This window comes from Pangasianodon hypophthalmus, chromosome 22 (assembly GCF_027358585.1).
Source record: "Pangasianodon hypophthalmus isolate fPanHyp1 chromosome 22, fPanHyp1.pri, whole genome shotgun sequence".
Classification (NCBI taxonomy): domain Eukaryota; kingdom Metazoa; phylum Chordata; class Actinopteri; order Siluriformes; family Pangasiidae; genus Pangasianodon; species Pangasianodon hypophthalmus.
In genome coordinates this window covers 1740834-1858333 of record NC_069731.1, presented here as the reverse complement: position 1 = coordinate 1858333, position 117500 = coordinate 1740834, and the positions used below count along the sequence as shown (strand labels likewise).

General features: G+C 38.5%; 7 protein-coding genes across 8 annotated transcripts in view; all 7 read left to right on the top strand.

Annotated features, from left to right (window-relative positions):
* The window catches only part of LOC113533022 (FXYD domain-containing ion transport regulator 3), an 18054-nt gene extending 2874 nt beyond the window's left edge, over positions 1–15180 (top strand). The window contains exons 2-8 of the mRNA XM_026924811.3: positions 8528–8577; positions 9274–9309; positions 9430–9450; positions 10375–10449; positions 11476–11512; positions 11605–11654; positions 14515–15180. Of these exons, the coding sequence (XP_026780612.1) occupies positions 8544–8577; positions 9274–9309; positions 9430–9450; positions 10375–10449; positions 11476–11512; positions 11605–11654; positions 14515–14534 (273 nt within the window). The 5' untranslated portion in view covers positions 8528–8543 and the 3' untranslated portion in view covers positions 14535–15180. The remainder of the gene's footprint in view (positions 1–8527; positions 8578–9273; positions 9310–9429; positions 9451–10374; positions 10450–11475; positions 11513–11604; positions 11655–14514) is intronic.
* On the top strand, positions 4280–7785 carry LOC128317191 (LIM domain-containing protein A-like). The gene is made up of 3 exons (XM_053227830.1): positions 4280–4307; positions 4405–7642; positions 7767–7785. Exons 1-2 carry the CDS (start codon positions 4280–4282, stop codon positions 5457–5459), a joined length of 1083 nt encoding a protein of 360 aa, XP_053083805.1. The 3' UTR covers positions 5460–7642; positions 7767–7785.
* Positions 15181–26574: 11394 nt separating the features above from the next.
* On the top strand, positions 26575–33704 carry LOC113532527 (interferon-induced transmembrane protein 1). The gene is made up of 2 exons (XM_026923925.3): positions 26575–26976; positions 33151–33704. Exons 1-2 carry the CDS (start codon positions 26674–26676, stop codon positions 33319–33321), a joined length of 474 nt encoding a protein of 157 aa, XP_026779726.1. The 5' UTR covers positions 26575–26673; the 3' UTR covers positions 33322–33704.
* A 4978-nt stretch (positions 33705–38682) lies between these two features.
* Positions 38683–57330, top strand: LOC113532853 (potassium-transporting ATPase alpha chain 1). Its single transcript, XM_026924524.3, has 23 exons — positions 38683–38868; positions 38999–39121; positions 39216–39275; positions 40234–40437; positions 41715–41828; positions 42205–42339; positions 43469–43586; positions 44322–44590; positions 46040–46238; positions 46709–46818; positions 47863–47997; positions 48804–48996; positions 49658–49833; positions 50336–50472; positions 51409–51559; positions 52782–52950; positions 53910–54064; positions 54145–54268; positions 54352–54497; positions 55616–55749; positions 56685–56786; positions 56905–56996; positions 57092–57330. Exons 1-23 carry the CDS (start codon positions 38857–38859, stop codon positions 57118–57120), a joined length of 3087 nt encoding a protein of 1028 aa, XP_026780325.1. The 5' UTR covers positions 38683–38856; the 3' UTR covers positions 57121–57330.
* A 1306-nt stretch (positions 57331–58636) lies between these two features.
* On the top strand, positions 58637–71791 carry gapdhs (glyceraldehyde-3-phosphate dehydrogenase, spermatogenic). The gene is made up of 11 exons (XM_026924973.3): positions 58637–58720; positions 67614–67679; positions 67793–67889; positions 67981–68087; positions 69003–69093; positions 69200–69318; positions 69800–69881; positions 70146–70297; positions 70387–70549; positions 70655–70752; positions 71343–71791. Exons 2-11 carry the CDS (start codon positions 67651–67653, stop codon positions 71410–71412), a joined length of 1008 nt encoding a protein of 335 aa, XP_026780774.1. The 5' UTR covers positions 58637–58720; positions 67614–67650; the 3' UTR covers positions 71413–71791.
* A 2961-nt stretch (positions 71792–74752) lies between these two features.
* On the top strand, positions 74753–92172 carry LOC113533106 (NACHT, LRR and PYD domains-containing protein 12-like). Of its 2 annotated transcripts, XM_053228169.1 has the most exons (20): positions 74753–74825; positions 76642–76728; positions 77614–77720; positions 78596–78872; positions 79374–79480; positions 80461–80737; positions 81239–81345; positions 82314–82590; positions 83092–83198; positions 84174–84450; positions 84629–84842; positions 84936–86724; positions 87090–87350; positions 87590–87766; positions 87904–88164; positions 88608–88781; positions 88930–89100; positions 89501–89674; positions 90461–90507; positions 90757–92172. In XM_053228169.1, exons 2-20 carry the CDS (start codon positions 76648–76650, stop codon positions 91287–91289), a joined length of 5418 nt encoding a protein of 1805 aa, XP_053084144.1. In that variant the 5' UTR covers positions 74753–74825; positions 76642–76647; the 3' UTR covers positions 91290–92172. The 2 variants fall into 2 exon arrangements, with proteins under 2 accessions (XP_053084144.1, XP_053084145.1); XM_053228170.1 differs by lacking the exons at positions 77614–77720; positions 78596–78872.
* Positions 92173–94524: 2352 nt separating this feature from the next.
* The window catches only part of zgc:158766 (uncharacterized protein LOC100009641 homolog), a 67397-nt gene continuing 44421 nt past the window's right edge, over positions 94525–117500 (top strand). Inside the window, exon 1 of the mRNA XM_053227877.1 lies at positions 94525–94944. Within this exon, the coding sequence (XP_053083852.1) occupies positions 94735–94944 (210 nt within the window). The 5' untranslated portion in view covers positions 94525–94734. The remainder of the gene's footprint in view (positions 94945–117500) is intronic.

The following is a 117500-nucleotide window of genomic DNA, read 5'->3' as shown; positions in this document are numbered from 1 at the left end:
AAACAGATTTTTAAAAATATGTTGTTGATTAAAATGTAAAACCTGCAATCGTTGATGTGGTGAAGGTTTTTGTTAGGAGACATTTATTTAATATTTATGGAAGGAGTCTCCAGTGTCGGTGTTTTGTAACAGTCACGGTGCTTCGTAAAGTTTCCCAGCACAGGAAAGTCTTCAGGACGGAGGAGTTTACGCTTTCCAGTTTCTCAGTAAAATGAAAAGCTGCGTTTTTTGGAGAAAGAGAGAAGGAAAAAGAAAGGCTGGTGAGGGAACGATTGTTTATCATTGCTATAACGTACGTAAGAACAGGAACTAACTTGTCTCGCAGACATTCAACAACATTAAATTTAACTGTAAACCTTTAAAACGTTATAAAACGTTGGCAAATCGTTGCGGTATAAGAGTTTATGTGCTATTGGTCGGCTTCGTGTCGTTCCACGATCCCTGGCGTGGATTATTTTCACGTAACCGCGTGTTATCTGTCGTATGTTATTCCTTACGTAATATATCGCGATATCAGTAGTATATAATCACATTTTCCAGTCCTTAATCCAGGACACTAACTTAGATAAAGTTCAATAAAAACTAAAACAATGAAAAAAAGGATAATATTAAACTTTCAGTCAGTTAATTGTTATGGTGCGAAAGAAAAAATTCACATTTTCAAAGACGACGACATTTTTTAGCCTTTAATAGTAGAAATTTTACTCATTTGTACCTGGAATGTTTGAAGAGTTTTATTCCGAAACAAATCACGTCCGTTTTTGGCAATTTTACTAACAAATGTGTCATGTCATGTGTAGTTCATTAAGTGGCTGAGGATTCTGGGAAATGGAGTTCGTTGCAGAAGTAGTCAGTGAAGGTGAGGAATTCTGAGAATTCGTAGAGTTCTTGATGGGAGCGCGCAGATCTGTGATTTAATACAAATTACAGAAAGTAAAATCCTTATCTCGATTTCATCGATCATCGAAATTGTTGGACTGACAGCGTTTTATCTTTGTTTCCATGGAGCCAGCTGTAGCAAAGCAAAGTGTTACGCTTTATGTCATATTTTAAGCTGTGGTACTTTTATGGACTTTTTTTTTTCCATTGATATAATGTTAGCTAATTAATGTTACATCCATTCATTGAGGGAGGGAAATAGAGGGAAATAATTTTGCTTTTTAGTGAAAATTGTAAAAACACTCTTTGTTTTTGTTTTGGTTTTTGGTGGCATTTGACACTGTCCTATCATTGTGAGGACCTGTAGTCCTTTCCTGTTTTTTGGTCCTCATAAAAGGCTTAAATATGTAAACATAAAAAAAAGATGTATACACCCACACACACGCACACACACACACACACACATGTGCTGGAAGGTGTGTTTCTCTTAGAGAGTGTGGCAAATGACTGATGTTTACTTTGCACAGTCAAATCCTTTTCATCTCTGAAATCGTTCTCAAAGCGGAGCACAGGAACCCATGACCTTCCGCAGTAACCACCGCCCTACACACACACACACACACACACACACACACACACACAAACATAGCATATGACTGCACCAATTATTTCAGTTTAAATGCCTAACTGGGACTTGGAGGTCTTCAGAGACCATGGGGGACTGAATGGAAATCCCACTGTGGTTAAACGTCTCGTTAAAAAAGCGCTAATCGTGGCTGAGCTGTTTTTTTTTTTGTTGTTGTTGTTGTTTTAATCGTGTCTCACATCTACGTGTGTAAATATAAATACTGTTTGGGCAGCAGTGGTGTCTTTGTGTGTTGACGTGTCTTTCTATATTTCCGTTTTACACGCTGCTCGATCTGACGCTCCATCCATCCACACCTATGTGGATTTTTTTTTCAGGTTTTTTCCTCTGCTAATTTTAGGGATAAACAGTATTGTGTTTGACAATACACTGACACTGATGCAAATCCTGACTCGAGTCAACCTGTGACACGTGAGCTAGTCGACAAGCAGATAGCTAGCTGGCTGGCTAAAGTAGCTAATGTTACTGATATGTGTATTATATATTCAGGAATATTCGTAGAGCCTGGTATGTTGTAGATGTGTGGAGATGTAGCGATGTTCCTCGGCTGTGTGTCGTGGCTGAAGGTTGTTTTAGATGTAGACGGTTTAATGTTTATTCTCGGGGTGTGTAGATGTGTTTAAGAGCGTGAGATGATAAGTAAAGCACACAGTGAGACAGAGATACTGAGGCGACTGTGTGCAGATTAGCTGCTGCTTTTCACAGCACAGCAACACAAAAGGAAAGAGCGCAGAAGAAGAAACACAAGTCCAACAAGTCAGAGGAGTCAGATACAAACGCCTGATTGTTCTGAGTGTACTGTCCCGAGTCATGCACTGGCAACACAACACAACCAGACAACACTACAGTACACTATGCTACACTACTCAGTACACAACACAAGACAGCACAATACTACAGTACACTACACTACACAAGACAGCACAATACTACAGTACAGTACACTACGCTACACAACTCAAGACAGCACAACACTACACTACACAAGACAGCACAATACTACACTACACTACACTGCGCTACACTACTCAAGACAGCACAACACTACACTACACTACACTACGCTACACTACTCAAGACAAAACAACACTACAGTACACAACACTACACTACGCTACACTACTCAAGACAAAACAACACTACAGTACACAACACTACACTACGCTACACAACTCAAGACAGCACAACACTACAGTACACAACACTACACGACACTGCACTACACTACACAAGACAACGCAACACTACAGTACACAACACTACACTACGCTACACTACTCAAGACAAAACAACACTACAGTACACAACACTACACTACGCTACACAACTCAAGACAGCACAACACTACAGTACACAACACGACACGACACTTCACTACACTACACAAGACAACGCAACACTACAGTACACAACACTACACTACGCTACACTACTCAAGACAAAACAACACTACAGTACACAACACTACACTACGCTACACAACTCAAGACAGCACAACACTACAGTACACTACACTTCACAAGACAAAACAACACTACAGTACACAACACTACACTACACTACTCAAGACAAAACAACACTACAGTACACAACACTACACTACGCTACACTACTCAAGACAAAACAACACTACAGTACACGACACGACACTACACTACTCAAGACAAAACAACACTACAGTACACGACACGACACTTCACTACACTACACAAGACAGCACAACACTACAGTACACAACACTACACTACGCTACACTTCACAAGACAAAACAACACTACAGTACACTACACTTCACAAGACAAAACAACACTACAGTACACAACACTACACTACACTACTCAAGACAAAACAACACTACAGTACACAACACTACACTACGCTACACTACTCAAGACAAAACAACACTACAGTACACGACACGACACTACACTACTCAAGACAAAACAACACTACAGTACACAACACGACACGACACTTCACTACACTACACAAGACAGCACAACACTACAGTACACAACACTACACTACGCTACACTACACAAGACAAAACAACACTACAGTACACAACACTACAATACGCTACACTACTCAAGACAAAACAACACTACAGTACACAACACTACACTACGCTACACTTCACAAGACAAAACAACACTACAGTACACAACACGACACGACACTACACTACTCAAGACAAAACAACACTACAGTACACAACACTACACTGCGCTACACTACTCAAGACAAAACAACACTACAGTACACAACACTACACTACGCTACACTACACTACTCAAGACAAAACAACACTACAGTACACAACACTACACTACACTACACAAGACAGCACAACACTACAGTACACAACACTTCACTACACTACACAAGACAGCACAACACTACAGTACACAACACTTCACTACACTACACAAGACAGCACAACACTACAGTACACAACACTACACTACGCTACACTACACAAGACAAAACAACACTACAGTACACAACATGACACTACACTACACAACACTACACTACACACAACAACACACTACAGTACACAACACTACACTACACAAGACAAAACAACACTACACTACACTACTCAAGACAACACAACACGACACTACACAACACGACACTACACTACACAACACTACACACTACAGTACACAGCACTACACAAGACAAAACAACACTACAGTACACAACACTACACAACACAACTCTACACAACACTACACTACATAACACATGACGATACCTCACTACACTACACAAGGCAAGACAACACTACAAGACAAGACTACATTACACACCAAAAGTCAACACTGCACAAGACAACACAACACTACGGCACACTGGCACACAACACTGAGCGTTGAGACAACACAAGGCAAAACTGCAGTATACAGCACAACACAACACTGCACTCCACAAGACAACATTACACAACACAAGACACAGCACCTCACTACACAACACAACTCTCCGCTACACTGCACAAGACAACACTACACAACACAACACTACACTACACTCCACAACACAAGACAACACAACACTACGCTACACTACACTACACAACACAAGACAAGACAACACTACACAACACAACACTACACTACACTCCACAACACAAGACAACGCAACACTACGCTACACTACACTACACAACACAAGACAACACAACACAACACTGCACTACACAAGACTACACTACACTACACAACACAACTCTCCGCTACACTGCACAAGACAACACAACACAACACTACACTACACTACACAACACAAGACAACACAACCCTACGCTACACTACACAACACAAGACTACACTACACAGCACAAGACAACACAACACTACACTACACTACACAACACAAGACAACACTACACAACACAACACTACACTACACAAGACTACACTACACAGCACAAGACAACACTACACTACACAAGACTACACTACACAACACAACTCTCCGCTACACACACAAGACAGCAATACACTACACTACACAAGAAAACACTACACTACACAACACAACACAACTCTCCGCTACACTGCACAAGACAACACAACACAACACTACACTACACTACACTCCACAACACAAGACAACACAACACTACACAACACTACACAACACAAGACAACACTACACAACACAACACTACACTACACAAGACTACACTACACAGCACAAGACAACACAACACTACACTACACAAGACTACACTACACTACACAACTCTCCGCTACACACACAAGACAGCAATACACTACACTACACAAGAAAACACTACACTACACAACACAACACTACACTCCACAACACAAGACAACACAACACTACGCTACACAACACTACACTACACAAGACTACACTACACTACACAACACAACTCTCCGCTACACTGCACAATTGAATCACAGTTGAATCTAATCTAATCTAACAAGACAACATTACACTACGCTACACAACATTACACTACACAAGACTACACTAAACTACACAACAAAAAATAGTTAAATAAATCTTCGCCATATCATCAGTTATACGTTGTGTTTATTAGAACTGGTTTATATGGAGCGTCCATCGTACACGTCCCTGTGAATGAGCTGTTACTATAGAAACCATAACGTACTAGAAGGAGAGTCTTAATATTAATATAAACCTGGGATTTGGAGCTGCTGACCAATCAGAATGCAGAACACTTCATTGTGATCTTTTAACGTTATAAAGTGCTGTACTGTAAATATTATTATTATTATTATTATTATTATTATTTATTAGTACTGTTTAGTATGAATCAGGTTAATTAGACTTTTTAAGGAGTGGGGAAGAAGTAGAGAGATTTCGTGCACTTCGGTTTGCCCTTTTTTGGGGAACGTCCAGCGATTTTTCCGAGGTGATGAGGGAAAAATGTAGAGCGCTCCCAGAGCTGTGTTTAATATGCATACTGCACATTTCACTCCGACCTCGTTACACATTTTTGAAATGTTTACTTCCAGATTATAAAAAGATTTGCTGCGTCCCACCAGCGATGTTTGCGATTTTGTTCAGGAAAATGGGGCGAATGTGTAACCCTTTCCACTTCCAGCTGATGATTTATAGCAGTGAATAATAAGCTGGGAGGTGAAGTTAAAGGGTTAAAGAATGTCCAGGCTAAACGGATTTCTCATTAAATCGAACAATAGCACGGATCCATTAACGAAATGATTTCTTATCCGTAATCGCAAGAATGCACGGAGGCAGCTGGATCCTTGACGACGCCGTTGCCCTGGGAGAGAGGAAAGCCTGCGAGCTTTGCGTAATCATGACCTTAGAGGAAATGAAAGAGGCCTGGATCGTCCAGAGCTCTGCGCTCGGCGCGTTTTTCATTTCCAGAGGAACAAAAGAGCATCAGCTCGAGGTGTCGGGTTTCTATTGTGACGGGACACACCTTAGCTCACCTCACAGGCTGCAAAACAAAAGCCCGTTTGCCTTGGTTTGCATCTACAGAACAAATACAATTAGACTTGTTGTTGTGATTCGACGAACGTCAGATAAAATTGATGTCTTCGTTACTCTGTACTGAGCTCTGATCCTCTTCAATTCAACACCACCCACAGAAAAAAAGTTACTGTCTGCCCTTTTCTGAGACGAGCTCAGGACAGACCTGCTGGGATCAAAGCAGTGAAAGATTTCAGCTCAGGATGTCCTCAGAGATCCCATTATATTCTTCCCTTTCACACACGGAGGCAGAAATACACCCAGTGTGTGACGGGGAATCGGATCAGACGCTCCATTCTTACGTATCATGGAAAATTACACGCACACAGTTCGGGTTACATCATATTTTCACAACGTCCTGTGACTTTCCTTAGATACTTATATATCGTATAAATACCTATGTGACTGTAGCAAAGGGTGTAATAATAATAATAAATAAAATAATAACAAGAGTAATAATGGAAGAGAAGATTTAAAAAAAAATCAAAGAAAAAAAGAAAGAAGAGTAAAAATATGTTAAAAGAAATTATTACTTTAATCTCAGCAGTAACATTCAAAAAGCCTGAGCTCCTTTTTTTGCTTGATTTTAATTTAATTTCTTCTATTTTATTTTCTCTTTTTTTCTTCTCTTTTTCCTCTCCCTGTCTTCAGAGTGGCCTTAGATCTTCTGGATGCTGATTTTTATTGATGTAGATCAGTGTTTAGGTGAAATGAGTTAACCTTAAAATTGTTTGTTTGTTTTGTTTGTTTTGTTTTAAAGATACAGTGCTTCTGTATAAAACTGATTTGGGGGCGGGGCTACGTACAAGCTCAGTTAGTGATGTCACTAAATAAACGGACCAGTCATATCCGAGATCGCATCCTAGACACAGAACCTGCGTGCTAAGCTAGCGCTAACCCAGCTCATGTTTTGGTTGTTATGGTAACGTATTAAGCGATTTTTAACAGGATATACTCACTGAGAAAAACGGATGATGATGCAAATGAGGACTCGGATACAGAATTCCCACAGCAGTGCTGAATGCTGGATTGTGATTGGTCGGAAGGTGTTGATTAATTTTCTATAACAGCAGCTCTGAAGGAGTCTCCAGTGTCAGTGCTTTGTAACAGTCAGAGGTAAAGCTATAACTTTAAGCTTTCTGACATCTTCAGGACAGAGGAGTTTACGCTTTTTTGCGGTTTCTCGGTAACATGATAAGACGACATTCTGCATTTTTTTTTTTTGTCTTATTAATTTCAGGAGAGAGAAAAGAGAGAAGCTGGTGAGGGAACGACTGTTTATAGCTGCTGTAACGTAAGTGATGACAGGAAGTTGTTTTGTAGATGTTCCACAAGAGTATGATGTGTTATTCTTTAATAAATATTAAATTGTAATCGTGTTAGAGGAATAAAACACCTCAGGACATGCTGTTAGAGGAAAACAATCATTATTTTACCATAACAGCAAGACGCCTAACTAGTCGGCTAGCTACGTTAGCTAATGTTAGTGATGCTAAATGATAGTTTAAAATGAAAAATTTTTTTGTTAGCATTGTGCTGCAGATTGCTTGTTGTTTGTGTCACCGAGTGACTGGATTTATTTATTTATTTTTTAGATTTTGGTCAAAGTACCTGCATGTGTTCTGATCTCTGACCTGGCAAACGTTCACTCAGGTTTTTAGTTGCTATTTTTAAACCCGGTGTCAGTCAGTTCTGTTTCCTGGTAGCGGTTGATGTGTTGCTCCGCGTACAATCACATCAGCTCGTTGATCAGAGGTTATTGAATTATAACCTCTCGTGCTCGTGAGCGCAGACACACTCGGCTCGCTGTATATATTTAGAGCGCGAGTGGCTTTAGAGATCCATCAGCACTGAGGTTATGTGATAAACAGAATCAGCGGCTGTATTTGGACAGCAGTTAATATTAACGCATGTTTAATCTGTGATCAGAGAACACCGCTGTGGCCTACAGGGGGATTTATTGTGCAATTTCAAAAAACTGTTTTCTCCCTTGTGTTTCAGGTCAAGCCACGTCGCCATGGCACAGATTCTGTCACTCATCTTAATCACATGTGAGTCATTATCACTTTAATACACACTGTGTGTGTGTGTGTGCGTGTGCGCATGTGTGGTGCATGTGTACGTGTGTGTGGTGTGTGTGTGTGTGTGTGTGTGTGTGAGTCATAGAGTATCAATGCTCCATCTAGTGTCCTCAACATTGAGGCCAAAAATATTGGCTATTGATTGTAGAATTATTATTCACAATTAATAATAATAATAAGAAGAAGAAGAAGAAGAATATGGTAATGTGACAAAAATTTTCGTATCTCATCACATTTTGCCATCGTAAGACTGGAGCTGTATTATATGAGCTTTAAATGTCTTTATATTCTTTATAGATTATATATTTTTAGCAACTATTTGTTAATAATTACATTTTTTTTTATAAAAGGCGGGAAAATGTAACGATGTACACAAACATACTTTTCATCCATTTTAGAAAATTTATGACAGTGAATAATAATGCCATATTTTTGGGGAAAAAAAAACACAAAAAATGTAGTAGTAAGTAAGTAAATAAATAAATAAATAAATAACACCTACAAGAAAAAGAATCACTGCAAAGAAATACTTGCAAAAAAAACAAAAAAGGGGGCGATTGAGGATTCTTACTGCATTATTGTGCTAATTGCGTCTGCTGGCTTTTTTTTTTTTTTTAATTAAAATAAAATTGATTTCTAGATATTAACGATTTTCTATATTTCTAGTTTTCACCCTCATCTTGGCAGAGGATCAGCAGCCAAGTAGGACATTTCTCTTATTGCTGATTTCACTTTATTTAGATTTAGTTTATGTTTAGTTTGTTTAGATTGCTAATCAGAAGTCATATTAACACGACTCTGTTCTCTGTTCGTTCATGTCAGAGGATGATCCGTTCACTTTCGGTAAGTAAAGATCTCACTGGATTATTTCTTTTCTGACATCAGAACACACACTTACTGCGAGCCAGTCTGAACACTGAGTGTCTTACTCAGAGGCCACGCCCACATCCATCTTATTATTGTATATGCAGGAATGAACAGAGTGAATACTTCGTTATGACAGATGAGGGGTTTCTGTATGTCCTACTTGGACGTATTTTAATCTCTGCTCAAGAAATACAGCTCAAGATCAATTTGTAATAATCTGTTTACTGTAGCACTAAAATCCTCGCTAAGCTTAGCTAACAAAATTTAGACATGACTGGAGGAATTAGCTGGTTATATATAGTCAGGTTGAATTCGGATTAAAAATGTTCCCATTGTTTCTAACGCTGACGACGCCCCAAAATATTTCCTTATATCCCCTGAAAAGACCTTAATGTTTCTTAACGTAACGTGTGTTAGCCTTACACTCTTACTCTAGCTACTAGCTAGCTAGCCGCTACCTTTTTTCCATCAACTAGCGCAAGCAAGAGATTGGACTAAAAGAAGAACTAGAAGAAGGTTGATTAAATCCAATTAATTAGCATTCGTTTATGCTTTGAGTCTCTCCTGATTTTTTTTGTTTGTTTGTTTGTTTGTTTTTTTGTTTTTAGTTTTGGGTTTCTTCGGGGTTTTTTTTTTCTTTGAGTTTTGGGTCTTTTCTGTTTTTTTTTTTTCTTTGAGTTTTGGGTCTCGTCTATTTATTTATTTATTTATTTTTTTTCAGTTTCGGGTCTCTTCTGTTTTTCCTTTTTACATTTCTCCGCCCCAGATAGATATGAACGCTTCACGATCGCAGCTTTTTCATGATCTCCTGACTTTAGTTATATTCGTTACCTAATTTACGGTAATTACGCTCTGTGACTTTTTGCCCAGTGACCAGTCTCCTTGTCTGTCTGTGTGTAGATTATCACCGGCTGCGTGTTGGAGGGCTGATCATGGCCGCGGTGTTGTGTCTGATCGGCATTACTATCCTCCTCAGTGAGTTTATCACACACACACACACGCACACACACACAAACACACACACTGCTGTTACCATCACAGAGATGATTAGCTTATTTTCCCATAACGGCACTTTTATGCTGCAGCAATTTACAAATATTTACGACAACATCCAAGAAAAAAGTTAGTTCCTGTTCTTACGTTACAGCAGCTATAAACACTCGTTCCCTCACTGAGAAACGGAAAGCGTAAACGTCCCCGTGTCGGAAAACTTCAAGTTATTAGGGGTGTAAACATCAGCTTTCCACACGATACGATACGATTCTGATTGATAAGACTGAAAGATTCCATATCTGACGATATCACTGAATCGGATACGATACGATAAGGAAGGATTTAGTATCCTCCGATCGACATGTGACTTACTTTGTTCAGAATCCGGGGTACCATTAATTTGCGAATGATGATGATGATGATGATGATGATGAAGAGAAGGACTGTTTAAAAGTATCCGAGTTACGGCTAAAATCAGTTTCCTCGCCTGTTATTTACCCATCATTTTAAAAATAGGAATTATTCTTTACACACCTGTTCTCTGTCCTTTTTCCGATAATAATCAGTTTTTTATTGTTTCCTCGATTCATTTCACTCGTTGCCAAATCGTCCGATCGTTCCGAGCTGTTACTATAGTAACCGTAGCGCTGTTTATTAGAACGAGCGCACTAATATTAATATAAACCCGTGATGTGAAGATGTGCAGCTGCACTACTGTCAGAGCCGCTGTTATAGAAAATTAATCAACACCTTCCGACCAATCGCAATCCAGAACGCAAACGTTGAGTGTTGAGCAAACTGACACGACGATACGGAGAACCGAATGTAGCTGAACGCAGTGAAAACTCTCACTCTGTTTTTTTTTTAAAAACACTGTTGGATGTTGTAACTTTTGTAGAAAATGCTGCATTTCTTATTTTTAATTATTTGTAGCATAGAAAATGTTTGTAAATTTATAAAGTTTAACTCGAGGACACCTGAAACGAGCCTGACGCTGCTCTCTTACAGGTGGACACTGCAGATGCAAATTTAACCAGGACAAGAGGTATGATGTTAAAAATGATGTTAAAAATACAAACTATTTTAGAAATATTAGAAATGTTAATGGAGCACTAATCACTTTATGTACTAATCCAGGAGGAGGACAGGAAGTAACGCAGCGACCCAACAGATGCTCAATGACACAGGTACAGTGTTTAAAAGCTATAACTAACTTAAAAATAACTATAACAAATATGTCTTGATAATGAAATAAAAACATAATTTCTACTCATATTTCATCTTTTATTTATTTTACTGCCTTATTCTTAACATTTCTGGACTTTATCGGTGTGTAAAAGTGTTGAAATGTAGACTATTTGCAACCAATTTAGACAGCTAGCACATTCCAGTGACCTTAGCTAACGCTTGACACAATGTAATTGTTAGCATAATGTTAGCTAGTTTGCAGTCAAACTTAGCTACAGATTTTAATTAAACATTAGAATAGTTAGCCTAATGCTAGCTACCCTGAGTGAGCACGTTAGCCTAATTTTAACTAGCCTGCTAGTACTCTGGCTAATGCTTTACACAATATAACAGCTAGCCTAAGTTAGCTAGCCTGTTAACAAACTTGGCTAGTGGTGTACACAGTGTGAGAGCCTAATGTTAGTTAGCGTTCTAGTGTTGGATTTAAATACATGATATAGCACATTAGCTAGCTTGTTAACAACCTTGGCTAGCTAATACACTGAAATAGCTGCTACTGGAGAGTTAGCAGGCAACATTAGTGCAGTGCTGCGTTTCGGTAGCTGGCTAGCTTAGCTAATGTTGCTAAATAATATATTAATGTTTATTTATTAAATAATTTGGTTTTCAGTAAAATGTATTTTTCTCTATAGTCTGTGCTTATTATTTGTTTTATTAAAAAAACTGCTTTACTTCTAAATGCTTTTCACTTTTATAATCATTTGTTGATTGTTTTTTAATCAGTGTTTTTATACGATGTTTATAAAATTATTTATTTTGTAATTTTTTTTTTTCAAATAGCATTTGGAAGTTTAAAATGCTTTTAAATTGTTACATTTAAATTCATACTTAAATTCATGTCAAATATATTTTGAATAATAGATGTAATGTTTGTTTATTAAATACATATTTAATTTATTAAATTTAAAATATTTAACATTTATATTAAATTATTAAATAATTAAAATAATAATATAATAATAAATAATTTCAGTTTTCAGTAAAAGTATTTTTCTTCAGTCTGTAAAAAAAGATACACCTTGAGATAGATATATTGTATATTTTATTCGTTTTCCTCATTAAACTGGTTTTCTTTTTTTAAAATGTTTTATTTAAATGGTTTATTTTAAATTTTTTCTTTGTTTTTACCAAACCTAAATACGGGGATGAATGTTATAAGTATTGTGATATGATATTTCCGGCGTATCGGACTTCCCTGTGTGTGAACACTCGTATAAATGACACAGTAATGTTTTATATTTTGCTGTAGATTACTGTGTAGATTGCTGGAAAAGGTTGTGGTGTAGCAGCGATGTCACCGTGGTGTGTGTGTGTGTGTGTGTGTGTGTGTGTGTGTGTGTGTGTGAGTAACCTGCAGTAACCGGATGCAGTGTGACATGAGCGAGTCGATCGTAGCGGTTGGAGGTGTCTCCTGTGTACGAGTTCCATCTGCTGCGTGTTGTTTTGCCAGTTGCTCCTGGGATGCGTTCGTAAACACAAAGCCAGCTCGGCCGTATGGTGCTTCTCTCCACGGAGCCTCGGCACAGTTTCCATGATGAATGGCTTTCTGTGTGTGTGTGTGTGTGTTTGTGTGTGTGTGTTTGTGTGTGTACCTGAGAGAGGAAACAGAGGTGATGATACACACTGGAAATGTGGTGTGTGTGTGTGTGTGTGTGTGTGAGAGAGAGAGACTGAGGATCCATTTTAAAGACAAATTAAAATAAAAAAACATCACATGCCCAAAGTATCGACCAACTGTGGGTCACGTTAAAACCCCTGGTGATAAAAACCACACAGAGAGAGTGTCAGGGCTTCGATCCTCCATTTCCTCCCATAGCTATGAGCTTGTCTAGAGCTCCGCCTCCTGTGTTGTGATTGGCCGAGAGACTGCGATAAACCACGCCCCTTATATGGTGCTACAGCCGAACATGCACAACAGGAACAGTTTGAATTATCGTACAGTGGAGTGGAAAAGTTTATACACCCTGTAGATGTTCCTTCATTATCACAGAATGGTTGAATAGTGGATGTATATATCCGCTTTAACAGGAACACCTGATCATTCATGCAGTTATTCAATCAGCCAATCATGTGGCAGCAGTGCAGTGTAGAAAATCATGCAGAGCTTGATCACCTAGAGCTTCAGTTCATGTTCTCATCAAACATCAGAATGTGGTCATAGGTCACAAGCTCACCGAAACAGCTGGACAGCTGAAGAGTCAATAAACATCGCCTGGTCTTTTTCCAGTCATTATCTATCCAGTTTCAGTGCGCACTGTAGCCTCAGATGCTTGTTCTTGGCTGAAATAAGGGAACTCGATGTGGTCTTCTGTTGTTGTTGTAGCGTATCTGCCTCAAGGTTTGACGTGCTGTGCGTTCTGAGATACTTTTCTGCTCACCACGGTTGTAAAGAGTGTTTATTTGAGTTCTGGTCAACTCGAACTGTCCATTCTCCTCAGACCTCCTTCATGAGCAACAGCGTAGAACTGCAGCTTACTGGATGTTTTGTTTTGGGGTTTTTTCGCACCATACTGTGTGTGTGTGTGTGAAAATCCCAGGAGATAAGCAGTTTGTGAAAAACTCAAACCAGCCCATCTGGCACCAACAACCACGCCGCCATGGTCTCGAGGACTACTTATGGCAAATAATTTAGGTTGAAGACGTGCACTAGAAGACTTGAACCTGTCTCTTAAATTCTTAAAAGTTTAAACAAAAATCATAATACAGGGAGTTAATTAACTTTTGCCTGGAAATGCAATTGTTCTAATAATTGTAATAAAGCTAATAATGTTGTCTGTTTTGCTTGTTTTGTGTCGCTAGCACGGGCCAGTGAATGTTAAACGCTCCTGTTGGACTACTCAGTGTCAATCTGACTGACGGAGAAGAGTGAAGATCCTGCAGTACCTTTATTCCACTAAAAATGTCCCGGTTTAAAACAGTGAACAAAACAATGGGCCCTTTATTATATTAATGTTATTATTATTATTATTATTATTATTATTATTATTATTATTATATTCCACCTGTTTGCTGCTTACATGGCTGCTCGTCTGGAAAAATCGTCCCTGTACTTTTGTCAGATGTTCATTTCAACTAACTGAACCAATAACCAAAAAAAAAAAACTCTTGTTTGTGTGGAAATCGCCAGAATGTGAGTTTTTGTGTTTTTAACGTGTTTACTAAAATGTCCTCTTTTTTTTTTTTAAGATCCTGTTGATCAGTTTTAGTCACATGACAGCTTATAACCAAAAAGTACAAGCAATCTGTCCACACGTTGTTTCCTGTCAGTGCTGATAATGTAATCTACAGTGTTATGTTACGCTTCATAGTTGAGTGTTTGACAAATAAAACATTTAATTCTGATTTAATAACTACCTGTTTTTATAGATCCTCAGCTTCTAGCAGGTTGTTCATCATGGTCGTGTCACTGTTTCTTATTTTTTAAAAAGAAATTTGTCCACATTGCTGACTAAAACACTAAAACGATCCAAGTGTGAAGTGTGTTTCTTGAATTTTATTTATTAACTATATTTTAAACACACACTGAACTTCAGCTACACACTCTGTCTATTTCTTTATATTATATTATTATTTAAATATTTAAATATGTAATATATTCAAAATAATATATTCAGTTTCTTATGAATGTAATTGTATGAGCACTAACCCTGTCCCTAACCTCTAAACCTTCATACAAATTTGCAAATCGTGTTTTGCTTTTTAAATGTTTGAGTGCGTTTAAGTCTGGATGCTTTTTAAAGTACCAAGTACTCAAGCATTGTTTTGAGACATTTCAGCTTAAATTTTAATTCATAATAAATAATATAAATAAATACATTTTAATTAATTTTAAAAAAAATGTATGCAACACCGTAAACTTTTACTTTAATATCACTTTCCTGCACTTTTCTCACTCTGTATTAATATCACTACAGATCATTATTCATCATTAATGGTATTTATATTTGATATTTCTCATTCTGACATTTTCCTCATTAAATATTAAATATATTACATCTTACTTATTAACGTTTGTCTACAGCGCCACCTGCTGCTCTGATTAAACACTACAAGTATTTATTTTCTCTACAGGTTTCCTTCCTGCTCACTTTCTTATCACTTTCATTTGGCTTTTCATTAAAAATACATACAGCACTCAGGCTGAGATGAACTTAACTCAGATCTTGGTTGGGAATTCTTAGGAATCATTGACTGTAATATTTCTGTCTCCTCTGTAGCCTCTCTCTTTCTTTACACACTGAACACATGACACATTTTAAATTGGCTTTAAAGTGTGTAAGATGGCGGTGAGATTTTTTTTTAAAAAAAACAAAATTTTTAGAGAATTTTTGACAGTTTAATTAATATGGAATTGATATTTTGGATCAACTTTATTTTACCACAGAACTGATTGGTCAGAAGTTGTTGATTAATTTTCTATAATAGCAGCTGTGACAATAGTGCAGCTGCACATCACAAGTTTATATTAATATTAATGTTAATGCACTCATTCTGATACCTTATCATTTGTATAGTAGCAGCTCATGCACAGGAACTTGTACTGCGGATGTTCAACATAAACTGATTAAAAAAAATCATTGATATGGTGAAGTTTTCTGTAAGGAGAAATGTGTTTATGTAACATTTATGGAAGGAGTCTCCAGTGTCAGTGCTTTGTAACAGTCAGAGGTAAAGACATACACCTGCTCCATCACACCACCCTGCTGGTGAATATTTTCCTAATGTGTTTTATTCCTCACATAATTTATTCATTAAAAATCTCCACATCTTTGTCTACAAAAACAGTAGTGGTATTTTGGCACATTTTATTTGACTGTAATTTTAAAACATGAAACTTGCAATGTTTATATCTGCTGATGATTATGATGATTATTAGCAGTAGCAGATTTCCAACTGTAGGTGGCGTCATTGTCAAAAATGTCATGGAGTTTCAGTCATCTGTTCATTTTCCCTTTAGAGATTTATCCTGATTACTCCTCACACTCAGCTACAGCTCCACCGTTTTGTCCTCCAGACATTTTTCCCTCTATACTTCCTTTATTAGTGCTAATTCTCCTTTAATTAAAAGACTTTAATCCATTGTTGGTGCCTTTATTGCTGTACTTTAAGTACTTGGACCTGTGCATTCCCAAATTTCCAACACACAAAACTAATATAAACTTGTGCTTTATTTAAATTCAATATTATATTATAGTACTTCCTGTATTTAAAAAACAGTTGGATGAGTCTTGATATCGGCTGATACTCGAAGTTTTAGTGTCAGTATCGGTTTTAGAAAAGAAAAAATGGTATCTTGCTATAGCTACAAATAACCAAGTGACTAAATAATGTTAAGATATTATTAGTAAAATAAATAAAAAATAAAGACTTCTATGATTTTAAAAGTTAGCATCACTTTCTGAATGTTAGATGTAAAAAAATGTCCCCTAAATACTGCACGACTAATTCAAATTAAAAAACATGTTGACTAGTAGCAGTTTCCGTGGTTAAAGTAAAAACTGTTTGAGGACGTCGCTGTTTTTAGGTTGTTTTATTTCTGCAGCAAAGAATGTCTGAAACCGCACTTCACAGGCTGCACATTGTATATTTCTGTCTTCAGAAATGTAAAAAAGTTCTTAAAATGTTCCCGTGTGGATGAGCTGAAATCTGTGATTCTGAAACTGAGAACGCGCAGCATGGAAGCTCCTTACAGCTTAATGATGGATGGAGGATGCGACGTCTACAGCAGGGTCTGGGAGGTTTTTCCACCATGTTCAACTCCTCAGTAGCGATAAAACATGTGCTCTGAAAGCACTCCTTGAAAAACAACACAGATTTGCACAGATTTAATGTAAAATTTATTTATAGCTTTAAAGGACAACAAAACATAACTGTGTGAGGAATTAAATCGGGAGTGGAATTAAAAATTGTCTTACACACACTTCTACACTCTTCTTCTGAACTGTATGGGGCTATTAGCGAGCTGCAGAATTCACACCCTGACGGACTGTTTATTGTTGCCGGAGATTTCAACCATGCAAATCTCAAGTCACTGCTCCCTAAATTCCACCAACATGTGGACTTTGCAACGAGAGGGAAGCACGCACTGGACCTTGTTTACACAAACATCCCCGGCGCCTACCGTGCGGAGCCCCGCCCCCACCTCGGCTACTCAGACCACATCTCTCTTATGCTAATCCCAGCACACAGACCGCTAGTCAGACGCTCCAAACCGGTTCTGAAGCAGGTGGAAACCTGGCCAGGAGCCATCTCTGCTCTTCAGGACTGTTTTGAACACACTGACTGGCACATGTTCAGGGAAGCGGCAACTGACGGCGACTTGGAGGAATACACGACATCAGTGACCAGCTATATGAGCAAGTGCATTGATGACGTCACTGTCTCCAAGATCATCACCACACGCTCCAACCAGAAGCTGTGGATGACTGCAGAGGTGCGTGCGCTACTGAGGACCCGAGACTCCGCCTTCAGCACAGGCGACAAGGTGGCCCACGCAGCGCATGTGGCAGGGCATCCAGGCTATCATCACCTACAGGACAACATCACCTGCCTGTGACAGTGATGCCTCCGTCCGAGATGTGCTGAACAACTTCTACACTCGGTTTGAGGTGCAGAATGGCGTGACGGCGAGGAAGACCACCCCTCCTCTCATTGACCAGGTGCTGTGTCTAACCACGGCCGATGTGAGGAAGACTCTACACAGAGTCGACCCGCGGAAGGCTGCTGGACCAGACAACATTCCTGGCAGGGTGCTCAGAGGATGTGCAGACCAGCTGGCGGATGTTTTCACGGACATCTTTAACGCCTCCCTGAGCAGTGCTGTCGTTCTGACGTGCTTCAAGGCCACCACCATCGTCCCTGTGCCAAAGAAGTCTTCAGTGCCCTGCCTCAATGACTACCGTCCCGTTGCACTTACACCCATCATCATGAAGTGCTTCAAGAGGCTCGTCATGAGGCACATCAAGACCCTGCTGCCTCCCTCACTGGACCCTCTGCAATTCGCTTGGCGTCCCAACTGCTCAACAGATGACGCCATCACCACCACTCTCCATCTGGCCCTCACCCACCTGGACAATAAAGACACATATGTTCGAATGCCGTTCATAGACTTCAGTTCAGCATTCAACACAATCATTCCTCAGCACCTGATTGGTAAGCTGAACCTGCTGGACCTGAACACCTCCCTCTGCAACTGGATCCTGGACTTCCTGACTGGGAGACCTCAGTCAGTCCGGATCGGGAACAGCATCTCCAACACCACCACACTGAGCACTGGGGCCCCACAGGGCTGTGTGCTCAGTCCATTGCTGTTCACTCTGCTGACTCACGACTGTGTAGCAACGCACAGCTCGAATCACATCATCAAGTTCGCCGATGACACAACCGTGGTGGGTCTCATCAGCAAGAACGATGAGTCAGCATACAGAGAGGAGGTGCAGCGGCTAAAGGACTGGTGCAGAGCCAACAACCTGTCTCTGAACGTGGACAAAACTAAATAGATGGTTGTTGACTTCAGAAGAGCACAGAATGACCACTCTCCGCTGAACATCAGCGGCTCCTCCGTGGAGATCGTCAAGAGCACCAAGTTTCTTGGTGTTCACCTGGCAGAGAACCTCACCTGGTCGCTCAACACCAGCTCCATAACAAAGAAAGCCCAGCAGTATCTGTACTTTCTGAGAAGACTGAGGAAAGCGCATCTCCCACCCTCCATCCTCACCATGTTCCACAGAGGGACTATCGAGAGCATCCTGAGCAGCTGCATCACTGCCTGGTTTGGGAATTGCACCGTCTCGGACCCTGCAGCAGATAGTGAGGACAGCTGAGAAGATCATCGGGGTCTCTCTTCCCTCCATCACGGACACTTACACCTCACGCTGCATCCGCAAAGCCACCAGCATTGTGGACGACCCCACACACCCCTCACACACACCCCTCTCACACACTCTTCACCCTCCTGCCGTCTGGTAAACAGTACTGAAGCATTCGGGCCTCACGACCAGACTGTGCAATAGTTTCTTCCCCCATGCCAGCAGACTCCTCAATACTCAGAAACTGGACTGAAAGAACACACACACACACAACTGTGCATCCTCCATCCTTTTGGAATTGCTCACTCAGAAATACTCAGAAATACTCAGAAATACTCAGAAACTGGACTGAAAGAACACACACACACACACACACACACACACAAAACTGTGCCTCTTCCATTCTCTTTGGAATTTTTTGCACATTACTATCCCAGTAGTCACTGTACTGTCTTGTGCTGTCTGCACGTGTGCACTTGTGCACTTTATGTAAATTTATGTCCCTTGTAGTTCTTGTTGTTCTGTGTTTGTCTTATGTAGCACCTTAGTCCTGGAGAAACGTTGTTTCGTTTCACTGTGTACTAACTGGCTGTATATGGTTGAAATGACAATAATCTCCACTTGACTTGACACAGGATATTACAAGAAAAAAGACTATATTTTAATAGATATTTTTAAAGCACACAGCGCATGTACAGTGACATACCATTAATTATATCACACTGTGAATTCTTTAAGCTGTTTAACACCTCATTAACATTTGACATTTTATTTTATTTCAAAATGTCAGAGGGTAAAGTATAAAGTACAAATATTTGCTGTCTCACTTTTTCTGGCTGATTTCTACAACACCACCTGCTCTTATATTAAGCATATAAAAATCATGTGCGTAATTTAGGTCATGTGCTTTGCAGGTGATTTTGACTGTGACATACCTTATGAGGAAACACATTTCCTGTCTGTGCCTTTCAGTTGATGTTTAGTATGTTTTTTGTTCTACAGACTAAAAGTATTTTGCAACTTGATTAGTCTAGAATAAAATCTCAAACTCTGCTATCACACACAGACAGAGCTTTAAGGTTGAGTTTGAGCTCCCAAGGACTTCATAATTTTCAAAAAACATAATTCAAAAAAACATAATTTACCTGTTACTTTTTACTTCTTTTCTTACATAAAATGAATAAACATTTTTTAACATGAGGATCAAAAGATAATTCACCTTTCCAGGAGGAAGGAATTTAAAGGTCAATCCACAATTAGACACAAAGTAATAAGTATAATATATTCTCATTAGTTTCAGCATAGTTCAATTGTTGCTACTTTTCTGTGTTTATTTTTAAACACCTTTGTCTACTTTACTGTGTGTTTCAGTTACCACACACACACACACACACACACACACACACAGTTTGTTAACTTTTTAGCTCTTGTGGTTTTACACCTTGAGCAGCAGTTTTCTTTAGTTTCACAGCGGTTGAAAAACTTTCCTATGCTACTGCTACATCCAGTTATACCTTTACTGCTGTATGCCAACATCTTTATCACTAAGATATACTGTATATATCAACATGAAGTTTATTAAACCTTTTTTTTCTTTTGGACAACCTCACTCATTGCTGATTGATACTCTTTAAACTTTGGTGCTGCAAATTTGTTCAGTTTAAAAGAGTAAGTGGGTACACCTCCTCAGCCGCACTCAGGGCGTGTAACACCTTCCCTCACATTCGTCACATGTTCAGAACTAGGCCTGGGTTTAGCACATATTTCACGCACAGGATCTTGTTATTCAGAAGCGCACTGTTGGCCTATGATTTGATGCAGAATTATAGAATAGTCAGAACACTGCATCTTAATTGTCTTTATTCTCCTGTTAAGGGACTGTTCAGGAAGTGGCTTTTCCTTCATCGTTTAGAATCACACAGAGCATCATGGCATTAATCATGGTGAGGTTTACGACACTGAGCTAAATTCCTCTCCGTTCAGCAAATATCATCTTTATGCTTTCACTATAAAGTATTTATTGTCACATTTCATGCTTTCTTTCACTTGCATTAGTCCCAAAAACCTATGGTTTGGTATAAAGCAACAGAATCATTAGAATCCTTTTCCTTTGTCCGAGTATCTTCACTGTACCGTAGCGTAGTTACCTCGCAACAAAACCACTGTTTCTTTTCTGACAGTGATATCGACGCTGAAACCTGAAATATCAGCCAAAACTGCTCCACCATTTTATATTGTTTTCTTTAAGAACTACTAAGCTTTGAAAACTGTGACACTTACATTGTAAATACACTATACGAACAAAAGTTTGTGCACCCCTAACCATCACACTCCTATGTACCTGTTGAACGTTTCATTCCAGATTTATTCCCTCTGTGTTTGCTGTTATAATGAGCTCCACTCTTCTGGGAAGGTTTTTCCACTAGATGTTGGAGCTTGGCTGTGGGGATTTGTGTTCATTCAGCTCCGAGAGCATTAGTGAGGTCAGGCGCTGATGTGGGACGAGGAGACCTGGCGTGCAGTCGGTGTTCTGCTTCATCCCAAAGCTACAAAGTGGGAAAAAACTCACAGACGCCTCCATGTTTGTCTTTTTTTAGTGTCCTGCTCGCCAGCTAACTGTGATGAGTGATTTATGTTTACTCCTGTATAATCAGTGTTAGATTTCACAAGAGAACCTGTCTGTATGTTGATTGATCTGAAACTAATACATGTATATACAATATAACTCATTAAAGGGAAGAAGTGCTGCTGTGTTTACTGTTCATGCTGTGAGCGGCCATTTTGATTTGACGTCACTTGCTGAACTCCTGAGTCCATCCTGAGTTCCCGAGTAGAAGCATTTTTTTTTTGTTCGTTTGTTTTTCCTGGTCGGCGGCTGGGAATTATGAGTTACGGCCTCCAGTCAAATGCAGTAATAATCCTCCTACAGTGATTCCCAAACCAGCAACACTACAAGTTACAGAGTTTTCTCTCCTGTAAATATCCAGCATGTGTATCTTGCCATTTATTAGTAATTATAGCACAACATTGGTCTCTTCGTACAATTACACACTGTCCTTGTCCACATAGCCGTACTGATCCTTTCATCTGTTTAATAAAACATTACTGTTAAAATCAGAGATCATCCCATGCACCAAACTATATACCCTTAACCCTCTGTACCCTTATACCCTCGGCTTGCTGCAACATTAAAAACAACAACCAACTTCCACAGTCCATTCTTCATCACGAGAGGTGGACCTGATACTAACCAATCGAAATGCAATCACTGGTCATGTGAGCCACTGCCAGTCAATTTGATTCTTAGTTCAGAAGATGTGCATGTGTGCTGCAGCACCATATTTTCTTTAGTAAAACAGTCTCTACAACTCTAACCACTGCTGCAGTCATTTTTCCATCAAGACACAAGTTTGATCCATGTTTACTGGTAAGTAAAGATGTATTCTGAATAACTTTCCAAAGTTTATACATGTGTGTTAGAAGATTATGGAAATGTGCATGTTGCCCATAACAGAATGTCACTAGGCTGTAACAACAGTATTAGATAGTTACAGAGCCGAAGTACTGCATTTATAAGCAGCACAGTTAGAATGAACTGAATGTTTTTGCATTATAGACATTTTTTTGTTGGTAATTTATATATATTTTTAATATATTATGTTAGAATTATTGTGCATTATTTCTTTATATGTTAGATGAATGCCTCTTTGTGAGGATGAGATGGCTTCTTTAGGAAGATGATGAAGAAGATGAGATGGTAGCGTCCTGACATGGAGAAGATGAGAGTGAGGATGAGGATGAAGATGAAGATGAGGATGAAGATGATGATTAGAGAAGGACAATTAAACAATGCATTTGTAAAACATTTCACTTTATGTATTGCATCTCGTTCCTCGTGCTCGTTGAAGTTGCTAGTTTTCTATTTTAAGTAGAAAAAGCACTACAAACATTTTTTATCGAATGGTATCATAATGCTTAGAGAGTTATACATACGATATACAGTTATCATTTCATTGTCTTTATGTCTTTAGTCATTAATTTGATAAACATTATCCAAAATATCATCATGAAAATATAATTCCACAATCACAACTATTATTTATACTATTACTTTGGTATTAAAGCATTAATGTAAATGTACTTAAAGTTGTGTTAAGTATCAAAACTAAATGGTTTATTATAATTTTTTTTTTTCCATGAGATTAAAAATGAATCCAAAAGTCCAAGAATCACAAAGAATAATCAGAGCATAATGTAAATGCTGCTAAGTTTCCTAAATTTAAACTCTTCACCGCATGTGTACATGTAGGTTTTCAGTGACGCACACACAGCTTGTTACCTTTGTTGCTCAGTTCTTCAAAACAACTGTGTGGTTTATCTCTTTAGCATCAGTTTCAAACCTTCCTACTCTGTCTTTTTTTTTTTTTTCCAGCTGTTGTCTGTCTTGTGCTTCAGTTTTATCAAGAATCTGAATTTCTCCAATCAGTGTCCTGATAAAAGAGCTTAAGAAACACGGCTCCATGAGATGTACTAGTTAGAGATGCCACCAATCTGATACCCAGAATTAGGGCTGCACGATATATCAAAACGATCAAAATATCGCAAATGTAAATGCAAATGTTAATACTTCAAAAAGTTACGAAATGTCAGAGTTTTAGGGCGACGCAGATAGCAGAGAATGCTTTCTTTTCCTCAAAAGAGCATGAGGAAATGTCATTTTCACTTTTTTAATATGCAAATATATATAAATATAATTTAAATGGATTTTACACACTTATAGCATTATCTTACCGCATATCATAACGCATTATTTAACAAGTTATCGCATATCGCATTTTTCTATATTTTTCAATATCGTGCAGCCCTACTCAGGATCAGTATCGGGCCAATACCAGCAAAAAATGGTGCACGGGATATCGGAGAAAACGTATCAGATATCGGTATCAGGAAAGAAAAAGTGATATCGTGCCGTCTCTAGTCCCAGTAGTTCTTAGTGTTTAAATATAAAAAATATTAAAAAATATAAATGGATTTATCCTTTATACTGGACACTGGAGTGGTTGATGGAGTCTCTCCCAATTTCTTCCTTTTAGGACATCTGTTTTTCACATAATTCATTTCAATATGATTTTAATATATTTAATATGTTTAACACAGACAGTTCTATATGTAAGGAATAAAACACTCCACGTCACGCTGCGCTAGTAAAATACTGAGTGACAGCGTGGTGTGATGAAGCGGAGGTACTCTCACCACCCCGACGTTGATTAGTTTCCTATAACAGCATGTCCTTTTTTTCAAGGATTTAAAGGAATGTTACATTAGATTGAAGATTAAACTGAAACAGATGGTTAACAACTAACAAGTAAAGATTACGTCAAACAATCATTACGCAACACTAACATAAGAAATAACATAAATAACATAAGAAAAAAAAGACAAAGACAAAAATATCTTCCTTTTTCCCAAAAGCAAATTCAAGATTTATAATATTTGGGGATGTAGAGTGAGAGCGTTACACTGTAAACTACTTTTCCATAAATTTTACGAGTGTTTTTGATTTTTTTGTTAATAATAAGCATTAAGGACTTTTCCAGTAACTCCGTGTCTAGTAAAATCAGTTCAGTTTTGGTATACATTTTGCACATTTTTGTTTGTTATAACAGCACGTCCTGAAGTGTTACATTCCTCATACATGGCAGCGATTACAATTTATGTAGTTGATAAAACTCATACTTTTTCACATCATACTTTTTATCCGTTTATAGTTACGGTTAATGCTGTGGAATGTCCGTGAAACAAGTTAGTTCCTGTTCTCACTTATGTTATAGCAGCTATAAACTGTCTTTATCTGGCTGTTCATTTTGAAATACAGTGTGTTATATACTGCACATCATGTCTCTCCTCTGGACTTTGAACTCAGGGGCTTTCCATAAGCTACAAGTTTCTGGTCAGCTTAAATGGTTGCAACCAAACAATTAAGACAATCCCACTGAATGTTGTAAAATAGTTCCTAAAGAATAGCATCCACAATAATCTATCAAATATGTCGAGTAAATGTACTTTGAAGAAATATTTTCGAATGTAAAATGGTTTACACAGCGTGTGTAATGCATCGTGCTCCCCCCTTCCCCAGCGTGGAGTGGTATGATCCGTTCTCATGGAAACGGTTGAGGGTACAACCGCGCGAGCTGCGTGTGTGTGCATGTTCACGCGCGCTGTTGTTGTGTTGTGAGATGCATCAGTGCTGTTTTTAACTGCATTACATTTGACTGTTTTATTACTATACTGTCAATTTATAAATCATAATCAGTTTCCGCTTAACTGTAACCCGAGCACGGGTGCGGAAATGACATCAGGAGCTGTACCTGATATTCCAGAAAGGCAAAACTCCACCTGGCACGTGAGAGTGGAAAAAAAACAATAGGAATAGTTTTTAATATTTAATAATCAGGTTCATATTACTTACTATATGAACATGCAATGTAAAGTGCTAAAGCATTAAAGGTTATGTAGCAATTAGATGGATGCATTTATAGAAATAAAAATACACAGTAAAAGAAATTATAGACATATTCGCACACCTGACTGGTCAAAAAAAAAAGTTTTCCTTGTAACTGGTGTGGTGCTATCAGGAGTACATCTTTGTATCTGTAGTGTGTATCTTCTGCATACTGATATGAATGTTGCAAACCTTTAAAAATGATTTAATGGTACATAACTGGACCTTAAGGACCAGCCTTGTAATTTTACTTAGCTTTTTAATCATTTAAAAGTACACTTCATGCAGAAAATATACACTACCTTACCAGTGACAGGGAAAAGTACAGATTAGTGTATTTTTTCCTCAGACTATGATGGCTATAGTCTTACACACTATCACTGATGTTTGGCCAGAGAAAGTGAATCAATATATTTCCTTCTCTGAATGATATTTTTCATGCATCTGCTCTTGTGCTGCTGTCTGTACTCCTCATTGCCTCTTGCAGCCTGGTGCGAGACAGTGGCAGTATGTAAACGCCCACACATGGGTGTGGTCACATGATGATAAGCAGCAAACAAGATCAAGAAGAACGGTAGTAGAGTGGTGAGAGGACAGTCAGACACCCGAATACGAACGTGCGACTCATCAGAGCAAGCAGAATTAAAAATGGATCCCAGCTACAGAAATGAAAAGGCTGATCATCCTCCAGCGTACCAGGCAGATATGGGGTATCCTCCAGCCCAAGGGGTCGCCCCTCAGGGTGGTTACCCTCCTGCCCAGGGGTACGGCGGTGCACCTTATGGAGCCCAGGCGTACCCAGGTCAGGCTGCCGTCACCGTCCAGCCCACCGTGTACGTGACCCCGGTGACTCACATGAGCCCCGTCCCTGATTACCTGGGTTACTCCATCTTCACCATGCTGTGCTGCTGCTTACCTCTGGGCATCGCCGCTCTCATCTACTCCATCAACGTAAGTAGGAACAACGCACATAGACTTCTTCTAAACCTCAACACTGAGACGTCTGTTTTATCTCCCTGTCTGGCTGTTTATCTATCAGCATAAATATCACTCTTATCTCTGAATAAAGACATTTTTGACATTAACACTTTTATAATACTATTTCATAATAATATCGTGAACTATTTCTATTTCTAGACATTTAAGACATTTTAAATGCTATAAAAGCTATTTTAAAATATTTCAAATGTAGACACATTTACAGTTTTATGTACTATTTATAATTAAGATATGATAAAAACTAATATAATACAATACTAGCCTGTTTCTAGACATTCTAGCAATTTCAAGATGTAAGATGTAGCTTACATCTCACTCATTTACAACACGAGAGCTTATGTGACGTAATTCATGGAACTACACAAAAGAATATTTGTTTTTCTCCTTCACGTTAGAGAGCCTTTTGCTGCGTTTGGCTCTGCATCATTCGACTGAGTCACAGAAACCATTTAGGAATTGAAAGTATTGAGTTTAAAAACCATGAAGAGCTGTAATTCTTGTTCAGACAGATTGACGGGGTTGTGCTTTTCATTTCATCAAGTAGTTAGACATTATTATTATTATTATTATTACTATTATTATTATCATTATTATTATTATTATTATTAAATGCGCTGCATATTTACTTAATGATTAGAGAACATCTCTGAAACCAATCACACTAAATATCTTATTGCTATAACTTAAATGACCTTTTTTTTCCTGTCTTTATTTTTTAATCGTAAGGGGGCACAAACTTTTGCAATCAACTGTATTCACTTGATTTGACGTCATATGAAATAAAAGGTGCAGTGTTGATGCGATGCAGTAAATAAAATAATTGTAACCGTTGGGAAATAATCGACTTCAGGGTGGTAACCGGAACGCCACTTCATCACACAACATTTTAATCTAGTCCATGTTCCAGAGCGAGAATTTCAGTCATCAATTTCATCACATGATGTCAAGGTTGATGTCCCGTGTTGCATCAGGAATGTTGCAGCATTGGTGTACTGATTCCCGTGCTGGGATTTTTTGCCTTGCAATATCGTGAAAGTGTTCTGCTTTTCAGACATCTTCCTCATTTCTTGTTCTCACTGACTTTCTCACCTCTAACTGTTAAAAATGACATCTGAGAAAAGATTCTTTTTCATTTGAAATGTGACATGGCAGTGTCATGGCAGTTAACTCGCTGCAAGGCAAGTTTTTCTTCTCAGGCTTCTTCCTTTTTCCCCTCACTCATCTTATCTGTAGCTTTTCTGTTTGTCTGTGCCTCCGATAAGACGCTTCCAAATTTAATACTTTCCTGTTTCATGAGACTCGAAACCACGCTACAGTAGAGTTCCTCCTATATAACAGCTACAAATATAGACATGGTCGTGGCGTTTACAGTGTCTGTGTTTATATACAGGAGATGAGGGCCAGCTCTGGATATAAATCATACAAATACAGGTGAAGAGCTTCGAATGAGAAACACACGTGATCTCAATGTGTGATTTTAACCGTGGAATGGTGGTTGGTGCAAGACAAGCTGTTCTTTTTTTACGCTGGTGATTTCCTGCTGATATTACACATAACAGTCTCTAGAGATAAGACAGAATGGTGTGAAAAACAAAATACATCTAGTTTTGTGTGGCAGAAACGCCTTGTTGGTGAGAGAGGTCAGAGGAGAATGGCTAGACTGGTTCGAGCTGCCAGGAAGGGTACTGAAACTCAAAATAACCACTCTTTACAACCGTGGTGAGCAGAAAAGCATCCCAGAATGCATCTTCAGCTGCATCTACAGTTTGATTGTTACAAAGCACTGACACTGAAGACTCCTTCCATAAACATTTAATATGTTTTTTAATGCATTCGTGTGGAGCGTCTGCCGTACACGTCCCTGTGAATGAGCTGTAACTATCGAAACCATAACGTTATTTATACGAAAGAGCGCATTAATATTGATACAAACCTGTGATTTGCAGCTGCACTACTGCCAGAGCTGCTGTTATAGAAAATGAATCAACACCTTCTGACCAATCAGAATGCAGGATACAGAAGCCCTGTGGTGTATATTTAGTAATTGTTCAGTTTTTTTTTATAACATGGATAAAATTGTTGATGAGGAAATACTCTGCAATATAATGCAATATATTGTTGAAGAGGAAATCTTTTCAGTAATATAATGAAGTGTTCTGACTGCCTGTAGTAGTGTGTGTGTGTGTGTGTGTGTGTGAGTGAGTGAGTAAGTGATTTGCACATTACCGGCTTCCATGGTGATTCATTTAAAAAGATGATTGCGTTTAATCCACCATGTGAACGGCCCGTTGGGAATCTTCTGGTTTTTCTTGATTACCTGCCTTGGCTTTGCAATGATGATGTTTCACCTACATACACATTTCACCTGTGATCATAAATCTTTGCCTGAAATTGTATATGTGCAGACACTGGGCCTCACTTATCAACGTTTTATTGAAAATGAAAATGTTTGCGTAAGCCAAACTGAACTCAAATTTTTCTGCTGAATTTATAATATTTTCAGAAATCCTGTTTCTTTTTTCATACTTTTTTTGTGTGGGTATGTCGGTCACCTGTAAAGTGCAAAGTGTGATCCCGCCACAGCTCGTTTGCGTTTAGTGATGCCTAAAGGAAGTTATTCTGACTCACTACTATGCCAATAAAATATGCGTGAAAGTAAAATCAATTAATCGTGTCAGAAAATGAAAAATGCCCTACAGATATTGTTGAAAAAAATAACATCTGAAAATAAATGAATGATTAAATTTTCATGTGAAAATCAAACCACACGCATTACTTAAAAAAAATTATTATTAAAATAATTAATAATTATTATTAAAAAAAATACAGCTGTTGAAATATAACTTGCCTAAAAACCACGTGTCACTTAAATTTCACACCATTCAACGTGATTATTACGTTACTGTTACTGCAGGATGATAATTGCTCTACAGAACATTTTCACTTCAAGCCCCAACCTGTATGATGACAGGGATTCTCTGAGTGAGGAGGCCTGAATATGGGGATTAAATTATAACAGATAAGACTCTGAGTCACATCCTCTTCGGGTTTAAATTATCATGGTGAAATGGACGCTGGCTGTTTAGGGTTGTGGCTTCCATCAGCTCATGTCTTTAAGCAAAGCCATTAGTGCAAATGTGACACCGCTGAGTTTTTTGTACGATGAAGTCAGAGATAGAGAGATGATGTCCGTGTGCAGACACTCATTATTTTACTTTGTAGTTAGTGTAATATCCAAATGCATGCCTGATGAAAAAGTACAAAGTTATAATCTCCACATGGAAATAACAGATAAAAGGTAGTGTAATAGATGAATAGTAGATAATACGGTTAACACAATAGTATTGTATTTCTGCTTCTGTTGGCAAAAGAAAGGGAACCTGCCACCTGTCAGCTGGCATTTAGGCAAGAGTAATCCCTGACCACGTCAGTGCTGGATGCATGAGTGAATGTTGGAAATGTGAGTTTGTTCATGGCTTAGTGATGGAGCAGCAAACCTCCAACTGCAAAACACAAAAGTGCTTCCATAAAACCGTCTCTGCAGAGCTCCCAAGTGGCACAGATCTTCTGATATACACCTTTTAACACGATCACAAGATCGAAGCCTGACACGTCTGTGGTCAGGGGGAGGGGGAGAGAGAGAGAATGAGTTACTGGAACCACTGGGTTGTAAACACGCCTTGTTTCTTTTCTTCTCTGGCTGATGAGCTCACTTCCAGCTAATCATGGGCATGTATCTGTTAACATTTTGTCTTTCCTTGCATATTTGTCTCTTTTAGCGTGCTATAAACAGTTATTGGGAATGTTTACTGGAATTTCTTGCCCCTGGAACAAAATGAACTAAGTAAAAACATCTTGAATGTAGGCTAATTTGTGTAACATTTCTGATCATGAAGTGATTATAAAATAATGTTAAGAAGATTCAGCCATCCAGACTTTTCAGCACGCCTCATAAAAATAAAAATATGTGAGGTTAAATTTAGCACAAAGACTTTTTTTTCTTTTAACATTTTGTTTGTATTAATGTTTAACCTTTATCTGAAGCATCTTTACCGAGGGTGGCGATCCCAATCGATAGCTTTAAGACTACACAGGAAGCCCGCTTTCCTGTAAAGTTTCATTAAAATACAGCAATGAAATTTTTATGGACCTTTTATGGAGTGCTTCAGGGGTGGATTTATCAAAAAAAGTTTATTGAACAACACGCTGTTCGCTTGTTCCAGCCAAACATTCGGCTTCTCGATGTGAAGAGTGGGAGATCTCTCGGAGAGGCGGAACCTCATAACCAAATTCCAATCACTGAAATTCCAATTCACAGACTGTAAATAAATTGTAAATATAAAGTTATGTTTGATTATTTGTATTCATTTTGGAATTTTCTTGTTTATTTATGTGTCTAACTAGCTAGAGCTGCTTTCTAGCACGACATGGCAGACACTACCAATTTTGGAAGAGTCTTTTAACGCTCTTATTTGCGGTATGAGGAGAGACTGAGAATTAAACAGGAAGCCAGTTCCTGGCTACACTTCCTGTCAGTCAGTCTGTGTTTCGGCATGACAACATGCAATGCTTCTTCACTGACGGAGCAAAGATTATAATGATATTGTGTCTGAAATATCAGCTACTCGATTAATAATTTCTTGTTTATGGCACTGTTGTATAAAAGCAATTTCACACTCGTCAGTACAACAAATGCTGATATTCAGTATAACAGCACTCGCTCATGCGATGTTGCTTAAATAACACACACCTGTGCTTCCCCTATTTTAAAACCCACCAACAGCCATCTTGGCGCTTACTTCCTAAAAAGCACTATAGAGAATGTTAGTTTCAGGACTTGAACTGTAAGAACCTGGCAGTTGATTTGTGGGAACGTTGATCATGTCGCTAGGCAAAAACAGCCATTAGTCATTAGTCAGGAAGCAGCTTGACCACAACTCAGTATATACTCAGTATACAAATGTTCAGCTTTTTTGCAACCACAGCTTCTGCTTCCACTGTAAAATATCTATTTTTCCCACACACACCTCATGCAAAGTTGCAGTAAGAGTTTGATGATTCATCTCACACTGAGCCAGAGGTTTATTAGTTGCACAGATTTAATAAACTGGCAGTTAATGAAATTACAACTCCTTATACTGCATCATGGAAATCGATGGAAATATACAGTATTTTCAGAAATAAGACTGAAAATATAAATCAGCATGAAATACTATTGATAATAATAATAATGGTGATGATGATGTCATAATGTTTCACACAAATTTATATGGAAAAGCTTTAATTTCAAAAGTGTCAAATGTTTTCCTTCAGTCAAGCCCCATGTTAACAGCTGTGTAGATTTCAGTTCCTTTTGCTAGGAAATGTTGTATACACACCACTCATATACCACAGCAATTTCCCAAGAATTACAATTTTTTATTTATTAAGGAAGTCATACTTTTTCTCCGTTTATAGTTCAATTTAATGTGAAATTTTAGTTCCTGTTCCCACATTGTCTCAGCGAGATTATTTTTGTCATAAGACAATAAAAAAAAATGCAGCTTGTCATGTTACTGAGAAACTGCAAAATCTGTGAACTCCTCTGTCCTGAAGATGTGTGAAAACTTAAAGTTACAGCTTTACCTCTGACTGTTACAAAGCACTGACACTGGAGACTCCTTCCATAGATGTTAAATAAACTTCTCTTCGTCTTAAAAACGTTTAAAAAACCCACTATATCATATATCAATGATTTTTTTAAATCTGTCAAATCAGAATGCAGAATTCAACAGCGCTAAATCCCAATTAAATCCCCACTAACTCGCCATATGTTCCTTAAAGGAAAATCAATTTTTTTTTTGTTTTTTTTGTTTCGTAACATTAATATCAAATGCAGAATTATACCCAGTTTCGACTCTGTCATATGTTTATAGAGCCTGACACACACACACACATACACACACAATTGTCTTACATTTAAATATGTGAGCAAGTGAAAATATCTTGAAAGAGAATATAAGATTAAAATAAAACAATATATGATTATTTTTTCTATTGTTGCTTCTTTCAAGCAATGAAAATGATCTAGTAAGAGATTTAGTAGATCCTGTCAGACACGTGATGTCTCTCTCTTCGCTTTTACAGACTCGGGACGCCAACTTGACCGGCAACAGAGACCTGGCGCTGAGAAACTCTCACACGGCACGGCTCCTGAACCACATCGCTCTGGGGCTCGGGATCACCGCCTTCGTCATCTCCATCATCTTCGTCATCGTCTCGGCTACGGCTGTGTGGAAAGTATCCAATTATAACTGAAACATGAGAGAGATTTCCCAAGACACAATTACTCATAACAAGATTATTTTTTTTATATTGCATATTGATTCATTTTGTATGTACAGCATCAGGCAAAAGTTTGTTTGCTTTTATGTCAAATAATAGTGAGCTAATGTCTAAATATGACGTGACAGCAGAGATTTATATAAATACATAAAGAGCTCAGTGCACGTTCATGGGTTATGCGTTTGTAGCATATACATGCATCTGTTCCTATTCCTGTATTTCAATGTATAATAACACCATTCTATAATTATTAAATAATTAATAATTATACAGCAGCACTTGTTTGTTATCCACTGCTTTCCAATTTTAGTCATTATTACATAAACTTACCTAATAAACTGGCTACTTGGTGTGTATTCTTTATTTTAGTCTTTATTTTATATTTCACATTCATGTTCATAGAAAGAAGTAAATTGACCTCATTGAAAATCATTAAAAGAATTAAAAAAAAAACACCCACGACTCTTTCAACTAATGTTGTGAAAATGAGGGTATGAATTGTAACCCCGCCCCCAAACCCTTTCATATCTATTCACTATGAACTGAGTGGTGTAAATTGTTCGACATATTTAAATAGTTAGATAATATTCATGAAGTAAATCTGTACTCGTGGAGTTAAAGGGCTGTGAAAGGCCTGCTAGAACTTTTTTAAAACTGCAAAAAAAAAAAAAAGTAAGGTACACTTTTGTAGGATATTAAGTGAAGTAAAAGTTGTGAAATTTTATTTTAAACCCTTGAAGCATTTCCTCTAATGCTCCCATGTAATGAGACAGCTGTGAAATTTTATTTATTTATTGTGAAATAATCATCTTTCAAGTGGATTTATTCCCATAGCTAACGTTAATGCTAGCTTCACAGCTTCTACGCTAACACACGTTGGCAACTCGCTTTTTCAGCACAGCAATATGCTCTCCGGTTAACGGCGTAAACAAAACAAATGCAATTCTTAAGGCAACGATTTCATATTTGTCGAGATCACTGAATCTGCTACGATACGATTCGATTTAGTATCCTCCGATCAACATGTGACCAACTTTGTTAATTCAGGAATGATGATTATGAAGAGAAGGACTATGTTAAAAGTATCAGAGTTGTGGGAAAAAATCAGCTAGCTAGCCTGTTAAATTATTTACACATCACTTTAAAAATATTAACTATATTTACAGGCCAGTTATCTCTCCTTTTTTTGATGCTAATCCATTTATAATTGTTTTTTTTTTTAATCAAAGCATCGATCCAAATCGTCAGATCGTTACACCCTTTGTCTATGGCTGGACTTCTTTCTACAGCAATTTTTTATAATAAATTTAAAAAAATAGGGTTGTTTTTCTTCGTTAGAAGGAACTTAAGAACATGAGATAAATTTGAATTGTGGGTCACGGTTATCTGTTGTTGTTGAAAGCACTAAAGGTTGAGATGGTGCAACGAGAGCTGTCATGAGAATTTTTTATGGGAACAAAGTTGTACTATCTAAGATTCAGGTTGAAAAGCAGGTTAATCAGGATCGGTTCTTTTTTTATTATTTACTGAAAATGATGGCTACAGGGGTTACGTGAGCTAATGAAATTATCACGGTCCTAATTGGTGTGTTGCATACAGTGTGTTGCATAAGAATTCACACACACACACACACACACACACACAATGAGCTCATCAACATTTGTCAGAATGGATTTTATGTCATACATATACACAAAATGTTCCATAATATTGAAATGAGGGGAAAAATCAATACAAATCACACATTAAAATCAGACTAATTGCCTCTTTACCCGCTCACTGACTTTTGTTGGTTGCTGAGGTTGTTCCTAATTCCTTCCTTTTTTAATAAAGGATTTAATGATTGTTCAAAGTTCAGTCCTTGATATTTTTCCAGAACTTTGTCCTGAACTTGTTTTGATCACTTCTTGGTCTTCATGGTGCTCTTTGTCCAGGTAACAAACTCTGAGTTCTTCCAGGAATTGATATCACATGACACTTTAATTGCATGCAGGTCAACTCTGTTCAACTAATCATGCGACTTCTAATGGCAACTAATTTAGGAGTTTTACTGAGACAGGGTGATTTCTATAAGTCTAACAATCCGATGATTTGGATCAATTTAAAATAAATCGATGCAACAATCATAAATTGAATATTGTCAAAAAAAGGACAGATAACGTGTGTAAAAAATAACCACAAATTCTGAACAAAATCATCGAATAGAGGCTACTAACTTGTATCATATCACTCGGTGTGGAAGCCTGAGGTTTACATCACCCATGCAATCACAACATTTATTTTGCAAACTATACTGAATTAGTCCTCCATTACAATCATGACGTATAAACGCTGTTAAGTCCAGTTCAGTTCCACAATATGGAAAAGTTTAAGGGGGTGAAGATTTATGCAAGACTTATGTAACTGTAAGTGCAGTTGCACAAATCTCTGACATGGAACTGATCTCGTTCACGTTCGTGTCTGTCAGCGGAATTAACCTCTGTGTATTTTGCTCATTCACGTTGTCATAGTGCCTTTTTGTGTGTATCCCAGTTCTCACAATCTTCCACACAGCCAGATTTCCCACAAACTGATAAGATTACATGTGAAGACTGAAGAGCGAAGAGCTTCTCCACCCTCCTGGCTGGAAATCAATCTGTAATGAACTTATAAATACGAACAAAACATTGTAACACTGAAACTCAGAAACTGAAGCTGGGAACGTCACTCCCATTTCGCGCATGTTACACGGCCTTATTATTTATTATTTTTTTATTATTTCCAATCACATCTGAGTTGCCGGTAAACTCGGTGTCCAACTGGTTTATTGCAGATCGTCTGGTTTATGATTATGACACCATAAAAAGATGACAGAGCCTGTAAATGAAAATAATAAATCAGCTGTAAAGTATGTCTCAGGGTTAGGAGGTTCCTGTGTTTGGAATGTGTCATTTGTATTAACTATTAACTACTTCGTAATAACTACTTAGATGGTTCTAAACTTTAGCTTTAAATATCCAGTACATCTTATCTTCATGTCCATTATCAGAGCTATGAGCAATATTTATGAAAGCTGACACACAAACCTTCTTGTTTACATTTACATTTATGGCATTTGGCAGACGCGCTTATCCAGAGCGACTTAGTATGGACTAAAACCTCCAAAACCTGTATTTACAACGAAAATAACTTTTTTACACTTTAATAAAATGTAATTATTCTCTAGATTTCACATATAACTTCTAAAAACTAAAAACATACAGTATATACATACTTAAAGTTACAGCTTTACCTCTGACTGTTACAAAGCACTGACAGTGGAGACTCCTTCCATCTATCCATTTTCCGTGCTGCTTATCCTACACAGGGTTGCAGGGAGGCTGGAGCCTACCCCAGGGGGCTTGGGGGACACCCTGGACAGCCAACTCATCGCAGGGGTACCATCACACACACACACACACACACACACACACACACACACTACGAAACAATTTGGAAATGCCAATCAGCCGACAATGCATGTCTTTGGACTGGGGGAGGAAACCAGAGAAACCTGGAGGAAACCCCCGAAGCACAGGGAGAACATGCAAACTCCGTCATGCCGTCATGCGCCGTGAGACTCCTTCCATAAAGTCCCGATGAACAAGCTGTTACTATAGAAACAATAACGTGTTAGTACCAGCGCATTATTATAAACCTGTGATTTGCAGCTGCACTACTGCTTCTGACCAAACAGGTTTGAGAATTCAGTAGTGCTGTGGTGTAATTTAAAATTATATATATATATATATATATATTACATGCATCCAGGAAACTGTGTGATAACAGAGGTGACAGTGATTAGCTAAAGAGGGACTGAACGTCTCACCGCGACTTAAACTACGTCTTTACTGAATCTTACGCACACTGGATGCCGTGAGCAAACAAGAGCTGTGACCACTTACATGAGAAATGGTTCTTATCTCATACAGATTGCATCAATTACACCATGAGAGCAAACACACACACACACACACACACACACACACACACACACACACACACATGGAGTGACTTCAGTTTTGCCTTTTGGCCGCTAGGTGATTGTGTTTTATCACTCAGACTGGGTTACACAAGCATGCATTAAAAGCTTTTAAAAGCTTTAACCTGAATCAAAGTAATATTTAAAATAAATATAATAAAATATTTATTCATTTACAGTAAGCTTAGATCAACTTTAGTCCTGTTACTAGGATTATGTTAAACTCACTTGCATCTGAGGCAGGTTAAATTTCTGAAATAACAGCATATATTATATATATCAAATAAAATAAAAAGAAAGAAAGAAAATTCTGGATTCTGATTGGTCAGAAGCTGTTGATTCATTTTCTATAACAGCAGCATCACAGCATCCGCAACATTAAATGTAACTATAAAGTATGACATCTCGTTCTTTAACAAATAAAAATGCTTAATTGTTGGTAAATTGTTGTCGTGTGAGAAGAATAAAACACTTCGGGGCATGCTGTTATAGGAAAATAATCAACTTCAGGGTAGTAACAGTAATTCCACTTCATCGCAAGTTTAAATTACTGCACTCGTGCTATATAAGTTATGGTTTCTATAGAAACAGTTCATTCACAGGCACTTGTATTGCAGACGCTCCACTGATGTGTTCAGCATTTTTTGGAAGGAGTCTCCAGTGTCAGAGGTAAAACTTCAAGTAAATTTATATTCTCAGACTTCTTCAGGGCAGAGGAGTTTACACTTTGGTAACATGACAAGCTGTGTTTTGTTTGCATGTTTGTTTGTTTGTTTGTTTGTTTGTTTGTAGTAGCATAAGAGAGAAGAGGATTTTGCTTCACAAACATTCCAGACCAATACATGTAGCTATAAATGGATAAAAAGTATGATGTGTCTTTGGTTAATGAATAAAACATTGTAATCATTGGTGAATTGCTGTGGTGTAGGAGGAATAAAACACTTCAAGACGTGCCATTATAGAAAAATAATCAGCGTCAGTGTGTAACAGGAACTCCTCTTCATCACACCACTCTGTCACTGATTGTTTTACTATAACAGCACAACACACAGTGGTTTGTTCCTTATTTAAGAAAGAAAGAGAAGAAAAATGTAAGAAATAGCAATAAAACTAAAACATGGTGTTCATGAAGATAGACGTAAATGTTTGGTCATACAATGACCTTCTACTTACGTGTAATGAAAGTTAAAAACGAACACATTTGTTCTCAAACAAAAGGGAATTTATTCAGTATCAGAGTTGCTGATAGTGATAAAGCAGAGACAAGCAGCAGGCACTTATGTGACGAGGGTGACATTGGAAAGGCAGCGTGGTTCATGCTGAAGGCCTGGTGAAGGACACGAGGCAGCGGTATATAACCCTGTCTCAGCTGATAAAACACTCCTGTGTATTCTCCTTGGGGTTTTAAGAACAAGGTGTCTGTGGGATACCAGGACATTTTCACCATTTCAGGCGAAAAGAGCTTCGAGGTTTGGACATCGATCGATTTGGACAGCCAGTTGAGCATCATGAATAAAACGGTAAGCAAAACAAAATAAAAATCAAGAATAAAATCTCAGAAATGAAATAAAGAAATTAAATCTCAGTTGTAGTTTTATACAAAGCCGGCATGTGGGTTATTTCCGACTAACGAGTATTAACTCTTCGCAGGACTCCTACGAGATGTTTGTGGAGATGGATAAAATGGAAGGGGACATGGATGTGAAGATCAAGAAAAAGAAAAAACAGAAGAAAAAGGAGAGATTGGAGAACATGAAGAAGGAGATGGACATTGTGAGTGGCAGGAAGTTTTCACGCCTGTACGCGTGTCTCCAGTGAGCAAGTTTTAAACGTCTAAAAATGTTCTCTTAATCATTTATTTGTGCAGGATGACCACGAGATCACGCTTGAGGAATTAGAGACGAGATACTCGACAAGCATTACGAAAGTAAGATCCACTTCCCTACAATTTTATACACAGACACGGAAATTTCACTGATCCAAATTTAGCAATTTTAAAATAGAAATAAAAAATGTAGAAATATTGCAAAAGACATAAAAGGCTTTTAACCCTCAGCGGTCTAAGCCTAATATTTTGTCCATTTTTTAATACCTAAGTTCAACAGTCAATAAAAATGTCACAAATAGCTATTTATTTGGTTTTATATTATGCGTATACAAATAAATATTAAAAGGCTGTGTGACTCTTATAGTATGTCAAGTGAAAATGAGAAAGAATTGATTCAGATTAAAAGATTTTTTAAAAAGTTAATTCATTAATTAAATTTATGTGTTCAATTCATCTAGCACCCTTGTGGTTATGTGTATCAAAAACATTTTAAAAATAATAATTTTCTGGTTTTGAGAAATGCAACAGCTAATAGATGATCAGAATATTAAAAAATATTTACAAATTTTTATCCTATAAGAGTATACATCTGCTATATAACACAAATAACAAAAAAAAGTCTGAGGATATCCAACAGCTAAAAGATGATCAGGATCAGAATATTTAAAAGTAAATAAATAAAACTGACCAAATTTTATCCTATATCTGCTAAAAATGGCTTTCTATATGGTTTTCAATTTTCTTGCATTTAAATTAGAGGACAAAATGTTTTAAAGTTTTAATTAATAAATATCTGCTTTCATGCAGAATTTTCAAAAATATTTATCTGCTTTTTCCACAAAGGTGTACAATGCCTTTGCTTGAGTGGATTTATTTATTTATTATATACTTACTTCCTTGTTTCTTTTTAAAAAAAAAAAATTATGTCCATTTTATGTCATTTCCTGTTTTAAAACTCCTGCTGTTGTTGTTATTACACCTAGGATAGTTAATAACATGTTAATAACACTGGGCTTTGTGCTGATCCTGCTGTCTAATCTGTCGTACCGTGTCGTAGGGCCTGACCTCGAGGATTGCTGAGCAGGTCCTGGAGCGCGACGGCCCCAACGAGCTGAAGCCACCCAAAGGGACGCCCGAGTACGTGAAGTTCGCCCGGCAGCTGGCTGGAGGTCTGCAGTGTCTGATGTGGGTCGCCGCCGTCATCTGCTTTATCGCTTTCGGCATCTTGTGTGCGAAGGGTGAAATCTCCAGCTATGACGATGTGAGAATTCTGAACATCTGAACATCATTTTTATATCTTAACTTTAACACATTTAAGCGGTTTTAAATTTGCGTTAGGTAAAAGTTGATGTGTATTTCATATTAAATGTTTGTGTAATACAAAATTCAGCGTGGAGACGTGCGCGTGTGACTCTGAGTGACTCGTTCACCACGTTCAGTCATTCATCTCCAGTAAATCCTTTATCTTAGTCGAAGAGTCTGTGGGTTATATTATTATATTATACTATGGTACACTGCATATTATTATATTATATTATATATATTTTCAGAAACAACCAAATAAATTCATTCGAAAATATCGAAGGAAGATTTAAACACACAAAAATAACTCTAGCTCATGTTTTGGTGACACAGTACATTTCAGAGTCAGATTTAAACCAGCGCAGTGATTGGTTTTTATTTATTTATTTATTTATTATTCATTTTATTTATTTATTTATGTTAAAATACACCGGATGCCCTTCCTGGAGCAACCCTCCCAATCTTATCTGAGCTTGGGACTGGCACTCAGAGCACACTGTTGCACGCAACCCCAGTGGCTGAGGTTGGTTCCCTGGCCAGGAATCAAACCCGAGTTGCAGCGGTGAGAGTGCTGTGGCTGTGATAGAATCTTGCACTGTATAACACAGCAAAATAGACCTCGAGGTGGGCAATAGAAGCCTCGGATTGAGCAAAAGAAGCCTTAGGTTCAGCAAAAAAAAGAAAAAGAAGCTTCAGCTTGGACAAAAGAAGTCTCGGCGCTAGGGTTGGGCTAAAGAAGCTTCGTGTTGGGCAAAAGATGCCTCATGTTGGGCAAAAGAATCCTCAGCTTGGGCAAAGTCTTTGCATGGAGGATAGAAACCCCAGTTTAGGTAAAGAAGCCCCTGCTTGGCCAAAATATCCTCATGGCTGGGTGATAGAATCCTCAGGTTGGATGACAGAAGCCTCAGGTTGGGCAAAAGAAGACTTTCTACAAGAAGGTTTCTACAAGAACACATTTACTTACCATTTATAGCATGGGCAAAAAAATGATCTGTTTGGACAAAAGAAACCTCAGGGGTGGCGAGTGTGAAAAAGGAAAATCAGAATGAACAGATATGAAAATACAGTGATTATTTTAATTGCACATCTGAGATATAGACACTGGAATAATAAGTGCTTTGTGTGTTTAGCGCTAGAACACTCTGTGCAGTCTGTTACTGACTTTCTCTGATTTAAACTTCCTGTTCATCCTCTTCATTAATTTCCTAATGGACTCCACTGTCTGTCTCTCTGCAGCTTTATTTGGCCATCACTCTAATCGCTGTGGTCGTCGTGACCGGCTGTTTCGGCTACTACCAGGAATTCAAGAGCACCAACATCATCGCCAGTTTCAAGAATCTGGTACCACAGGTGAGGTAACAGCACATCCTGAAGTCTTACGCCACAGCAATTTGCCAGCTGTTACACGTTCTGTTTCTATCTGTTTAGAGTTAATGTTGTGGTACATCCTCAGCAGTCTCACCAACCTTGAAGTCAATAAGACAAAGAAATGCAAACCGTGCATCTTGTCATGGTACAGAGGAACGCAAAGTATAAATTCCTCTGTACTGACATCTCTCCAGTGTATACTGATTAAAATCTTAACCTGCTTTCAAAGTGCAGTGCGATAGCAAAAGCCCCTCCTGTTTGCCAAGAATGGAGTGATTGTAAGATAAACTGGGTGTGTGAGCAGGATCTCAAAAATGAGACAAAAACAAACCTAAAGCATATCGTGTTTTCCCTCCAGCAAGCCATGGTTATCCGAGATGGCCAGAAGACCCAGATCAACGCCAACCTCCTGGTGGTGGGCGACCTGGTGGAGATTAAAGGAGGAGACAGGGTTCCTGCTGACATCCGTATCATCACATCACAGGGCTGTAAGGTGTGTGACCAGAACGCTGTTACAGAGTGCTGGCTCAGGTGGTCAGGATCTGGAATACTGATCTGGGATCAGAGGAAAACCACCAATGTCTGGTCTTTGAGCAAGTTCCTAAACCTTCTCAGTTCAACTGGCTAAAAGTTCAAAACAAGTTCAAAAGTTCAAAAAAAGTACAACTACAACTTCTTCCTTCAAGTTAAATTCATGAAATATAAACTCTTTATTTATTAAAATGTATTAAAATGTGAAGAAAGATCTCGCTGTCATGTCTGTTAAAGTTTAGATCAGAAGCTGTGAAATGTAGTGATGAGGAGAAGGTAGAGGTGTTGAACTGTACTTGAATTGAACTTGCCAGTGATTGCAATTTATGAATTAAAGCTTGGCACTTTGTACTGTTTATCTGTTTATAGCTGCGTACATTTAATGTTGTGGAAAGTAGGGCTGTCGTCAAGACCACCACTGTCAAGTTTAAAACTGATTCGACTGGAGTCAAGAGCGAGTCTTTGAGGGGTCAAGACCAAGTCAAGATTGAGTGCAAATTTCAAAGCCTTTACTTCAACTAGTTGTGCATTGTGCCAATGATTAGACTGTTTCCTTGAAGAAGGAATTACTTTTTGTCCAACTTAGTTTGCATGCAAAAAGAAAAGACAAACTATTTTTACAAACTTTTCATCAAGACTAAGAGCATGTTTACTGAGACCAACGCCCAAAACTATGAGTCCTTCAGCCCTAGTGGAACGCCCATAAGACAAGTTAGTTCCCGTTATAGCATACATAATAGCAGCTTTAATCAGTCATTCCCTCATGTTTGGAGAGACGCCTGAATAAACAACACTTATCTATATAACATCTATGTCACATGGTCTCATACTGCTGATGCCTTCCATCTGCATGTTGCAGGAGAACTAGAGATTCATCAGATCAACATTTTTCCAATCTTAACCTTTCCAGTTTCACAGAGAATGCACCCACCATAGCCTCAGATTACAGTTCTTAGCTGATAAGAGTGGAACAAAAGGGGGCCATGCAATTTTAAAATTTAATTTTTTTTTCTTGTCTGGGGCTCAGAACTGATCCCAAAGCAGTTTAAAGAGACACAAAACATCCCATTATTCTCATTTCCTTTTCTCAGGTGGATAATTCATCTCTGACTGGCGAGTCGGAGCCTCAGACCAGGAGCCCAGAGTGCACACATGAGAGTCCACTGGAGACCCGCAATATTGCCTTCTTCTCCACAACCTGCTTAGAGGGTAACACACACACACACACACATACAGTACGGTGCAAAAGTCTTAGACACCCTATTTTTTAGTACAAACTTTGTTATAGATGTTTATTTTCTGACTTCTACATTATTGATTCAGTACAAAAACATTTTAGATTCCAAACATTAGTTTTCCAGCACAAAATGAAATGTTACAGAAAAATGTTTGTATGTCAGTAAAGAAAGCAGCAGATTCCATAAGAGACACTTTTCAGATAAAAACATAATGAAGGCTGCTGGGTTTCGCTGCAGAAATAAGAAGCGAGTCGACAGTCAAAGTCTCCAGAAGAACTGTGGCTGCTTCTGCAAGATGCTCAGTAACACTTCCAGCTCATTTCCTTATAAAACTGCACACACTGCACCTCAGATACTGCTTTTCCTTTTTAAAGCGAAGGATCGTCACATTAAATATTGACTTCGTTTCATTTATTATTGTTTCCTGCTCTTTATTTTTAACATAGAAACATTTAATATCGTTATTTTTGAAGGCATCTTTGCTCTACAGCATTTCTTTGCATGTGCCTAAGACTTTTGCACAGTACTGTATGTACACATTTCTAAAGCTGATGTGACCTTATACAGTATATTTCTTTCAAATGGTAACGTGTATATGCACAGTGTATGACACACTGTTTGCAAAGAGGGACCAGAAACAACCTGGAAGCAGCTTATGAACTGATTCTCAACAACAGATGATGGAGTGTCACCTCTGCTTGGACAGGTGTAGCTACTGGAATTATCATCAACACCGGTGACCGCACCATCATCGGACGCATCGCCAGCCTCGCCTCAGGAGTGGGCAATGAGAAAACCCCGATCGCCATCGAGATCGAGCATTTCGTCGACATCATCGCTGGTCTGGCCATCTTCTTCGGCTTCACGTTCTTCGTGGTTGCCATGTTTATCGGTTACGCCTTCTTGGAGGCCATGATCTTCTTCATGGCTATCGTGGTGGCTTACGTGCCTGAGGGACTTTTAGCTACTGTCACTGTAAGTGCAAAAAAAATGTTTACTCTAGATTCTAGCTAGCTAACTCATAAGCCACTCCCTTCTTCCATTACAATTACGTCAACAAGCGGAAACAAGAAAGTGAACAAATCGATTATTTCCAATTAATCAGAGTTAATTTATCACAAATGTTTTGGGTTTCTCCACTTTCTTTTAAATTTTTTTGGCATTTTCCGCCCCAGATAGATGCGAACGCTTTATGATTGCCATCACGTCCTAGTAATCATCCAGTGTTATTTACTAGCTTTATTACTATGAGTTATTAGTTAGGTAAACTGCAGTTTCTTTTCGCTGCAGATTCTTTTCACACCACAAGAGAATGTGACTGCCTGATACATAAACCTTTTTATTTTAAAAATCATGGCGCCCCCTGCTGGTCCGGGGGCCCAGAGCAACCACTTATATTGCTTGTAGCAAGAAACAGCACTGTGCTTTTGACACGTCAATAAGGATAGTAAAAACCAGGCAAATAAGTGTTAATCACGCTACAACTGAAATATTTCTTCAAACACAAGTGTAACTGCAACTGTTTTATTAAAAGCCTCTGGCAAACAAATCCAAAACAAAAGACGTAAACAGTAAACAGGCAGAGGTCAGATGATCATCTAACAACAGTAGCACGGATAATCCGAAATACAAAATCCAGGAAACAAAACGAGATCACAAACCAGAATATAACAACACAGCTCAAACTGCTTGGTAAAGTCAGGTACCAGAACACTGAGCATTATTTTGCAACGTGTGTGTGTGTGTGTGTGTGTGTGTGTGTGTGTGTGTGTGGGTGTCCAATATACTGTATAGTGCTGGCTGTGAATGGTGACTGCTGTGCATGATTAGAAGTCCAGTGACTGTGAATGTGACAAGTTGCTTGTGCTATGGGAAGTGTATTTTGGGGAGGATTATGTTTGTAGGCTGCAGTGAATTCTGGGAAATGGAGTTTGTTGCCGTTACCTGGGATGACCTGAAGAAGTAAAAGAAGTAAAATCTTTACTAAACTATCATTTAAGCCTCTTTGCAATGTATTACCCTGTTTACCTTTTTTATTTTCTAGCAAACTGTCTAGTAATTTTCTAGTAATTGTGAATTCTTGTGAATGTTGCTCCATACATATCATTTTAACTCCAAATAATAGAGATATTAACAAGAGAAAGGAGAGATGAAGGTCGTGTGCCTTCTCAAACTCACCTTCTTATTTAAAAAGTCCACTTATACACTGTTTTATCTCACCTTGTTACTCCAAAGTCAGAATGTCCTGAACACAATCTCCATTACGTGAAAGTGACCTTTAAATATTTACACAGATATGAGTGCAAATAAGATCTGGAGGTATCATAAACCTGCGTTATATAAGAAACCATTATTTACACATTAGATTTTTATACATTGGATATATTTATGTGCCTTTACAGTGTAAACTGTGTATTTCTGAAGGTGTGTCTGTCCCTGACGGCCAAACGTCTGGCCAGGAAGAACTGCGTGGTGAAGAATCTGGAAGCCGTGGAGACTCTGGGCTCTACTTCTGTCATCTGCTCGGATAAAACAGGAACCCTGACGCAGAACCGTATGACCGTGGCTCACCTGTGGTTCGACAACATGATCCATGCTGCAGACACAACCGAGGATCAGTCAGGTGAGGAATCTGATCTCAAAAACTTCATTAGAATTTCTTTTTTTACTTTATTTCCCCAAAGACCAGTAATTATTGGCACCCTTAACATGGCAAAAAAAAAAAAAAAAAAAAAAAAAGATATAAAATAAACATTCTTCAGAGAACTTTCTTTGTTTACATGATAGTATTTTGTTTTAAAAGTAAACAGAAATTATTTGCACCCCTAAAGAATTAATGGATCTTTAAAAAAAAAAAAAATGCTTACAACATCCTCCTTTGGTGCTGTTATTATTTCTCTATATTAATTATGCGAGTGCCAATAATTTTAAAACCAGTGTTTTAAAAAGAAAACTTTTATTATGCTTGAAACGATATTGTGGTAAAACTGTGTTCCGATAAATATTAATTAATTTCATTTCGGGTTTCAATAATTCTGGAGTGGGCTGTATCTGTGAGAATATCTCACTGTGTTATATTTGTTTTTCGTCCAGGTCAGAGTTTTGACCAGTCCTCGGAGACGTGGAGGGCACTGGGACGAGTTGCGAGTCTGTGCAATCGGGCGTTTTTCAAACCCAATCAGGAGACAGTGCCGATCCCCAAGGTGAGGAAACATCAGTGAAGAGGGGTGATATACATCACACACATCCACAAAACCAGGCTGTAAGAAATGAGACAAGACTTTTTAGTCATATTCATAAATAGCATCTTAAGTTAAAAAGTTCTGTCAGTATTTATGTGGAGAAAGTTCTGTGTATTCAGAGTCGGGTTACGTCCCCGCTTACGTCCGTTGTTACGTTGTGCGCTATTTAGATTCTTAAAATCGCCTGTGTGTAGTTCATGCCTTCGAAGTTGCCAAATTTTACCTGAGTTGAAGTGTCTGAGACGGGGTTTTTCAATAGTGTCTAGACCTCCGCTTTTAAACACAAAACACTCACCTTTGTTTTTAAGGAAACAATCAGTGATAGAAAATGCAGGCTGAAGAAGGAAATGTTTGTCATTACTGTAAAATGTAATTTGATGTACGATAAAGACTAATATGATGATATATGAACGTAATGGCTACGATGGTGAGACTTGAAATAAACATCTAATAATAATAATATACTGTAGTCTGGTATATTGCCAATATATTGTGTCTTTACACTTGTGTAACTCTCATGTAATTTCTTTCTGTTGTTGCATCTGAGGCCTGAATACTGATGTGTGCAATTTCAGTATTAAATCCTCACAGTGTGTGGTTAACCCTTTTAGCAATAGATGATCCGTGAAACAGACCCAGTTTGAGTTGTTTCTAACAATACAGTTGTAAGTTTTACTTTTAAAATGCCGAAGAAATATTCCTTTAATCCATATCAGTGCTTGGTGAGGAGCGTGTCTGCTCTTGCCAGTATGTGGGAAGATTTTCTGACCTTTATTCTGAACATGATTATAGCAAATGAGACAGAAGGGGAAGAAATTGACTTCACCCAAACTAATTAGCAGTACACAAGCACTGTAATTATACTAAATTACAAATCCATAACATTTGGTAATTTAATGATCTGGGTGACAAGATGTTGATTATGAGACATGAGTCATGTTACAGTTATTTGTTTTACAGTTGTGTTGTTTTCTTTTTGATATAATTGACTGCTGCTTTGTACAGAGAGTAGTGGTGGGCGATGCTTCCGAGACAGCGCTGTTAAAGTTCACTGAGTTGACCATCGGAAACATCATAGACTACAGAGCACGATTCAAAAAGATCTGTGAGGTGCCATTCAACTCCACCAACAAGTTTCAGGTAAGAGTAAGATCAAATCTGGGGGAAGGGTTATGTTCTCTCTGCCTTTTCCCGGTCTATCAGGGTTGACAGGTCTGCATGAACCAAAGCTGAAAGATTCCCCTTCAATTCATCATAAAATATATTGTAATGTTTAAAGCTTTATTAATAAATCAGATTCCATAACACACAATTTCCCCAAATAATTATTTCATCAAGGTCCTAAAAAGATCTCATATTGTTCTAAAAAAAAAAAATAGCTAAGAAAATGAAAATGAAATCACTGTTTCCACAGCAACATGTGTTTATGATGATTTTGGGATCAGTTTGGTAAAGGATTTGTGAAGTAAAGACTAAAACACTGTGTGTGTGTTATGGTGTTATAGTAAAATAATGAATGACAGGGTGGTGTGATAAAGTAGAATTACTCTTAACACATAAAGCTGATTATTTTCCTATAACAGCACGTCCCACAAGTGTTTTATTCTTCTTCTATCACAGCAATTATTGCTATTTTTACCTGTTACACTTACAGCCCGTACAAGTCCCTGTGAATGAGCTGTAGAAACTGTAATGTGTTAGAATGAGAGCACTGCACTTGCACTACTGTCGGAGCTGCTGGTACAGAAAATGCATCAACACTTTCTAATCAGACTCCAGAAAGCACCGGGCCGTCCTCCTTCCAGTCACTAGGGTCTCTTTGGGTTTAACGCAGGACATTTGGAATTATAACTCAAACCTCCACCTTTCTCTTACAGCATTTCAAATACAGCTTGTCTACTTTTCCCCAATTTGCTGCCTCATTGTCGCCCCCTTGTTGTGTTCAGCTGTCAATACACGAGCTGGAGGACCCGCTGGACCTGCGCTACCTGCTGGTGATGAAGGGGGCACCGGAGAGGATCCTGGAACGCTGCTCCACCATCCTGATTAAGGGTCAGGAGCTGCCGCTGGACGAGCAGTGGAAAGAAGCCTTCCAGACCGCGTACATGGACCTGGGAGGACTGGGAGAGAGAGTGCTGGGTAAGACGGCATGGAACGCTGTGTTTGCTCTGAAGCTTCTCTGAGGAAACTTTACATATTATAGAGATTATCTTCATGCAGTTTGGTCCTGAGAGTAACAATGTGTGACCTTTATTTTTTAAAATATATATAAAAAAAAGGTTTTATTTCACCTACTGCTCTCAGCAGTGGTAAAGAGTTTTATCGGTCTATTTCTTCTCACTTTACATACTATTAGCATAAATATACTATTTATATTGCTAATAACTCAAATAATTATAACCTATATGGCATAATTTAAAGTACATTTTAGAAATGGCCCAGGTCCAGACTGTTGATATCATACATGCATGTTTGTTTGTGTGAGAGTATATTCTCTATTTTTATTTATTTTAACAATCTAAATTTATTTTAAAAAACATCAATTTAAGCATTCTTTTCCCTTTTCCTTTTAAACATTAACATAAACATGTTCAGGGTTAATTTTGGATGAATGTGATTTGACTTCATAAGGAAATTCAGACATATTTTAATTCCATGCAATGAATTCTCAAACAGCTAAAAAAACAAACAAACAAAAAAAAAATTTGGATCCTGCTGTATTTTTTGTAATTCAATTTCCACTCGAACATCATCATCATCATCATCATCATCATTATTATTATTATTATTTACTCCTCAGGTTTCTGCCACTTGTACCTGAATGAGAAGGAGTTTCCTCGTGGCTACAGCTTCGACACAGATGAAATGAACTTCACCACATCTGGACTTTGCTTCGCCGGCCTCATCTCCATGATCGACCCTCCTCGTGCCACTGTACCTGACGCTGTGATGAAATGTCGCACGGCTGGCATCCGAGTAAGTCCAGTTCTGCATCATAACATCACAGTTAAGATAAAAAAATATAACTTCAGCTGAGAAATAACCAGCACTGGACTGTAATTTTTGTCACTACAACCTACTGCAATATTTAAAACTGACAAATATTTAATCAATAAATTTTAAAAAATATAATTAGTACATATCATACATTTTACTTTATTAATTTTTTAAATTTTATCGTATTTTCATTTTTAATAAGTTAGAATTGTATTATATATTTTATATATATATAAATTAATTTAGTATTTATATATGATAAAATACAGTAAATAAATAAAATTTAAAAAATAACTAAAATAAATAGATAAAATACACTAAATTAAATAAATAATATATACAAAATTTAAAAATAATTAAAAAAAACATGAAAAGTAATTAATAAAATACATTTTAAAATAATATTATTTTATATACTGTATATAATAAATATAGTAAATCTAATATTTATTGGTATTTAATATAATACTTTGATTTGCAGGTCGTCATGGTTACCGGTGACCATCCCATCACGGCAAAGGCGATCGCTGCGAACGTGGGCATCATATCGGAGGGCAGCGAGACGGTGGAGGACATCGCCACCAGACTGCGCATCCCTGTGGAGCAGGTTAAGAAGAGGTGAAGCACGACTCAAGCATCATAAAGCTGTTATAACTGTTCATAAACACGTCACAGGCGTCACGTCGCTGTCATCACAGCAGTGCACCACTGATACAGTTAGATCGTAAGGCACAAAAAAACATTCCAGGATTTTCTTCTTTATCGCTTACATCTGTCTATAGTCAGGTCCAAAATTATTGGCACCCTTCATTAGAATTAGCATTGAATATATAACATGAATAACACAAGCACTGAGTGATATCTGAAGCTGCATAGTTTTATTTTGAGAGTAGTTTGGGAAAAACTTTAGTCTGAAAAGTATTGGCACCCATAATTCATGTACAGTGAAGCATCTTCTGGACCGCACTCAACCTTTTTTTTTTTTTTTCTTGTGGAAGATCTTCGAGCCTCTTTATATTCTGAGGTTTGTGCATGTGGACGTTCTCTTCAGCTCTCTTCCAAAACCCTACTGAAAATCTAAATAATTTGTGTGTATTTTTTGTTTTATAGTGTGTTTTCCAGTTTTTCCACATTCTCTTCAAGGTTGCCAATAACTCTGAAGTCGCAGTCTGAATCCAACACACCTGGAACAAATGTTTTAGTAATATATAGACACATGAAGATTATTCTTGTGTTACAGAAACAGTTTGTTATGTTTATTTTATACACTGGAAGCCCAGTTGAGTCGCCATGACTGTAGATTTCAGAAAGAATTTCAACAGTGAAAAAATAACAGCTAAAGTTTTCATTTCGAAAGCATTAACATCAGCCGTAAATGACTAATTTAAAAATGTAGCATTTGATTTGACAGCTTTGTTAATCTAGTAGCTAGCTAATATGAAAGCTGAGATGACCTCTCACTACACATCCTCATCTGGTGCTGCAAGTGGCCGGTGGTGTGACAGGGCATACGTGATACACACGTGAGTTATACTGTGATTCTTTGTTCGACAGAGACGCTCGTGCTTGTGTTATTAACGGAGGTCAGCTGAAGGACATGACCAGCGACGAGTTAGACGAAGCTCTGAGGAATCACCCAGAGATGGTGTTTGCCCGCACGTCTCCCCAACAGAAACTCATCATCGTGGAGAGCTGCCAGCGTCTGGTGAGACCGGCTACCATGTTAAACACCTTATACCAATAATCAACATTAATATCAATAACAGAGGAATGCAATTAAAACAAACAAAGCCGAGTGTACTCTTGTCTGGCTTTTAGTACTTGGGGAAAGTTCTCTCATTCTAGCATCCAACCAATCAGAAAAAGAGGGCGTATCTACACACCTGTCAATCATGTTGCCTAAACAGCGTAAATCCTACACGGCATCCTACTGGCCACTACGTAGGGTGTAGTGCTACATAAACATGACGATATAATACTGTGGTAAATTATGTCGTGTTTCTGAGATATCACAATTATCGTGATAGCTTTTTTTGAACATTTTTTAATAACAGTTGATTTGATGTTAAAATTCTGTACTGAATTTTAAAAACTGTAAAATGTAAATTTTTGATTAATTTATTTTTATAGACATTTTTATAGACTTTTTTTTCACTGTTTTTCACAATACACTGCTGTTTTGCTGCCAGTTTGTTGGCATTCCTAACCCATAACCCAATCATGATGCATCTCATCTATCATAGAAATAGTATTGTGATGTGATGTTTTTTAAATCGTCCATCTCTAACAGGGTGTAGAAGCCGTTATGTTATACCCTATGTAGTGCACATAAGTAGAGACGAGAAGGGATTCAACCTTTCTTCATGTCTGATGACGTGTTTAAACCTTCACGCTTCTTGTTTTATGGATATGAGCATTTGTATAGTAGCATGAACAACCTGAAAAATATTTTTTGTGTGACCAAAAATCATTTACACCATTTTTGGTCAGATTATAGTAACTGAACTGTCGACTTGGTGCTTGGTTTCAGGTTTCTGGGTTTTGTTTTCTGACTGGAAATAACTTTCAAAGCCATCAATAAGGAATTTAATATACAATGCCTTTAAAGTGTATAATGGGATTGTAGACCATGCTATAGCCAGATGCATCCCAGAATTCCCAAACAAATTACATCCTTAAGTTCTCTTAACCTGTATGTTCTCTTTACGACCCAGAGATAACGTTAATTTTTTAATGAGTTCCATAAATACTAAAACAAATACCAGGACAAAGTAGATACAACTGTAACTATATGTAAATATAGTTCATGTCTCTACATCCAGTTAAAATAAAGTCACTACACATTATCTTACTTATATAAATGTAATAAAGGATGAAAAAAAGGTCTGTTGATGTAATGTAAATGTATCTGTAACTCTCCCTGTCAGGGCTCCATCGTGGCAGTAACAGGAGATGGAGTAAACGATTCCCCGGCTCTGAAGAAGGCAGATATCGGTATTGCGATGGGCATTGCCGGATCTGACGCTGCTAAAAATGCTGCAGATATGATCCTGCTGGACGATAACTTCGCCTCTATTGTAACTGGAGTTGAACAGGGTGGGTCAAAGAAAAAAAAATAAATAAAATTATTAAATAAAAATACAACTTTTAACAATTAAAACTTCTTGTATTTCAAACAGTAGCTACACATTGCATTCTCTCTCTCTCTCTCTCTATATATATATATATATATATATATATATATATATGTGTGTGTGTGTGTGTGTGTGTGTGTATGTATATGTTAAATTGCAAGTATAATAATACCATGAAAATGTGAATCATAGCTTGACATAATGACGATTAAAAACCAAAAATATAATGATGTTTCACATTTCTTTATAAATATACATTTTTATTTCAGAATTGAACTAGATCATTAAAGCAAAATGTTTATATTTTGCTTGTTTATAGGCTTTACTCATGTATGTCATGTGTGTTTGGAAGAAAAGAATGATTTTGATTTCTGATCATTGTCAAATGTCATAATTGGTGGAAAAACTAGCCACCAAATGTGTAGGGATTTAAATGAATGAATTTAGGATGGAAACTGATATTTAAAAAAAATGAATTAATGATATATTATCGCTGTGTTACATTTAGTACATTAGTCCTAATTATTTGTATTTAATTAAATAAATATTTATTTTATACATTTAATTTATTTCATTATTTTTATACTGTCAATTATTTACACAGTAATTACTAATAATGCATTAATGTTTTAATTAATTATTTAATTTGGTTATTAATTAATTTATTTTATATTACCTCATTTGAAAGCATAATAATTTATATGACATATATATATATATATATATATATATATATATATATATATATATAGTTTTTTTTAATGCAGCTTATGCAGGATGTTTGTCCGAAGGTCCTGGATTTTTATTACAGAGTGTATATTAGAAATATCATTTATGCCTTATATAATACTATATATTTATCCAACTCTTGATTACTGATAATAATGAACTTCATGTTTTTTTACTCATTCTGCTTCGTAGGTCGGCTTATCTTTGATAACCTAAAGAAATCCATCGCCTACACTCTGACGAAGAACATTCCAGAGCTGACTCCGTACCTCATCTACATCACGGTCAGCGTGCCGCTGCCGCTGGGCTGCATCACCATCCTCTTCATCGAGCTCGCCACGGACATCGTGAGTGTGCACCATCGCTATCATTTCACTCATGATGTTAAAACCCTGCATGTTTCACTCTGACGTCTGCTGTGTCTCAGTTCCCCTCAGTGTCCCTGGCCTACGAGAAAGCTGAGAGCGACATCATGCATCTGAAACCCAGGAACCCACGCAGGGACCGGCTGGTGAACGAAGCCCTCGCCGTCTACTCTTACTTTCAGATCGGTATGTAGGCTTCTATTATTTGGACTGATTATTTTTTTAATGTGTATGAGTTTATCAATATGAGCTACATTTCCTGTCTTCAGGAGCGATCCAGTCTTTCGCAGGATTCACAGATTACTTCACGGCAATGGCTCAGGAGGGCTGGTTCCCACTGCTGTGTGTGGGCCTTCGCTCTCAGTGGGAAGACGTCAGACTGCAGGACCTACAGGACAGCTACGGACAGGAATGGGTCGGTAGAACAAGATTAGTCTTAATACGAACTTAATCCTTATGGTCAAAATGATTTAAATATTCACTAAAAATTGGACAATTCTGAAATGTATTTGTCTTTCTAACATCAAGCTTACAAGGCAAGGCATAGCAAGTTTATTTCTAGAGCACAAAAGTTCTTTACATTGCTAAAAGCAAAAAGAAGATAAGGAAGAAAGAAGAAACAAAAGACTTACAATAGATATAGACATAGATACTGTATATGAATAATTAAAAAAAGAAATTGTGGGTAAAAGTGTCAAAGGCACAGGAGAAGCAAAGAAAGGATTGTCTTTAGATCTTTTCTTCTGAAGTAGATGTTTTGATGAGTTTTATTTGTAATTTAAAAGGAAAATGTGTATGTGGTTTCAGTTTTCAGTCACCTTTCCATTCGCACCTCCGCACACACACCTTCCATCAGTAGGACATTTTTAAGTCACAAAAACGTGTCTTGAAGATGTATGTCTATTGATTAATAAATCATTCACAGAAAACAGAAAAGCATTCGCCCTAATGTCAGGAGATTAGTGAGTTTGAATTCCAACAATGACACAGGCCTGTCCATGCTCTCTGGGTGGGAGGGGCATGCTCTCTCTATCCCCTATCAAACACAATGGCACTAGCCAATATTCATCATTTGAGAGCTCATGTATGCGGAAGAGGGTTGATAGCGCTTTCGTCTGAGTGTGTTACACCGCCCTGTGATGCAGCATGAGCAGCAGTTTGATGATGCAGTTGGCTGGCTGTAAGCGTCTTCACACTTCCCATATTACTGCACAGGAACTGTGCACTTATTTTAAAGTGTAACTTCTATATCAATTTAATTTCCACCCTGTTACACCTGAAAGAGTCATTAGTCCTGCAACAAGTGTCCAGATACAGCCAAGCTAAAGCTGCTAATAAAATAAATGTCTATTTACATATGACATACTGGTGTAATCAATCTCTAACAATAAATACATCCTTATTTGTTATGACTGTATAGTTTATCAGTAACTACACATGTATTAGAGAAACTTCATATAAAGTGGAAATAAAAATGCTCTGTCTAATCTAAATAATCTAAAAGAAACATGTGACTTTTATTTTCTGTGACAGACGTTCAGTCAGCGTCTGTATCAGGAGTACACCTGCTACACCGTCTTCTTCGTCAGTATTGAGGTCTGCCAGATTGCCGATGTGTTGATCAGGAAAACTCGCCGACTGTCTGTCTTCCAGCAGGGTTTCTTCAGGTTAGTGAGTTACACGTGCCCCTAAAGAAAGGGTTGGCTCACATGTCCCATGTTTATCTGGAATGACTGCTACATGCTCACACAGCTATATCTTAACCTGGAGGTCTGTGTATACCTGGTACCAACACTAACACAACAAACAGAGCAAAAATGATATATACGTTCTATTCTAGATCAGTCTCCCAGATCTCTCTCAGCAATCCTCAGCTTTTACTCATGCTTTTGCCACTAGATGTCACTAAAATAATGAATGACACATATAGAGTTACTGTTACCACCCTGAAGTTCATTATTTTACTATAACAACACGTCCTGAAGGGTTTTATTCTTCTTATATCACAACAATTTACTAACAATTCAGAATTTTATTTATCAAAGAATGACACATTCTACTTTTTTATCCATATTTAGTTACATTTAATGTTGTCTGTGAAACTAGTTCCTGTTCTCACTTACGTTATAGCAGCTATAAATAGTCGTTCTTTCAACAGCGTCTCTTTTTTTTCCTCTTGAATAGGACGAAAAAATGCAGCTTGTCATGTTACAGAGAAACCACAAAGCGTAAACTCCTCTGTGTTGAAGACGATGGGAAATTTACAGTTACAGCTTTAGCTCTGACTGTTATAAAGCACTGACACTGGAGACTCCTTTCATAAACGTTAAATAAATGCATTTCTCCTTAGAGAAAATTTCACTATATCAACAATTACACGTTTTTTAATCCGTTTATGTGGTGCTTCTGCAGTACAAGTCCCCGTGAATGAGCTGTTACTATAGAAACGATAACGTATTAGAACGAACGCATGAATATTAATATAAACCGGTGATTTGTAGCTGCACTACTGTCAGAGCTGCTAAGATATCATGATTAAATTATGATTATATTATGATTATATTATTATGATTGTGTGTGTGTTTTTTTTTCTTTCATGCAGAAACCGGGTGCTTGTGACTGCGATAGTCTTCCAGCTGTGTCTCGGTAACTTGTTGTGTTACTGCCCGGGGATGCCAAACATCTTCAACTTCATGCCTATCAGGTAGTTTACAGTTTTTCCTCAGCATTATTTCTATTATCTGCATTCTCATACTCTACAATAATACATGTACATGTGATGAAATGTAGACAAACAGTGATTCATACATTCTTCATTGCAGGGTGCAGTGGTGGTTTGTGCCGCTGCCGTACGGCATTCTGATCTTCGTTTATGATGAAATAAGGAAACTAGGCGTGAGGAGACACCCAGGAAGTGAGTATTTCACTACTCTTCATTTTAATCCCATTTATCTAATAAATAGTTATCAAAGCAAGACTGATGTTCTGCTTTCTGCATGTTTCCAACAGGCTGGTGGGATCAGGAGCTGTATTACTGAGAGGATGTCAGCGTTGCTGGTTATTTGGTGTTGAAGAATGACACCTGACTTCTTCAAATAATGATTTAGTTTATTTTTTATCTGCTACCAACATATTTTTCTCTAAAATAATTGCTCATATAGTCCTATTTAAAAACAACTGACTAGTATTAGCCTGACATAGTGCCTGTATCTGACTACTTTCTTTTATTAATAAAATAATAAACACAGTATGTGTAGGTTTTAAGTGATTCAGGCTTCGTTACACACATTGATACAATACATATTCTGATATCTAGGTGGGAAATTGTATTGAAAAAAAATTAAGAAGGCACTGAAAATCTCATTAAACCATCTTTTAGTACTGAACCAGCACGTGTTATGACGTCATAAAACATAAGAGCCAATCATGTTCCAGTATGCAAATATATTTTAATCAGCGTACTATTTGGACAGATTTACAGAGAAAATGATTATGCAAATCGAGACTCAGGTACTGAATGAAATCTCATCTGTGTTTATCTGTGAAAGTGTGAGCAATCTGACTAGCAGTTAGCCAGCTAGCTAGCTGATATTACAGTATTTACGACAGGAGGGCATGGCAGTAGTTCCTAGTAACTCCAGATTCATAAATCCTAGCATTTTCAGTGAGGTTAAAGATGTTCTTCAACCAATTTAGATTTTTGTAGCATATCAAAACATATTAAACAGCTTATTTTATTAAATACATTATTGTAATAGTTTAAATTTTGATGTTCAGGGCTTTAAAACGTTCTCTGAATAAAATCGGATTATATTCGATGTTGCCAAAAGAGGGCGTGTTTCAAAGGCACCACAGAAACCACTTTTAATCCACTTTCTGACAAAATGTTTAGTATATAGTTTATATTTTATTTCTCATTTTAAATTAGCAACGTTAGCACAGACTCCATTAAACGCTTTAGCTTTGGACCACAATGCACCACTCGTTCGCGCGCGCCTTTCTGCGCTCCGCGTCATCACAGCGGAATGTAGCACGAGCTACATTCTATCTCGCACGTTGCCTGTATCCGCATCCAGGGTCACGTGACACCACAGACGCGAATCCAAAATGGCTTCCTATCAGACATGTAGTGCACTATATAGGGTGCCTAGAGACGTTAGATTGTGCCCTATGCAGTCCACTTATACAGGAAGTAGGAAGCGAATTGGGATTCGGTCAAAGAAAATATTCATTTTAGCAAATATGTGTCTAAAACAGACAGTATTTGATTTGGAAATACTTCGGAAAAAGAATCAATTAAGTCTCCTACAGCAAAAATGTAATCATCATCATCATCGATCATCATCATCAATATCGATTTCTTGACAAATTTTTGTTTTTATAACTGATTTAAGTTGCGTACGTTTCAGTTTTATCAGATGATAATTTAAGTTGTTTAACTTCGACGCGGTCGTTCTTTTGCCCTCCACGTGGTTTCCATGGCAGCCGTGACAGTCCGCTCGTGCCCATTAGTTTAAAAAAAAAGGCCACTTACGTCAGGTTGCCAGGGAAACCAGAGCCGTGCACGTGCCCAGTATATAAACGGGGGCGTCAGACGGAAGCGGCGCAGTCTCGCTGCAGCATCCCAGAAATCAGGAGGTGAGTCACTACATGCTACTTTGCGCATGAAGTTCATAATTTTTTTTTTTCTTTTTACAATAAATAATCATAGGTTACGGTTAAGAACTTAGCTATCTTAATGAAGTTTGTAGAGAAGGAGAAAAAGAGGAAGAGGATGTGCCCTTCCTGCTGCGTTTAGGCCTCGATACAAGGACGCAGCTTAGTGCTTATATAATGCTTATGTAATCATTAATTCACCAAGGAAGGTGTTTATCTGATGCTGCTGAGCTGAAAGGATGCTAGCTGTAGTCGGGGAGTATTTATGAATGATTGTTTAGTAGCTAAAAATGCAGCAGAATGAATGAGGCGTGAATCAATCATTCAGTACTTAAAAACAGAAGTATGCGCTGTTTTCACACTGTGCTTAAAATCAATGTCTTAAATGCATTTAGATGGAGCCATAAACTGGGCGAAAACAACAACAACAATAATAATAATGATAATAATAAGGATAATAATAAGGATAAGGAAACATGCTGCGGCTAATGATGAGCACGCGCTGCTGCTGCTGCGTCATCATCTTTCCAGAATGTACCATCTAACATGGCGCAGGGATGTTTTTATGCTTTTATTTGCTAAAAATAATCAATAAAACACTCACTAAGTATATACTAATGTTATGTATTGTTAAAAAACTGTATACTGTCATTCCTCCATCACTAACTCCGAGCAGCCATGATGATCAGTGATGATTAAAGATGATATAATCGTCTTCGTAAATCTTCCACAATCTTTTTGACAAGAAAATCATAAACGTCTTGTTTTTCGCTGCCTACATTTGTTTTTTTAAATTTGTATTCAGACTTGTGAAGGCTTTCACATCCGCCATGAAGGTCGGCATCCGCCGTCAAGGTCAGACAAGTAACGTTTTCACGTATCCGAGTCCCAAATTAGTGCTCGTTCCCTACACTCGCGCACTCGGAGCCTGTGTAAAATAGTTACACTTCGACCCCTATGTAGTGCACTTAATGTCAAGTGGTGAGTCATTTGTGACAAAGCCCATGATTCAGGTCGGAATTCTGCACTTAAACCGAGCGGTGTTCGGTTAACCGACGGTTAAATACATATTTATCATTATTATACAAAGTCACCACTTTGGAATCAGATGTATTTGACTGTTTAAGTAAATTTGGTGGGCTTTGTAGGCTCACTGATGCTGTAAATGGTGCAGTCTGTGTACGTGCTGAATGTCAGGTATCGCTGATGCTGATGCAAACTGGAACCGGTATGAGTCGGATCCTCTGAGGGGGCGGGGCTTGTCTTCCATCCGTTAACATCTTCCTCATTTTTGTACATTTCATAACATTTATACACCCTGATATACATACTGATCACTGATACCGAGGTGTAGAAGCTATTTTAAGCTGTTTAATCTGTTATTATATCCTTCAATACGGTTACGAAGCAATGCGAATCTGTATGGAGCTCATGATTCGATTCGTGAATTTGATTCATGATTCATTTTTTTATTATCCATTTCTAATATGATTTCTTGTTGCTTTGTAATGACATTATGACATTAAAAAAACATTAGGCTTGGTTAGGATGCAAGCTGATCCTGAAGATTGCTCAGAATTACTCAGCAATGCGAATCACTGTCGATTCGATTCACTTTTGATTCATGATTCGTTATTTTTTTTTTTTCCTTTCTATCCAACGACCTGTTGCTGCTTTTTTAAAGTATGATGTTATCATATACATCCATTATAAAAAAAAAAACACTAGTCTTAGATACAGATAGATGATAACCATCGATAAGAATTGAAAAATTGTTCATGAGAGAATCATGTGTCTAGTAGACGAATCATTTCCTCTGAATAATCTCTATTACTGTTCATTTTTAATGTATGCTATTACAGTGTTATTAAAGCCTCGGTGCAGCGTTACAACATATAACTATAAAAGTACTCATAGACACGGAGTGTATCGAGTATTAATAGGTTCAGACTGATCTGCAGATGTGATGTGGTCTGCAGGATGACACGGCACGCCGCGCATCCGTCCGTTAGCGGCGTCCCCGTCGTGTCCTTCGTCTTATTGACCCCACTGCAGCACGAGACCGAGGCACATCTGCGGCTCGTGCGTCTCGTCGGCTCGAAAAGCATGTGAACGACTGTGAAAAGCACCACCTAAACAAACCAGTTAAAGAGGCAGGGTGGCGTGTTCAGTTCGTGCATATCTGGTTTTATGAGAGTGTGTGTTTTTCTAAGGTGTGTGCGCTGTGTGTTTCGCCGGCTGGGCCGAGCTCTCTGGTGGAAAATTACTGAGAGAGAGAGAGAGAGAGAGAGAGAGAGAGAGAGAGAGGGAGGGAGGGAGAGAGAGATGGAGGGAGAGAGGGAGGGAGAGAGAGAGAGATGGAGGGAGAGAGGGAGAGAGAGAGGGAGGGAGAGAGAGAGAGAGAGAGAGAGGGAGGGAGAGAGAGAGAGATGGAGGGAGGGAGGGAGGGAGGGAGGGAGGGGGGACGGAGAGACAGACAGTTTGGGAAGGGGAAAGTTTAGTAATGCTGTAGGAGAGAGATGACACAACCTGTTTGTTCTCTGAATGAGTAACTCTTATTACACACACACACACACACACTTACACACTTTAAAAATTTGGTTTGTAAATGACTCGGTGCAGGTGAGTATGAGCCGCATCCTGTATGAGGTGAAGGAGTGTTTATGTATCAACTCCTGAAAGGACACAGACTTTTTTTTTGGTGCAGTAGGTATGAAGGTGTATCAACAGCCATGCCATGACACAGCACTTCCTCAAAATGGCTGCCGGACCCCTCCCTTGAGGCAAACCTGTTCCCAGATAAGCTCTCGTATTCTCAGTGTCAGATTGCTCTGAATAAATGTGATGCAAAACAAATCAGACATGGACGCTCTCTGCTCACACGGGGGAAGACTGACCCCGATAGACTGGCCTGGATGAGGAGTTTTTCTCTATCTGGGTTGATACAGCTGTTTCTGAGAGTCATCAAAGCTGGAGTTTAGTTTAAAGCAGCCATTTGTAGTTTTTAGAGCTGCTGTCTGTGAAACGGTCATGAAAACACTGACGAGTCTTTTCCTCATCCATCCAAATGACCTCAGTTTCTTGGTTTTATCTATCTATATTTATTTTTAGAGTTAATTTTACAGTAAAAGAAGCAGGGCTGTTCAATTCTGTCCTGCTTTGAGGGGCGGAGCTTATTTCTGTCCCTGAAAGATGTTAACAGAAGGAATTAAAGAAGAAACTAACTAACGAAATGCATGACATCACAGTTTTTCCTAAAACTAAATAATTATAATTTACGTCATGCCTTATTATTAAACGTATAATTCACATAAATACACTGTATAGATGCAGTTAACTTTATAAAAAAAAAGAAGCACAAATAAATATAAAATAAATAACACATGACGTGAGTGATCATTTGAGTTTTAATTTGTAATTATATTTCAGAATTAAAAAAAAAATCAAATGTAGTAGGTTTTCTTCAGTAGTGCAAAACTTTCTGCTCATATTTCTGTCCTCTTATTTCTCACGGCTGTGATAATCCGCTAATTAGACAATTTTTTAAAATAAAATGCATATATAATTTTAGATCTGTTTATAAAGTGCATCTCAAATATGACGCCTAGGGGAATGAGAAGAAAAATAAATGTTTGCGTTTAAGTGATATATTTTTTTTTAAGGGTGGCACCTTTTTGTTTTAGACAAAATACTATTATTATTATTATTATTATTATTATGTAATATATTTGAAAAAAAAAAATAAGAAGGCACTTGCTTGTTCTCTTGAAAGGTGTGGATAATACAGGAGTCATAATTTCCTTCTCACAGCTAATTAATTCAATGTTATCCTGATTTTTGCACACTTTTTGCAAAAGTAATATACATTTATTGTTAATAATAATAATAGTATCAGTGTCTGTTTCATACTCGAGGTCGTAGTCGAGGTTACAGTCGAGTACACTGAGCCGTGTAGAAAGCCGGGAGCTGTTGAACCGGAGTCCGTGTGCAGAGGAGGGACTCGGGAACACAGCGCTCGTTTGTTAGCGGTCCGGTCTGATTCCTCGTTCATTTCACCCACTCGCCTCTGCAGAGCCGTTCTGATCAGCGCAGTCAGCACAACCCGATTCTCCCGTTTTATTTACCAAACAGCTCCTCCGGTTTTCTAACAACAGCTCGTCGCCTGATCTCACCTCGCGCCGCTTCTTATAGCAGCGTCGGTTAGCAGCAGGAGGAAAAGTGAACAAAGCTAGGAAGGAAAACTGCAGTGCTGAACCTTCTTCATGTCCTTGACCAGATATCACGTGACACATCGCTGTAATTTCAGACGCCTCTGAAACACCACTGCAGAGGCTGGAGGCTGGAGGCTGGACGAGCACCAGAGCACGTGATCACAACATTCTTGCGGTTATTTATTCATCGTTACAGCTTTAAATCACAGATTTATATTAACGCACTCGTTAAAAAATGTCATCATTTCTATACAAACAGCTCGTTCTTAGGGACTTACATGATTAATAAACTGAATAGTGACTGAAAACGTATCTAATCGTTAATACGCGATGTTTTCTGTACGGAGATGTTTACGTAACATTTATGGAAGGAGTCTCCAGTGCCAGAGGTAAAACTGTAACTTTAAGTTTTCCGGCATTTTCAGGACAGAGGAGTTTGTCCTTTTTTTTGTCTTTAACTTCAAGCGAGAGAAGAAAAGAGAAGCCGTGAGGGAACGACTTTTTCTAGCCGCTACAGTGTACCTTGTTTCATGAACATAAGATGTAACTATAAACGGATAAAAAGCATGACGTCGTTCTTTCATAAACTGAAAATGGTAATCGGAATAAAACGCTTCAAGACTTCAGGGTGGTAACGCTGACTGTGCTTCATCACACCACCTGGAGTTGATTATTTTCCCATAACAGCACCACACCGAGTGTTTTATTCCTTCGCTTTTATATTTGATTTTTTTATTTTGCCACGTGCTCATTTCTGAGATTCTGAGAACACACTGGCTCAAGGACCTGGGAGATTAGGATTAACCATCTGTGTTAGACACACACACACACACACACACACAGATTCATCAGATTAGGAGATTATTACTGTGTCCTCCGTTACACTGAGCCAAATGCAAGGGCGGTTCGTCTCGTGAATTTGTCTCGTGAGAGAAAAGCGGAGCTGCTGCAGTGATTTCTGTTTTTGACTTTAACTGGAAGAGGACACTGTCACAGATCCCGTCTGTCTTCCGTAAGTTCCTCACTTTCATCGTAGTTCTATTAAAAATAGTCAGACGATGCACTTTAATGCAGGCTGGACGTCACTTAATCACGGTAAGGTCAGGTCAGGGGGTTTTATTTTTATTTTTATTTATTTTTTCGCATGACAGTTGTAATCTTCTCGATCAACTCTCGCGACTTCCTCTTCACCAAGAGCTCGACTTTGAGCGATCGGATTGGAAACGTGCTCGTGTCCTTGTAGACTGATTGGATAAAAGCTTTGGATGATAAATGAACAGCCTGAGGGTGAATTCAGCCGTTACTGAGAGAACCATTTCCACTGCGGGACAAATCGTTTCAGCTCTCGCCAAATGAAAAAAGAAAAAAAAAGAAAAAATCACACAGCTAATGGACATCATTCTCCTCAGACAGTGCAGAGGGTTTTTTTTTGTTTGTTTGTTTGTTTGTTTTTTTCCCCACTCTGTTCAAGATTCTGATAAACTCTTGTAAACATTATAAAGCGTGTCTGAAAAGTCAGGAACGAATGAGAGAAAAGCTACAAATCATTAATTTTTCATTTCGTATTTACAACATACACTTTACATGTTCACACTTACACACCCTTTCTCAGCCGCTGTATCCTGTTCTTGCAGATCGTCATGTTTTTATCACGATATTCCGATTGCTTCCCGACTTTTCGGACACCCAGTATAACCGACCGTGCGATCACGTGTGTCCTCCGTGTCAGAATATATATATATATATACGATGAAGATCCTAGATCTACCTACGAATAAAAAAATTACTACATTCTGCTTATGTTCATAGCGTTTCGACTTGAAAGCATGAAACGGTTCGTCATAGTTGTCATAACACTAAATAAAATCTGTCCTAATTAGCTAGCTGCATAAACGCTGATTTAGTTCTTCCCTGATTTCTTTCCATGGCGCTTCTTTTTTTAGTCTTATCGCGGTAGACCTGTGGAAAGACTTCGTAGAGACGTTCTCTCTGCTGCCACAATTCAACAAATGTTTAGCTTTACGTTTCACCATCGCCAGCACCGTATTTATAGCTGTCTTGGGAGTTTGGTGTCCTCCTATTGGTGGATTTTTGATGAGCGTTTTAGCAGCGTTCACACTCTTGAGAAGTCACAAGTTAATGCCAAACGTTCACATTTTACACACGATAATAATAAGTAAAATATTCCTGATATTTCCTGTAGAGAATCATTTAATTACTGACTGATTTCCTTTCCTGGAAAATACACACGTTAATCAGAATTGCATTCATAATTCAGTTGTTTATGTTTACCGAGTCGTGCTGTTATAGCAAAATAATCAACGATGAGTCACTATTTTATTTTAAAACGGAGGTAGTGGTGCTCGCGTTTGACTTTAAAAGACCAGAATTAACTCTGTGCTGCGTTAATTCTCCGGATTCATCTCAGGATTTCTGTTAAACTGTAAGAATGTTGTAATATCCTGAATTGTGTCGTTATTGCTGCAGTAAACCGAGCAGCTCGAAGGTTGCATCACTTGTGCAGCGCAACATGAACTTTTTGATTCTTTTGCCACAGCGCTGTTGAATTCTGATTGGCTGTTGATTAATTTTCTATAACAGCAGCTCTGGCAGTAGTGCGGCTGCAGATTGTATCAGTGTGTGTTAAAATAATACGTTATCGTTTCTATAGTAACAGCTCATTCACGGGGACTTGTATAGCAGATACTTGAATGATGAATTTCTGTAATGTGTTTATTTAACATTTATGGAAGGAGTCTCCAGTGTGAAAGGAAAAGCTGTAATTTTAATCTTCAGGACAGAAGAGTTTACGCTTTTTTTGCGGTTTCTCTGTAACACGACAAGCATCGTTTTTACTTGAAGAGAGAGAAACCGAGAGGCTGGTGAGGGGACGACTGTTTATAGCTGCTGTAATGTAAGCGAGAACTTGTTTTCATGGACGTTCCACAACATTTACACGCAACTATAAACAGATAAAATGTACGTTGTTCTTTAGTAAATAAATACTTGGAATCGTTCACAAATTACACGCTGTCTGTAACAGGAAAAGAATCAACTCCAAAGCGGAAACAGGAAGTCCTCTTGATCACACCGTCACGTCACTGATTATTTTACTGTAACAGCACCACACACAGTGGGTTTATTCCTTACTTATTACACTGTAATCCAGTGGTGTTGTTGCAAGAGGTGCTTCCTGTTTCCTAGATGAAGCTCCTTCCACTTCCTGTGCGCTTTCCCACAGGCCACACTTGTCTCGAGCATGCCTTATATGGTTTAGTTTAGATTCAGGTTGCACAACTCGTAGTCTTACTGCTCGCAGACGTCGAGTTGCGATACATTTCTCGCATGCAGCGACCTGTTTCATGAGCGATTTGAGGCGTGACTGGCAAGAACCGCGTGTTCACTTTTCATTCATTTTTACACTACTCTCTCTATAAGGTTTATCATGTTTCCTGTTCATGTTACAGCAGGAAGCAAACTAAATATTTCAAATAACAAACCTGTAAGGAGTTACTCCGTAGTAAATGGACTCGCTAAGCCTGCTTTCCGGTCGCCCCTGGCAGCACGTTTGTATTTCTGCATGCTCTTTTTTTTTTTTTTCACATCAACACAATAGATCTGAATCCGTGCCAAGCTCCTGAAGGTTCACTGAGTTCCCCGAGCTGCATGCTAACGCGAGCCGGAGCAGCGAGATCTCCTCGAGGGCAAACTGAAATCACATCCTCTCTAAAAGTTCTTTTTAAAAAAAAAAGCTCAGAGTCTCGGCACACAAACTCTTAGCACTGATTTTATTCCTAAGTAGAGAATTAACAAGCATTATGATGCATTATAGAGCTTAAATGTTCTCCTTTTGACTACATAACTGTTTAATGAAGCAAGGATTTTAGCACCTGATTATAAAGTGTTTAATCTGCACACTCATAACAGACACGCTTGTGTTTATCGTGCTGTAGGGCTGGGCGATGTGATGGTATAATATCGATATCGTGATAAATTAATTCACATTTCTAAGATTACAAACTGACTGGAAGCTAAATAACATTTTAAATTTTACAACTTTAAAATAGTTTCTCCTCTGCAGTCTTTTAAAAAGTTGGTCTTTTTTTTTTTGTAAATAAAGTTATTTTTAAAAATAGCTTTATTTTTGAGAGCATTAAATAACTTAAATATTTTCTTCAAAAGTTTCATTGGATTTTTTTTTTTTTCTTTTTAAACCCTCGTGAGATTCAGATTTTTTTCCAAGTGCGTGACCTGTGCATCTTGACGTGACGATGTAAAATAAAAACTTTGTTTGTTTGTTTTTTAAACACGGAGCCACTTTAATGAATTAAATTCTGTTGATAATTTTACACACTTGGGCAGAAGATTTCAGATTAAAGGTAAACATGCGCAGAATAATCTGATTACTGAATAAAACATAGATTTTTTTATCGAATGGTTTTAACGCAGTATAAACGAGCAGAGTATTGAATAAAAACACACTTAATTATTTGTTTATTTTTTATTTATTCACCTGCGCATATTTTCTCCCAGTTATGTCAGCAGTGATACACAGTTTGAATCTGATTGTTGCTTGAAATGACAATTAATTAGTATAATTAATTAATCACATAATTATTGTAATTAAATAATGTAAGATTTTTCTTTTTTTTGTTTTTCTGCAGGTCTTAACTCTCAACAGCAACCAATTAACCTGTAATCATGTCGAACTTTAGCGTCGGAATCAACGGGTAAGCGAACGCAGGCACCGACACCTGCGTCACCTGTTTAGAATTAATCACCTGCTCATGAATGACGTTTTATTTTTTTATTTTTTAATCGTGGTCCGTCTTTGTTTTGTCAGATTTGGCCGCATCGGCCGTCTGGTCCTCAGGGCCTGCCTGCAGAAAGGAATTAAAGTGACGGCCATCAACGACCCCTTCATTGACCTGCAGTACATGGTGAGGTTTGACCTCCTGACCTCGTCGTTCGTTAGTGTGTGAGCGAAGGTCATAGAGGTCACGGTGTTGAAACACGTTTGTTCTTCTACAGGTCTACATGTTCAAGTACGACTCCACCCACGGACGCTACAAGGGAGAGGTGCGTCACGAGGACGGCAAGCTCATCGTCGACGGCCAGGCTATCTCCGTTTTCCAGTGGTGAGGGTCTCTCACACACACACACACACACACACACACATCACAGCACAGGATTTAACCTAATCAGCTAATTCAGCACTTCATGATTAGCTTAGTGTGAAAAAATTCCAGGTTTGGTACGTGACGTGTGTAGTGGAGAGTAGAGGAGACTCGTTTTTGTTTTTTTTGTTTTTTTCTTTGTACAAAGAGTCGCAAATCCTCATCTGTTATTACGCGGCTTTATGGTCTGGCGTCGGGACACAAAACACACATTAGCGTAGCGGAGCGAGAGAGGAAGACATGCGCTGTTCTCCAAACTGCTTTCCAAAAAAAAAAGGACCGTCTGTATGTCGAGAACTCTTACTTCATGTTCTACTTAGCAGTGGATGCTCTAATTAAAATTTTTTCAGAAGTACAGTTAAATAAAAAAAAACTGTATTTTAAAAATTCCCACTTCAGCATCATCTCAATACTGATAGTATCTTATACGCTTATTTAATTTCAATATAATTTCTGAAATGTTTATGATCTCGATGAGTTTTTCCTCCTTGAGTAGAAATATACGATGGCTCATTTCAAGCCATTGAGAGCAAAAAAAAAAAGTGTTTTGTAACATTATTTTAATTTTACACTTTATCATTTCCGGGAAATTTGATGAAAGCGATTTTTCACGACTCATTCTGTCCCTGTTTAAATTTGCGTCCAATCAGTCGCTGTCTAGAAATCATCCGTCCCCGTTATGGCCACAGAAGCGTTACTCTAACTCTTTAGTTTTTTTATTTTACACACGGAGTTCATGTCACGTTCTCATTTTATAAATCGCTACTCGGACGTGACTATTTAAATCAATTTAAATCAAACTTGTGTACGAGTGTTTTATAAACGAGGTTGTACTGAACACTTTCCTCCTCCTCCTCCTCCTCCTCCTGTTCTCAGTATGAAGCCCGCTGAGATCCCATGGGGCGACGCGGGCGCTCTGTACGTCGTCGAGTCCACCGGAGTCTTCCTCAGCATCGAGAAAGCCTCTGTAAGTCTCATCCACCCACATCACAGCAAGAAATCATTCTTAGCAAACTGAATTGCTTCACCTTGAGTCACGTTTGTGTGTGTGTGTGTGTGTGTGTTCTCTACAGGCTCACTTGCAGGGCGGAGCCAAGCGCGTGGTAGTCTCCGCCCCCTCTCCCGACGCCCCCATGTTTGTGATGGGAGTCAACGAGGACAAGTACGACCCCTCCAGCATGACCATCGTCAGGTGAGTTTAGCGCTCTAAACTTCAAATTTTTAAAAAAAACTTATTAAAAACCTGGGATTGCACCAACAGGGAATAACCTGGATTATTAATTATTAAAGTTTACTCATTAATCCAATTGCACAGAATTGTAAACTGGTAAAGAGAGAATTGATATGCAGGCATGTTGTTGTTGTTGTTGTTGTTGTTGTTTGCTTGTTTACAACTTGTTTACAACATACTGGATCTGTCATGGCGTATACTTAGAATTAATTTTAAATTTCATAATCCGTATTCAAACTTCAACTTCTTCTTGGTGCAACCCAGCATCAGCTTGACTGCACGTTTAACTAATAAGAGAAACCGTGTTTCTGAATCACATGATTACTGAATACTAGACTTTTTCAGTTTTGTGCATGTTATTTGAATTTTTTTATAATGATAATAATAATAATAATAAAAACTAATAATGAATAACCCGGATGCCTGGTGGTGTATCTGACAGCAATGCATCCTGCACAACTAACTGCTTGGCTCCTTTGGCCAAAGTCATCCATGACAGCTTTGGTATCGAGGAGGCTCTGATGGTAAGGATCATTTCTGTAGCTTTAGATATTATTTAACATTTTTTTAAAAATTCGTTTTAACCCATATGATTTGTGCATTACTCTATGAGTTCTCCAAACAGGTTTTCTGAGGCTGTGATGTTAAACCTTTAGTTTTTTTTTTTTTTAACCATGTTCTATGTATTTTCCTGGTTATTTGTACAAGTAAGAAATAAAAAAAAACAACATGGACCATTGCACCTTTAAGCCTTTTACACTTCTTTGCCGTCTCGCTCTGTCTCACAGACAACAGTCCATGCCTACACTGCCACCCAGAAGACGGTGGACGGTCCCTCTGCCAAGGCCTGGCGCGACGGCCGCGGCGCTCACCAGAACATCATCCCCGCCTCCACAGGAGCTGCCAAGGCTGTGGGCAAAGTCATCCCAGAGCTCAACGGGTCAGCAGGAGGAACACAGACGTAGAGTTTTCACTCTGCTATTCCTTAACCAGAACAGACATGAGAACATTTTTCCTGTTTCGCTGCAGGAAGCTGACCGGCATGGCGTTCCGCGTCCCCGTGGCCGACGTCTCCGTGGTGGATCTCACCTGCCGCCTCTCAACCCCCGCCAGCTACGCTGACATCAAGGAGGCCGTCAAGAAGGCTTCCCATGGATCCCTGAAGGGAATTCTGGGATACACAGAGGAGTCTGTGAGTCAAGTGACAATTTGCCTAGCCAATGAAATTGTGTTCATGCACCATAGCATGAGTGCTTACTGTTTGTTTATTTGTTTGTTTGTTTGTTTGTTTGTTTAGGTTGTGTCCTCTGACTTCGTTGGTGACACCCACTCCTCCATCTTTGATGCCGGTGCCGGCATTTCCCTCAACGACAACTTTGTCAAACTCATTTCCTGGTAAGTTAGCAAGCAAGCGAACACACCGTTAACGCACAGCGCTACCGAATTCTGGACTCTGATTGGTCAGAAGGTGTTGATTCATTTTCTATAACAGCAGCTCTGAAAGTAGTGCAGCTACAAATCACCAGTTTATATCAACATTAATGCGCTTGTTCTGATACGTTATCGTTTCTATAGTAACAGCTCCTTTACGGGGACTTGTACAGCAGATGCTGCAGATAAAAAAAACGTGTACTCGTTCATATGGTGACGTTTCTGTAAGGAGAAGTTTATTTTAGTGACATTTATGGAAGGAGTCTCCAGTGTCAGTGTTAGAGAGAGAGAGAGAGAGAGAGAGAAAAAAGAGAAGCTGTTTATAGCAGCTATAACTTAGGAGACATTAAATGTAACCGTAAATGGATAAAATGCACAATATGTCACTCTTTAATAACTAAAAAAATGTAACTGTTGGTAAGTTGGTGTGGTATAAGAGGAATAAAACACTTCCGTACGTGCAGTTGAAGGAAAATCCTCAGCTGTGTGTCGTCACATCACCCTGTCATAACAGGATAACAATGTGGAGTTTTTTTATCTGTTTTTTGTTACAGGTATGATAACGAGTTTGGTTACAGCCACCGCGTCGCCGACCTCTTAAAGTACATGCACTCCAAGGAGTAAATGTCCGGCTGAGGAACCCAGACGAGAACCGCATTCCTTCTTTTACATGCACTTAAGAGTCATAGCTGAAGCACTAGCATCCCACAAACTCTCTACAAGACTAGCTAGTCTGCGTAGTGAGGTGTGTGTGTGTGTGTGTGTGTGCGCGCGTGTGTATGTGTGTGTGTTGTTTGTTTTTCCTTTCACCTGGAGGTGCTTTTGAGTTGAACAGTATTTGTGTCCGTGTCTCCCCATGAAGCGTTGCTGTAGATGTTTCCATACTGGATGTTACAGTTATACTGGTGTATTAAGATCAACGGTTTAATGTTAAGTGCGGAAAGTGCTACTGTCACACAGTTCAAAAGAAACTAACTATAAAAAATAAATAGTTTGAAAAATACCTGGATGTCAAATTATTCATTTTATACAGGATTATTATCTGTCTTTAACATTAAGTAGCATTAAAGGGCTACGGTAAAATCACTGGATTTATTAAAATAATTTCAATATATTGTGTCATGGTCCTGAAGATGAGTGAGTGATAAATGGTGCCAAGTTCAGCACTTAGACTGGCTTGCGTAAGTATTTGCCCCCTTTAACTTTTCCACATTTTACAGTGTTAAAACCTGGAAATGAAAGGGACTGAATTGTCACTTTTTATTTATTTATATTATTTACAAATAAAAATTGGAGCACATAAGCTGGTATGGAAACCCCTTGAATAATTTTGGTGCAATCAGAAGTCACATAATCGGTTTAATCAGAGTTGAATTGTGAGCAATGAAAGTGTCATGTGATCTCAATATTCTGTACATACACCTGTTCCTGGAAGAACCTGGAGTTTGTTACCTGGACAAAGAGCATCATGAAGACCAAGCAGCGATCAAAACAAGTCCAGGACAAAGTTTTGGAAAAGGGTTTGGTTGTAAAAATGATTCCAAATTTTGAACAGCATTAAATTATGATGATGTTTCAGGGCCACTGTTTAAAAAAAATAATAAAAATGCAAGCTTCAGAGAATAATATAAAGAATTCATATATATATATATAAGTACTGATTTCAGTGATCAGAAGGTGCAGACAGGTGACACTGATGAAATGTAATGAAATCGTATAAAAGGCACATCTAAAGATTGAGATCATGTCCTGCTTGAAGATTCTTTCTTTCTTTCTTTCTTTCTTCCATGACAGTGATCAGTGGATTATCAATCCATTTCATTTGTCCAGTGCAGTTTTAGTTGGTGTCTATTTTTTTGATTACTTTTTTGTTTTTAAATTAGCGATAGATTTGTCATATAGCTGCCAACCAGCTATATGCTGAATAATGTCATGTCTTACATGCATTCATATTTCTCATACTGCAATATATTACATTTACAAAGACAGCAGTAGTGAGGGATTTTCAGCTTTTCTACATGTAATTGAGGCAATGGTGAGACCCGTGCCCACATCAGTTAAAAACCATTCTGCGAAAGTGCCACTAGATGTGCCCTTAAAGTAAAGAAAACATCAAGTGCCTTAATGGCTGCCTTTTAGATGGAAAAAAATGTGATAAAATGCCCTCTAGACTGCTACCACATGTGAGAGAGCATGAAGAAGTGCCCTATAGGGTTTCACTATGTGTGAGGAAACAGGCTGATGTGCCTCTAGGGTGACCTTCCACTGGAGAAAATGTGATTCCAGTGCAGAATATGAGATGCAGTGCTCTATAGGTTTTCCTACATGCAGATGAAAATGAGAAGAAGTGCCCTCTAGGGTGCTCTGATGTGAAAATATGTGAAAACACGAGTTAATGCCCTCCAGATACCCTTGTTTTTTTTTTTGTTTTTTTTCCTTCTCCACTGTTAGTGCTTTGTAATTTTCTGCCCCTGACCCTCAGACTGCCTGTTTCTGCCCCTGACCCTCAGAAAGGCTGTTTCTGCCCCTGACCCTCAGACCACCTGTTTCTGCCCCTGACCCTCAGACCACCTGTTTCTGCCCCTGACCCTCAGATAGACTGTTTCTGCCCCTCAGACAGACTGTTCCTGCCCCTGACCCTCAGACTGCCTGTTTCTGCCCCGACCCTCAGAAAGGCTGTTTCTGCCCCTGATCCTCAGACTGCCTGTTGATGCCCCGACTTTCAGAAAGGCTGTTTCTGCCCCTGACCCTCAGAAAGGCTGTTTCTGCCCCTGACCCTCAGAAAGGCTGTTTCTGCCCCTGACCCTCAGACCACCTGTTTCTGCCCCTGACCCTCAGATAGACTGTTTCTGCCCCTCAGACAGACTGTTCCTGCCCCTGACCCTCAGATAGACTGTTTCTGCCCCGACCCTCAGACTGTCTGTTTCTGCCCCTCAGACTGCCTGTTACTGCCCCTGACCCTCAGACTGCCTGTTTCTGCCCCTGCCCCTGACCCTCAGATAGACTGTTTCTGCCCCTCAGACCACCTGTTTCTGCCCCTGACCCTCAGATAGACTGTTTCTGCCCCTCAGACAGCCTGTTTCTGCCCCTGACCCTCAGACTGCCTGTTTCTGCCCCTCAGACAGCCTGTTTCTGCCCCTGACCCTCAGACAGACTGTTTCTGCCCCTCAGACAGCCTGTTTCTGCCCCTGACCCTCAGACTGCCTGTTTCTGCCCCTCAGACAGACTGTTTCTGCCCCTGACCCTCAGACAGACTGTTTCTGCCCCTCAGACAGCCTGTTTCTGCCCCTGACCCTCAGACTGCCTGTTTCTGCCCCTCAGACAGACTGTTTCTGCCCCTGACCCTCAGACAGACTGTTTCTGCCCCTCAGACAGCCTGTTTCTGCCCCTGACCCTCAGACTGCCTGTTTCTGCCCCTCAGACAGACTGTTTCTGCCCCTGACCCTCAGACAGACTGTTTCTGCCCCTGACCCTCAGATAGACTGTTTCTGCCCCTGACCCTCAGACTGCCTGTTTCTGCCCCTCAGACAGACTGTTTCTGCCCCTGACCCTCAGACAGACTGTTTCTGCCCCTCAGACAGACTGTTTCTGCCCCTGACCCTCAGATAGACTGTTTCTGCCCCTCAGATAGACTGTTTCTGCCCCTGCTCAGTGCCAGCAGGCTATTGGACTTTTTTTTTTTTTAAGATGAAGGAAAGTCGTTTACCATATTTGGTGATTTGGGGGCGTTTCTTTATGCAAATGAGTCTTCAGAGCAGTTTAGAGATGAGTGGAGTTAATCAGAGTAAAGCTGCTGACACACAAAATGTACAGCTTTGAGAAAAGAGACCCCTGGTGGTAGAAGATTGATCAGGAACTAGTGAAGCTTCTTCTGCAGAATCCTCCAGCCCTCCCCATCCTGTCACCTCCCTCCCTCCCTCTCTCTCCCTCCCTCTCTCTCTCTCTCTCTCTCTCTCTTTGCTACCTCGTAATGAAAGTGAAAGAGGCTTCCGCACAGAGACAGAGCAAGAAAAGACAATTCCGATCTACCAAGATCGGTAAGTTATCATTTATATATACATATATACGTATGATATCATATATATATGAACGTGTTGTACACGCATCATGTTAAGAACTCGCAATGGTCTGAGTCTGAGTCAAATGCTTTGGATTATTATTATTTTTAGTAGTATTAGTATTAGTATGTACTGCATTATACTTTTCTTAAGCCTTCCTTAACATGTATAAGAAGCTTTTCGATTTCTGTCCACACTTCAGTTCAGTGTATTTGCTGTGTGTAGCTGTGTTTACTTTCACTATAGTAATACATATACAGTGTGATAGTATAACTGGAGTACCAGTTACTCAGCAACCTGCAGCTACTTCCTGCTGCACACTGCACTGTTATGTGAAGTTACTGTACACTCTTAAGGAAAAAAAACTGTACTTTTCTTCTCACTAGGGTGAAATGTGAATATAGTGTCCCTTTAAAAGGGACTTTTTCTTTAAAAAGAATTTTAACACACATACTTGAGGTTTAAAGGTAAAAGGTTTACGCTTGAGGAAAAGTACAGTATAGTACCCTTTTTTCCCCAAGAGTGCAAACTTAGATCCAAAAAACAGAACTATACGCTTTATTCACAAACTCATGACGCATCTCTACTCATCTCTGACTTTTCTCGAACCACACAGCCGTTATTGTACAGGCAGGTAGAGGAAGAAGTTACTGCATTCACTCTGTGTAATATAATATAAATGATCAGAGATGTTATTGCTGTAGCTCCATTTAACTACAGGTCAGGATACACTTTAATAAAAGTGAAAGCATCAGGCCACAGTATTACTGTTCAAGGTACTGTATAGAGATCAAAAGGTATCAGGTTTCCTAAAGTTTATTATATCCTCTAAAGACACCTGCGAGTTTCATTTAATCTGAATCATGTGAACTGTTCAGTAGATGGCAGCAATTTCTTTTAAATAAAAATTTAAATATAATGGCATTTTATTGATGTTTTAACATGACGCGCACCAGTGTCTTCTTACAAGAATCTCCCTTTTCACCCAAGTTTGGTCTTCACATACTTCGCATAACACACTAAGAGAAAAGTGCTATCTGCTCCCTTCCTCATACATGACCCTCACAGACACCCATGATTGGCTAGTGTCACTGTGATTGACAGGAGAGAGCGTATGCTCCTCCCACTCAGAGAGCACAGCCAGTTTTGCTCTCTAGACTCCCAGCTACAGATGGATTCCTTTAATAAATGTTGGCAGCTATTAACAGTCGTTCCCTCTCCAGCATCTCTTTTTTCTCTCTCTTCAAGTTAATAAGACAAAAAAAACCCCACAGCTTTTCATGTTGTTGAGAAACCGCAAAGTGTACGCTCCTCTGTCCTGAAGACTTTCTCATGCTGGGAAAGTTAAAGCACCGTGACTGTTACAAAGTGCTGACACTGGAGACTTTTTCCTTAAATGATACATAAACACCTCTGTGATTGACAGCAGAGAGAGTATGCCCCTCCCACCCAGAGAACACGGCCATGTTTGCCCTCTAGACTCCCGGCCACAGATCGCTTTGAACTCGTGCTGAAATGAGGAAGTAACCAAGAAACTGATGTCATAACAACAGAGTCACATCCTTTAATAAGTTTTGGTGTTGTACAGAAAACCAGTTTGATTTAACAAAGAAATATAAAAAAAAAAAAAGGTTTGAAGCAATGGCAAACTGAAATGAATAACGTATAAAATGTGAAACCTGGAAAACATTTCTAAGAGTTTACCTGGACGTCACAATTTACACAAAAACTGTATATTTTTTTGTAGATCGTAGAGACAATAGGGTTTAAATGTGAAAATGTGAATGTTTTATAGTCAATCATGAAAAGGCAAGTCTCAAGCCAAACAGCAGAGCAAGATGGATTTACAAAGCGGCCCAAAGGAACCTCAGCAGAATCAGCAGTGAGTACTGCTCTCATCAATCTGTCTTAATGTATATAAACTTCTTTCCCTCTTGAAGAGTTCTAATAATTGAGGAGTTGATTGTGTGTGTTCCTGCAGCATTACGCAGTGGATGTGTACAGAATCGTAACAAAGCCTTTATTCAAGAAATCACTCATATCTAGAACATTTAAGTGAAACCTTTCCACCTTTATGTAGGATTTTGTTGATATCTGTTTCATGGATGTTCTGTTGTAATGCTTTATAAGGCTTTACACAAGCCTCTGTAACTGTACGTAAATGTTTAACTGTACGTACACGTACATGGTGGTGTAGTGTAATACTTATACATATTGCACTTTTTAACTTTTAATATTTAGAGTTGTGGAAAGTCTGTGAAACAAGTTAGTTACGTTACAGCAGCTACAAACAGTCGTTCCCTCTCCAGCATCTCTTTTTTCTCTCTCTTTAAGTTAATAAGACAAAAAAAAAAAAAAAACAGCAGCTTGTCATGTTACAGAGAAACCACAAAGAAGCGTAAACTCCTCTGTCCTGAGGACTTTGTGAGAAATACTATTTAGAAGACTTTATAGACATATTATTCAACACTTAAAAACCATTTGATGTTGAAAGCAGAATAAACTGAACGTCAGTGCCACTCACTGTCGCTTTGTGCTCTGAAGCCTTACACGATGCTGATATAACATTTTATGTGTGCGTTTATGATCATTTATGTTCAGAGGTTCATGTGAAGCCTTATAAAGCTTTATGACGTGTTATCCAAAGATTTCTTTATGCCAAGTGGCAATATCTGAATATTTGGACCATTTAGACCTCATCAGCAGGCAATACTTACTGTTAATAAAATATTAAAATAATCATTGAAATGTCTTTGTTCTAATTTAGGCAGAAAGACCGAACTCACCTGCTCCCAGCTGTGTGTCCATGAAGAGTGACGCGTCCATGAATTTGATAAACACTTTCAACCGAGGGGAAAAGAGCAGTGGAAAAAGGTCTGCCATTCAGTAATCTACAACTACCATCATAAAACATTATTTATTTTAGCAAAATATTCTACAGTTTTTTTTCTACTCTAATTCTATGCAAAAGGAAAACATAAATGTCATTCTTAAAATGACTGTCCCTTTTTTCTATTAAATGTACCTACTGCTGCATTTTAGTCTGATCGCACAGTGATGCATGGTGATGTTGGGGGTCATGTCAGCTGTGTTAGTTCTTTATTTCTCTAAAATGCCAAATTCACAGGAATTTCCCTACATTTGTTCCTGATTATAGTTACACACTGCTGAAGTTTACAGACTTTGTCATAAAGCTGGAACAAATCTTTCTCAACACACACTACAGCCAGTCTGGCCATGCACAGTCCCTCAGCCCATGTGGTGCTGAGGCGGTGGGGTTGCTAAACCTTCCCAGATGAAACCATGTCTTTAATTTTTTAACTTTCCACTGAATATATACCAGTGAATATATGCATGAATATTATTTTACAATTGATGCTGTGGATATTTTCGATATGTAGAGTTTTAAAATTTTAATGAACTCCTGAAATGCTGTGTTCATTCATTTCTTTGCATGTCTGAGATAAAGATAAATCCTTGTTTGGTACCTCTTGACAACATTCCATGGAAACAGCATAATCAGGTGTAATGCAGTTAAGGACGCACACATCTGTTCTCTAATTCACTTGCAGGTTTTTAATAATTTTAGTATGTTTATTACAGTCTGCATAATAATGATAATGGTTCTCCTAGGAAAGCCTGACAGGCAGAACTGATAAAAACAAAACGTTAATCAAAGGAACTGAGACGATTCCTTCATTGGCAGTGAATGAGGTCTTTCAGTTTTTTTTTTTTTCTTGTCTTTGCAGTGTCGAGATAGAAAGACCTCGCTCACCGTCACCTAGCTATGTCTCTGTGGAGGGTGACAAGTCAGTAGAACTCAACCAGGATGATGGGGAAACTTTTCTACGTTTGCACCCATCGGCCACTGTACCGGCGAAGTACACACCACAGGAGCCCAAACTCTGCCAGCAGCACCGCATGCGTCTGGAAATTTATTGCAAGACTGATGAGACTCTGATCTGTAAACAGTGTGCAAATGTGCAACATCGAGGACACAACAAGAGCTACACACAGGCAGCTAGGGTAAGGCAAAAAATTTATGTTATAGCAGCTATAAACAGTCGTTCCCTCTCCAGCATCTCTTTTTTCTCTCTCTTCAAGTTAATAAGACAAAAAATAGCAGCTTGTCATGTTACAGAGAAACCACAAAGAAGCGTAAACTCCTCTGTCCTGAAGATTTTGTGAGAAATACTATTTAGAAGACTTTATAGACATATTATTCAAAACTTAAAAACCATTTGATGTTGAAAGCAGAATAAACTGAATGTCAGTGCCACTCACTGTCGCTTTGTGCTCTGAAGCCTTACACGATGCTGATATAACATTTTATGTGTGCGTTTATGATCATTTATGTTCAGAGGTTCATGTGAAGCCTTATAAAGCTTTATGACGTGTTATACAAAGATTTCTTTATGCCAAGTGGCAATATCTGAATATTTGGACCATTTAGACCTCATCAACAACCAAAACTTACTGTTAATAAAATATTAAAATAATCATTGAAATGTCTTTTTGGTCATTTAGGCAGAAAGACCGAACTCACCTGTTCCCAGCTGTGTGTCCATGAAGAGTGACGCGTCCATTGATTTTCTTTACCAGTTCAGCCAAAGGAAAAAGAGCAGTGGAAAAAGGTTTGCAATTCAAGTGTAACTACTGTCATAAAACATTCTTTCATTTAACAAAATCACTTGCTGTTTTTTCCCACTCTTATTCTACACTTGCTTGCACAAGAAAAACGTAAATGCCATTCTTAAAAGGACTGTCCCTTTTTAAGATGTGCTTCCTGTTGCTTTGTAGTCTATTCCCTTGTCTTCACATGTACCACCTTGTCACCACCTCCCCCTTTAGTTCCCTCAACCAGCTCAAAAGCCTCAGATTCACAGGATTTTGGTCCTGATGATAGTTAGACAATGTCTGACTTCACTAATGCTCTTGTAGCTGAATGAACACGAATCCCCACAGCCACGCTCCAAACTCTATTGGAAAGCTAGCGTGGTAGTGGTAGCTCAGTGGTTTAGATGTTGGACTACTGATTGGCAGGTCATGAGTTCGATCCCCAGCACCACCAAGCTGCTACTACTGGGCCCTTGAACAAGGCCCTGAACCCTCAGCTACTCAGTTGTATAAAAAAAATAAAATAAAATAAAAAAATGAGATAAATGTAAATTGCTCTGGATAAGGGCGTCTGCCGAATGCCGTAAATGTAAAGCCTTCCCAGAAGAGTGGAGCTTATTATAAATCTAAAGTGTGATGCTCAACCAGCACATATGAGTGTAATGGTCAGGTGTGCACATACTTTTGTGATATACATTTGTGTAATTCCTTGTTTGGGATCTCTTAATAACATTCCATGGAAACAGTGGAATCAGGTGTAATGCAGTGATGCACAGAATTTAAGGATGCACACATCTGTTCTCTAATTCACTTGCAGATGTGTGTGTGTGTTTTTAAATTATTTTAGTATGAATTATGCTGCTTTAAACAGTTTAAACACCCAATATTAGGCAATTCTGACCCATGAGCAACAAAACTGATAAATCAAAGGAACTGAGACGATTCCTTCATTGGCAGTGAATGAGGTCTTTCAGTTTTTTTTTCCTGTCATTCGCAGTGTCGAGATAGAAAGACCTCGCTCACCGTCACCTAGCTATGTCTCTATGGAGGGTGACAAGTCAGTAGAACTCAACCAGGATGATGGGGAAACTTTTCTACGTTTGCACCCATCGGCCACTGTACCGGCGAAGTACACACCACAGGAGCCCAAACTCTGCCAGCAGCACCGCATGCGCCTGGAAATTTATTGCAAGACTGATGAGACTCTGATCTGTAAACAGTGTGCAACTGTGCAACATCGAGGACACAACAAGAGCTACACACAGGCAGCTAGGGTAAGGCAAAAAATTTATGTTATAGCAGCTATAAACAGTCGTTCCCTCTCCAGCATCTCTTTTTTCTCTCTCTTCAAGTTAATAAGACAAAAAACAGCAGCTTGTCATGTTACAGAGAAACCACAAAGAAGCGTAAACTCCTCTGTCCTGAAGATTTTGTGAGAAATACTATTTAGAAGACTTTATAGACATATTATTCAAAACTTAAAAACCATTTGATGTTGAAAGCAGAATAAACTGAATGTCAGTGCCACTCACTGTCGCTTTGTGCTCTGAAGCCTTACACGATGCTGATATAACATTTTATGTGTGCGTTTATGATCATTTATGTTCAGAGGTTCATGTGAAGCCTTATAAAGCTTTATGACGTGTTATCCAAAGATTTCTTTATGCCAAGTGGCAATATCTGAATATTTGGACCATTTAGACCTCATCAACAACCAAAACTTACTGTTAATAAAATATTAAAATAATCATTGAAATGTCTTTTTGGTCATTTAGGCAGAAAGACCGAACTCACCTGCTCCCAGCTGTGTGTCCATGAAGAGTGACGCGTCCATTGATTTTCTTTACCAGTTCAGCCAAAGGAAAAAGAGCAGTGAAAAAAGGTTTGCAATTCAAGTGTAACTACTGTCATAAAACATTCTTTCATTATTTAACAAAATCACGAGCTAATTTTTCCCACTCTTATTCTACACTTGCTTGCAAAAGAAAAACGTAAATGCCGTTCTTAAAAGGACTGTCCCTTTTTAAGATGTGCTTCCTGTTGCTTTGTAGTCTATTCCCTTGTCTTCACATGTACCACCTTGTCACCACTTCCCCCTTTAGTTCCCTCAACCAGCTCAAAAGCCTCAGATTCACAGGATTTTGGTCCTGATGATAGTTAGACAATGTCTGACTTCACTAATGCTCTTGTAGCTGAATGAACACGAATCCCCACAGCCACGCTCCAAACTCTATTGGAAAGCTAGAGTGGTAGTGGTAGCTCAGTGGTTTAGATGTTGGACTACTGATTAGCAGGTCATGAGTTTGATCCCCAGCACCACCAAGCTGCTACTGCTGGGCCCTTGAACAAGGCCCTGAACCCTCAGCTACTCAGTTGTATAAAACAAAAAAAAAGAGATAAATGTAAATCGCTCTGGATAAGGGCGTCTGCCGAATGCCGTAAATGTAAAGCCTTCCCAGAAGAGTGGTGCTTATTATAAATCTAAAGTGTGATGCTCAACCAGCCCATATGAGTGTAATGGTCAGGTGTGCACATACTTTTGTGATATACATTTGTGTAATTCCTTGTTTGGGATCTCTTAATAACATTCCATGGAAACAGTGGAATCAGGTGTAATGCAGTGATGCACAGAATTTAAGGATGCACACATCTGTTCTCTAATTCACTTGCAGATGTGTGTGTGTTTTTAAATTATTTTAGTATGAATTATGCTGCTTTAAACAGTTTAAACACCCAATATTAGGCAATTCTGTCCCATGAGCAACAAAACTGATAAATCAAAGGAACTGAGACGATTCCTTCACTGGCAGTGAATGAGGTCTTTCAGTTTTTTTTTCCTGTCATTCGCAGTGTCGAGATAGAAAGACCTCGCTCACCGTCACCTAGCTATGTCTCTGTGGAGGGTGACAAGTCAGTAGAACTCAACCAGGATGATGGGGAAACTTTTCTACGTTTGCACCCATCGGCCACTGTACCGGCGAAGTACACACCACAGGAGCCCAAACTCTGCCAGCAGCACCACATGCGCCTGGAAATTTATTGCAAGACTGATGAGACTCTGATCTGTAAACAGTGTGCAAATGTGCAACATCGAGGACACAACAAGAGCTACACACAGGCAGCTAGGGTAAGGCAAAAAATTTATGTTATAGCAGCTATAAACAGTCGTTCCCTCTCCAGCATCTCTTTTTTCTCTCTCTTCAAGTTAATAAGACAAAAAATAGCAGCTTGTCATGTTACAGAGAAACCACAAAGAAGCGTAAACTCCTCTGTCCTGAAGATTTTGTGAGAAATACTATTTATAAGACTTTATAGACATATTATTCAAAACTTAAAAACCATTTGATGTTGAAAGCAGAATAAACTGAATGTCAGTGCCACTCACTGTCGCTTTGTGCTCTGAAGCCTTACACGATGCTGATATAACATTTTATGTGTGCGTTTATGATCATTTATGTTCAGAGGTTCATGTGAAGCCTTATAAAGCTTTATGACGTGTTATACAAAGATTTCTTTATGCCAAGTGGCAATATCTGAATATTTGGACCATTTAGACCTCATCAACAACCAAAACTTACTGTTAATAAAATATTAAAATAATCATTGAACTGTCTTTTTGGTCATTTAGGCAGAAAGACCGAACTCACCTGCTCCCAGCTGTGTGTCCATGAAGAGTGACGCGTCCATTGATTTTCTTTACCAGTTCAGCCAAAGGAAAAAGAGCAGTGGAAAAAGGTTTGCAATTCAAGTGTAACTACTGTCATAAAACATTCTTTCATTTAACAAAATCACTTGCTGTTTTTTCCCACTCTTATTCTACACTTGCTTGCACAAGAAAAACGTAAATGCCATTCTTAAAAGGACTGTCCCTTTTTAAGATGTGCTTCCTGTTGCTTTGTAGTCTATTCCCTTGTCTTCACATGTACCACCTTGTCACCACTTCCCCCTTTAGTTCCCTCAACCAGCTCAAAAGCCTCAGATTCACAGGATTTTGGTCCTGATGATAGTTAGACAATGTCTGACTTCACTAATGCTCTTGTAGCTGAATGAACACGAATCCCCACAGCCACGCTCCAAACTCTATTGGAAAGCTAGCGTGGTAGTGGTAGCTCAGTGGTTTAGATGTTGGACTACTGATTGGCAGGTCATGAGTTCGATCCCCAGCACCACCAAGCTGCTACTGCTGGGCCCTTGAACAAGGCCCTGAACCCTCAGCTACTCAGTTGTATAAAAAAAAAAATAAAATAAAAAAATGAGATAAATGTAAATTGCTCTGGATAAGGGCGTCTGCCGAATGCCGTAAATGTAAAGCCTTCCCAGAAGAGTGGAGCTTATTATAAATCTAAAGTGTGATGCTCAACCAGCACACATGAGTGTAATGGTCAGGTGTGCACATACTTTTGTGATATACATTTGTGTAATTCCTTCTTTGGGATCTCTTAATAACATTCCATGGAAACAGTGGAATCAGGTGTAATGCAGTGATGCACAGAATTTAAGGATGCACACATCTGTTCTCTAATTCACTTGCAGCTGTGTGTGTGTTTTTAAATTATTTTAGTATGAATTATGCTGCTTTAAACAGTTTAAACACCCAATATTAGGCAATTCTGACCTATGAGCAACAAAACTGATAAATCAAAGGAACTGAGACGATTCCTTCACTGGCAGTGAATGAGGTCTTTCAGTTTTTTTTTCTTGTCTTTGCAGTGTCGAGATAGAAAGACCTCGCTCACCGTCACCTAGCTATGTCTCTGTGGAGGGTGACAAGTCAGTAGAACTCAACCAGGATGATGGGGAAACTTTTCTACGTTTGCACCCATCGGCCACTGTACCGGCGAAGTACACACCACAGGAGCCCAAACTCTGCCAGCAGCACCGCATGCGCCTGGAAATTTATTGCAAGACTGATGAGACTCTGATCTGTAAACAGTGTGCAACTGTGCAACATCGAGGACACAACAAGAGCTACACACAGGCAGCTAGGGTAAGGCAAAAAATCTGTGGTGTTCAAAGAAGTTGTGCAGCTCATGCAGGGCTGTTTAATACATCAGGCTTTTCTTTCATTGCAGTGTTGAATAATTCATATGATGTCAGTGTGTTTTGCTTATAAATAATAAACACCTTCTAACCAGTGCTATAATGTTCCTCTTTCTTTCTTACAGGCTCTGCTGGAGCTGGACACATTGTCTTTACTTGAGCAAACGCTGAACAACGTAGACACAAACAAGTTCATGTGGTATCTGTGTCAAAATTACCCAGAATGCTTTGAGACTCCTCAGGTGACTTGTGATATCCAGGAAGCATCTAAACTCATTCTGGAGAGATTTGGCTCAGTTGCAGCTCCAAAGATTGCTCTAAAGGTCATGTTGGAGTTAGGTAGGATCAAACATCTGTTTACTGAAGCATTTCCAAATGAACGTGATCTAAACTCATCATTTTATTTGATTGGTTCATTTTTTCTTTTCATAGGCAAAAGTCATAAGACCATCCAAGATCATCTAAAATATAAACTACAGGGTCATCTTAGATCGAAATTCCAGTGCATACGTGAAGGAAATGCTCAGCAGGGGAATCCGATTCTTCTAAACGATATCTTCACGGAGCTTCTCATTACCGAAGGAGGGGATGGAGCTATCAATAAAGAACATGAGATCAGACAGATTGAGGATGCGTGCAAGAACAAGGGAATGGAAGAGATTGTGATAAAATGCAACGATATATTTCAACCTTTACCCGGACAGAACAAACGCATTCGGACCGTGCTAACCAAGGGCATCGCTGGGATTGGGAAAACTGTATCTGTACACAAGTTCATCTTGGACTGGGCAGAAGGAAAAGCGAATCAGGATATCCATTACATCTTCCCACTTCCTTTCCGTGACCTGAATTTGAAGGGAAATGACAAATATAGTGTGATGCAGCTTCTTCATCATTACTTTCCAGAACTTAAAGAACTCAGAACCATAAGGAGCGAGGAAGTGAAAACCGTGTTTATCTTTGATGGCCTGGACGAGTGCCGACTTCCCCTGAATTTCATGAACAATGAAATGTGCTGTGACCTGACAGAGAATATCTCGGTGGATGTCCTGCTGACAAACCTCATTCAGGGAAATTTACTTCCCTCTGCTCTTGTCTGGGTAACCTCCCGACCAGCAGCGACCAATCAGATCCCTCCCGAGTGTGTTGACCAGGTTACAGAGGTCCGAGGGTTTAACGACTCGGAGAAAGAGGAGTACTTCCGAAAGAGGTTTGGTGATCGAGGCCTTGCTGAAAAAATCATTGCACACATCAAGTCTTCAAGGAGCCTCCACATTATGTGCCATATCCCTGTCTTCTGCTGGATATCTGCTACGGTTCTGGAGAAGACGTTGGGTAACTCAGACACGGAAGTACCTAAAACTCTGACCCAGATGTACACCCACTTTCTTTTCATTCAGACACATTTGAAAAACAAGAAATACCACGGAGTGATTCAAGACAACACGGACCTGTCCGAATCTGACAAAGAGATGATTTTCAAACTGGCCAAGTTAGCGTTTCTGCAGTTAGAGAAAGAAAATCTGATTTTCTACGAAAATGATTTGACCGAATGCGACATCGATGTTAGCAAAGCAACCGAGTACTCTGCAATTTGCACAGAAATTTTCAAAGAAGAGTTTGGATTGTACCGAGAGCGGGTCTTCTGCTTTGTGCATCTGAGCATTCAGGAGCACTTAGCTGCTGTCTATGTGCAACTTAAATTTATGGACAGCCACATAAACATACTCCAAGAAGAGACAGAGAATCAGAACAAAATGGTGAAGATGTCAGATTTGCACAAGAGCGCCGTGGACAGAGCGTTGAAGAGCAAGAACGGACACTTTGACCTTTTCCTTCGCTTTCTTCTCGGTCTCTCGCTCGACTCCAATCAGGCTCTTTTGAGAGGCTTGCTCCCAAAACCGTGTTTGGAGAGTTTGGAGGAAACGGTGGACTACATCAAGGAGAAGATCAGGAAGGAGTCGTCAGCGGAAAGGACTATCAACCTGTTCCACTGTCTGAATGAACTGAATTACAACTCGTTAGTGGAAGAAATTCATAGCTTCCTGAGATCAGGCAAGCAGTCAGAGACGGAGCTTAAACCTGACCAGTGCTCAGCTTTGGCCTATGTGCTGCTAACGTCAGAGGATGTGATGAATGAATTTGACTTGAAGATGTGTAACACGTCTCCTGAGGGATATCGGAGACTGTTACCAGTTGTCAAGACCTCGAGAAGAGCCAGGTAATTTTCTACACGGAAACTTTCTAATCATAAGCATAACAGGTAATGTAGTAATAGAGGTGAGATCATGTGCTATCATAAGGAACTCTAAAATTTTTATACTATTATACTATAGATGCAGGTGTGCCACAACCTTTGAAATATGCTACAAGTTTTTTTTTTTGTTGTTGTTGTTGTTGTTGTTTTCTCCCCAAGTTTGGTCTTGCCAATTCCCACCCACTAGCTGACTTTCTCCTGCAACACAGCATCTACAACAGCAAATATGTGCTTCAAACAATTGAACCCTTGCACTATCACTTCCCAGCTGTGTCATTTTTCATGAAATCTCATTGATCTGTTTCATTTTATCTCACAACCTTCAACAGACTCGCTGGTGTCAATCTCACAGATGAATCCTGTGAGACCCTGGCTTCGATTCTCCAGTCCGCTAACTCACACCTGGTAGAACTGGACCTCAGCTTTAACAGTTTGGGAGATTTAGGAGTGAAACTTCTCTGTACCGGCATCTCAAATCCACACAGCAAACTGGAGAAACTGACTCTCAGTCACAACGAGCTGGAACATATCGGAGTGAAGCTGCTGTGCGATTGTCTGCAGAGTCCACACTGTAAACTGCAGACACTTGGGTTTGTAATTATTTTGCTTATGTGTGCAGTAATAATGGCACTTGATGCAATGTTTTAAAGCTTTGCAAATAGAGTAAAGCAAATGTTTTTTATTTCAGTAAAATCTTATACTGTAGAAAACAGTTAGCAGATCGTGCATTCAGACATTTTATAACAAACCTAGAAAGAGTGTCTGAGTGTTAGTCATTATACTAGTCATCATACTGCATGTATGTTTTGTACTTTTTACCTGTTTGCAGATTGGCTGGCACAAACTTCTCAGAACAATCTTGCGAATTAATGGCCTCAGTTTTCCAATCTGCTAACTCGCAACTGAAGGAGCTCGATCTCGGCTGCAATAAAGATATAAAAGACTCCGGAGTGAAGCTTCTCTCTGCTGGACTGATTAGTTTGCAGTGTAAACTTGAGAAACTCAGGTTAATTTACAGTAATCTCCATTCCAATTTTTATTAATTTTGTCAATAGCTGAACGTCCTTAAATAAAGTAGGTTAAAGTAACAACATTAAAACAAACACAGAAAAACAAACTGAAATAGTTTCTGTCACTCTATAGGTTGGACAGATGTGACCTCAGCCATGAATCATGTGAAGCCTTGAAAACCGTTCTCCAATCACCCAACTCTTGCTTGAAACAGCTGGATCTCAGCTACAACAAGCTAGGAGACTCCGGAGTGCAACAGCTCTGTGATGGACTAACACATCCAAGCTGTAAACTGGAGTTACTGGATCTGAGCTACAACAACCTCGGCCATTCCGGAGTAAAACTTCTCTCTACTGGACTGATGAATCCAGACTGTAAACTCAAGAGTATAAGGTTGAACATCAGTTTTTTTTTAAATTAAAATTTCAAAGCAATCCTGTTTCTGAAGATTGACGTTCCTATAAAATTTAGTTCCAAACAATCTTGTGTATGCAGAAGAGGGTGGATAGCGCTTTCCTCTGAGTGTGTTACACTGCCTTGTGACACAATAGTTTGAAAAATTGGCAAATTACAAAATTTGGGAGAAAATTGGGGAAAGAAATCAGTTTCAAGCCTAATACAGCAGAGAACATCCAGCTAAACAAGTAGACTGATTATCTGGAGCAGGTGTGTTGGTTTAAATTAGAACTACTTTCAGGATCCACGTATTGTAGATCTCCAGGAACAGAACTGGTGATCAGTAATCTATGTAGTTTGATGCAAAGCCTGTGTGTAACATGATAAGTTAAAAAGATGGAATAATCCTTCAAATGATAATGTACTTTGCTCATCTGTAGACTTGCTGATGTCGGCATTCCAGAGGGGACGTGTGAAATTCTGGCCTTGGCTCTACAGTCAGAAAATCCATACCTCAGAGAGCTCGATCTCAGCAGCAATTACATTGGAGATTCAGGAGTGGAACTGCTCTGTGCTGGATTGATCAGCCCAAACTGCTTCCTCGAAAAACTAAGGTGAATACAATGTCTACGTTTTTTTATTTATGTTAGGAATCTTGCTTGAGACATACAAGTTAGAAATGCTGTTATATTAGCTGCAATGGTTTCCTGACTAACTCTTTGTTACAGTTTATAATGTATTTTTGTATTTTCTCTGCTGCAGTCTGCGTTGGTGTAATCTCACAGAGAGGTCCTGTTCAAACCTGGCCTCGGTTCTGAGTTCCCACACTCGTTTGACAGAACTGGAGCTGAGAGACAACGATGTGAAAGATTCAGGGCTGAAACTGCTTTGCACTGGTCTTCAGGATCCAGGATGCTCACTGCAGAAACTAGGGTAAGGCACACAGCAGTGCAACGTAACAGTGGAGCAATTCTCTGTGCTTTATCACATCTACATTATCAAAGGCGTTATTATGCTAAAATTCAAGGTTCCCTTTATTATTTAACACTCTCTATCATTCTATAGAGACTACAGTTATTTTCCAGAGATAACTAGATATTTTTGAGGGCAGTTTGTTTTTGCCATAAATACATGTAAAATCTGCTTTTGTTACAGTTTTGTAGTCATCTTGTAGTGAATAAATCAAAATGATTGTATTAAGAATCCATGCTGAACTCAAATAAATATCATGTAATGTATCACTGTAATGGACCAAGCACACTGGAACTGTATCAGGTGTGTGTTGGTGGTGTATATTCATTGTGAGTGAAGTGTAATAGTTGTTCCTCTGCAGTCTTTCAGGGTGTTGTGTTACAGAAGATGGCTGCTCTGCTCTAGCCTCAGCTTTAAGCTCAGATCACTCGCAGCTCAGAGAGCTGGACCTCAGCTACAATCATCCAGGAGAGTCAGGAGTGAGACAGCTGTCTGCTGTACGAGATAATCCACACTGTAACCTGGAGAAACTCAGGTGAGTGGAGCAAGGGAAGAAAAAGCTACTATACTAGGGCTCTTGTCAGTTCAGACATTGCCAAATCCAAGCCCAAGACTAGCCAAGATCAAGTCCAAATGAAAGAGAGACAGAGTCAAGGTCGAGACCGAAAACCATCAAATCCTTTTCACACTATTAACTTCCGCTAATCAGATTCATTTGTGCATTATACCAAAAATTAGAGTATGCTTTCTAGAAAAGCTTTGTTGTCAAACTTTGTGCATGTGAAAAGACAACATGAACATTATTTTTACAAACTCTCAGTTGAGACCAAGACCATATTTAGCAAGGCCAATCCCCAAGGCTGAGACAAGTCGGAGTACAAATGCCAAGATGAGTCCAAATCAATACAGACTGGACTCGTGTCCTATAGCCCATCTTTTTACAGCTTCTCAGCCTGGAATTTCCTGGTTTCAGGCTCAATTAAGTTGCGTGATTAAAGTCTTTATGCTGACTACAAGACTGTACAGGACAATAAACTGTAAAAATATTGGGGGAAAAAAAGACATTTAGAGGAGGCAAAAAACATTACGTTTTATTAATGGTGGTGGATGAATCATACTGAGGAATCATAAACAGTATGACCAAATAACATAAATTATCAAGATCAAGGTTTTGCTTTAACGAAAAAATGGGTTCATTTTGGGTTTTTATTTAGAGTTTGTAGCCTACTGAAGGTTTCTCAGGGAACCTTTATGAAGAGGTTAGTGTGCTAAACGAATACGTTATCACCACTCTTACCTGATTTCTTTGTTCTTTGTACAGTGTGGACCACAGTGGCGAGTGCAGGATCAAACCAGGACTAAAGAAATGTAAGAATCTCCACAGCTGGGTTTAACAGTGTATCTTTCAACATGAAGGAACTTTCTAAGGACATATTTTATTTTATTATGTCTTTATAAGACTGTCTTATTTTGTTTTTGTTGTTCATTTTACGTTATTCACATTCTGTTGAGTTCTATTTAGATCTCAAGTTTTATACCAGAGGTTAGCTACAGATATATACAGATCTATAATATAGTGTAATAGACCAAATTCATTTTGAGCCACTGTTTCTGCAGACGCTTGTGAGATCACCCTGGACCCAAACACGGCACACAGAACTATGCCTCTGAGTGGAAACAAAAAGGTGACAAGGACTCGAAGTCAGCAGCCATATCCGGACCATCCAGATCGGTTTGAGTACTATGCCCAGATTTTGTGCAGAGAGCCCCTGAGCGGTGCTCGCTTCTACTGGGAAACTGAGTGGACTGGCAATACCATTTACAGTGGAGTAACTTACAAAGGTATCAACAGAAAAGGTCGCAGTAATGACTGCAAACTGGGGATGAATAATATATCCTGGATTCTGTTCTGTTCTAACAACTATGGTTATTACGCTGGTTACAATAACAAGGAGACAGTTGTAACTCCTCCACCGAATCCGTCCAGAAGAATGGGTATCTATTTAGACTGGCAGGCGGGTACACTCTCCTATTTTATCATCTCTGCCGACAGGGTGTATCACACGTACACATTTCACACAACGTTCACCGAGCCCCTGTATCCAGGGTTCCGGGTCGATGACACAGTGACACTATGTGAGCTGGATTAAACAAAAGAGCATGCACTTTATGGAAATTACTGTAGGCTATGTCAGAAATTTAGTCCGAGGTTTTAAAGGAAGTAATAATCCACTGTGTGTTGTGCTGTTACAATAATATAATCAGTGACGAGGCGGTGCGATGAAGCGGAGTTACTGTTACCAACCTGAAGATGATTATTTTCCTATAACAGCACGTCCCCAAGTGTTTTATTCCTCTTATTCCACAGCAAGTTGTCACTGATTACATGAGTTTATTTATTAAAGCGCCTCTGTGGAACATACATACATGAAAGAAATTCTCGCTTATGTTACAGACGATCATTTAGAGCAACTATTCTTTCACCAGACTCTCTTTTTTCTCTCTCTTGAAGTTAACTGTAACAAAAAAGAAAATGCAATTTGTTACCGCAAAATGTGAAATCCTTTGTACTGAAGTAACGGTACTCTTTAATTTTTAAATGTCTTAAAGAACTGTTAAGTTGTCCACCGCAAAACATTTTTTTTAAATTGACTTTATTTAATTTAGTGAATCTTAGCCTTTCTGTATGTGTGTGTTTGTTGTCTGTAAAATGCTCTGATTTTTAATAATAATATCCAAAAAAAAAAAAGAGCACACTTTAGGTTTATGTATTTACGTAACTAAACTATATTAGGTAACTAATGTAACAAAGTGTTCATATTTATCTGGGACGTAAAAGCATAAAAAGAAAAAAGCAGAAGAGTTGAAATGGAATAAGTAAGTTATGTTACTTATTTGTGCAATTATTTCATACAATATTTAGATGACTTTGCTTCAAAAAAAAAATCAAGAAAGCAGAAATTTTAAAGTGCACTGCAATTTTTAAATGCAGTTTTATTTTTATTTATTATTTAAATGTGCAATTTAGGTATTACACACTTTTTGTAATGGTTGTTGTTCTTTGTCTTAATTTTTAATACATATTTATTTCAATTTTTGTTTATTTATTCGTTTGTTCAGTTATTTTTATTTATTAAATGGTTTTTCCCCTTATATAAAGGAGTATTTGTATAAATCACACACACACACACACACACACACACACAGCACTGTGTATATAATTTTCGACCGTTATTTTTCACCAAAACGTCTCTTCTGAACTGAGAGTCGACTCTCAACCTTCACCTTGAAAAAGAGCCATTTTGCAGAGTTGATTCAAAGAGCCGACTCATATAGCTGATTGAAATAACCGATTCACACAGCTGATTCAAAGAACCGATTCATAACGAACTTTTACCTCAGAGAAAATATAATATAAGACTGAGGTAAGAAAGTTGTTAAAGTGGTTGTTATTCTCATTATTTTAGTCCATTTCCGCTATTTGTAATGTTAGCTATTTATATCAAGCTAAGAAAACTTTAAACAGACAACTTTAAGCTCGTTTATATTAGCACTTTATCTAACTAGCTAACTGCTACCTGTAGCTTAGCAACTGCACGCGCTCATGAAAGCTAAGCATTAGCATCATCGGTGCTGCATTAAACTCAATGATTTTAATGATTTTTTAAATTTTATTTTGTTATTTTTTACTGAATAAATAAATAAATTATAATTAAAAATACTTTCTGGAAAAACACACACACGCCCCTGTATGAGTTAAAGCTTCAATCAGTATTTACAGTTTGAATTAGTTCAGGAAACAAATGCAAGTTTTATACTTAAAAGAAAAACAAAACAATATCTGTATTATATTGAAGTTAAAGATGTGAGAACTCGTACAACATTGACACATTTGAGGTGCGAAGTGAATTTCGTTAAGAAGTTTGGTTCGTTCTTCGTTTCCTTCGTTAAAGGAAAAATCCACCTCTTTTATAATTAAAATATTCTGTTCAACTTCTTTTTTAAAGGTTTCCTACATTACCCACAATGCTGTTCGACTGAATGCTGATCGTGGTGCAGTGGGATTTCGCTCTCGCTTCATCTCTACCTAAAGAGAGCGATGCAGCGGCGCTTTAGTGCTGTAGTCTGTTCAGCTCTCTCACCTCCACGTCTGTACGATCTGCTCAAACAGATCAGCTTCCAGAGCTTCACCTTTCACGCCAACAACGCCATCAACGCCATCGCGCTCGTCATCGCGTAGATCGCAAACTAGCCGAGTCTCTACCGCTACTCAGCGTCGTAGAGCTGCACTGCATCCTGGGATTTTGAGTCCAGACGTTGCACTAATGTCTTCGCTACTTCTACATGGGTTGAACATCTGAAACCTGACTGTTATCCTTTAGATTTGAGATTTATGAAATGTTTTTCTTCTGCTAATCTCAACACGCAATAACAGTGTCCTCCTGTGACGTCAGAACGACACGCAACTACTAACTTCTCGCAGGAATAACGACGCTACAGCACCGAGAATCGCATTAGCTCCTGACTCACTAATCGCATTTCAGATACGTGTATATAAACATATTTATTGTTTTTCAGGGTGGATTTTTCCTTTTCCAGAGCCCCACAGACCACGTGAAGCGGCCCGGTCAGCAGCTACACAGCTACAGCTCTCATGTGTGATAGCTTTCAGCGCCATCTTGTGGTTAAAGGCAGTATTGACGTCACGATGAGCAGTCGGAGAAGGCTGGCGTTCATTCATACCAGCGTTAATATAAAATCTTTCCTGGTAACAAGAGTTACAACGGATATGGGTTACAGGTTATTAGGAAATAAATCCACAGTGAAAATGAACTGTATTTAGAAAACGTATTTTTCAAGTTTGCAAAATACTAAACCACTTTTTTGTCTTTTTGACTAGAATGATATTCGCAAGGTTTAAATACCTCATGTAACGTGAAAGCTGTTAAAACGTGGAATCTGTGTTCAAGTTTTTTTAAATTAAAGTAACGTAAAGTAGAACTAGACAACAAAAAACAAAATGATGAAAGAAACAGACATATCTGTCTAAATATTGTGCATGAGAACCAAAAATCGTTGGTCTGTAGTGCAGCATTTGTGCCCTGAAAAAGGTCGTGAAAAATTCCAGGAATTTTCCAGCATACATATTTTCTAGGGTTAGTTATTTTTTTTTATTTTTAAAAGGTGATTAAAACAGAAATTATGAAGTTATAGTGCAGAGAAAAAGAAAATGTCTCCAAAGATTTAACACCTTAGCGTTTTGAGTTTATATAACTTTGAATATCCAGATTTTTATTATTTTTTTTTTTTACGAAATGTTCCTGAATTTCCAAAGTCTGAAAATTCATTTCACATTTTCCCAGCCTTTCTTTGTCCCACTTTAAATCTTACACCAGACACTCTGATATAATGATTTTTTGAACGTTTTTAATCTAAACTCTCAGAAATTCCTTCAAATCTGTTCCCACTCCTGAATGAATGCAGTGATTTTGTTGTTGGACGTGAACAGCTGGCTCCTCTGGCTCATCCCACATCACCATTCAGGGCTTTGAGCTGAGGATTTTGTGCGAATAAGGACCCCAACCGGGCCAAACAATGGCAGCGCTGAAAAGAGAAGGGGTAAGAGACGGGGAGGGTCGTCGAAATGCAAATTCACTCTCTCCGTTTCCCCTCAGAGAAACTCCACAGGAACGCACAGATCGCTGTTTCTCTCCGAACGGGAAGTGGAAGTCGGAGAATAATGCAGGAGAAGACAGACACAGGTGCGCTGTAGGAGGATCCACCTGCAGAAAACGGCCCTCTGAGGTAAGATTTAGGTTTTTGTTCACCTGTTTTCTTTGATAAAAGTGAGGAGGGAAAGTTAAACTGGCAGCGTTTATCTCCAGGTCTGAGGCCTGTCAAGAGCTGTGCAAGAAAAAAACAACTTAGTACCAGGATTGCTGCAAAACCCAGAAGAGTAACATGCGTTAGTGTGTTGAAAACTTTATTCAGTGCAGCGGGGATCATTTGTGCATTCATTGTAATACCTAAATTTAAAAAAACAACTTTTTTTGCATTGTTGCATTTGCATATAATATCATACTATAGTATAAAAACAGAGTAATTCTATACTACAGTACTGTAGAAGCAATATAATATTGCAATAGAGTAGAGAGTAATACTATACTGATATTGTACAACTGTACAGACAGTATAATATTATAGTATAGAATAGTAGCATAGAGAGTAATACTACGCTGATAAGCTATAGTACAGCTGTACACACAATAGGCCTACAGTATGGTGCAAAAGTCTTGGCACCCCCCTTTTTTTTTAGTACAAGCTTTGTTATTTTCTGACTTCTACATTATTGATTCAGTACGAAAACATTTTAGATTCCAAACATTAGTTTTCCAGCACAGAATGAAATGTTACAGAAAAATGTTTGTATGTCAGTAAAGAGAGCAGCAGATTCCATAAGAGACACTTTTCAGATAAAAACAGAATGAAGGCTGCTGGGTTTCGCTGCAGAAATAAGAAGCGAGTCGACAGTCAAAGTCTCCAGAAGAACTGTGGCTGCTTCTGCAAGATGCTCAGTAACACTTCCAGCTCATTTCCTTATAAAACTGCACACACTGCACCTCAGATACTGCTTTATTTATTTAAAGTGAAGGATCGTCACATTAAATATTGACTTTGTTTCATTTATTACTGTTTACTGCTCTTTATAGTATTTTTTAAATGTAGAAACATTTCATTTCATTATTTTTGAAGGCATCTTTGCTCTACAGCATTTCTTTGCATGTATAGTAGCATAGTACTAGTAGCATACATAGATTCTAGTTGTACTGAGACAATATAATATTATAATACAGTTTAATAACAATACTATATTGATATTGTACAACTGTAGAAACTATAGAACAAGTTAAATATAATATAACAATTCAGTATTGTGTAGTATACTAGTTCAGGTAATCATTAAGTGAAGCGTTTTAGTATGTTGTAGTCTCATAGTATAGTATACAAACGTTAGTAAAGCATAGTAAAGAGACTAATACTACAGTATACAGGGTAAGTATTAAGACAGTATAATACTACAGTTGTATTATAGTTTAGTCGAATGTACCGTAGGATTGTATCATACAGTATTGTATAACAGTCTACTGTAGTATGTTACAGTAATGTTTAGTATAGTAAACATTATAATATGATGATATAAAATAGTATAATGGTATGGTTTAGTACAGGAAGGTAAAATATATGCTACAGTGACATAGTATAGTAGTCGATTTTAATATACTATACTATAGTAATATAGACTAGCATTAGACTCTAGTGTAGTATAATAATAAAATGCTGTATAATACAGTATATTATAGTAGAGTACAGTACAGTGTATTATAATAGAAGAGTGTAATAATGTAGTGTAGTAGAGTATAGTGATGTAGTACAGTGAAGTATAGTATAGTATAGAGTGTGTTATAATAGTAGAATATAATGATGCAGTATAGTGTAGTGTAGTATAGAAAGTGTTATAACAGTAGAATATAATGATGCAGTATAGTATAGTATTATAGTGTAGTATAGAGTGTGTTATAAGAGTAGAGTATAATGATGCAGGATAGTATAGTGTAGTATAGTGTAGTATAGAGTGGTTATAAGAGTAGAGTATAATGATGCAGGATAATATAGTGTAGTATAGTGTAGTATAGAGTGTGTTATAAGAGTAGAATATAATGATGCAGTATAGTATAGTATGGTGTAGTATAGAAAGTGTTATAATAGTAGAATATAATGATGCAGTATAGTGTAGTGTAGTATAGAGTGTGTTGTAAGAGTAGAGTATAATGATGCAGTATAGTATAGTATTATAGTATAGTATAGAGTGTGTAGAGAGTAGAGAGTATAATGATGCTCTCTACTAGTAGAGAGTATAATGATGTAGTATAGTGTAGTATAGTGTGTGTTATAACAGTACAGTATAATGATGCAGGATAGTATAGTGTAGTATAGTATAGTGTGTTATAACAGTAGAGTATAATGATGTAGTATAGTATAGTATAGTGTGGTATACATGTGTTATAACAGTAGAGTATAATGATGCAGGATAGTATAGTGTAGTATAGAGAGTGTTATAAGAGTAGAGTATAATGATGTAGTGTAGTATAGAGAGTGGTTATAAGAGTAGAGTATAATGATGTAGTATAGTATGATATAGTGTAGTATAGAGTGTGTTATAACAGTAGAGTCAAATGATGCAGTATAGTATAGTGTAGTATAGAGAGTGTTATAAGAGTAGAGTATAATGATGCAGGATAGTATAGTGTAGTATAGAGAGTGTTATAAGAGTAGAGTATAATGATGCAGGATAGTATAGTGTAGTATAGAGAGTGTTATAAGAGTAGAGTATAATGATGCAGGATAGTGTAGTGTAGTGTAGAGAGTGTTATAAGAGTAGAGTATAATGATGCAGGATAGTATAGTGTAGTGTAGAGAGTGTTATAAGAGTAGAGTATAATGATGCAGTATAGTATAGTGTAGTGTAGAGAGTGTTATAAGAGTAGAGTATAATGATGTAGTATAGTATGATATAGTGTAGTATAGAGTGTGTTATAACAGTAGAGTCAAATGATGTAGTATAGTATAGTGTAGTATAGAGAGTGTTATAAGAGTAGAGTATAATGATGTAGTATAGTATGATATAGTGTAGTATAGAGTGTGTTATAACAGTAGAGTCAAATGATGCTGTATAGTGTAGTGTAGTGTAGAGAGTGTTATAAGAGTAGAGTATAATGATGCAGGATAGTATAGTGTAGAGAGTGTTATAAGAGTAGAGTATAATGATGCAGTATAATGATGTAGTATAGAGTGTGTTATAAGAGTAGAGTATAATGATGCAGTATAATGATGTAGTATAGAGTGTGTTATAAGAGTAGAGTATAATGATGCAGGATAGAGTGTGTTATAAGAGTAGAGTATAATGATGTAGTGTAGAGAGTGTTATAAGAGTAGAGTATAATGATGTAGTGTAGAGAGTGTTATAAGAGTAGAGTATAATGATGCAGTATAATGATGTAGTGTAGAGAGTGTTATAAGAGTAGAGTATAATGATGCAGTATAATGATGTAGTGTAGAGAGTGTTGTAAGAGTAGAGTATAATGATGCAGTATAATGATGTAGTGTAGAGAGTGTTATAAGAGTAGAGTATAATGATGCAGTATAATGATGTAGTGTAGAGAGTGTTGTAAGAGTAGAGTATAATGATGCAGTATAATGATGTAGTGTAGAGAGTGTTATAAGAGTAGAGTATAATGATGCAGTATAATGATGTAGTGTAGAGAGTGTTGTAAGAGTAGAGTATAATGATGCAGTATAATGATGTAGTATAGAGAGTGTTATAAGAGTAGAGTATAATGATGCAGTATAATGATGTAGTGTAGAGAGTGTTGTAAGAGTAGAGTATAATGATGCAGTATAATGATGTAGTATAGAGAGTGTTATAAGAGTAGAGTATAATGATGCAGTATAATGATGTAGTGTAGAGAGTGTTATAAGAGTAGAGTATAATGATGCAGTATAATGATGTAGTGTAGAGAGTGTTGTAAGAGTAGAGTATAATGATGCAGTATAATGATGTAGTATAGAGAGTGTTATAAGAGTAGAGTATAATGATGCAGTATAATGATGTAGTGTAGAGAGTGTTGTAAGAGTAGAGTATAATGATGCAGTATAATGATGTAGTGTAGAGAGTGTTGTAAGAGTAGAGTATAATGATGCAGTATAATGATGTAGTGTAGAGAGTGTTATAAGAGTAGAGTATAATGATGCAGTATAATGATGTAGTGTAGAGAGTGTTATAAGAGTAGAGTATAATGATGCAGTATAATGATGTAGTGTAGAGAGTGTTATAAGAGTAGAGTATAATGATGCAGTATAATGATGTAGTGTAGAGAGTGTTGTAAGAGTAGAGTATAATGATGCAGTATAATGATGTAGTGTAGAGAGTGTTGTAAGAGTAGAGTATAATGATGCAGTATAATGATGTAGTGTAGAGAGTGTTGTAAGAGTAGAGTATAATGATGCAGTATAATGATGTAGTGTAGAGAGTGTTGTAAGAGTAGAGTATAATGATGCAGTATAATGATGTAGTATAGAGTGTGTTATAAGAGTAGAGTATACTAGTATAGTTAAAACTGCTTCTCTATTTTGCACACTGAAGTTTTTTTGTTTTTCGTGTTGAATACTTTGCTGAGTTTATATACTTTAAGGGAGTCGTGACTCCACCTTAACGAGACATAAATATAAATATAACAAGCGTATATGGAGTATGATATAATTCACAATTTTATCACTGTATTGTGTCCTTCAGTGTCTCTCCTCACACACATGAGAGTGTTTTAATGCTTCAGAAAGAGAAACGTGACCCAGAGTATGGTTGAATTTTTGTCTCTACCTGATTTCTTCGTATAGTTCAAAACTAAAAACAAAACTTTTCGTAACCAAGCTAACATTCTGAAACACTTCTCTTCTTTTTGTGAGTGCAGACCCACGTTGTGTATTTGTGTCTCATTAAGGGTTTCTCTGATGCCTCGGCAGTTTTTTTTTTTGTTTAGCACCACTCCGCTGCTCAAAGAACTCGCTGAACAATTGGCCTATTCTGCCCCGTCCCAATGACCCCCAACACCCTCCCCCTCAACAAATGCCTCCCTCCACATCCCTAATTTCCACTTGATTAAGCTTCTCGAGTCCAAGAGGGAAAAACGCTTCACTAACTCTGAAGTAGCCGTGAGAGACAAAAAAACGGCCGACTTCGTTTATTTCCCAAACATCCGGAAGGAAGACACTTCTTTTTTTATTATTATTATTAATCTTTATTATTATTAATAGTAGTAATAGAAAGTGCTTTTAACCTTTAGAACTCAGTGAACACAATTTGAGTTGCATTCAAGATTCTCAGGATCTATTTAACGCTTAGTGACAGACATTATTAAACAGTGCAGGATTAACGCTTTCAGATGATTTAAAAAAAAAAACAGAATCAAATCACTTCACTGAAACCAAGTTACATAACGAGAGAATTTGGTTTTCTGGCACCTCTCTGCTGTTTTCTGTTATCTAATAACAATTTTTGTGGTATTGACACATATATTCATTAGAGAAAAATGTACGGGCTGTTAAAAAAAAAAAGGTTCTGGGTGACTTTAAAAGAAAAAAAGAAAATAAGATGCGTTCAGGCTCCAAATTTAGTGGATAAGGAGAAATTATGTGCTGATCTTTATAGACCTGTAGGTGTCACTGCAGCTTCCAGAAAGTGTTTGCTTTTCTGTGTTACACAATCTGTTGAAATATTAAGTGCGCAATATTTTGTATAATAAAAGACTTTTTTTTTTTTTTTTTTTCTTTTTGCAGCCCGAGACCCCTTTACCTGTAACTTCTTATGACCTTCTTTAACTTCTTATGAACATAATTCAACTGTTAAAATATCAGACTCACTGAAATGTGTATAAACAATATTTTGTGTATTTATTAGAGCCACAGAGCTTTTTATTCCTGAAATATTTACCTGAATATTTATGAAAACATCAAGTTCAAGCTGACATTATTTAAGGGACAACTTTTTTTTTTTTGTCACAAGTCAAGCAGGCTAGTAAGAGTTAATAAGAACTCAGTAATAAATATAATCACTTGGCTGTGATTTCCATCAATTTCCTTCACAAGACTAAACTCACCAAATCTCAGCCTCAGGAGAAATCCAGATTTGCGTAATGCAGCACGTTGTGTAATACGGGGCTTCTTTATTTTGACACAAGAACAAGATAAATGTGTGTGTTTTTCAGGTACACTCATCATATCTAACATTGCATATCCAGGATCTCGCTGTCATTCAAATAAGAATCACGAGTTTCTGAGATTTTTAGAGAACTGACATCACGATTCTCACTCATGATGACCAATTTTGTAAGCAACAATAAGTATATGTATATTAATTAAACTTTTACATTACTGACTTGTGAATTAACCGCTATTTAGTATAAAACTTTAATCATATTAGTGTGCGGTGTGTAAAAGTGCAGTGTGGCTTCTGACAGTTAAAATGAAACAACATTATTAACATCTGATTAAATAATTAGTCATTGTTTCTTCTCCGCTGCTGAGAGACTCATATGGAGCTTGTGGTGGAAAATCGGTGTTGATAAATATGCGTAATACGTCCGTTTTGAGCGAGATGGCGCATGCAGCCGTGACTCACACATCAGAATTTGTGTATGTTTAGTAATTAGGAATTTAATATTTAGTATATTATATTGTATTTTTGTCCAGCTCTAACTCAAAACCAGTGTGTAAAAGATGTATTAGTGCATCCTTTACCCCTGATTGTGTTTGTGTCTCTGTTGTCTATGTTGTTCCAGCATTTCACATTTTTTCTCCTCATTTGGCCGCTAAAGGCCGGGAGGTTGGTCATTGTCCAGGCCCCATAAAGCCCACTGAGACATGACCATGATTTTGGCCGTTATAAATAAACTTGACTTGACCATCAGCACCAAAACACTTCAACCGCAAAACTTGAACGTCGTAAACAGAGCTCAGAGCGAACAAGCTCAGGAGATTCGTCGCTAACAAAGAAATGACGGCGTTGGAGACCCCTGTCCGAATTCTCGGCCTGCTTGAGCAGTTGCTTAGTGATGCGCCATGGATCAGGACGGGATAATCCAGTTTGAGTCCGGACGATGAATCTCCCTCTCTCCTGAACTCTCCTCTTTCTCAGAACTCAGTGCTTTGAATACTAATGTCTCAGTTTTACACCAAAGAGAGCGAGAGAGAGCGAGAGAGAGAGATATTTAGTGGCTGTACAACACACACACACACACACATCCTCTTCCCGTACTCTTCTGGCTGTAGTTTAGTAGCAGTACAGAGTTGAACTGAAGTTCAAAGGTAGGGTGTTAACATGTACGTTTACTTATTTAATGCTTTATACTTTATACTACACAGAGTATATTTCTGTACGCTGTGTAAAATTTCAGTTGCCCCAAAGACACTTCAAGTGTTCCACAACTGCGTATAAAACCTGTCACACAGAAAGGCCTTTTTTCCCCAGCGATAACATGATTAATATGAACAGGAAGCACTGCTTCCATTGTTTTAATAAGTAATAAGCAATAAAGAAGCTCGAATTCCTCTGTTGTAATGTGAACAATAGACAAATAAATCCAAACGGATTGGGTTTTACAGTAAATTGCTGATTTGAAGTATTAATCTTGCATGTTTATATTTAATATGGGTTTGTTTCTGTTGCTTGAGGTTGTGCAACAAGTAAAATTTAAACAATACAGCAAGAAGTCACTGTCAGATTAATCTGCATTTGAACACAATGAACAAAATTACTTTCACTTTTTTTAGAAATCAGATGTTGTAACTCGGATAACTACAGTATCAGCAGTCATCACAGTTTGATCTAGTGAGGACAGAGATAGCTAGTTTACCAGGATAAAGCTAGCTAACTGTGTAGTTAGCATTAGAGTAGCATGTGTTTACGCGTGTATTTCACAGCGCTGTATTTCGTTTTCGTAACGTTTAACGTTTTTGCAGCAGTCGTTACACAGATTTAAAGGTAAGTGTGAGTTTTATTTATAAACTTAAAACTATGTTAAGGTGCAACTATTTAAAATTTTGAACTTTGTAAACTTAAGTTTAGAGGCAGTTTGTGTTCAATCTAAGCTACGAACTTGCAACCGGGGCAATTATATTCAAGACACCTGTATATTTAATGTAGCTAGGAAAGTTATGTAAGACTCCTAAAAAGACTAAAGAGTCCTTAAACCTGCAATAAAGCGGCGGCTGACTGACAGCAGGCGAAGGTTATCTGTGACGAGGACCATCCTGCAGATTTGTTCCTGTCATGTCGCCCCCTAGTGGGGTCGTGGAGCACGGACAGCGTCACGAAAGTTCGTGCTGTTTTGGAGGAATGCACTTGGTCATGAAGGAGATTAGGGACGAGACGAAAAAGTCAGATAACTCCAGGAATCCAACTGAAAACAACAGGAAGAGCTCATTATGCAGATAACACAACACAATGACATCGTTTACCAAAGACCAGCGTCAATTCATGCTAACGAGCACTCGGCTGGGCGAGCTCTCTCTGTCCGTCTCTGCTTCCCTTTCTTTATGAAATCTTAAATAGATGCTTTTTAGATTTGTCCACAGTTAACAAGTTCTCAGTCTCTAAACGTGAAATGGACCAGATGTAAGGTCTTTGCTCATGAAACCGCTGATCAGCATTATGTTCAGCATTAAGAGTTATCGAGTCGAGTCTGAGAGCGACAGAGCGTTCGAGAGCTGGAGATGTGTACTGACTTTTTGAGCTGTGTAGGAGAGAGCCATTGTTCATCCTGATTTATGCTCCATCCTCTGGAGAAGTGTATAATTAGCCCTGTGGAAACAGGAAAAACCTCACCCTCCCTCCCTCTTTTCTCTCTTTTTCTCTCTCTAGTGTATACAGATATGCCTTTACTAACTGCTCCTTTACAGTGAGATAGAAGTGCCATGTCCCATGTGTGTCTGAGATTTTACTGGAAATGAAAAGAGCTCTAGCTTCCTGAAAAACAAATCAGTTGCGTCTCAGACAGCATTCACTCGTTCTCGCAGAACCTTCAGAAATCTGAGCGCATCTCAACTGATCGAACAGCCAGACCGTCTAAAACGGATGAAGTTTTTAAATTATTTTTATGCTAGCTGTATAACTTTAATATGAAATATAACAGTAGATTAGATACTGAAGTTTAGTATTGACAGCTTCACGCTTAGGATATTTAATGAAACGCCTTTCACTCAACAAAATTGAGTTACAGTTTCAGCTATGGTTTTAATAATAATAATAATAATAATAATACATGCATTGTTAGATTTTGTATTGTTTTGTTTGTTTTGTTAATGATTTGAAACTGCTTGTGTTGCTATTACTTGGCAACCCGTGGTCAGTGGAATGATTCACCAAAAACTTGGTTAAAAAAAAATCTGTTACTGGATGTGACAACATGTTTCCACCAATCAGATTGCACGATCAGAACTATTGTATATTGTATACTGGACAGTTGCAGATTGGAAAAAGACCAAGTGAAGTATTTCAGTATTTCAGCAGTATCTTCATCTGTCCAGTTTGGGTGAGTCTGAGCCAACTGTAGCCTCAGATTCCTCTTCTTATTCTCTTTCCCGTTTATCAAAACAAGTCTTAAGATGTCATTTCATCCTGTTAGTGATGCTGTCCGAGCTTCTGAACTCATAAGTCATGGCCTTGTATTTTCTTTCTGATCTTTTCATATGTCCTTCATCATCTCCAGCTTCCTCAGATGGCTCTCGTTTCGTGTCGAACAGCGTTCAAGCCCTTGGCGGGATTTTTTTTGGTCTGCGTGAGTTATTGCGCCAGCAGCCCTGTAATTTTTAAAAGCTTTCCTGTGCAGATGAAAGAGCTGCCCAGCTCCAGGTGGATAATACAGACCTGCGATTAGTCCTCTTTTCCTGCCCTTTCCTCGACGGGACATTCCTGGACTCTGGTGCATCATGTGGTGTCACCCTGAGCGTATTCACGAAACTCTCACCGTGACCTATTTTGCTTTTGGAGTTTCGTGCATGGTGATTTATTGATGCAGAAGAGGAGCTCTCGCTAGCTGTTTTTTCACCCTCTCAACACCTGGGAGTGTTTGGCCTGTAATCCATGGGGACAAAACAACACACACCTGGTGTGATGGAAAGGGGGAGGATCACACATTACAGCAATGTGTGTGTTCCACTTCTCCTCTCCACACCAGATAAGATTATATCATCCTAAGTTGATTCTTATTCAAGGATTTTTTTTAATTACAACCTTCTTGGAATTCCTCATGGGAAATTGTCAAATTGTTCTGGGGCCTTGCATATTTATTCAAATGATATGATCAATTACTCTCACACAAAATTGCTGCCATGTCTGATATGGATGAAAAAAAAAAGGTGGCTTACCTCTTTGAGGAACCAACCCCTAACTGGAGAAATGGAGGTTCAGGAATGTTCTTGTGGTCTTATTTACAAGTGATGGGAAGAAGGGGCGTGGGATCTTCACCCCTACTCTGACCAGTGGTCTTGAGCTTTGCATAAATGAGATTACGAAGCAGAAGTTTCTCTATATGGTGGCTTGTTTTATTTTCCACGATAAGATGAGAAATTCAGCAGTCCACGAGGAGGTCAGAGTAGAGCTGCGGCTTCGTCATGGCTTCATGCCTTCCAGTGAAGGTACACCAGACATGACTTGATGACTTGGCATGAGAGCCTGGGGCTGATCCAGGTTTCACTGAAGGGAAGATGACCTGGGAATTCGTAGGGAGCAACATCAGTGCTCGGGGAAAAAAAAGTTCCTCAAGGCTTTTTGGATGGTTAACAGCATTTTACTTGGAAAATGTTCTAAAAACAGAAACTCTCTTACCTTTAAGGCTTTCCCCAGAGAGACAAACCAGAAAGTTTCATTTAGAGTGTGGACACTTCTTCCCCCATTTTTTCCCCAATTTGGTCTTGGCCAGTTCTGACCCTGTCATATCATATATATATATATATATATAAAAGTGATTATTGGGAAAGGCCCAGCTGTGCTTCTGTTGCCGTGGTCGTTAAGGCTCAGCGTTCACATCTGCATTAATAACAGTGTAAAGACTGGAATGGATGCCGTGTTTCTGTTTCATGTTCCTCCAACCCCCTCAATCGTGTGAGACGAGTGCACAGAGAAGAGCTGATCGGAGAAGCTGATAAACGGAGAGAGTCTCTCTTTCTGCCCATGGGCTTTTGGATCTAATGCAGAGTCATTCTGACAGTCCAGACGGTTCTTGAATTGCCCTGGCTGAGGCTGTGATCTGACGGTGTTGGGTTACAAAAACAATGTCAACATCCCATTTTTGTAATATTTGCAATTTCAGAAGTTGAATTTTTACTGATTGGTCCGAGTTTATGAGTTATAACCGAACATTCACGTTTCTCAATATGGCTGAATTCATGGATGTTGGAGAGGAACATCTGAGGAACATGTTCCACATAAAAGATTTTACGGATACATTCTAGGTAGCTAAATTATTAACCTCAGTTATTAACTAGCTTACGCTCAATGTCCATATTTCCCAGTTGCCTAGCAACAGTGTTCTCATAACTTTAACCCCATGACCAGTGATTGTATCATGTGTTCAGCTTCCCATTTTAAAAGCATGATGCTCCTTTTGAAGATATCTGTACTCTGAGACACTCCAGATTTTAACAAAGCAGCTGAGAATTGTGGGATACATCAGACCTCTAAGCAGAGTCTGTAATTGTCTCTGGTTAGACAGCTGTCACTGGTGTCTCTCTCTCTCTCTCTCTCTCTCTCTCATCTCAGTACTGTTAAGGCTTAGCCAACGGACAGCAGGTAAGAACCTCGGTTTGTGGTCTTCACTTTGACTTCAGAAATATTTCTCATCGCATCTAAAGTTTTCATTTTTATTTCGCTTAGTGTTCACGTTTCTCAGAACGGTGGAAACCATGGACATTTGGGAGGAACTTCTGTTCATATTCATGATCTTTTATCTTGTTTCTCTGGGAAATATTTCTCCTGCCAGTCATACAGCTCTTCTCAGTGAATGTGAAGATGTTTAGAAATGTAAAGACGTTTATGACGCATCTAGATTTCGTCCAATATGAACGTCAAAAATAATATTTAACAGAATAGCAGTCTGAGAAATGTGGACCAATACCGAAAATTGAACCAGTAGTGATGTCTTTTTATGAGGAAATTTATCTTCACGATAGAAGTTCATACACATGTCTGGTTTGTTCTCTGAAGAGGTGGTGGTGGAGAGTCATTTTATACAGGTAAGATCTCAGCTTATTAGTGCACAGTTTATATAATTTCTTTGTCATTAGAAGGTCAGAGCAGGTCTGAACCTGCATCAGATTCTTCATTTGTCGTTTATTCTCCACAGCATCTAACATGGGCTTTCATGGGATTTCCAGAAGCTTAGTTTGACTCGTTTGTTTTCTTCTTCTTTTTTTTTTTTTTTTTTTTTTTTTTTTGGACTTCTATTTCAATCGCCTTTGTGTTACTGGACCACTTTACCTTCAGTAGTTCACATCCTTTGAAATCAGTAAGGGGAAATTTTGAGATTTGAATCTGGAGGACGTCCAAAGACTGGTAGACGCTCTCTCTTTCAGCCTGGCCGTTAATTTGCTAGAATTACAATACGTAAAAAGCTTGTGCATCATGTAATATCATCATCTCTTCAGACACTTGTTGGGATTTGTTAACTAAGAGTTTAGTAGATGTACTTGGTGACGTCTGTGAGTTTGATACTTCCTCAAACAGAAGACACAGATTAAAGGTGTGATATAAAAGTACCTTAATGATAACATTAAATATAGCATTAGGACATTAATTGATGTCCGTGTAGTTGAAGGAATTGTTGTTATTACGAATCATAATTTATGTACTTACAAAGAACTTTGGCTATTGATTGTAATGTTTTGGGGGCGGAGCTAACTGAGAGACATCAAGGCTAAAACAAAATTAATAGCTAACAACTAAAACTAATAAACCAAAAAAATGTCATGACTACAAACTTTCTAAACTAATAACTTAACAATTCAGAAATGTCATGTGACCCTGCATTCACATTAGCGAGTGAAAAAGCGCAGTAGGTGCGCAACACGGAGTCGCAATTTCAGCGACATTCGAAATGAGATTTTTCTCAATTCTATGCAAATGAGGTGTGACACTCAAGCGACCAATCAAAACGATTGACTTGAAAGACTTGAATTGAGCGTGTGGTCCGATGTTTTTTTTTTTATTATTTATTTCCACATTAACAGTTTTAGTTCCTAGCGTGACGTGAAAAATGGAAAAACTTGTAACTGTGGTTTCCCCTTTTCCTGTCATATGCAACCTCTCATTAAACACGTACAGAAACGTTACGCAGAAAAATAAAGTTCGGAAGGAAGTAGCAGAAATCGTTAGTACAGCTAGCATTGTTAGCTAGTACAGCTAGCATTGTTAGCTAGTACAGTTAGTATTGTAATTGAATCTACGAACAAAGCTGAGCATGTAACAAAAAACTGATTCACTGATTAATTTGTTTTAGATTAAGGCACTAAATATAGCTACATTATCAAAAAATTGCTGGAAAGGCCACGCCCACAAGCAACAAACTATGAGCGCGGTTACTAAAGGAATCGTTATTTTTTAAAAATTATTTCCTGCGTATCTTTAATCTGCCGCTGTTCTTGTGTAGCTGTAAATGTTTAACGTATCAAATATGCCGTGTAAAAATGTGTCGTTCCATAATTCTAAACAAAATTAGGACATTATTCTGTCATGACGGAAAATATTTCTGAGAGTCTGTTGGAGTTTTTGCTAAGTTTTACTTCCGCGTCTGTTCTTGTGCTGCTCATTAACACGTTATTCAGCCTAATTTTTGACTGGATTGTTTTTGCACCTGTATTCAGCCGAGCGAGTGGTGATAGAGGTCGTACCCTGTCTGACCTCCCCAGACATTTAGGAACACTTTAGGAACACACACATGCGCACACACACACACACACACACACACAGTCTACACTCGGCTCAGGACGTTCCCCTTCACCATTTGGTCAGTGTCTCACTTATTCTTCATGGAGCTCAATCAGCTGATACAGTGCACACGTGTGTGGGAGGTCTCTCTCTCTGTGTGTGTGTGTGTGTGTGTGTGTGTGTGTGTACTCAGAGAGCTCCTGTAATAGGAGCTTCCACCTGTGCTTGCACACATCTGAGAGAAGACAAGGCTCTCTGTGTTCCCAGGTCCAAGACACACTCTCTGCAGGGGGTAGGGGGACGCGGAAAAGGGACACAACAGGTGGACAAAGGGGAGGAACCCCCCCCAAACCCCCCCCCCCTTAAACACACACACACACACACACACACACCAACCATAAAGTTCTCTGCAGTAAAAGATCTGAACTCGACTCTTTTGGGAAGTTCTACAATCACTTCTCTGTTAGTCGTCATATCTTCTGGAACAGGGTTGCCAGATTTCTTCTAATCACACCATCATAAAATATGATTATTTTCCACAATTTAACATTATCTAATTTACATGTTCATAATTTTCATTTTTAGGATTTTGTTGTTGTTGTTTTTGCTGTTTTTTGGGGTTTTTTTTAGTAATAATTTCTTCATATTTCTTAATATTTAATCTGGGAACAAGGTTGCCAGATTTCCTATTTCTGGCTTTTTTTAATAACATCATCCTTGAAAATTAACTTTCTCTGGAATTTAAGTTTCTCAAGGGAAAACAAATTTATTATTTCTATTCATTTATATGGTTTTGTTGTTGTTGTTGTTGTTGTTATAATCCTCTCTCTCTAGTCTGTAGTTGTTTCTGGAACAGTGTTGCCAGATTGACTATTTTTTCAATCACACTATCTTGATTTATTTATTTATTTTTTTCTGGAATGGAAATCTAGTAACGTATCCGTTTTTGTACCAAATTGTGTTTTTCTGACTATGCACCAAAACAACAGTTTAACAAATGCAGCGGTAAAACCACTAAAGACGTCTAAAACCCCGTTGGATAAGTGTGATTTCCTCACACAGCGAATGTCACGCTTTGATCAAGTTGTTGGAAAGCTGCATGACAGTGAAATGAACATAATCAAATCAGATTGTAATCAGATCCCGTGTCTATGAAAACAGAATAGATGCAATTTCCTCCCTTTTCACTTTAACCAGACTTTAAAATGCTGGAACTTTACATATTTCATTTCAGAAAAGCCTGCAGTTTTCAGAACTACGTAAACTATTTATAGTACAAAATATCACCATGTCAGGGGTTTTTCCAGGCCACTACACATATGTTTATTTAAAACACAGAATATGGACTTTAAAGGGTGTAATTTAAAGCAAGTATATATATATATATGTGTGTGTATGATGATTCGGGTGTGTGTTTACAATGATATTTTCAGACACAGACTTCCAGGACAAAATTCAGAAACTAAATGCGGTAAAGGAGATTCAGTGAGACGTTCTCCTCATGTAAATAATATAAAGATTTATATATATATATATATATATATATATATATATATATATATATACATATATGGCTTTCTTATTTTATTTAATTCTGGTATGAAATGTTATCAGAGTCATTGAGGATGCTGTGGATACTGAGGACAGCTAAATATCTCAGGACATCTCACTGCTAAATAAAGCGCTAATGCTAATGAATTCTGCTCAGATCTCTCCTCATACTATGGAGCTTCAAATCTCCCAAATACAAGTTGCGTGTAAATTAAGCACCCAGAATTCCCAGGAAAAAAGCGGACACTTTCAGAGCGGTTAAACTCTTAAGCATTTCACGTTTGTCTCTCACACTCGCGTCCATGAAGCGAAGAGAGTTCAGTGGAGATAAAACCGAAGATACTGTATAAATGAACCATAATGAGGAAAGTGCATCTAAAGTTCTACAGGAATAGTTTAATTCCTATTAAGCAGCTAGGTTTAACGATAACTAGCTAACGATTAACTAGCTAACTGTTAACTAGCTAACGATTGGCAGCAAGCTAACTCGTTAGAACGTTACCTAAATAACGTTACGTTGTGCATCGAGTGTTTAACGTCATTGTAGAAAACTCGCTATTCGAGTAAAACTTTTTATCTTTTTAATTGCTCTGAAAGCATCTACCTTTCCCCCATGGGAATCTAATTTACATAAAATGTGTTTTAAAGCCAACTCTTACCCCTAGCAAGTTCAAAAAACAAATAAAAAACATTGGCAAACGTGTAAATCTATTGAATACACCACAGAAATAAATGTCTTTAATGTAATTTTTTATATAATATACAAAAATGTAAAAATTTAATAAAGTGCTCTTGTTAGCTTCCAAGCTCCATGTATCACTCCGTGCACCTGTTCCTGCGTCCGTGTTGTTTTCACAGAAAGGCTCAGCGCCGCAGGTTCCCTCCAGGTTCCTGCCCTGTCTGTCTGATAAGGCGATAATATTTGGTGTGTCTGGTTTTGACACCCAACTTGAGGTTTTTATTATCAGAGCCGAACGCTCGTCTCAGAGCTGCTGAAACTCTGAGTGACGGATGAGTGCCGGAGTCGAGCTGCACCAAACACCAGCGGTTAAAGATAAACCAGACCGGCCCTGTTAGCCTCCAATTATCTCTGTTTGACTGGGGGGTCAAGTAGAATCCAAAAAAGGGCAAGGTTTCTCATGGGTGTGTGTGTGTGTGTGTGTGTGTGTGAGACAGAGAGAGAGAGCTGCACTGGGAGTGTGTGTGTGTGTGAGAGAGAGAGAGAGAGAGAGAGAGCGAGAGAGAGAGAGTCACAATATACATTCAGTCTCCTAGTACCAAAAATACACAATACACACTGATTCAGGTGGCTGCACTGGTAGAGTGTGTGTGTGTGTGTGTGTTTGCATGTGTGTGTGTGTGTGTGTGTTTTTGTGTGTGAGTGTGTGTGTGAGATAGAGAGAGAGAATCACAATATACTTTCAGTGTCCTAGCGCCTAAAATACACAATACACACTGATTCAGGTGTCTGCATTGGGAGTGTGTGTGAGTGTGTGTGTGTGAGTGTGTGTGTGTGTATGTGTGTGTGTGTGTGTGTGTGTGTGTGAGAGAGAGAGAGAGTTGCAATATACTTTCTTAGTGCCAAAAATACACAATACACACTGATTCAGGTGGCTGCACTGGGAGAGAGTGTGTGTGTTTATGTGTGTGTGAGTGTGTGTGTGAGTGAGTGTGTGTGTGTATGTGTGTGTGAGTGTGTGTGTGTGTGTGTGTGTGTGTGTGAGAGAGAGAGAGTTGCAATACACTTTCTTAGCGCCAAAAATACACAATACACACTGATTCAGGTGGCTGCACTGGGAGAGTGTGTGTGTGTGTGTGTATGTGTGTGTGAGTGTGTGTGTGAGTGTGTGAGTGTGTGTGTGTGTGTGTGTGAGACCTTGGAATGGTAGCAAGACGCTGTGTGTGTGGTGTGTGTCTTCTTTATCTCAAGCTCCTCACTCCCACCACAGATTCCCAGACTGCCTTGCTGTGTGTATGTGTGAGGGAAGGAGGGAGGGACCGTGGGCCAGACTCACTCTCAGTCTCAGAGTGTGTGTGTGTGCGTGTGTGTGTGTGTGAGTGTGTGTGTGTGTGTGTGTGTGTGCGTCTTCAAGGCCGTGAGATGTGGTCTGAGCTCAGTTAACTCTTCCCCCAGGCAGCTCGTGTCAGATCACAGCTCCAGAGCGAGCGAAGCAGTCGAGTCGTCCGTCTTTCGCCCCGTCAACGATCCCTGATTAACGCAGTAAGCTTCTCACACACTTTTTTTTCTTCTTATCTCAACACGAGTGTTATCTGCGACTCCTCCAGGTCATTGTGGTGTCCAGTAGGAGTGTGATAATGTCGTTTAACGATAGTGTGCGGTTTAACGTGGAGCTTGTCGCTGAAGGAACATTGCACTTTTTTTTGGACTTCTCGTTGTATAAATCAGTGTCTTTCGATCGTTTTATCTAACGAGGTCTTCACTCCATCCTCCGGTAATCTCACTCGTACTCTTGCACTCTTGCACACTTGTCTCCTTCTTATCGTTACTCTAATTTTTGAGTCTCAGCTCCTCTCGAGATGTCTTTTTAACTATTCTCAGAGTTTCTCTTCATCACTATCACCTTTGAGTCTGCTTTTCAGCTGCTTTCTGACTAGATCTGTTATTAGAAATCTTTATTTTTTATTTCTAATTCGCCATGGTTAGTGGAAACTCCCAAAAAAAGATTGAAACAGAGCCAGTGCATGTTTAGTGGCTAAAGTTACTTCTTTACTTCTTTCATTTCGCAAAGCTTAGCTCAGGGATTCTCAAATTTTCCTCAATTAATCATTTTTTATTCCATATTTATACCATAGGACTATTGCAACATTTAAACATTTTATCATTTGTCAGTAACACGAGTGTGTAACTCTTACATCACACTCGTAAATCCAAATTGATTTTGTCTTCGTTTTCTTGCCTCCTGTTGTTCCACTCGAGTCAGAGTCACTCGATGTTTTTCGACGTAGCTGGACGGAGAAATGTGTCGCTCTTTATTGCTGAGCTCCTGCGCTAGTGCAGCGCGTCACGACGGCAGAAAAAGATTAAATAGCATGTAGACTTTTAACTTAAATGTGGCTTGTAACATTTCAAAATAGTAACGCATCATTGTTAGAGTGATATTCGTAAATAATGGTGTCAGAGCTTTTGTTACAAAAAATCCCACCGGTTTATTCACTTTCTCCACCTTTCTGGGTTTTTACTCTTTTTGAACTTGTCTAATTTTGCGTAATAAAAATAATCCGTTCGCTAGTGTGCAGTTTTATATGTATTTTGATTCTAAAGAAAGATCTCAGGTTTTTGCGGTTTTAGTCGTCTCTTGTATCGCTGTTCAGAGTCGAACTTGTTGATGGTTGTTGTGTTATATGAGATGTGTGTTTGAATTCCTTGGTACCGCGCTGGACTCTGAGGAAGTTGTGCAAAGCTCGCCGTCCTGTTTCGTTATTATGACTGCACTGATCAGCGACTCATCGCCACTTCTGAGTGATAATCGGTGTTAATAATCTTGCGCAAGGTTTGAGCGAGACGTCGCATGTGGCCGTGACTCACTCGCTCATTCATTCATTTCATACGTTCAAGTCATCGTTTATTCCGTATTCTGGACGTAACATTAAACGTGTTTTATTACGTCTCACTGCACGCGGGACGTTTTTGGATTCCCTCACCGATTCCCTACGTTGTTTCTCCCCTTTTTCTTCCACGCTTCGTGTGTGTGGGTGTGAGGTCATGTGGTACAACGTCTCGACACTGACTGGTCATAGCGAATAAGATTATAGTTTTATGTGCAAATGCTGAAGAATCTTCAACTGATAAAAGAATCAAGATTGTGATTTTATACGAGTTTCGCTGAGAGTATCGTCAACCATTAGAGAGAGAGAGAGAGAGAGAGAATACAGACAGAGAGAAGAGACAAATAAAGAAAGTGAGATAGACATAGAGAGAAAAAGAAAGTGAGAGAGAAAGACAGTTAGAGAGAAACAGAAAGAAGATAGAGAGAGAAACATGAAGAAAGCAATAAAGAAAAAAGAAAGAGAACAGACAGAGAGAAGAGAGGAATAAAGATAGATAGATAGATAGATAGATAGATAGATAGATAGATAGATAGATAGATAGAGGGACAGAGAAAATACAGAGAAAGACAGACAGAGAGTGAGCAAGACATAGAAAGAAAAAGAAAGACAGAGAGACAGACAGAAAGAGAGACAGAGTGAGAGAGAGACAGAAAGTGAGAGACAGAAAGTGAGAGAGAGACAGAGTGAGAGAGAGAGACTGAGAGAGAGAGAGAGATAGAGAGAGAAACAGAGTGAGAGAGAGACAAAGAGGGAGAGAGAGAGATAGAGAGAGAGAGAGAGTGATAGAGGGAGAGGCAGAGAGAGAGATGAAGAGAGAGAAACAGAGGGAGAGAGACAGAGCGAGAGAGAGAGAGAGATAGAGAGAGAGAAACAGAGAGAGAGAGAGACGAGTGAGAGAGAGACAGAGAGAGAGATAGAGAGAGAGAAACAGAGAGAGAGAGAGAGAGAGACAGAGTGAGAGAGAGACAGAGAGAGAGAGATGGAGAGAGAGCCAGAGAGAGATAGAATGAGAGAGAGGGAGAGAGAGATAGAGAGAGAAACAGAGAGAGAGAGAGAGACAGTGAGTGAGAGAGAGAAACAGAGAGAGAGAGACAGAGTGAGAGAGAGAGAGAGAGAGACAGAGTGAGAGAGAGACAGAGAGAGAGAGATGGAGAGAGAGCCAGAGAGAGATAGAATGAGAGAGAAACAGAGAGAGAGATGGAGAAGTGGAGGTGTGTGAGGTGCGGGTGTTCAGAGCTGCTGTGAGATCGGGGTGTTACATTCCACAGTTGGGTGAGTGTGTGTGTGGAGGGAGGACACAGCTGGGCTTTGTGTTCCTCAGCAAACACACTGATGCCCTGAACCTGCCACACACACACTCACACACTCACACACACACACACACACACACACACACACGTTCAGTTAGATCAACTCCAGTCTCATTAACCTTTAGTTCCTCCATCTAAATGAAGCTGAGGCGTGTTTGTACTGCAGCTACGAGGCTAACAAGCCTCCCGTTTAGCGTCGTGCGCTAAATCCGCATGACTCGCTGTCACAGAGTCACAGAGATAAAAACCAACCGCAGCTCCATCGCTTTCTTCCTCAGCGCAGACTCTGGTGTCAGGGGGTCGCTGAGCTACATTAGCATAGCAGCTAATATCCAGTTCAAAACAAAAGAAGCCATCGTTTAAATTTACATGGGGTTCATTTAAAATATTCCTTTAAAGAGTTTAATGTAAAATGTTCAACATCGTACTTCAGGAAATCTCTCATTTCAAGAGCAAAATATTTACAGCAGCCACCACAAGCTCCTTACAGAACAGCAAATCAGCGTGTTGTTGTTTATCGCGAGCACTCAGTGAGTCCAAACAGCGCTTACACACACACACACACACACACACAGCATTTATTTTTATTCCACTGAAAGACTGAGTTACGATTATGGGAACAGACCAAAGGGCGCACGTTCGGCAGCGTAGTTAGCGTCAGTCCCCGATATCAGATCGTAGCGTCTCTCCGGGGAGCGCTACATCTCCTCCAGGAGTTTTCTAGAAGCTTGCGCAAGGAAAAGTTATTTTAAGTGACTTTTTTTGGTGTTTTAGTTTTAAACAACAGGAAAATTATGAACTGTGTTTGAAGTATTTATAGCTGCAGATGCCACCCCAGACCTGACGTGTGTGTGTGTGTGTGTGTGTGTGTGTGTACAGAGAATGTAAACAAGATGCTATTTATTGAGCTACGGTTATCTTGGATAAACAAGACTCGGACGCAAACGTGCCGCCGAGTTTTCCTTTCTGTCCGTTAATATACAAAATAACGATTTCCTGAACCGATAGAAAACGCAGGAAGCTCATGAAAGCCGGATCGCATGCTGCAAATTAGCTCACAACACATTTATACCACAGCAGGGTTGAATTCTCGAATCTGATTGGTCAGAACACGTGCATTATTTTTTTGTATAACTGTAATTCCGACTAAACGTAACACGTTATTGTTTCCATAGTAACAGCTCCTACACTGGGACTCGTACGGCAGACGCTCCACATAATCTAAGACCAATAATAATAAACAGATTTTTAAAACACGTGTTGTTTTTTAACAAAGTAAAACGTATGATCACTGATGTGGAGAAGTTTTTTTTTTTTTTTTTTTTTGGTAAGAGACATTTGTGGAAGGAGTCTCCAGTGTCAGCGCTTTGTAACAGTCAGAGATAAAGCTGTAACTTTTTCCGAGGAGTTTTCGCTTCTTTGCAGTTTCAAAAGAAAGAAAAAAAAGAGGCTGGTGAAGGAACGACAGGTTTATAGCTGCCGTAACGTAAGTGAGAACAGGAACTTGTTTCACAGAACATTAAATGTAACTATAAACGGATAAAAAGTACGACGTGTCTTCCTTAATTAATAAAAAAAATGTAACTGTATGTAAATTGCTGTGGGGTAAAAGGAATAAAACGCTTGGGGTTGTGCTGTTGTAGGAAAATAATCAGCTTCCAGGTGGTAACTGTGACTCCGCTTCATCACACCACCTCGTCACTGATTATTTTACTCTAACAGCACAACACTCAAGTGATTCGTTCCTCTTATCGCTTATAAAACTGCAGTTTGTGCTTTCACGTTCTTTCATGACAGATTCAGTAGTCGGTTAGAGCAGGAAAGACTACTGTGTGCAATGTAGAGGGGAAATAAAAGAGCAAGACCGGGAAGGAAACACGAACACACACCCGCTTTAACCTCACAAAGGGTGTGTTAGCGAGCAGATGGGTTCAGTCTGGAGTGTTAAAGCAGGAAACACACACACCACGCACGACAGGAATTCAACAAAAATCAATGAAATACATTCATCATTTGATAAACGATTACCGTCTCCATGGTGATACGAGACCTGACGAATTTGGTGCGCAATTAAAGTCTCCAGCTGAATGAAAATGAAGAAATACGGCATGTTGCACAAAACTCGGGAAAGGAGTTAAGGACTAAAATGTTGCTGGAGCGCAGACGCACCCAGGCGGTAGATGTTCCTCGTACAGAGAACCCGTGAGAAATACACAGCATCCCCTCGTTATCTCCGACTAACTGATTCCGTGAAAGAAAAGAGAAAAATCTTCACCAAACCAGCTTAGAATTTAATACATCGTGATCTGGATCCTGCGAATTCAACAGCGGGACGATCTACTTCCTCTTCCTGAGCTTTAACACTGACTGTTTCTTAATTAATGATAATTAAACCT

Bases quoted from the DNA above. Each gene is read 5' to 3' on its own strand.
- LOC128317191 (XM_053227830.1), top strand. From the start codon at position 4,280: ATGACGATACCTCACTACACTACACAAG. The intron at 4,308-4,404 runs GCAAGACAACAC...CACAACACTGAG, and splicing joins ACCTCACTACACTACACAAG to CGTTGAGACAACACAAGGCA.
- LOC113532527 (XM_026923925.3), top strand. From the start codon at position 26,674: ATGGATCCCAGCTACAGAAATGAAAAGGCTGATCATCCTCCAGCGTAC. The intron at 26,977-33,150 runs GTAAGTAGGAAC...TCGCTTTTACAG, and splicing joins CTCTCATCTACTCCATCAAC to ACTCGGGACGCCAACTTGAC.
- LOC113532853 (XM_026924524.3), top strand. The intron at 41,829-42,204 runs GTGAGGTAACAG...TTTTCCCTCCAG, and splicing joins TCAAGAATCTGGTACCACAG to CAAGCCATGGTTATCCGAGA. The intron at 52,951-53,909 runs GTGGGTCAAAGA...TCTGCTTCGTAG, and splicing joins TGTAACTGGAGTTGAACAGG to GTCGGCTTATCTTTGATAAC.
- gapdhs (XM_026924973.3), top strand. From the start codon at position 67,651: ATGTCGAACTTTAGCGTCGGAATCAACGG. The intron at 70,298-70,386 runs GTCAGCAGGAGG...GTTTCGCTGCAG, and splicing joins GTCATCCCAGAGCTCAACGG to GAAGCTGACCGGCATGGCGT. The intron at 70,550-70,654 runs GTGAGTCAAGTG...TTGTTTGTTTAG, and splicing joins TGGGATACACAGAGGAGTCT to GTTGTGTCCTCTGACTTCGT.
- LOC113533106 (XM_053228169.1), top strand. From the start codon at position 76,648: ATGAAAAGGCAAGTCTCAAGCCAAACAGCAGAGCAAGATGGATTTACA. The intron at 81,346-82,313 runs GTTTGCAATTCA...TGTCATTCGCAG, and splicing joins AAAAAGAGCAGTGAAAAAAG to TGTCGAGATAGAAAGACCTC. The intron at 87,767-87,903 runs GTTAATTTACAG...GTCACTCTATAG, and splicing joins TGTAAACTTGAGAAACTCAG to GTTGGACAGATGTGACCTCA.